The sequence below is a fragment of the Ruditapes philippinarum genome, unplaced genomic scaffold (genome assembly GCF_026571515.1).
Source record: "Ruditapes philippinarum isolate M1 unplaced genomic scaffold, ASM2657151v2 ctg3187_1_1_1_1, whole genome shotgun sequence".
Taxonomy (NCBI): Eukaryota; Metazoa; Mollusca; class Bivalvia; order Venerida; family Veneridae; genus Ruditapes; species Ruditapes philippinarum.
In genome coordinates, this window is record NW_026867231.1 from 1 (window position 1) to 118106 (window position 118106).

The 118106-nt window shown below is 33.4% G+C and overlaps 6 protein-coding genes across 11 annotated transcripts; 3 read left to right on the plus strand and 3 right to left on the minus strand.

Moving 5' to 3' along the window:
- Positions 1-3655: 3655 nt before the first annotated feature.
- LOC132735364 (dynein intermediate chain 3, ciliary-like) lies at positions 3656-11684 on the minus strand. Its single transcript, XM_060722305.1, has 13 exons — positions 11557-11684; positions 9646-9877; positions 9237-9398; positions 8533-8651; positions 7957-8099; positions 7537-7650; positions 7086-7348; positions 6515-6738; positions 6079-6214; positions 5358-5504; positions 4752-4856; positions 4357-4506; positions 3656-3929 (listed from the first exon to the last, which is right to left on the minus strand). Exons 2-13 carry the CDS (start codon positions 9826-9828, stop codon positions 3870-3872), a joined length of 1806 nt encoding a protein of 601 aa, XP_060578288.1. The 5' UTR covers positions 9829-9877; positions 11557-11684; the 3' UTR covers positions 3656-3869.
- A 97-nt stretch (positions 11685-11781) lies between these two features.
- LOC132735363 (AP-5 complex subunit zeta-1-like) lies at positions 11782-42220 on the plus strand. The gene is made up of 19 exons (XM_060722304.1): positions 11782-11888; positions 12961-13098; positions 13444-13630; positions 13891-13931; positions 14422-14519; positions 16094-16261; positions 18502-18782; positions 19424-19841; positions 23651-23688; positions 32283-32445; positions 32803-32981; positions 33407-33696; positions 36342-36428; positions 36830-36952; positions 37540-37672; positions 38298-38486; positions 40252-40403; positions 41192-41239; positions 41688-42220. The coding sequence occupies exons 1-19, from the start codon at positions 11848-11850 to the stop codon at positions 41758-41760; spliced, it is 2847 nt and encodes a 948-aa protein (XP_060578287.1). The 5' UTR covers positions 11782-11847; the 3' UTR covers positions 41761-42220.
- On the minus strand, positions 25793-29341 carry LOC132735365 (uncharacterized). Its single transcript, XM_060722306.1, has one exon. It carries the CDS (start codon positions 28138-28140, stop codon positions 26344-26346), a length of 1797 nt encoding a protein of 598 aa, XP_060578289.1. The 5' UTR covers positions 28141-29341; the 3' UTR covers positions 25793-26343.
- Positions 42221-48009: 5789 nt separating the features above from the next.
- Positions 48010-71819, minus strand: LOC132735359 (ADP-ribosylation factor-binding protein GGA1-like). 5 transcript variants are annotated; one of them, XM_060722296.1, is made up of 18 exons: positions 71667-71819; positions 65368-65528; positions 64874-64972; positions 63777-63935; positions 62715-62789; positions 62195-62275; positions 61090-61227; positions 60011-60095; positions 59482-59583; positions 58735-58749; positions 56907-57026; positions 54568-54692; positions 53486-53720; positions 52263-52401; positions 50747-51000; positions 49836-49999; positions 49137-49247; positions 48010-48515 (listed from the first exon to the last, which is right to left on the minus strand). In XM_060722296.1, exons 1-18 carry the CDS (start codon positions 71707-71709, stop codon positions 48423-48425), a joined length of 2199 nt encoding a protein of 732 aa, XP_060578279.1. In that variant the 5' UTR covers positions 71710-71819; the 3' UTR covers positions 48010-48422. The 5 variants fall into 5 exon arrangements, with proteins under 5 accessions (XP_060578279.1, XP_060578278.1, XP_060578280.1 ...); XM_060722295.1 differs by having other exon boundaries at positions 52263-52407; XM_060722297.1 differs by lacking the exon at positions 58735-58749 and having other exon boundaries at positions 52263-52407.
- Positions 71820-73795: 1976 nt separating this feature from the next.
- On the plus strand, positions 73796-84951 carry LOC132735362 (WD repeat-containing protein on Y chromosome-like). Of its 2 annotated transcripts, none has more exons than XM_060722301.1 (4): positions 73796-74209; positions 79984-83090; positions 83210-83430; positions 84316-84951. In XM_060722301.1, the coding sequence occupies exons 1-4, from the start codon at positions 73876-73878 to the stop codon at positions 84623-84625; spliced, it is 3972 nt and encodes a 1323-aa protein (XP_060578284.1). In that variant the 5' UTR covers positions 73796-73875; the 3' UTR covers positions 84626-84951. The 2 variants fall into 2 exon arrangements, with proteins under 2 accessions (XP_060578284.1, XP_060578286.1); XM_060722303.1 differs by lacking the exon at positions 73796-74209 and adding an exon at positions 78268-78540.
- A 14841-nt stretch (positions 84952-99792) lies between these two features.
- Positions 99793-103462, plus strand: LOC132735361 (complement C1q tumor necrosis factor-related protein 5-like). Its single transcript, XM_060722300.1, has 4 exons — positions 99793-99884; positions 101905-102082; positions 102297-102359; positions 102933-103462. The coding sequence occupies exons 1-4, from the start codon at positions 99813-99815 to the stop codon at positions 103355-103357; spliced, it is 738 nt and encodes a 245-aa protein (XP_060578283.1). The 5' UTR covers positions 99793-99812; the 3' UTR covers positions 103358-103462.
- Positions 103463-118106: the final 14644 nt, after the last annotated feature.

Genomic DNA, 118106 nt, shown 5'->3' on the forward strand with positions numbered 1-118106 from the left:
AAAAAATGCATCAACATTTGAATCTTTCCTGAAATTGAATGGACATCTTCTTGACAGAAGTTTAATGTATAAATACTACAGCAAAGAAAGATTCGGGGATCCTAATGCTAAACAAAAGTATGTGATTTTTTTTCACCTTTAATTGAAATGTCAAATTTTATCAAATAACAGTAATGAAAGTAATATGAACTGTTCCTGACAACTAAAAAGATAATTTAGTGCAAATATTTACTATTAATCTACTGTTGATAAACAGTTTAATACATTTGAAAATGATGGTGAAAAGCATTTAAGCAATTGTGATACCAATCATACCAATGTTACAATAAATTAAAATATTTAAATTCTGGTAAAAGAAGATAAAGTGCATGAAGCATACACAAAAACATTATTACTATATCTACTAGAAATAGCAGCTACACATTATGTTAGTGAATGATTTAATTTTATTCCACTCACATACGTAATTCATGTGCAATTATAGAGACGCTATTTGCTAAAACTCTCTCTAGATCTAACCATTTGAATAATGAAACTAAGTGATTGTTATTAAATTATATGTAAATTTGTTAATCCGTGAAATGTTTTCATAACATACTTTGTTAGAAAAGCTGTTTTTCATAAGTTTGCTACATTACAATTTCAGTGGTTAAAACGAACACATGCACAGATATATTTTAAGATCTTTGAGATTTTATTTTGTTTTACCAGAATTTATGTTTTAATAATTGATACCGTCTCATGGTGAGCAATTCAAGATAACAATCATGTTGCATGTAATTGATTTTTGTTTATAATTTCTGTTACAGTTTTGTTCTACCAGACAAACGGCTTTTACCAGGGATGTGAATGAATAACATACAGTAGCTTAGCAACAAGATAAGTGCTATCATATGTTTTGTGTCTACACAAATTTCAACTGATCAGCAACATCTGGACTGTGATAAAATCAAGGGAGATTATAACAATGATACTCTGACGAGTAATGGAGGAATTATCCCCCTTGTGAGAGAAAGTATTTTAATTATATGTGAAGAGAATCGTTTTATATGATTGTATAGTTATGGAGCTACTATACTAGAACCATTTGTACACTATGTGTATGTGATATAGAAATTTTAAGTGAGTCCATGCATTTAAATATATACCTCGTGATAGTATTGAACAAATTACCATTTTAAAATACAATGTCATTTAAAATGATATTTGCAGGTTACTTTTTATCATTTTAAAAGCAGATTGTGTGTCTTTAATCAGAATAAATTTTGATGGTGTTGTAGTACAGTAACAATGTTCAGTCAAACTTGCCAAAGACTTTACTCTCTGTAAGTGATATTGCTGGCGGCTGCATATATTGGATGCTGCTATCGCTGAACCAGAATGAATTTTAAACACTCGGGGAATGCTTTACAGCTGGTGCAGGCAACTTTTACTTGCTTCTTTGAAATTTTCAAGGACAACTGCATTTTATCAATTTAAATTGCATATAATTTCATTTTTCTAAGACACCCCATTTACACAAAAACCACTTTTTAATTTTCAGATGCACATTTAGATTGTACTGCAAGCTGTGTAGTTATTAGTATTGTAAGTGTTTCCAAAAAAATGCAAGGTGTTTACATCATATGGCCAATGATTCATTCAGGACCAAAGTTACAATGTTTCACTTATTTGCTTCTGTCATCAAGCCCTTCAACTAGATTGTCATTTTAACAATTTCAGTCATAGTATTTTATGCAAAATGATCTGTAGTTTTTATTACTTATGTGTAATGGCATTTTGTATGAATAAAAAAACATCAAATTTACTTCTCTTTATGTCATTAGTTTTACCGTAAAAATATTGTTTAACCTATAAACTAACTTTGATAAACCAAGTGTTCTTCAGATATAGAACATTATTATGATCATGTCATGTCTTAGAAATTAAGGCTCTCTAAGATAGTACAATTAAATACGCTCCTACAGTAAAATTGCACTCCTAGTTATGTAAACATTCTGTGCATGTGAAAATACTAATGTACTTGTTTATAGCACTTGATTTATAGCATTTAGAATTTTCTGTTCCAACATGATGCTAGGCATCAATGTTTTTATGCTCCCCAAAGGGTGAGCATATAGTCACCGCTTTGTCAATCCGATTGTTCATCCTTCCGCTTTTCTTGTCTGGGACATAACTTTGTAACAACAAGAGGTATCAACATGAAACTTTGTCGGTAGATAGATCTCATTGGATAGAGGTACAGTGTTCTGTTATACAAAATATAATGTAACTAAAAAACATTGAGTTCAGTAAGCCTATTAGTATCATATACAATATTTGAAGATTTTTCAGCATTGGTTATTTCATACAAATATTTTGTTATCATTACATGTGCAGACCAGTCCTGCTTATGAACCTATCTGTCATTATCAACAGAGGAGTGAGGGGAATACAAAACTGTAGCATGGGAAATGAGCATATGATTTTAGCTGTTGTCTGTCTGCTCTGGCAGGTCATCATGGTTGTTTTGGTGGCAAAAATGGCAGAGAACTTGTTCCAACTCCCTGTGCAGGGCATTCAGCAGGGATTCTGTCTGTACAACCACTGTCGAGTCAATGTGGTTTAGTTTTAATTGGCAAAATGGCTGGGTTAAAGTCCCAACAGCATTCAGCAAGAATTTTTACTCTGACCATGGCAAGAATTAATCCTGAAATCGAAGTTCCTGCTATTTCTTTAGGAAAGCAGACAAACTACAATTGACAAAGTGTACAAATTTTGTTCTTTCAAAATTTCTTTATTTTCTTTTTTTTTCAGTAAATATCATTGTAACATTTGTAAACATATAACACCTGACGATGCTTTTATCACAATCTTCAAAATAAAAAATTAATTTCATAAATTAGACAAAAAAAGTACATACAGAGAAATAAAATATAAATAATATTTTTGGTTCACTGTGTTTTATACAGATTTATAATGGTGTGAAACTTGTATTTTAAAGGTTATTATTTAATACTTGGTGTAGAAAATACTTGCAGCTTATACACAATCAAAAATATGTAGCACCCCTTCACATTCATGCACATATGCTTCTTTTAATGAAAATTAGTGTTCTACATTGTTAAAATATGCCAAGTGTACAAAAAGAATTACATAGATTTAATATATTTATACATTAACAATGCTCTTGACATATTTTTACTGTAAGTTTTTATTTTAATATTTCATTTGTTCATCTTGAGGTGTACAGTTTTCTATATCTATAGCCTGTCTATGATTTTGACTGAAATATAGTTGGCAGTATTACTTAAAACATTGGCTGCCGATGAAGTTGTCCATCATTGAATAATCTTTGTTTCTAATATTTCCAAAGTGTATGAAAAATGATAGGTAATTATTAATGATAATGATTTTATGGGTGAGCAAAAGTTTAAAATTAGAAATTATTTAAAGCCACCCCCCTCCCTCCCCCAACCGCTTTTCCTTTAAATTCAGGTTACCTTTGAAAAAAAAAAAAGAATCGAAATGCCATACAGGAACATAGAATTATAAATAACAGCTTCTGTTTACAGCATAGGATTTGCAGCAGTATCAGTTTTATCCCATTTTGCACCTTTATTTCTCATTCAGCAGTAAATAAAGTTAAAGATAACACTCAACTTTTCCTTGAACAGTAACATGACACATGTATCCTAACTTTAAATATCTATTTTCGAAAATCCATGATTATCTAAGAGCTGTGCTTCAATCATCTCTGAACAGTTCATATTATATAAACTTAACAGCAGAGTAAATGCTTTATTTTAAATGACTGAATGAAAACTATTCACTGCTAGCACATGTTCAGGAATGGTAACTCTTGTCTATGTCTTATGTTTATCTATGATTTATTTCTTCTCTCCTTCCCCTGCAGCTTCTTGTTCCTGGTCTTCTGGTATGGGTGATTGCTGGAAAAACATGAAAAGATTTTTATGTTATTTGTGTGAAAAAAGAACATCTAGGTAAATTTATTCTCTTTACAACAAAATTTTATAATTTTTCATGTTCAACAAAAAAATAAAATTCTGAGACTGCTCTTACACAAAAGTTTGTTTCTTAATTATACACAAGTATGATGTGAACCTAATTGGTATAGGGTGTAAAAGAAAAATCTGAAAAATAATTGCAAATTCGTAATATTGATTCTACAGAACATAGAAGGGTATTAAAGTTTTCATGTCATATTGGTTTCTTACATTGGAAAATCTCACCTTTTTTCAACAATTTTTGGAAAAAATTCCCATCCTCTTTAAGAAATGATCACAAGTTTTATTCTAGTAAATTAAGAAATGTTTGCTAATTTATCGCTTGTTTTAACTACCAATAACATCATACCTTTCCGGGATCGGCCTTGTCCATTTCAGCATCTTTCTTTTTCTCCATATTCTTTTTCTCTTTGTTAATGATATCAAAGAATTCATCCTCTGCTTTTTTATAGAGATCTTCATCCCCTCCTAGAGCTGCCTCGCCACCTTCCTCTTCCTCCTGTAATTTTATTTTATAAGATAAATTATATCATAATATTGTGACATGATGTTTTTTTAGAAACCACTGTGTGAACTATTAATAAATAACTGACTGTTGCAACCTCCAACCCTTAAACCCCTCTTTATCAAGGAGGTTGCTGTTTATTTTCTAAATCACATATTAATCTTATAGTAAAAATTACATCATCATCACTTTTTGCATAATTTTTATCAAAACAAAAAAAGGAAAAATGAGAAACATACCTTATCCTTTCCACCGTCAGCTGAACTTTTAGCTCTTTCCTTTAATTTCATTTCTCTATGTCTTGCATCTAAGATCTTTTCTCTTCTTGTTTCTCTTTCAAACATCTGTTGGTAAATTTAATAAAGCGTATATAATTATTTTGTTTACTGATAAGGTATGACTTTCATCCTTAGCATGTAAAAATTTTGTTTACAAACATTACTTTAATATGTATCATATTAATTGTCAACAGATCTTATTTATTGTGTATTTCTTTTACTAAAATTGAATTTGACAATAATTGGCTCTTAAGGAATTGTTTCTTGTAACGTGATCTTTAAGAAAGTCAAAAATGAACAAACATAAATATGATTCAGAAAATCAATTAACTTATTTTGCCAACTTCTTTTGTTTTAGAACACGGCTTCCATTACATAAACTCCTGATTTTGGCATGTGACTTTCAAGATATATTAGCTTTTCCTACTTTACCTATATAATGTGCCTTCCAATGTCAGACATTTTCAGTCTCTGACTTCAAAATTTGGAACTTAATGGAAGCCCTGTTGAAAATATTTAACATATTTCTGGTCTTTAAAGACATCATGTAAATAAGACAGTACTTACAGCTGTAACTAAGTTCTTTTCATTTCTCTGTAATGTATATAAACTGTCTGATAATTCTAATAATGTTGTAGTTCCAGTGTGGGAACCACATGCCACCAAACGTCCCTGTTCCTGTACACGTAAACTGTGAAGTGGTTCATCACAAACCTGAAATTATAAAGTTCATATACATATATAGACTTCTTGCTACACGCAAACATATCTTTTTTATATGAAAGATGATTTAGATGTTGTTTTTTTTTCAATTTTTAATAATTTGGATTAAGATAGCATTGACACAGTTATAGTCATTTATAACAAGTTTCCAGTTTGGTTGATTGCACCACTAAAAATGCTAAAACCACTGATGTTATTAGCCATTACCCTTTAGAAAAAAATCAGAAAAGAACATTGCATGATTTAGGTAAAAAATAAGTGATTCAAAAGTCAGATTCTTTTTCTTAAAATTACATGATTTACTGATTGCATTATCAAGGTTAAAAAGAAAAAGATATTTCAGCAGTTTATATACATAAAGCTATGAAAAATAGTTGACAAAAATTTATTATGCCCTTTATTTGCCAAAATTTCTTGATTTATACAGTTAATATGCGCTAACATTATTTTTGTATCTTAAAGAATTATAAATTTGACTGACAAAATATGTTCAAACATTACTCCACTTTTAAAAGTTTTAGATGAACATGTGCCTTTGAATTGATAAAAACTGGAACAATCTTACCTGCAAACTGAGTGTAGGATCATTTTGTTTAAATATAATATCCCAGACATCCAAAGTACCGTCCATCTTGGTAATAAAGAACACTGAGGGTCTGATAGGACTCCAGCAACCATCTGTGAGATATGATTGATATTGTCTGGAAAAAACCAACAAATAATAAGTTCAAAACATAAACTCACACACAATATATATTATCATGACCTGTATATGTCAACTGTATGTCTAAATAATTACAGAATCTGTATGTCTTGTTAAATATAGAGTAGAGATAACTTTTAAATGTTATTTTGTCTATAAGATTAAAAGTTTGCTTTATTGACAGTATCAAGTAATACATGTACTTGTTAACACAATTATTCTAACCATTGACCAACTTTAGGAAATCAAGTGTTTGAGTGACACATAAAGCACAGATAAACATCAGAACTATCCTTACTTTGTCCACATAATAGAAGATTCTCTGATATCCTCAGACCAGATTCTTGCCTTCCAGTCTCCAACACTGAGAAAGTTTTTGGGGAAGAATGGGTTTCTCTGTAGTGAGTATACAGGTCCAAGATGACCTGGATAAATGGCAACGATCTTCTCTGCTGGCGTCTTAGCTTTCCTGTTACATGACATGACTGTACCCTGCTCTGTACCAACCATAAATTTTGTGGGCTAAAATAGAAATGATAAAAAAATAAATTTCTTCACAATTTCAGTTAAATTTACTAATTTCATAGGGTTTCTAAAACAATAACTTTTTGCAATTACCATTGTTTAGTCTCTAATATTCTGATTAATTAAACATATTCTAAACAATGTTATTTTTTTTGCACATTTATTTTACAGTTGTGTTTTGACTCCTACCACAGCAAATGATACAACAAGATGACTTTCGTAGGGAGAACCCACATGTCTCTCTGCACATTATTCAAGGCAAAAATAGTTAACTAAAAAAACTTGAAAGAATCTTTGACATTCAAACAAAAAAGATATAGGAATTTAAATTACAATTCACATACCATAGTAGGTTCATATTCTAATGACATTGCTCCTTGTGCTTTTGTCATATCTAATTTCTTTGTTGGATCTAAGATCAGTTTTTCAGTTGGTTCCCCCATTTTTCTAATATCCCACCACAGTGCCTGACCATCTGATGATGCTGAGAAACATTCGGTACCAGTCTTAGACTGGATCCAGATAGTCTTGTAGGCTGGGTCTCTGTGACTGTGTTCAATTGGTGACATTTCTACAGGCTGAGAACCCTTTCTCACATCCCAGTAAGCTATAGATAAAATAATGTTCATATAAAGAAAAATTTCACATTGTTGTTTAGACTATAAAGTGTTGTTAAGATAATTTCAATAATTCACATTGATGAAATAAAAGAGAACTCATTTCCAAAAAGATTTAAAAAAAACATACCATTACTTGTTATGAAATATTTATTCATGCCAAGTGGAGCAAACTTACCAATTTGTCCATTGTAGCAACCACCGAGGAGAACATGAGAGTCTTTAGGATTGTATTCTACACACACCAAGGGTGAAACTGGTTTCAGAGTCATTTCTGGTTTGTTTGGATTTTCTGGAAATTAAACAAATAATACTAACTACAGTATAACACTACAAAACTACAATTGTGGTACTAATAAGACCTTGGGTTTGTATAATGTACATGAGGGAAAATTATGTTAGTATGAATATATAACACAAAATTAAAAACCAACAATATTGTGTATCTGGCCAAACTATCTGTATCCATGAAATTGAAAGACACATGGTCCTTCAAATTACTATCAATCACATGTGCGTTTTGATAAAAATAACTACATTCTTTATTCAGATAATTTTTTTTCAAAGAAAAACGATTATTTTAAATCTTGTAACTTACCAACATCCCAGATGTAAGAGTCCATACTGGTATCTGGGGAAGATCCCTGGAACTCTAAGTTACAGTAGGCCACTGCCAGTTTTCTGGGACCATCTGGGAACCAGGATATATGTGTTGCTGTTCTCTTGATCTCATTTGGATCTCTGACAAAATTAATACATCATTTAACTAGAGTTGTAATAGAAACACAGTGGAAGCAAAGGTTTTTTAACATGCCTTGATCTACTAAATTTATTGTACATAATACAGTATAAAAAACCCATAAAATAAGTGATTACAAAAGCAAGATATAAATGATAATCAAATACTGTTAATGTTTGAGATAGGATAAAACAGTATCAAAAGCATGGTTGACCAAACAATAACATTTACTAATACATGTATATATTTAGTACAGCAAACTAATGTGAAAACTACCTACAAATCACAGATGACCTTAAAAGCCTTCTTTTTCAACAGTCTTCAATATTAATATTAATGTTACATTTTTTTTCTTTGAACAGTACATCAACAATAGAAAAATGCCATGGATTCATTACTTGCAGATACAGTTGAAGTAATATACAAACAACCTACCTAAATACATTGATGGTTTTGGCAGACGGTGATTCTTCAACTTCATCCAAGTGAATGTTTTCAAAATATTCTTCATAGATATCTATAGCATTATTTTGTTTTATACAGTGTTCCATAACCTGAGAGGAAAACACATAAAAATGTTAATAACTGCAACAATATAGCGTATGATAAGGTTCACTGTTGTCAAATAAAAGCGATCCATAGAAATATGGTAACAAAAATTCTAGAGCAATTAACGTATATCTTCAGTAATTTTGATAAAAGGTTAAAATCAACAAATATAATTAGTGCTCGCCAATTTTTTTAAGCCAATCACCGACGAGGATTTTTCAAATTTTCAGGTTACAAATCTTAATAGAACAGATTTTATATAAACTGGACGTTTTATATTATAAAACGCAAGTGGGCGGAGCACTAAGCCGGTTAGAGAGCATATTGGATGTTCTTCGTAAATAAGAAAGCTACAGTCGCTCCGCAAGCTCCGCTCCTTTTTAGCTTTCTTATTTACGAAGAACACCCAATATGCACTCTAACCTATACGTAAAAATGTCACATTTTATGCAAACACTATATATAGATAAGCAAATTATATATAAATGAATTGAAATTTTTTTTTTTGAAGTGTTAAGGAATGCAGATCTTTACCTGTTCAAACCTCTAAGGAATATTAGAAAATCTTTAAAAAAAGAAATATAACTTACTGTTCCAAGATGATTAATTGTGTTGACATACATTTCATCTTTTTCTACCTTCTTTCTAAACCTAGTGACCTGTTCTACTTCTTGTGGGTTGATGTCTTTAGGCCAGCCACCTTCTGTGTGGTTTATACCTCGAGATCCAGTTTCAAATCTTTCAGTATTGACCTAAATTGAAACAAATTCTATTGAGTTGACAAAAAAAAAAAAAAAAAAAAAAAAACTTTTAAAAGTGAAAAAGTGGTAACATGAAATTCAAAAGAATTTTTGACACATGTTTGCATTTTAGTTTCATGATAATAAAGTGTTGATGACTTTTAACGAACAAACAAATATGGGTAAATGCTTCATTAAGTTTTGGTTAAAATCTGGCAATAGCAAACCTTTCAGACAAAATACAATTTTTAATCTTTACCTCATGTTCAGACATTTCTTGGACACATTGTATTCCTGAGTCAACTGGATTCCTTTCTACAAAGTTTTCTGCTAGGCTGGGATCTGGCAGAATATCTACATGTAATTCAGCTGCACGATCAGTGAAATTGCACTGTCGGCCAAACTCGGCCCGCTTTTTAGTGTATACATATACTATCTCCATCTTTGTTGCTGGTTATTGCTTTTTACAAATTCATTAGAATATATGTCACCTGCAAGTAAACAGAATTCCTAAAATAAGTTAAAAGCAACGCAACATTACTTCAGTTTTCTCACCTACATGTACTTGTTGCATATAAATGATATATATATATAAAATATTTGAATGTAAATGATATTGTTTTAACTTTCTAAATATGAGAGAGTCAAGCCCATTTCTGGTAGGGTTGCAAAGTAAAGCCAGATATTCAGTGAAGTGTTTAGAAGGAAAACAGTGGGATATCAAATTAAATTTAAAATCAACATAAAATTTGGCTTATTCAAAAATTGTATCAAACTTGCAAGGTAAAAATGCTTAGGGTAATGAACTATCACAACCGTAGATATACTGTATAAATTATCTAAATAAAGCATGGGAAATAAATGTGACCAGACCGTCCTGACTGTGATTTCAATGTATTTTGTAAGAGTTTTAGTCATTGCCATGCACTTTGAACTTTATTGTTGGCATACTCTGTTTTGATTGGTTGTTAGTAATTTCTTTGTATCACGTGCTGATTCGCGGGGTTTTCAGTGCCGCCTACGTTTTTCTGTGTAACCTGTAGTTGAGATTGTGTCTTGGTAAACTTTTGAAAGTTTGTCTTCTTGTTATAAGGAAATATATCTTGGTATGTATATTTAGTATTTGTTGTATTACATGAGCTTCTGTTGAAATGAGTATTACATTCGTTTCTTTGTTTTCGGCGATATTTTAGACGTATATGTAATATTGCATATTTTGTGTACATGAAATTGAAATGGCATAATCTGGTAAATTAACTATTACTACTGTCACATATATTTCTTTTGTGCACAATACTTATTTTTAACTTACAGACTAAGCAGCACACACTGGAGAGAGAGAGTTTAATGCAGATGCAGTGTAATGTGATTGGTACCATATACTGGTGAGTGTACATGTTGTGGTTATGTTTGTACTATGTTTATGTTGAATACAGGTTTGACATGTAATTTATATGTATTAGGATTTTGTGACATTTATGAAAGGTTAAGTATTAATGTATTTTGGCCACTAGCATTAAAGGAATTAATTGTATTACTCATACTATGATGATCTTGTTAAAATGTTGCTCATGTAATATGTATTTGTAATTCATTATTTTAATTATATAGTAATTGGTTGATGAAATGTATTTTTCAGGTCACTTGTTGTAACTGCAAGTAGCTGTCAACCATCATTTGTAATTGCTTGTGACAGATATGTAAATAAAGAAGAGAACTTAGAAGTGAACCCAACATCTTGGTTTTTATTTAATATATAATGCTTTATGTAAAAGCCCAAGAGTAACATAAATATCATAAACATGAACAAAAAGGCACATGGAAATAAACATGAACATGATTTGAATCATGAATAATTTTGAAATGATATTTTTTTATATTATCTATCTCTCGGTACTGACAATCCCTCATGCGAGTGTTATATGCAAAAATGTGCACGTCGGAAGTGTTAATAAATTGAGAGATAATTAAAACTGAAACTGAAAATTCAGAATAGCCTTGTGTCAGTTGTGAGACTTTGTGATGTTTGTCAATGTTAGTGATTCTGTAAAAACCGTCAAAATAAATTTTAATCATAATAACTGTCTTATTTAAATATGTATACGTATATACTTTTAATTATTCTACAAATTTTACGCCATTTAAAACAAGCAAAGTAATTCAAAAATACCTTTTGAAATTCTGCAGTTCTTCTGTATACAGAATCAAATCGCTACCAGCGTTGCTAATAGAAACATTCAACAACGCCTGCGCGACTGTTGTGGATTTCCGGTCATGTATATTTAACGAAATTTTTATCAGCAATGAAAATTAAAAGATTTATAAATGCTAAAATGCAGGATAATTTCCAAAATGAATATTTATTTTACTATTAAAAACTATTTTAAAATTAATGCATGGGTTAAATTAGTTATTTTATACTCATAAACAACATTGATTAATTTCGTTTAATTTTAGAAAAATGTCTCTCACTCTGATCGACAAATTATATACACAGGCAAAGTAAAACCATTTATTTGTCAATAAAACGCTCTGTCATTTCAATAAAACTACTGATTTAATTAGAAAAAGTTTCAGTGAACATTTATAGCTCATTGATTCAACGTTTTTATTCTTTGTTTTTACAAAATGGATTTGAAATTTTCAACATTTTCTACTTCCTATTTTCACTTTGAAATTAATTTTCGGATATGCATGTTCGGATATACAAAAAGTAGATTAAGTTTATTACATTGTGTACTATTTAAGGTCAGTGAAAATGGGTATTTCCTAAAATATGCACATACTTTAAGTATTCACCAAGACTACCACATGAATCAATAAACTTGTAAATTACCTTTTAAATTTTTGATGTTGAACATAAATTTCTTAAATGATTGATGACATTTAGAAAAAAAAAATTTAGAAGTAATATTGGCCAAATGTACATATGTATATAGTCTATGTTTAATGATGGTCCGTCCGGCCCTAAGGACACAAAAGGCGGCTTTCACGGTTGACCTTGGACATGTCACCATTCTAGCCAACTAATTCTACTACTGTGCTACATGTATTTTTGTGTCTGGGCAATTTCTCGCCTCTAAGCGAGATTCTGCCCCAGAATGAAAATATCTCAGAATCAAGCTTTGGCAAGTCAATTTATTTTGACTAGTCACCATTCATGCCCTTACAGTGTTAATTTTGAAGCACAAAATGGTGATAATTTACCTCCATGCAATTTCCATGGAGTATTAGCTAAAGACATGAATTTTTAGCCAAAAGTAGGACCCTGTACTGCGGTCAATGAGAACCTAAATGTTCTGTAACCTGAGACAATGTGAAAAAGGAGGAACAGCTTCTTTCTAGTTCACAAGTTTATTTTGTATTCACCCTGTTTCTTAAATCTATAGACTTGTGCCATTTTGACTAGTAAGCTCATTTTTTACTAAGAGGTTTTTTTATATAAAAGATCTGAAGATGTTCCTTACATGCAATTTTAAATGTTTAAAGCTCAAATTGTTTTATATTATAAGTTGTTTATACATTTACTTTGTATTTGTGTATGTCTGATTTTAAATTTAAAATATGTTTCCAGAAAAGCCTCACAGGAAGATGTTGGAAAAATCACCTCAAATCTGCTGGACATTATTCATGTTCCAGATAAAGCAGCTGAGAGCATGGCTTTACTTAGACAGTTGTACTTTATCCTCCAAGCAAAGGATGCTGACACTAGGTACATTAAATAGGTCAATCAGGGCTCATTCTGTCATTATCCACTTTAACTATGTACTTACATTCTGTTAATTTGTCTTTAAAAAATATGATTTGGCGATATTTTTCTTTTTTTTGTTGAAGAATTACATATTTATTTACCAATTACAATGATGTCTTAAATTTTGTTTTTAATGCTAAAATAACTTCTGGTAAGACTTGTGATTAACATTTAATCATTTTACACTTTTATGATTTTTTTCTATTAATTTAAGCATGTTGCATAGATTAAGCTAATTATATCTTAAGCATCATTTAGTGACAAATCAAGCCATTTCTGAACTATGTTCATAATCTGTTCATTTAGCTTGCCAAAGCAGCTCATCATTAGGATGATCGACTCAGTCATTGGTTCAGAGAAGGGTAGTATCAAGGAATGTCTACTGTGTCAGAGAATTCTACAAGATTTACTTCCCCTGAGCAGTGACTATGATTCTCATACAGCAAAGATGATGGAGAAAATACCAAGTATTTTACACTTACAGATGTATAAGGTTATTTTTTTTTTATCGATTTGTGAATTTTTTTTTTTAATATTAGCAAGATGACACAAGTGGAAACCTATGAATAGAATAGAACTTCAGATGTTTGAAAATAAAATTGTTTCTGTTAAATTAAGTTTGTGTAAATATGCTCAATGCATTATGTATGGAATTTTTGTTGTTGATTTTTATAGAATACTAAAAATATTTTTGTTAAAAGTATTATTGGACAGCTCTTATTTCATTTACACAAATATTTTGTGATATTTCAGAATGTAGGATGTATTTCAAAGTTATTCAACAATGCCATCAGGTATAAGAGTTTGTTAATTGGTATTTAATGTAAAATTCATTTCATTCATATAAAATAGCATATTTGACTTGGATATAGACTAAAGATTTACAAATTTTATACTTATAAAATAAAATATTAAGGTGAACTTGTCATCAAAAAATTATTCATCAATATGTACCTGCAAATATATGTTGTCTATTTAGATGACATAATTTGTAAATGATATTATAATCTGTTGCAACACTTAACTATTCATTGGCATACAGTTAACATTGAAACTTCTGCAATGAATGTTGTTCATATTTTAATCTTAACATCTTAGTACTAATCAATTTCAAAATTAGATTGCTATGAAATAATGAAATTTAGTTAGTCAAATAGTGGAAATATTTATTCAGTATTTTTGTATGAAGTTGTCCCCATGTTTTTTGATGAATTCAAATGCAACCTATGTAAATGAACAGTTTAATTTCTAATAATATACTAATGAAGTATTTATGTTCTTCAGATGGCTTCAAACACAAGATTTGGAGTTTGAAGTTCAGCGTAAAGCATTCTCATTCCTGATTGCTGTATCTCTTCTTCATTCTGATCAGCTTATTACAGGTAACTATGATCTCATTTCATACTTATTTAGTTATGGGACAGTATTTCACATTATTTTGTGTTTCTTTTATGAAATTAGTGCTTTAGTCCACTGATGTTTATAGTTCGGATCACTTGGTCCACATTATTGCAGTGTGACTAAGGAACTCTAAAATTGAGGTGATATTGTATCTATATGAGGAACTTACTTGATTACTTTGAATTCAAATACATGGTAATAAAAGACATATCTGCATGTATAGATCCATACCTGCTTGTACGTCAGTGCTGTTTGATGAGACTATACCATTAGCTGATCAGTCAAGGATAAAATTATGCTCAAATTTGATATTTGAAATATTGAAAATTGCTACAATGTCTTAGTTAACAATGAAATCAACATGTTTCAACTTCACAAGTATGTATGTAAAGTTTTAAACTCTGCACACTATAAGGACTAAGGAGCCACAATATGAATATATAGTGTCATTAAAAAAACTGGCAGTTTTTTTAAGGTATTACCATCCTAATGCCTTACCTACGCTTTGAAGAGTATTCAAATAGGCTAGAACTACTGTTAACTACATTGAAACTGAGGGCCATGGGTTCAAACCTCAGATGGGTCTTTCTTTTTTTTCTTTTAACATTATTAATGTATCTCTCCATCCATTTTGGGTAGAAAAAAGTGTTTATTTTTTATTATTTAATTTATATAGGTATTTATTGGCTAAATAATGCTAAATCTAGTAATAAATATGGTACCTGATATTTTCAAAGTGTAATAAAATCAAAACTAGACGGTAAAAGTATTTAATATTTTACAAGATCAACCAATATACTTTTTTAAAATTTAGGGAAACTTTGAAAACAGGCACTCATTTGGGTAAATTTTAAGGAATATTTTAAATTAGGCTCCCTAAGTAGGAAAATGGTCAAACACGTGTTAAAAAAAGGTTGGTAGGGTAACATTTTTATACATATTTTATAAATTTTGAGTAGAAACCATAATTTTGTTTATGTTGATTGTTAGCTGAATAGTACTATTTGTTTCTTTCCAAAAATTAATGGGAAAACGTTTTTCATTAGAATGTTATTGCAGATTATTTAAAGGTTACTCATTTCTGAAAAAGGGCCCTCATACACCCTAGCTTCAGTTAAAAAAAGTGGCCATAACTCGATTTCAGTACGGTAAAGTTTGTTTAAATTTTGCATACAGGTGTACTTTAAGGTATATATCTGACCTATGATATAATTTTTTCAGTTCCTTATAGTGCCCGTTAGGGTGGTAATACCTTAAAACAGGACCAATTTTACTTGACACATTATAGGGAATGCAGCTTCCCCATACATAGTTTGTACATTCTTTTAGTCAAATTAGACATATTCAGTTAAAATTTCATAGATTTCAATTCTGCAATTAAATTATTTTACTCAATGATGAGCATAGTATATCTTTAAAAATGGATACTGAAACTTGTAAAACTACTTATAAACTGTTCTATTTTGAAATTAAAGACTGTTATAAAGTTAAGAAGATAAATTGTTAAAGCTTCAAGCTTACAATATTAGCTTTTTTTGTGTTTTTACTTTTACAGGGAAAGTGAAGAGTGTAAATGAAAAGCTTGGTAGTTGGTTGATGGATGCTAGTTTGTATCAAGCTCCAAACCCGTACTCCTCAAACCCATTCAGGAAAGACCAGAAAAATATGGTGACAGAAATAGATGGTGCCCCTAGTAACAACTTCTTTACAATACTTAGCATTGGTATGAGCTACATCTTTACAGTATAGTAAAAATAATGTTTTTAAGTAGTAAATGCTACAGTAATTATGATTATTATGCCCCCACTATAGGGGGGGGCATTTAGATTTACCTTTGTCCGTCCACCCATCAGTCCGTCCGTTGCCTTTTTGTGTCGCACGTAGCTCAAAAAGTATACTCAACATCACTAATTCCGCGTCATCACTTATTTCAGGGTAATGACATATTTCTATGTTACCAGTATTAAAATTGGTCAGTATTGACATATTTTATTCAAACACCTAAACAACAAAGTTTTTGTGCAAAATAGTTTAAATCTATAGATTTTTACTTAAAACAGAACAACATTTTACAAATTTCTGCAAAAAGCAATTAGAGGCCATTAAATTTGTGCGTATGTCTGATACTATCGTCATTTTCAAAATGTTCTTGTTTGTTGAAAAAATAAATTTTGTGTTACAAAGTAAGGATAATTTTAATATTTAAAATAAAGCAAAATAACATGTAGAAATTTTAATTCTAACACTATCGGAATTTTTTCTGTATAGACAAAGAAGGCCGGAAGAGTGCATTATTCTACAACAATGCACTCGCCGTTCTTATTATCTCCCTGTGTATTTTCACATTGAAGGCGCCATTTTGTTTAAAAAATCTGATAAATTAAAACAATTTTTGTCGAATTTTGTTGTGAAAACTGTCTAGAATGAAAGAAAATGGTCTAACTAAGAAAATTAATCCAAACACCAATATCTTTAATTCAGTCGTTAACGCTGTACAGACGTTTAAAGTGTTGTTTACGTGACGTCATAATGTAGCGCCAAACAGCACGTGCAAAACAATCAAATCAAGTACGCTATTTTAATGTCGCAAACGAGTTTAGTTTTACATTTATTTCACTTTTAATAATTTGTATTTCGCTTGGAAAATTATAAACTGAAATAAATAAACAAACAAAGTTGTATAAACGTTTTCAAAATTCGTTATTTTCAAAATGTTTCTACACACGGTTCATTTAACGACAGTTTTTTCAACCCACTGGAACGGCCTTTAAAGAACGTTTCTATTGGAAACTCTGAGGAGAAAACAAATTCAACCACCAAACATAAAGTCCAACGTTATAATAATAATTATATTTTTTCTTGACGTGTTAGAATGGAAATAGATATCAATTCTTCGTGAATTATTGTATAATAATGCACGTTTTTCGTTCAAATGCTTTGTAATTAATCACTCAGGCCTATCGGCCTTCGTGATTATATTACTACGCATTTGAACTCAAACCGTGCATTATTCTACAACAATGCACTCAGAATTGATATCTATTTCCTAACTGAAACATGAAAAAAAAAATGTAACACCATTACCGCGATTTTAATGATGACATACTGTTTTTAAAATGGCCGACATATGGTCTGCGTTTGGTCCATTAAAATTTATTTTGACTGAATATATTGTTGTTTCCTTGTGCCATACAGTAGAAAATACCTTTATGTTGTAGCTTATGACAATTTTTGTAGCATAAGATTCATTTATTGTTTTCTCCCTGGTTTCAAAGCGTTAAGTACCGTGAACTAAGAGGAGCTCAGTATAATTGACCTAGAGTCATGAAACCTTACAGGAATGTTGATCAGCATGTGAAGTTGTGCACTTGGGTATTTTCATGTGGATATATTTAGTATTTTTATAGTTATCGCCTTGACTTAATAAAAATTTGCAATTTTCAACTTGTGTCGCACGTAACTCAAAAAATATTTGACCTAGAGTCATGAAACCTTACAGGAATGTTGATTAGCATGTGTAGTTGTGCACCAGGGTATCTTTATGTGGATATATTAAGTATTTTTAGTGTAATTGTCCTTGACTTAGTAAAATTTACAATATTTAACTTGTGTTGCACGTAACTCAAAAAGTTTATGACCTGTAGGCCTCAAAGTTTACAAGAGTGTTGGTCAGCATGTGTACTTATGCACCTTGGGGTTTTCTTGTGGATTTATTCAGTATTTGTAGTATTTGCCCTTTACTTAATAAAAGATTTTTAGTTTTCAACTTGGGCACATGTAGCCAAAAAAATTATTTGACCTAGAGACATAAGATTGACAAATCGGTGGAGTGTGGGGGCACCCATGTCCTATGGACACATTTCTAGTTGACTTTGTCACAGATTCTAAAATAATAGATTTTGGTTTATGGAATGTACAATTGTGAATAGTTTAGATGAATATTAGTACTTTTACTGTATACAGGTCAATACTACACGGATGACCAGTTGGCCAACATATTTTGTTATTCTATGCTATATCAATGGATTAAGCACAGCTATGATGCCCTGTCAAGCCAGGAAACAGATGTGTTAGAGGAAGGGATCCAGTCTGAGCTGGAAGTTAGTGGAGGATTTGAGCCATCTCAGCCATGGTTGATTGATTCTATGTCAAATAAAAGTTCAAGGTCGACCACACCTACAAAACGTCCTGTATCTATGCCAGCTGCAGTTGGATGGGTGTCTAGTCCGAAGACTATATCCGAGGTGAATATTGAATTCAGTGATATTGATAAATTATAGCATTACTCTAATACTTTTTTGACTGCGAAGACATACATTGTAATAATGAAAGTTTTATAATTATTTTTGCTGTTTATTATTTGCCTCCTACCAGAAAGCTATAAAATTGTTGTATCTTATAACAAATAATTTTCTAGTTTGATCTCATCTTAATTGTTGTAGAAATCAAATTTGTTGTATAATCAAACATGAGAAATATGAAAGTGGAAGGAGATAGCACAAAATTTTCATTTAGAATACTTGTTTAAAAAGCTACATGCCTCTTGATCAGCAAAGAATTTCAAAACAATCAGCTTTGAGAGAAAAATTTACTTACATTTTAAGAAAGTAAAACTAGTCACTATTTAAGTAATGTATAATTTACATGTTATATGCAATGAATGACTGATTTTGAGGGAAAGGCTATTTTCTCATATTTTGACCTTTATTTTGTAATTTATGTGGATTGAGAGTGACATTTGCAATGTGTAAATTACCTTCTTTGTTCATTTGACAATATTTTACTTTTTAATACATTTTCAAAATTGTCATGAAAATTAGCATAAATCTGGAGGCATGCTGCTTTAAGTCATTTATCATGGTGTCAGATTTTCTGTTTACTTTAGAAACAAGCTTTACAGAGGATGTCTTCAGCTGGCCAGGTGAAACAATCTTCATGGGTACCAAGGGCTACAACTCCTTCCAGTCAGTCATCAAGGGAGTCAACTCCGACAGGATCATTAAGTTCATTGACATCTGCTGGTCAGGCAGTAGGCCTTACCAGTCCAGAAATAGAACAAAGGGAGAAAACATTAACAGATTCATTAAGATCATCTACATCAGAGTTATCTGGTTCTGTTTCTCCAACAAAACCTCAAAGATCACTCACACCATCATCAGTTTTGAGAGCTTTTTCACCAGCATCTGTATTGGAAGAGAACAGTTCTGGGCAAGAGAGATCCAATGTAATAAAAAAAGTTTATGAGTCATTGGTTGGAAGAACAATAGATTATTGTTTCCGATTACTAGACCAGTGTGATCGCAGTAAGTTTATCATGCTTTGATGTTTAATTCAATTTTGGTTTTTTGCTTTGAATCACTCACTGCTAAATTTTTTAAAACTTCTGGGTTTTTTTCTTCATGGACATATGCCACAGTTTCATATAGGAAGAATGAAAACTTGAAAAAAGAAGGCAAATAAAATGTTAATGGTATCATTTTCCAAAATCATGTTATCCTACATGTTGCCAATGTTAATATGTAACTATAGTGTACCCATTGTTTTTATGCCACCGCAGCATCTGCGATGCGGTGGCATATAGCGATTCACCTGTGTGTATGTGTGTGTGTTTGTTTGTTTGTGTGTGTGTGTGTTATATAGATTATATAGTGAACTTAAAAAATCTTCTTGTGAAAAACCACTAGTCCAATTTCAACCAAACTTGGCAGGATTGATCCTTGGGTGAAGGGGTTCCAAACTTGTTCAAAGAATTTCATTCCATGCAGAAATCTGGTTGCCATGGCAACCAAAAGGAATTAAAAGAATAAATTTAAAAAATCTTCTTGTAAAGACCCAAAAGGCCTAGAGCTTAGATATTTTGCATAAGGCATTGTCTGGTAGACCTCTACCAAGATTGTTCAAATTATAGCCCTGGGGTAAAATCTGCCCCGCCCCGGGGGTCATTGATTTTCACTATATGTACATATAGTAAAAACTTAAAATACCTTCTTGTAAAGACTGAAAAGGCCTAGAGCTTAGATATTTTGCATAAGGCATTGTCTGGTAGACCTCTACCAAGATTGTTCAAATTATAGCCCTGGGGTCAAAATTGGCCCGGCCCCGGGGGTCATTGATTTTCACCATATGTACATATAGTAAAAACTTAAAATACCTTCTTGTAAAGACCCAAAAGGCCTAGAGCTTAGATATTTTGCATAAGGCATTGTCTGGTAGACCTCTACCAAGATTGTTCAAATTATAGCCCTGGGGTCAAAATCAGCCTGCCCGGGGGTCATTGATTTTCACTATATGTACATATAGTAAAAACTTAAAATACCTTTTTGTAAAGACCCAAAAGGCCTAGAGCTTAGATATTTTGCATAAGGCATTGTCTGGTAGACCCTTACCAAGATTGTTCAAATTATAGCCCTGGGGTCAAAATCGGCCCCGCCCAGGGGGTCATTGGTTTTCCTTATATGTATATAGTAAAACTTATAGTAAAAACTTAAAAAAAAATTCTTCTAGCAATTGACAAATGCTATAGGTTAGATAATTTTGCATGAAACATTGTGAAGTGAACTTCTAGCAAGATTGTTGTTGAATTATAGCCCTGGTGTCAAAATTGCCCCCGCCCAGGGGTCATTGATTTTAAATATATATATATAGTAAAAAATCTTATTGTCTGAAGGTACAAGGCTTAGAGCTTTAATATTTGTTAAATAATATCATCTAAAGGTACTCTACCAAAGTTGTTCAAATTTTGCCTCTTTTGTCAAAATTAGCCCCGCCCCGGGGGCCATAGGTTTTCCTTATTAGCTCACCTGTCACAAAGTGACAGGGTGAGCTTTTGTGATCGCTTTTCGTCCGTCCGTCCGTCCCTAAACTTTTGCTTTAAATGACATCTCCTCATAAACCACTGAGCCAATTTCATCCAAACTTCACAGGAATGTTCCTTTGGTGGTCACCTTTAAAAATTGTTCAAAGAATTTAATTCCATGCAGAACTCTGGTTGCCATGGCAACCGAAAGAAAAATCTTTAAATATCTTCTTTTAAACAACCCTAAGAGGTATAGCTTAGATATTTGGCATGAAACATCTTCTAGTGAGTGTCTACCAAGTTTGTTCAAATAAAAGCCCTGGGGTCAAAATTGGCCCCACCCCAGGGGGTCATTGATTTTTCCTATATGCATATAGTAAAACCTTAAAAAATCTTCTTTTAAAGAACCCAAAGAGCTAGAGCTAAGATATTTGGCTTGAAACATCTTCTAGTGAGTGTCTACCAAGTTTGTTCAAATAAAAGCCCTGGGGTCAAAATTGGCCCCGCCCCAGGGGGTCATTGATTTTCCCTATATGCATATAGTAAAACCTTAAAAAATCTTCTTTTAAAGAACCCGAAGAGCTAGAGCTAAGATATTTGGCATGAAACATCTTCTAGTGAGTGTCTACCAAGTTTGTTCAAATAAAAGCCCTGGGGTCAAAATTGGCCCCAACCCGGGGGGTCATTGATTTTCCCTATATGCATATAGTAAAAACTTAAAAAATCTTCTTTTAAAGAACCGTAAGAGCTAGAGTTTAGATATTTGGCATGAAACATCTTCTAGTGAGTGTCTACCAAGTTTGTTCAAATAAAAGCCCTGGGGTCAAAATTGGCCCCACCCCAGGGGGTCATTGATTTCCCTATATGCATATAGTAAAAACTTAAAAAATCTTCTTTGAAAAAACCCAAATAGCTAGAGTTTAGATATTAAGCATGAAACATCTTTAAGTAAATATCTACAAAGTTTGTTCAAATAAAAGCCCGGGGGTCAAAATAGGCCCTGTCCCAGGGGTGTCATTGTTTTTAACTATATGTGTATAGTAAAAACTTTAAAAATCTTCTTTTAAAAAACCCAATGAGCTAGAACTTAGATGTTTAGCATGAAACATCTTCTTATGGGTGTCTACCAAGTCTGTTCAAATAAATTACCTTGGGTAAAAATTGGCCCGGGGGTGGGGGGGGGGGGGCTATATACAGGTGAGCGACCTCAGGGCCATCATGGCCCTCTTGTATGTATATAGTAAAATCTTAAAAAAAATCATCTTCTTTTAAATTTACAAAAGACTAGAGTTAAGACATTTGCATGAAACATTATGTAGTGAACCTCTAGCAAAATTGTACAAATTATAGCCCTGGGATCAAAAAATTGGCCCCACCCCCAGGGGTCATTGATTTTCACTATGTACATAGAGTAAAAAAATAAAAAATATTTTTTTGTCTGAAGGTACAAGGGCATAGAGCTTTGATGTTTGCTATATAATATCATCTATAGGTCCTCTACTAAAGTTGTTCAAATTTTTCCCCTGGTGTCAAAATTGGCCCTGCCCGGGGGCAGTGATTCTCATTATGTACACATAATAAAAACAGAAAATAAAACAAATGTTTTCTGAATGGGAGAAAGCTACAGCTTAGATATTTGACTTGAAATGTTGTTTGGTGGACCTGTATCAAGATTGTTTTAAATTAAACCCTTGGGTCCAAAATTTTGCCTTGCCCAAGGGGACAGTGACCTACTTTCTTGTCCTTTGATGTACAGCAATGAAATTTTGACCATGTGCACAGTTTTAGTTGTAAAATTGAACTTTGATATCAGGTGACCTAGATTTTGTTGATGTGACCTACTTTCTGGTCCTTTGATGTACAGCTATGAAATTTGAACCATGTGCACAGATTAAGATGTAAAGTGAACTTTGATTTCAGCTGACCTAGATTTTGACAAAGTGTCTTACTGTGTTGTCCTTTTGATGTAGTTATGAAATTTAGGCTGTGTGAAATATGACCTTCACCACCAAATTCACTAGACTGGAGTGCATTGATATATTCCTACTCTGATCTTTTATTGAGTTAACAACAGATTTAACCAGTAACCACTTATCTGATAATAAGAATAAGTTAGGTCAGGGATCTATGCTTTATGACAATCTTCAAAATTGTATAGAAACAAAAAAATCTGTTCCTACACTACTATTTAGTGTTGTATTAATGCGGTGGCATAGCATTTTTCTCAAATGCAATCTTGTTTGTCTATAACATTTCAACGTAAGCATTTGTTCTTCATTCATATCTGTATATTAAAAACTAAATCTTTCTTTACAGAACCAAAAGTTCCTACAGATGCAGAGTTACAGAATGCAGTAAGTATATAGTTCTTACCAGAAAATAAAATTTAACTAATTTGGTCTGCGCAGTGACTGTATGTATTACCTGTATTCTTAATGTAGCGCATCACACTGAATAAAGGCAACATCTATACATGTATCTCACACAGTATCCTGTGTATGTAGGTAGCTTAATAAAAGTACTGTATGTGTAGAAATATTTGCGGGCTTCAAATTTTTGCAATCTTCGTGGTGACATTCAATATGCAAATTCATGTTTAGCGTGAATATTTCTACACCAATAATTTCGAAATAGTCATATTTTCGCGCTTCTATAGATAAATGTAACCTGTTTTTCAAGTTTTTCATAAGTTAAAATTGTTTATGTTAGTGTTATTTGTATTGATTGTTTAGAACAAACAAAATATTATCTGATAGGATGTCAAGACGTTTATGATGCAAACTTTGAAAAATCATACACATTTACAGGCATTCTTTTCTTTGCCGTAATCTGTCCGCTAGACGATGTCTTTGTTCTGTACAATAGCATATCATTTAACACCAGGTATTGAAAATAACTGTGAACTCCAAAGATGATTATGGTAATTTCCCTTATTTTTTAACCTGAGCGGTCTATGCGAATTTATGATTGTTGTCATTCACCTCCCCGAATTCAAAATAGCGCCAATATTTGTATAGACCCCCTAAATGAACCTTTCCGTGAAAATTTGCTTCTGCAAATTCAAATACACATACAGGAACTCTATAGTTCTCCGGCATGACAATTTATGTCATAAAATTTCATTTATGTATTTTGATGGGATTTTAAAAGTTTGCATTCTATCTGATATTTCTATTAATTTGATTTCTGTTTTATTGGGCATTTAAAAAACTATAATCCAGTTTCTTAACCTTAAATATTGATTGTTAATTTATTACTACTTTGGACTGTTCATGCTGATTATATCACACACCCTTTACCCTTATGTCTGTTTGGTTTAAACATATTGATTTAAGCTTGATTACGAAACAAGTTCTTGCAATTTATATTAATCACTTTTTAGTCTGCTTCCTGGAACCGACCAGTACCGACGTCGTCCGTCTGTTGTCCGTTCGTAAACTTTTACTTTAAATGACATCTCCTCATAAACCGCTAAGCCAATTTCATCCAAACTTCACAGGATTGCTCCTTTGGTGGTCACCTTTAAAAATTGTTCAAAGAATTTAATTCCATGCAGAACTCTGGTTGCCATGGCAACCGACAGAAAAAACTTTAAATATCTTTTTTTTTTTAAACCCAAAGGGCTAAAGCTTAGATATTTGGCATGAAACATCTTCAAGTGAGTGTCTACCAAGTTTGTTCAAATAAAAGCCCTGGGGTCAAAATTGGCCCCGCCCCAGGGGGTCATTGATTTTCCCAATATGCATATAGTAAAAACTTAAAAAATCTTCTTTTAAAGAACTCAAAGAGCTAGAGCTAAGATATTTAGCATGAAACATATTCTAATGGGTGTCTACCAAGTTTGTTCAAATAAAAGCCCTGGGGTTTAAACTGGCCTCGCTCCGGGGGCCTATATACAGGTGAGCGACCTCAGGGCCATCATGGCCCTCTTGTTTAAACAATTATAATAATTTTGGTATCAAATGAAAGATAACTTCATAAGCTTTTTATGGAATCCTCACCAATGAAAAGCATTTTACAGAACACCACCTCTAACTTTGTTGATGTCATGATATTTGCGTGCAAAATGGCCTTGCCATGATGGATCTCACATTCAGTGAAAATGGTTTAAAATAAAAGATTTTTTTTTTTACTGATGGATGGGAATTTTTTCCAGAAACAGGGGAAAGGATATAATTTTTGGAAATGGGCATATGGTCGAATTGTTATGTTATGTAAACACTGTTGAATGGTAATATAACATTACATTGTATAAGTAAAGGCTATCAGATAGTAACAAGTCACACATCATGACAAGATCTCAATTTTATTTACTCATGTTATAAATTTTGGTTTAACACTAACTAGGCAAAATGCTGAACTATTGAAAAAAAAAAAAAGAAGAAAAAAAGGAATAAACTGTAATAGCAGGAAATTTAAACAGCTCATAACATGTACAATTTTCTATATAAAAATAAGGCAATTTAATTTATTCATACAATGATTTAGGTATTAAATTTTGGTATGTCACTAACTTGGCAAAAAGTGTTACTATTTAAAAGGAAAATGAAAGGAATAAACTGTAATATCAGGAAATGTATACAGCTCATTTCATGTTCAATTTTGTGTATAAAAATACAGGCATAAAATACTTTTTAGCTCACCTGAGGACAATGTCCTATTTTAACCTAGTGTCACATTGAAATCTGTCACACATTCCCACAATGTCTTTTTATTTGCCACTATGAAGTATTTGTTATGCCACTATGCCATATTTGTTGAATAAGTTTTACCATGGCTTTTATCCATCAAGATTTTCGTTTTGGTGAAGTCACATAATTATTGACAAATATTGCCTTACTCATGCACACACCTTATACTGATACAGTTTTTCTAAATGGTTGTGTTTGAAAGCATTTCAATTGAATGTCAATTATGTGTGATTAAAGTAAGTGTTGGAATATTGCTGTTAAAGATTATATAGCAATATGAGAAATTGCAGTTTATGAGACTGAAATTGATGTAGTATTTTATTCAAGTGACACACTAAAAACCTTTATTTTACTACTTTCATTCATTCCCACAAATAATCTCTTCGTATTCTGGCAGTATGCAATACTTGTTGGTGTATCTATGCCATGACTTTTATCTAGTATTTTCACTTTGGTGAGGTCACATGATAATTGATGGACATTGTTAGAGTCACGACCACACACATAAACTGATCCATATTCATCAACAGCAAGTTGGTGAGGAAATTTCAGTTGATCATCTTTGTATATGGATTTCAACATTCCATCAAAGTTCAAACAGGTCACACTGTATCTTCCACAATCAGAAACATATATCATAGTATTGTCAGGACTGACAGTCAAGTAATGAGGAAAGGTAGACCGATTTTGATCATTGTCATCTTTGTCAAATAATTTCACTATTTTACCTGACATACTTAAAATCTCTAAACTACCTGTATACCTGTATGAAACAACAAGATGGTTATTACTGTAAGCAATACCAAAACAACGACCATGTCCTGGTATCTCAGTGGTATCTAAAACTTCCATTTCCTCAGAAAATGTAATCAGTCTGATCTTTTCTTCATATGGAAATGTTACAGCAATTTTATTATCTGAAACCTTTGCTATTCCCCAAGGAGAAATGTTAAATTTTGTTTCTTTTATATATTCTGCCTTTGACTTTTCAAGCCTAAATATGACTAGACTACACCTTTTATAACTTAATGCAAGAAGTGTATGTTCAGATAGCACAAGTAAAGAAGTTATACTTGCAAACTCATGATTGATATCACAATTAAAGGTAATCTTTCTCTCTTCAGCTGATGCATGCACTTTATCTAATGAGAAAAACCTTGTTTGATTCTCTAAAGATTTTACTTTTGGTGGAATGTCAGATATGTTGAGTTTGTATTGCTGTATGTAGGAATGTTGAATTTGGTTAGTGGTGACTTGAATTTGTTTACACATTTGTTTCACTAACTTCAGTTTTATAAATAGTTCACAGTTTTTACCTAATTTCTGAGCCTGCTCTAGATCAACAGTAAGAGCCTTCAAATTTCCAACCAAATACAAATGTTCAGACTTGACTTTTTTAAAATCAGTGTTTGTCTTAACAACCTCTTCTTTCATATTGGATTCAGCTTTTCCTACTTTTTCTTCAAACTTTCTTCCCTTTTCAGATAACATTTGAACTAGTTCTGACCTTTCTTTCTTCAACTTAGCAATGGTATCTTCCATTTTCTTATCAAAATTATCAATTAGATCTTGATGATGTTGTTTGTAAGTTGATATCAGCTTGTTGCTTTGCTCTTTACATGCATAAGTTGCATTTTCCTCTTGTTTCTTAATCACTTCACATTTGGCATCCAACAACTTTTCTGTGTCTTTTATATTCTTAGACAATTGATCCATATTTTTGCTAAAGTTTCTTAGTTCATCACTCTTTTGTATGTCTGAAGCAACAGTTGGTAAATGGCTAACATCACTGCAGTTGACATGCTCATTATCCTTGCATTCTTTGCAGGCTTCTTTGCTACACTCAGAGCAAAAAAACTTGACCAGCTGTCCAGGATGAGTGGAACATTTCTCAAAATAAAAATCCTGTGGCATACTGTTACTGTCTTGGATTTTGTGAGTTTTAAATTGTCTTTTATGATATCTTTGACAGGTCACACATATATAATCTACACAATCTACACAGAAAGCTACAGCTGTAGCATAACCATCACCATGTCTGTCACATTCCTCACAATACATTTCTTTAATTTCATCAGAGTCTTGTGTTAGTGATCCACTGAAATTTGCAGCCATTTTGTAATTTTTTGTCTGTGTAATTCACTTGAACAAATAAACACTTAGTTTTGAGATTTATTGTTAATTTTTAAAAATTGTATTGCATGAAAATAAAAATGCTTTCATTTTCATTCTTAACTAAGTTCATTTAGCAAAGCAGTCTCGGTTAAAACAAGTGAAATGTTTAAACTGTTTTGAAATTCAATACTGAATAATCTGATTACAGCATGAATTTATATCAGTGTATCAGGTGTTTTATATTACAATGACTTAACTTAATAAGTTTAAAGAATCAGATACAGCATTTTTGTCTTTCATAATTTATGCTTGATAAGAAGGAATTTATGGTGTCGTGTCATTTACTGATAAGATTTAAATCAGTTTAATAAAGTTTTCTAACTTGACACACGTGGGGCAGAGGTTAAAAGCTAAGATTTCAGAATAATAGCCGGTGATTCCGTCGGCGTCTAAATTTTGTTCAACGTATACAGATATATTTACGCTTCAAACCTAAAATAGTATATAAAATTGATAAGGAAATTCATGTTGAGACTTTTACAAATGTCATTTTAGCGTGATTTTAGTACATAAAATAATTTTAATATTTTTGTCATTAATTTGCCTAAGTATCCCTTTAAAAGTTCTATTTTATTGTGAAAAAAATATGATATTACTTGTAAGAATTTTTTTTCTTCTCCTTTTGTAAAATTATTTCAGGATTCGTTCAAATGATCCTGATTATATGCTGGATATTAAACAAAATTTAATGTATGCCAAATAAATTATTTATATGTTATGTTTTAGAGGTTTACTTTTTATTAGCTCACCTTGCACAAAGTGCAGGTGAGCTTTTAGGATGGCCAACCAAATGGCGTCCGTCGTCCGTCGTCCGTCTACATTTTAAATATTCTAAGGACATCTTATATGATACCTCAAGGCCAATGTTAATGAAACTTGGCAGGAATACTCTTTGTATGAAGCTCTATCAAGATTGTTCAAAGAATTCCATTTCATGCAGAACTCTGGTTGCCATGGTAACCGAAAGAAAAATCTTTAAATATCTTCTTTTAAAGACCCGTAAGAGCTAGAGCTTAGATATTTGGCATGAAACATCCTCTAATGAGTGTCTACAAAGTTTGTTCAAATAAAAGCCCTAGGGTCAAAATTGGCCCCGCCCCAGGGGGTCATTGATTTTCCCTATATGCATATAGTAAAAACTTAAAAATCTTCTTTTAAAGAATTGTAAAATCTAGAGCTTAGATATTTGGCATGAAACATCTTCTAGTGAATGTCTACCAAGTTTGTTCAAATAAAAGCCCTGGGGTCAAAATTGGCCCCGCCCCAGGGGGTCATTGATTTTCCCTATATGCATATAGTAAAAACTTAAAAAATCTTCTTTTAAAGAACCCAAAGAGCTAGAGCTAAGATATTTAGCATGAAACATCTTCTAATGAGTGTCTACCAAGTTTGTTCAAATAAAAGCCCTGAGGTCAAAATTGGCCCTGCCCCAGGGGGTCATAGATTTTCCCTATATGCATATAGTAAAAACTTAAAAAATCTTCTTTTAAAGAACCCAAAGAGCTAGAGCTAAGATATTTGACATGAAATATCTTCTAATGAGTGTCTACCAAGTTTGTTCAAATAAAAGCCCTGGGGTCAAAATTGGCCCCGCCCCGGGGGGTCATTGATTTTCCCTATATGCATATAGTAAAAACTTAAAAAATCTTCTTTTAAAGAACCGTAAGAGCTAGAGCTTAGATATTTGGCATGAAACATCTTCTAGTGAATGTCTACCAAGTTTGTTCAAATAAAAGCCCTGGGGTCAAAATTGGCCCCGTCCCAGGGGGTCATAGATTTTCCCTATATGCATATAGTAAAAACTTAAAAAATCTTCTTTTAAAGAACCCAAAGAGCTAGAGCTAAGATATTTAGCATGAAACATCTTCTAATGAGTGTCTACCAAGTTTGTTCAAATAAAAGCCCTGGGGTCAAAATTGGCCCCGCCCCAGGGGGTCATTGATTTTCCCTATATGCATATAGTAAAAACTTAAAAAATCTTCTTTTAAAGAACTCAAAGAGCTAGAGCTAAGATATTTAGCATCCAACATGTTCTAATGGGTGTCTACCAAGTATGTTCAAATAAAAGCCCTGGGGTCAAAACTGGCCCAGCCCCGGGGGGTCATTGATTTTCCTTATATGTGTATAGCAAAAACTTAAAAATCTTCTTTGAAAAAACCCAAATAGCTTGAGTTTAGATATTATACATGAAACATCTTTAAGTAAATATCTACAAAGTTTGTTCAAATAAAAGCCCGGGGATCAAAACTGGCCCTGCCCCAGGGGTGTCATTGTTTTTAACTATATGTGTATAGTAAAAACTTAAAAAATCTTCTTTTAAAAAACCCAATGAGCTAGAACTTAGATGTTTAGCATGAAACATCTTCTTATGTGTGTCTACCAAGTCTGTTCAAATAAAAGCCCTTGGGTAAAAATTGGCCGGGGGGGGGGGGGGGGGGGGGGGGGCTATATACAGGTGAGCGACCTCAGGGCCATCATGGCCCTCTTGTTTTGTGATGGCCCATTGACCGTCGTCCATCATCCGTCCGTGCGTCCGTCTGAGCAAACATTTTGGGTTTAGGGGCTATGTAACAGTAAAGAGAACAAAAGAGAACAATAGGTTCATTCCGTGATCAAAGGGTTTATGGGCTAGTAGCCCTTAAGATAACAAAGAAAATAACAAAGAAAATAGCCCCTAAACCCAAAATGTTGGAACGTCCGTGTGTCCATGCGTTAACAACTTCTCCTCCTAAACCCCTCGCCAAATTTGTTTAAACTTTGCAGGGATGTTTCTTGCATGATGCTCTACCAAACATGTTCAAGGAATTAAATTCTATGAAGAACTCTGGTTGCCATGGCAACCGAAAGATTTTTTTTACAAAAATCTTAAAAATTCTCTAGGGTCAAAATTGACCCCGCTCCAGGAGGTCATTGATTAAATACCTTATATGTAAATATTAAAACCCTGAAAAATCTTCTTGTGACAATCCAAAAGCACTGTAGATAAGATATTTGGCATGAAACATCTTCTAGTGGATGTCTACCAAGTTTGTTCAAATAAATGCCCTACAGTCAAAAATGGCCGCACTCCAGGGGTCATTGATATTCCTTATATGTATAGAAAAATTTAAAAGAATCTTCTTGTGACAATCCAAAAGAGCTAGAAATTAGATATTTGGCATAAAAAAATCTGCTGGTTGATGGCTACCAAGTTTGTTCTAATAAAATTCTTAGGGTCAAAATTGGCCCCGCCTCAGGGATCACTGATTTTCTTTATATGTATATAGTCAAAACTTAAACAACTTCTTGTGAAAATCAAAAAAAGGTAAAGCTTAGATATTTGGCATGAAACATCTTCTAGTGGATGTCGACCAAGTTTGTTCAAATAATTGCCCTAGGATCAAAATTGAACTGGCCCAGGGGTCATTGATTTTCTTTATATGTATAGTAAAAACTAAAAAAAAAAATCTTTAAGTTCAAATAAAAGCCATGGGGTCAAAATTGACCGCGCCCTAGGGGTCATATATTTTCCTTATATATACACATATATTGTAAAAACTTAAAAAATCTTCTTGTGAAAATCCTAAATACCTAGCTTAGATATTTGGCATGAAACATGTTCTAGTGTATGTCTACCCTGTTTGTTGAAATAAAATCTCAGGGTCAAAATTGCTCGGCCCAGGGGATCGAGGCCGACAGTTCAATCCCCAACCAGGTCAAATGGTTGTTTTCCCTCTCTTTTTCTGTCATCTTTTTATTAGCTCACCTCTCACTGTGTGACATGCTAAACTGTTTAATAAAATGGCTGCCAGAGTTAAAATTAGAAAACAACAACATCTAAACAACATATTAACAACTGGTTCAGTTCTGAAATTATTTTAAACAAAAATTTTTTCGTGACAGTGTACACATTTTTTTCAGATTAAGCTGTCCCTTGTTTTCAAGTTGCGCTTTTAGGGTAAAAAGAGGCTACACTTTGACCTTTTAACCTATATCTCAGGTGAGCAATCCAGGGTCCTCTGGGTCCTCTTGTTTTATTTTAACTATAAACTCATGTTTTTGTTTTTAATGATTTGTTTATAACTTTATAAATATTCTTACAGTGTCTGTTGGAGACAGTTAAGTTACTGGACCTGATATGTAAGATAGATAAAGGACAGGTTCCAAAGACATTCCGGGAGCTGAAGAGACTGGTTACCATGACAACACATGATAATAACAATCCCAGGCTCCTTATTGTCATTCTACATTTTCTTCTAAATCACAGTAAGTTAACTGAAAGATTATCCTGTATTTTAACAGTTTCACTGCAATTACTTTAATTATAATTATAAGAGTAAGTTTGGAAAATAAAATAAAAAAAGATGTAAAAAGGTAAGTACTTGTTCAGAATCCTGTATTAACTTGTTAGTTCACTAGATGCCAGTTTTATGGAGGAAACAGTTTTACAAACTGGCATGCAACGCAAAATGAAAAAGGAAAGAATTTTTCATGGCACGCAACACAAAACAAAAAAGTAATGAATTTTTCATGCTTGATTTTTTGCTTTAAATATATTGATTACTTGTATTTTTGATGATGATGATGGTTAACCCATTGTTATGAAATGTTTTCTTTCTTCAGGTAAAGCTGTGGCATATGATCCTAGTGAAGAATTAAAGGTGCTCTTTCATCGTGTTCTAGCCCATAATCTAACCTCTGTCAGTGTGTGTTTTGACATTGTCATGTTTATTCTGGATAACCTCGAGACACTTACACATGAACACAACATTATGGCAACCTATTTTCCAAACATGTTTAAGGTATATTTATTTGCTTAAGATGCTGTTGTTGTTATAAGTAAAAGTAGTACGGCTAGTAATAACTTTATTTTATGATAAAATACCATACAAATAGAGTTTAATTTTCTGTATGGTGAAATAAATTTAAGATCTGTGTAATTTAATGTTTAAATTTGTTATCCAGTAGTTTTGCTGTAAGTGAGAGATTAATTATTGACAAAATTAACAGAAAAAAATATTGATAAAAAGTTATCTGTAGAATATCTTATGTGAACAAAATATATTGAATATACCTTTCGAAGTTTTTATTTTATTGTACAGTTTGTAATTATTTTTTGCTATAACTTTGCATTTTCTTACCACCTTTTTGATGGTCCTCTGTGAATCGGTTTTGTTAAGGGTTGCATTCTGTGAATGTCACTCTCCTTTGTTGTTGATATTTTCAGCTGTTAGCATGGCATCCTCACACATTTGTGTCTGATTTTGATGACATTGTACCAGCGATGATGTCACAAGTGACATCACTGGAAGTCTTCCATGCACTCATTGACCTTCCATGTATGACTGTCTCCTTGGACATTATGGAAAAGACAAAACACATGGATTTTACAACAGTTGCTGCTGTCACTGAGCAGGAACCAACAAGAGCAATGGATGCATTTAAGAACGCAATGTTTCGTCCAATGTTTAATTTCTTTACTCGAGCAGAAGGAGGCCATGGTGATACTATCAATAGGTAATTCATTTGTCCATGCTCTAATTTATCCTCCACCCATCTCTCATCTTTTGTATATTGGTAATAAAAGTTGGCACTGCCTTTGATTTTCTTTGGTTGGCACTGGGGTGAGAAAGGCTATAGGTCCTCCAAATTAGTTCAACTGTATCATTTAACTTTTGTTTGAAATGTCTAATTATACCCCCGAAACGAAGTTTGGGGGGTATATAGGAGTCACCCAGTGGTCCGTCAGTCTGTCGGTCGGTCGAGCGGTCCGTTGCATTTTCCTTGTCCGGAGCATAAATTGAAGAATTCAACTTGGTTGGAATTCAATATAACTTCATACAATGGTCAAGCACATCGAGAGGAAGTGCAGTGCACAAGAACCATAACTCCATCTTGACTAATTACAGAGTTATTGCCCTTTGTTACTTTTCCTTGTCCGGAGCATAACTTGAAAACTACTGGTTGGAATTCAAAACAACTTCATACAATTGTCAAGCACAATAAGGGTAAGTGCAGTACACAAGAACCATAACTCTATCTAAAGTAATTACAGAGTAATTGCCCTTTGTTACTTTTCCATTGCTTTCTTTTGTCCGGACCATAACTTGAAGACTTATAGTTGGAATTCAATATAACTTCATACAATGGTCAAGCACATTGAGAGGAAGTGCAGTGCACAAGAACCATAACTCCATCTTGACTAATTACAGAGTTACTGCCCTTTGTTACTTTTCCTTGTCCGGAGCATAACTTGAAAACTACTGGTTGGAATTCAAAACAATTTCATACAATGGTCAAGCATAATAAGGGGAAGTGCAGGGCACAAGAACCATAACTCCATCTTGACTAATTACAGAGGTATTGCCCTTTGTTACTTTTCCTTTGCTTTTTTTGTCCAGAACTAATGGTTGGAATTCAGTACATGTATAACTTCATACAATGGTTAAGCACATTAAGAGGAAGTGCAGTGCACAAGAACCATAACTCCATCTTGACTTATTACAGAGTTATTGCCCTTTGTTACTTTTCCTTGTCCGGAGCATAACTTGAAAACTACTGGTTGGAATTCAATACAACTTCATACAGTTGTCAAGCACATTAAGAGGAAGTGCAGTGCACAAGAACCATAACTCCATTTTGACAAATTACAGAGTTATTGCCCTTTGATACTTTTCCTTGTACGGAGCATAACTTAAAACATACTGGTTGGAATTCAAAACAACTTCATACAATGGTCAAGCACAATAAGAGGAAGTGCAGTGCACAAGAACTATAACTCTGTCCAGAGTAATTATAGAGTTATTGCCCTTTGTTACTTTTCCATTGCTTTTTTCTTGTCCAGAGCATAACTTGAAAACTGGTAGTTGGAATTCAATACTATTTCATACAATGGTCAAGTATATTGAGAGGAAAGGCAGTGCACAGAAACCATAACTCTTTCTTGACTCATTTAAAAGTTTTTGCCCTTTGTTACTTTTTATAGTCCAGTGCATAACTGGTAAAATTAATGGTTAGAATTCAATGAAACTTTATACAATGGTCAAGGGCAGTGAGATGAAGTGCAGTGCACAAGAACCATAACTCTATTTGGACTAATTACAGTTATTGCCCTTTGTTACTTTTTTGTCCAGTGCATAACTTGAAAACTAGTAGTATGAATTTAATACAACTTCATACAATGGTCAAGCACAATGAGAGGAAGTGCAGTGTACAATAACCATAACTCCACCCTCAGTATTTTTCAGAGTTATTGCCCTTTGTTCCTTTTCCTTGTCTTTCTGGACTTATTACAGAGTTATTCAATAAAACTTCATCAATGGCCAACGACATTGAAATGAAGTGCAACATACAAGAACCACAACTATCTTTAATTGCCCACAACCATAACTTTTACAAGGTATTCTGTTACTAGTAACATCCTCATTTCCAAAGCAATCTTGCGGGGGTATTAATCACATTTAGTGATAGTTCTAGTTTATCTCTTTTTAACTTAAATTATTACACACTGGTGCAGGAAATTTACATTTATATCTACTTTTCAATAAAGTGGATTTACAAAATGGAAAATTTCTTGCATTTGTTTTATGAATATAATTTTATTTTTGGGCTTATCTGTGTGTTAACCTTTTTTACTATTGGAGCAAAATTATTGTCTTTTGATCATGAAAATATACTTTTTATATACAAAGAAATGAAGTTTCATGCACTTTTTGGACCTGTCACATTGATGGTGAAAAATGCCAATATAAATACCATAACGTACATTTTCCCCCCATCAAGAAGCAAAAAAAAAAGAAAAGTAATATCAACTTGCAATGAAATTGGACATACAGTTGGCCATATTTATGATAATGTTCTTTTTTTTGTAAAATAATATTGTTGATTAAAGCATGCATGAGATTATAAAAAATGCTTGTCATGTTTAGGGTAATATGGGTTCTTTATACCACATGTGCTAAACATGTGTTGAATTTCAAGTCAATAGAAAAATCCAGTTTTGTTTTAGCCCCCTAAATCCAGCTGAAAATGCAGTTTTTGTCCATTTCAGTTATCAAATGTATAGAACAGATCTGTTTTAAAATTGTTCAAAGATATAATAAATATTTGTATGAAATTTCTGACTGGTTTTTACATTTACCAATCATTGTGTGTTTTTTTAGACTGGACCAGTTTCATACAGGTATACAGGATATGATGGAACATCCTAGAGTCCTAGTGTGTTACCAAGTTGTTCCAGTTCTTCTACGGTCAGTCATCTATAGTTATTTTATATATTACAAAAATATTTATTCATGTCTAAACAAATCTTTGTTTTGTTTATTTTATTTTTCAACAAAAATGGAATTGATAAGTTTGTCATGATTATGCCCTTCATCAGTACTTAATCATGAGAGGAGGGGTGGGAGGGGGGTTTATTGTTTATGTCTTGACATCTTAATCATAACAGCTTGACAGAGCCTTGATACCTCAGTTAACAGTTACCCTCAAGCTAGACATTCCGGGTGTAATGGCAGGCATTGTAAGATCATTATAGTCTGTGCAAGAAAGCCAATTGGCTTAGTATCCAAATACCATGGAAATGGAATATACCATTGTGTATGATTGACATAATAAAATGCATTTTGTTACAATAATATACTTTAAACAGGTGTTGGTTTGATGTTATATATGAGGAAGGGGACCAGGAATTTGTACAGGAATTGGTTCCAGTTCTAATAGAGAGGACAGGGTTATTGTATGGCATTCCAGAGTACCAGAATGATGTAAAAAGGTACAGTTTTATGTCAGTTTTTATATCACTACCATTGATAGTAATGAACAGTTATGATGTGTCCTCAAGCTTAGCTTAATAGGGAAAGCGTCAGATTTGTAATCCAGGGCTATTTGTTTCATTCTTGGGGCAAGGTGTAATTTCTGACAAATAATCTCAGACATTGAGTCTTATGGCCATTTGTTATTCACCTCTGATTCAAAATCATTTGGGATTACTTGTTAGTCACTTGTGAAGAAATTATAAGTTACTAGTCAAGGAAAGCTGGTCAGGGGGATTGACCGCAGAGATATGGCCTTAATGTTTAAAAAAAAATCAAAACACTAGTGATATTGATACTTTGGCAAATTCAAGAATTGTAATAGCTGACAACTTATAAATATGCTAGTGGCAATGATTAATTTGTATATCTAAATCACAGTTCGTGTACTGATGTCATTGTGCTCAAATAACTGATATTTCTAGGATAAGATGTTTAGCTTTTTTCTCTCTCACTGTTGCCTGCATTTGATATTTTGTAATCATTTGATTTTATGTAGAACTGTTCAATTATTGATTTATTACATTATTTTTTTGTTTGTTTCTAGGATTATATCAGAGAATATTATATTACTGCTAAAGAAATATCCACAAGTTGTGTTTGAACAAAAGTCTGAGATAATTGAATACCTATCTAGTACAAGGAATATTGATGGCAGGGAAAACTTCTTCTCTCAACTGGTAAGGTATCAATTTATTATCTCCAAAAGTCACAGGTTAACATTATTTTTTATGTGTGACCATGTACAATGTACATGGATACTTACAGAGAATTCAAATCTAGAGTAAATTTTGGAAAATGTTTTATTTATTTTCTTTGTCATTATTTTGTGAGGAAGATTAAGTCAAGCTTTAATACATTATTTATCTTCCATGCATAGATTATCTTCCATGCATAGTTTATCTTCCATACACTGATTATCTTCCGTACATAGTTTACTTTCCATACATAGTTGATCTTCCATACATAGATTATCTCTCATTCATAAATTCAAAGCTTTGGCATTTTTCAAATATTTGAAAAGTTTTCTTTGTTGGAATTTATGTCTCAGCAACACTTCATATGGCAACTGTTCAGCCTTATTGGTGAATGAAGACCTCAGATGCCTCTCTGTGCATTATTTCCCATATGAGTCATACCTTAGTTAAACTACTCACACAAATAATGTGATCATATCATGTAATAACAGTTATATGCCATTCAAAAAGTATCACTATTGCCTTGAGAAATGTTGTAACTGGCTAGACATCTTTATTAACAGTTTTGTAGTGTCACAAGTGTATAACAAGCACAGATTGTTTACAGGTATGGGCAGTTGGCGAGTACACATCTACGACCTATAGTTCTAACTGTGGTGCTGATACAGTGCGACAGATGTATGAGATGCTTGAACTACTAACCTATGAAGTGATCAGTATCACTGGGTCTGTACCAGCCTCACAAGCTCCGTATACTGTCAAACTGGTGTCAACACTGATGTCAGCTATGTCAAAGGTATGGTAAAATAAAAACTTGGATCCAAGTTATCCTTTATTGTAAAATGTTGATTCACCTTTCTTTGTGTTTAAATAAAGAATAGGTAATTGCAGAGATATTTTTATTAGAAAGAAGAACATTGATAAACAGTCATGTCAGTTCTCGTCTACTCTCTACAATACTTATATGAATCATGGTTGTAATGTCAATAATGGCCCAGCACAAGTGTGACCAAATGGATTTTGAAGATTTATGACCTTTTTAGCTCACCTGTCACTTTGTGACAGGGTGAGCTTTTGTGATCGCTTTTCGTCCGGCATCCGTCCGTCCGGCGTCCGGCCGTCCGTCCTCTGTAAACTTTTACTTTAAATGACATCTCCTCATAAACCACTAAGCCAATTTCATCCAAACTTCACAGAAATGTTCCTTTGGTGGTCACCTTTGAAAATTGTTCAAAGAATTTAATTCCATGCAGAACTCTGGTTGCCATGGCAACCAAAAGAAAAAACTTAAAATATCTTCTCCTAAAAAACCCAGAGCTAGAGCTAGATATTTGGCATGAAACATCTTCTAGTGAGTGTCTACCAAGTTTGTTCAAATAAAAGCCCTGGGGTCAAAATTGGCCCCGCCCCAGGGGTCATTGATTTTCCCTATATGTATATAGTAAAAACTTAAAAAATCTTCTTTTAAAGAACCCAAAGAGCTAGAGCTAAGATATTTAGCATGAAACATCTTCTAATGGGTGTCTACCAAGTTTGTTCAAATAAAAGCCCTGGGGTCAAAATTGGCTCCGCCCCAGGGGGTCATTGATTTTTCCTATATGCATATAGTAAAAACTTAAAAATCTTCTTTTAAAGAACCCAAAGAGCTAGAGCTAAGATATTTAGCATGAAACATGTTCTAATGGATGTCTACCAAGTTTGTTCAAATAAGAGCCCTGGGGTCAAAATTGGCCCCGCCCCAGGGGGTCATTGATTTTCCCTATATGAATATAGTAAAAACTTAAAAATCTTCTTTTAAAGAACCCAAAGAGCTAGAGCTAAGATATTTAGCATGAAACATGTTCTAATGGATGTCTACCAAGTTTGTTCAAATAAGAGCCCTGGGGTCAAAATTGGCCCCGCCCCAGGGGGTCATTGATTTTCCCTATATGAATATAGTAAAAACTTAAAAATCTTCTTTTAAAGAACCCAAAGAGCTAGAGCTAAGATATTTAGCATGAAACATGTTCTAATGGATGTCTACCAAGTTTGTTCAAATAAGAGCCCTGGGGTCAAAATTGGCCCCGCCCCGGGGGACATTGATTTTCCTTATATGTGTATAGCAAAAACTTAAAAATCTTCTTCGAAAAAACCCGAATAGCTAGAGTGTAGATATTAAGCATGAAACATCTTCTAGTAAGTGTCTACAAAGATTGTTCAAATAAAAGCCCTGGGGTCAAAACTGGCCCTGCCCCAGGGGTGTCATTGTTTTTAAATATATGTGTAAAGAAAAAACTTAAAAAATCTTCTTTTAAAAAACCCAACGAGCTAGACCTTAGATGTTTAGCATGAAACATCTTCTAATGGGTGTCTACCAAGTTTGTTCAAATAAAAGCCCTGGGGTTTAAACTGGCCCCGCTCCGGGGGCCTATATACAGGTGAGCGACTTCAGGGCCATCATGGCCCTCTTGTTTAACAATTTATCTCAGGTGAGCAATATAAGGCATTTTCGACTGTCTTGTTTGTATTAACAGTATGCAAGTAAATGCCAGTATTTAAATTTTTTTGTCTCATATTTCCAGTTAGCAAGTAGATGCCAGGATCTGATTCCTCGTGCCATATTGTGTTTGACAAAGGTAGCTAAGCAACATAAAGCAGATGTTTTAGAGAAAGTGGAACGGGAAATACTCCTGACAAGAGCTCAAGAACTTATAAACTTGTTAAAACTTCCAAAGTAAGCCTTATATTTAGATGCATGTAAATACCAGTTTGTAGGAAATAAAGTTTCCATTGGTCTATTTTAATTCTTAGTTTAAACAATATTCTATTTCACTCAAACATATATCACAATATAATTACGATCAAAGTTTATGGATTCTTGTTAGTTGAATTATACAATATGAAATGTACAGAAGCATATTAAAGGCAGGATCAATGTTAAAGAGAAATTTATGTAGACCACACAATTTTCCAAATAGATTTAATGACTTTTTCAAGGGAACATTCAGTCACTTTCCTGTCATGGTGAAAAACTTCCATATTTTAATAAAGCCTGGGGTGAATATCTCTTTTTTATGAGGCCTAGCCTTAAGGTAGTCTTACTGTTATGCTTTCCTGCCAAAAATTTCTAACGTAGACCAATATCATAATAAATCTGTCATTTCCGGAACATATTTTTTTCTTGATCTTTGGTATTCAATAGTTTTTAACCATTCATAACCAGAATTTAGTACATAGTGATAAAGAATGAGTGATTGTAAATAATCTCATGCCCAAGATTTCGAAAAATTAAATGTTCTGGAAAAAACCAATTTGCTACAATATTGGCAGATGTTAGAATTATTTTGGCGGGAAAGCATTACAGTAAGACTACCTTAATGAATTCCTGAACAGGCCTTGAGGTTTCATGGATATTGCCTAGTAGTATCTTTGAAGTTAAAATACTTAATTAGTTCTTTAAGTTCTCTTTTCACAATTGTTACTTAATTCTCATTGAAACATTCTATTCTTACTTTATTTCAGTTTTGCATCTATAATATTAAATCCACCTCAGGGATTGGAAACCAGCAGGTAAATTGGTTTTTATTCCAGATAAACTGTATTTATTGTTCATTGTGATTTTACCTCTGTCATTTCTTAAGCTTTATATTTTAAAGCAGCTTACCTCCAGAATCATGCTAATTTTCATAAAAATTTGAAAATGAATTACACAGTGAAATATTGTGATGTGAACAAAACATTTTTTTCACATACAACCCATGTCAATTACTAAAATTGGTCAAAATATGCAAAAATAGTCTTTTCTGGTTTAGTCAGTCGATAGAAATATGTGAAAAATACTGCATGCAAAATCGGTCATAAATGCATAATTCAAGGAAATTATTACTTCTTATCTATCTTGAATCTTTTTACTTCTCTTAAAAGCTCAGTACTATTTTTTTTTTCACGTTTGATTCTCTTGAAATATTTTGGTTCACAGCAAGATTGATTTTTTAACATTAAATTTAATATTTTTCAGGTGTCATCGCGACCGATCATCTATGTCAACTATCTTACGTGCAACACATAGAATGGTAGCACCGACACTGTGATTTCTACTAGAAACAGGCAAATGATGTCCCTACAACAAATGATGGAGAATTATAAAAAAAAAAACCTTGTCTGAAACATGACACTGACTTATCATAAGACAATCTGGAGAATAATTTTGTCAATAAATTTCAACAGCTCTTGCTAAATAGACAGGTGATTGTATGGCCAGTTATATGTTATTGGTACATCATTTACAAGATCCTGTCATACATGTAGTTTAGAATTACATATCTTAATTTTAAGAACAATTTGTCAAAAAAAAAAAATATCACATACATTTGAAAATCAAGTTGCAAGGTTTTCTAAAAAAAATTAAACCTGATGAAATTTGAAAATCCGGTTTATGATTAAGGGCATGTGCAATTAATATAAGATATAAATATTATGTAGTATTTTATATACAATATTTATGAATTTACATACATGCATTCATGAATAAAATTACTGTTAGAAAAGTGATATAGTCTTTAATCATTTTATCCATTTACTAAACACTGTTGTATAAAAAATTGATACACTTGTTTAAAGTGATGTGAATTTTTTTCAAAAAATAAATAACTGTCCGAAGAAATAGAATACCTCATACAGTGAACCTTTATTTTGATTATGGATAGAGAGAGTGCAGTGGTCAAGTGATAAGTTACATATTAAGTCAAGGACTTGCAAGCTCAAGCCCTGTTTCTCTATGAATGTCTTCTGGAGTGAGTTGCAAATTAAAATGAGCTGTGTCACGACAAAACCAACATAATGGGTTTGCGACCAGCATGGATCCAGACCAGCTTTCGCATCCGCGCAGTCTGATCAGGATCCATGCTGTTCGCTTAACAACTCTATTACAAGTAGAGAAACTGATAGCGAACAGCATGGATCCTGATCAGGCTGGTCTGAATCCATGCTGGTCGCAAACCCATTATGTTGGTTTTGTTGTGACGCAGCTCAAATGTAGATTTCTGGTGGCAAATACAATCATTAGGAACTGTATATCCCACTCAACTGTATAAGAGCATTTAAGATATTTAGTGCGAGGTAAAAACTTTTTTTTTGGTTTGGTTTACATTGCACCAACATGGCAGAGGTCTTGCAGTGACTTTCCAGCTTTACTGGTGCCCCTCCATGCAATATTTCAGACACAAGTTGGCACCGGAGTAGAACCACAGACTTTCAGTTATGTAGCTGGACAGCTTCCTTACATGGAACCAGCATAGCTGGATTTGAATATAGTTGTCAGGGGCAAGTGGTTTGAAGTCAAAGACTTTATCTACTCGGCCAAAGATGCCCAGAGAAAAAACCATATGATGAACATTATGTTTAACCAAAATGATTATCCAGTTTATCAAGGAAAGGTTTAAATGGAAATCAATAAACAACAACATAATTATCTTCAGAATAAATATAATTTGTTCATAACCATTATGATAGATATCCATTCATTCAATAACATGTGTACAATTTAGAGTGGTATAATATAACTCGTATATACTTCACATTTAAAACCTGTACAATGACAAAAGATGTAAGTATGATTACTACTTCCCTGTATGTCAAAAATTCTAAAATTTTCAGCAAAGTAGATAAATGACACGTCACCTAAATTTATTTATAAAGCAATTTGAAATCCTTTTCTCCTCTGAAAACATATTTGATTCTTTACATGTAAACATGATGAAAAAAGCATTTAGTTATACAATAACCTGCACATTTTGCATACATCAACAAAGCAAATGAGTCCAAGGCAAAGTTTACCAACAACAATGTACATTTAAATATTCTGCAGGATTCTGCATAACATGCATTCATCACTTAAAACAACCTTAAATTCTATTTGTACCATCAGTGACATTTTTTCTTTACCAGTTGTAAATTTATGACATAATGTTCAATTTTTTCTCAAAGATATTGTGCCAGTTGTACAAAAAAGGTTACAATTTTTTTTAATAGGTTATATGGCCATGATAAGCGGTTGTTTGCTATATATTCATTGTTTAAGGGTTCAGGTTATATAAGCTTACACTTGCATATAGTAGGCCATATAACCTAAAATGTTAATCAGTGACAAAATACAAGTGTATTTACCTTAATTAATAATTAAATGATAGGTTATATGGCCATGATAAATGGCTGTTTGCTATATAACCATTGTGGGTTCAGATTATACAAGCTTACAATTGTTTATACTGGGTCATATAACCAAAAATCTTAATCAGCAACATCAGCTAAATGAGAAGAATAGCACTTTGCACAATAGAGACAATAAATATGTGTTTAAAGTTTAAATTAATATAATTAAACAAGTTACACATAATGTAACATAATTAACTTAAATCATGATAGCATGCTTACTGAATATAATTATCAAATCATTAAAAAGGCGGGGACAAAATAATTTATGGATTTCAAAATTATTTCATTTAACATATGATATTACAAGTATTAAAATTATTATTTGCTTTATAGTCTAGACAGATGGAATAGGACACCAAGAAAAAAAAAGCCAAAAGAAAAGAAGTTAAAACTATATGAGCCGCGTCATGACAAAACCAACATAGTGGGTTGCGACCAGCATGGATCCAGACCAGCCTGCGCATCCGCGCAGTCTGATCAGGATCCATGCTGTTCGCCTTCATACCGTATTACAAGTAGAGGAACTGAAAGTGAACAGCATGGATCCTGATCAGACTGCACGGATGCGCAGGCTGGTCTGGATCCATGCTGGTCGCAAACCCATTATGTTGGTTTTGTTGTGACGCGGCTCATATGTTTCTCACACAGCTACATATTTATAGAATCAATAGAAAGAGGAGTTAGTATAACCTGCCTATTGCACACCCCAACATCTAATCTAACACCATAAAAATATTGTGGCTAACATTATATATACAATTAACACCCCTTAATTTATACCAACTATAAAAATAAACAAATACAGTACAAGATAGTGTCATCATTCTGTCACCTAAGTGCAGTAAAACTCCTATTACATTTATATATCTGTAGTGCCTAAAGACTTTATTTTCAAACCATGTCACTTGCAATAATACAATTTACCATATAGAATGTGATGTAGGTAAGTGACTGTGTCGAAAGCCATAGAATGTCCCAGTTATTAACACATTTGATACATCATGAGAACGGTTGAGAGAAAAATTTGCCTAGAAGTGTAATGATGATAATATAGGACATTGAAAACTAATGAGCTCTGATTCAGTTAGTATCTCCTATGTACATTTAAGAATCTGGAAACGAAGTCTCTATACAAACTACTGCAAACAAACTTTTAGTCCATGAAGTTGAGAAAAACTCTTTGTCCATGAATAGGAGAAAAGATCTTCATTCATGAAGTGGATAACTAGCCTGACAGCTATTATGCAAGGTTTGCTCAAGAAATTAAGCCGCGTCATGACAAAACCAACATTATGGGTTTGCAACCAGCATGGATCCAGACCAGCCTGCGCATCTGCACAGTCTGATCAGGATCCATGCTGTTCGCTATCAGTTTCTCTACTTGTTATAGGGTCTGTAAGGGAACAGCATGGGTCCTGATCAGACTGCGCTCAATTATGACTATAAAATATTTCCAATATATATAAAAAATATAAATTAATTTCATAAGGGTTTATAAAAAATTAAAGAAAAATATTCATAATTTAAGAAAGCTTTCCTTATCTTACTGAATGATTAATTGTCCAATTTTAAATGAATGAAATTAATCATGAATTATTGATGGTATTAAATAAGTAAACCTTTATTTAGTGGAGATTAAGCTTGGTAGAGAAGGTAAAATATTGAAGACAACATGACCCTGTTAAGAAATGATATGATAAAAGATAATATTTGTTACAGAGTATTATCTGTGGTGTATAACTGTTGAGCCTGCTGGCAGCAAATGATTCTACCCTTACAACCAATGTACACAAATTCAGCCTGCACCTCTGTGCCGTCTCATCATGGTCTCGGTTGTTTTTTTCAAATTATCCCTAAAATGAATGGTTTGGTCGAGACTGACAGATGGTCAAGTTCATATAAGATATTTATCATGGTCAAGGTTAATATGTAAAGCAGTGCAATGTAAACCACAGGCAATTAAATATAACACAATTAACTATACACAGTAACAAGAAAAGTAGAAGTATAAATAATGATTCAAATATACAAAGAAATGGAACAAAATTTGTACAAACATGAAAAGAGTGAGGACAGGAAAGAAAGCTATAGTTTAGATAATATATTACTGAAATATGAACAATATAATGGGAGATTTCTGCTCAAAATGACTGCTTTATTATGACAACATGGAATAACCTGAATGGTGATGATTAGAACTTTATTTTGTGTACCAAAGCAATGTACAAGCAGCTATACACATTTCTTAAACCATTAATTAATTTCTTATCTTAAAATGACCCTTGTGCCACATTGTTCATTGAATCATTCAAGACATTCATTCATACCCCTGGAAAATTATTTTTTCACTCATTCAGAATAAATATGGTACAAACAAAATGAACCATGTACTTTAACGCCGACATACCATTATTGAACAGATGTCAGACAGCTTAATTAAAAATCTGTATAGAATAGATTAAAAATCATAAAATGATCAACATTTTTTAATACATGTATTAAATGAAAGTCAACAATTTTTCCTCTTTGTCAATAATAATTTATAATACCTACTGAATTTATCCCTTTCCAGTACCTATTAGTGTTATTCACTATTAAGTTACTTGAAGTGGAGAAACAAGTTTCAACAAGTGTTGTTAAAAACCTACACCATCTTTTTTTAAACTAATAATAAAAATATATGTCAGCATTCACGAGTTACTGTTGTGTATAACTGTAATATTTACAGGGCTGCCAGCATCAGTTGAACTTTTTGTCAGGGGTTATTATGGTGGGTAGGCACTCTTGATCAGCAATCTAATTGGCTCAGCTAGCAATCCTGAGTAAACTACAATTAACCAATAATATAGGAATTACAACTTCTTTGACTTTTGAACTAAGCCTGCAAATGTTAACAACTCAAGTACATTGTACCTACATTCCATTGTTTTGTCAATCTACAGTGTTACATTGGTACAGACCAATAAGGGCAAAATATATGCTCACGCTCCCCTGAAGTGGTAGCATAAAAAGTGTATTTTCTTTATCAAACAAAAGCCATCTTTTTGACATGGTCATGTGGTAACATGATATGTATAGATTTCTGTACAATATACAGAGCTCAAGTTGTAAGCTGTGAACCTAACTCTCTACCAAAGCTCATTAGCTCAGCTCTATATATTTTGATTACAGCATGACTTAGGAAACAATTTTCAGAGGTAGAATCTAGCCAAGACCACTACAGCAGACAATGATTTTTATTCTTTAATTTTCACTACATAACCTGAAGCCATAAATGATCTGATAACATACTGTATCAGCGGATATTTATGCGTGTCGGAAAGTTGGCAAATTTAAAATTCAGAACATTTCGCATGAGGAAATATAAGCAAATCATGCAAAGGTAGGATTTAGAGACAAATTAGTTGATATAATTATTTATCTTAGAGGTAATTTAGATTTTTTGTCAGTAAGCGAAATTAGCCAATATTTCAACATTTCCGAGTCACTAAATTAGTCACGTATACAGTAGCTCCCAAGAAATAATTGACCTTTTTCAACATGTGTAACTGTTGAGAAAAATTGCAGCTAAATTAGCAGATAATACTGTTTGGAATGCAGGATGTTTCCTGTATAATAGACTGGATCTAATGATTCAGATAAGCAAAATAAAACTTCATTATACAGCACTCTCCCTCAACTTTTCAAGTTTGACAAAAAACTGCATCTCTTATATACAATACAATTACATTTAAAGCAAAAAGAATCAAATTTACATGCATACATCTGACATTTGTGTAAGACTGTTCAACAACAGATAATATGATAAATACTTTATTTTAAAGAAGTAATGTTATTACCTCTTGTGGCAAAAATGTCATACAACTTTGAAAATAATGTGTTTATTTTATCAAATTTTAAAAATTTATGAACAAACAAAACAATGACAGGCCTTAAAGTTCTAATCAATAACTTCAATTCATTATTTTTCAAGCTTTCATGTAGCACAAAGAATATTTCTGTTTTCAACACAGTCAATATGTTCATTTTGGAAGAAACCATAAAGAATTGGTTATTTATGTAAATGAAATTTAAAAGTTGTTAATTTCATTCCCCTTATCCTCAAATTTGACAAGCCCCTATTCTAGAAAAGGAAGTTAGACTAAATATTACTCCCAAATGAAAATTGCAATACTTTTTACCTCCAAAATGGAGAGCTACACTTAAGTTAACTCCAAAATTATAGAGTTGCTGTATTTCAACCTTCAAATTTGAAGAATAAACTTTTTTATATATCCACAAATTTTGTGTAAAATCCTGTCAAACCATGTCCAAATAACATCCTTTTCAGCACAAGCATATTTTATAATCCCTTTTCATTGCATGACCATACCCCACCCCTATGGTTTTCCATGAAAAATTCAAATTTCTATGTACTTCATATACAATATCACAGCTCGTTTTTCTTCTTCTTTTTACACAATCTCCATTATCACATTGATAGTAACTTTAGAATATTGTAAATCCTGTTATTTATTTTATGTAAATCATGTGAAGTTCATCATTGTACTGTAAAAGTATCAATATCTCCAACATCAGTGTGAATTTCATTGCTTATTGAGTACGATATCTTGTATTTTAATCTGATCTTTTCCTGAAAAACAACAAATAAACACACGCATGAGCAATGAGACGAAGGGTAACATAGCTCAAATAAATAAAGGAAAATGAACAAGTGTATGTACTTTCAAGGCAAATGGTTCAATGTACTTGTTTAGTTGATACTTAATTACTTTAGTTTGATTGTGTTGGAATCTGTAAGCTTATTAAACAAATTCATTGCTGGAACCAACCAGTACTAAGCAATAGGTGTATAATTTCTTGTCAATGGAAACAATGCCTTGCCATTGATGGGGTTTGATCCCACATGGCAAGCAATCCTCAGATTACTAGTCTGACATGTTGACCATTTGGCCACGCTGTCACTCACATAATGTTCTTGAAATTAAGAAATTAAAGATTTCTATGAACCAAAATTCTGATAAACAGGAAAACAGACTTACTGCCCTTCTTTCATCAAAAGAAGACAGAAAAGTTATAAAACTTAAAGTAATTAAAATTTGCACCATTGTTAAAAACACTTGAAAAAAACATTGTTCAATACACTTGAACAGAATAAAGTGTCTAATTGACGCCTAAATTTTACATAAAATATTTAAGGAGTAATTAACAGTATAATTGGCCTTTCAAAAATACTTAGAAATTTAAGATTTACCTTTTGTGGATTAGCTATAAGCATAACTTGAGTGATGGCAGAAGGAGGGAGTATAGGGTTAAATGCTGGTAATTCCGTGGCTGATGGTGGTTGTAACTTTACCTTCATTACCTGTAACCAAAATAATGAAACATATTTTTTCTACAGTAATTTTTAGTCAACTTTTGTGATTTATATTAAAGTTATCATTAATTTTTTTCCACTTAAGGATTTTTCACGTTACTTTTTAATGAACTTCCAAATGATGAATTAACTCACAAAATTTAATTTAAAGGTGAATTTACTTGCAAGAACATTATAACAAAACAACTAAACATTATGCATTTTTACTAATGACATCCACTGCAAGTTTGTTTTTTCAATATAATTCAGAATTTAAAATTTTGACCGCCATCTTTATTCTGTGAATTGGTGTTACTCAGCAGACTTTTATAGATAGTTTCTTTTACAGCTGATGGAAGTCTGAGATTTCATTTAAAGGCTGATAACTCTGCCTTTTCAAAATATATTCCTAATGTTTAAACTTTCGTTTTTCAGCTGCGGCAAATGCAGTTGTCAAATTGTAACAACATCCTGTGGATGTGGCACCCTGTATCAGGTGTTTCCTTCTTTTGTTTTAGGAAAAAGCTAACTTCCAACATCAATCTAAACACTTGTTCTACACCAGGTGATAAAAATTTTCTTATATAGTTAACATACCTTTGGTACAGCAGCCTGGAATATGAAAGCTTTTACAGGTGACGTATTTGTACTGAGAACGGACACGACCATCACCACCACATCATCTCGAGGACGGTCCTTGGCAACCATTATTAAAGCTTTAAGTCCATTTTTATCATAAGCATTCACTGGTGGAGCAGTGCCTTAAATTATTATCAATATTTTCATCAATTTTATATTAATTTTCAGATTTCAGAGGTATTGTTTTAAAGCAACTTTATGGCTTTTACTAGTGAAGGAAGACCACATGTCTCTCTTTATCAAGTCTCTCTTCATACAGCATTTTAGTCAAATAAAGGCATGTGAGCCGTACCATAAAACATCTAGTCAGCCAGCTGGATAACTCCCTAATATGAAGGAATTCATAGTCTCCAGTTGGATTCAAACCAACAGTGGAAGGTGGCAAGTGACTTAAAGTTAAAACCAGTGATTTTCCTACTTATATAACAGACTCTGATAAAAAGGACTCTTTCCAATTGACATTTTCTTAAAAATCATTCAGTTTCCCCAAAAATCCGAACTTAAACCAGCTTTTTAACTTCCCAAATCAGCAATTTTAGCGATAAATTTTCCCAAAATCAAGAGGCTACAGCCTCTTCCCAATAAAGTGAGAAAAATCACTGTAAAACCCTTAGTCATACGGACACTAGGTCAGCTCTAGACTTACAAAGTGCAAAGAACTCGCACCTCATAAAATTATAACAAGTTGGTTTTATCTGAGAATTTACCACTAGGAAACTTTGATTTGATTATGCTATTTTGTTTTTCACATGGAATAATGTTATTAGAGGGACTCATGTCTATACTGCACCACAAATTAAACATTTCTATAATTATATACAAAACAAAGCTTTAAATTAACACATTAGTAATTCAACTATCATACAAACCTGGCTGTATAGTTTCTAATGGAACAAACACATCTGTAAGTGGTCTAACTTCTGATGATTTTGGTGTAGAGGGTGATGAACCAAGCAGAGTGGTGTCCCCTGATCCTGTAACCATGGAAACTGGAGGAGGATGGGTAGCCATAGCAACAGATGGTTGAGGTGATGATTGAATGGGTTGTACAGGTTGAATTGGGGCTGGTATACCACTCTGAGAAGAAGCCATTTGGTTTAAAGGGATTTTTCCGGGCTTCGGCCTGCAATTCAAAGAACTTCCTAACATAAGATATGAATGATAACCCTAATAAGTTAGCCATCCTAAATTTAATGCATTGTTTGGTATATGATCAAACATAGAATTAAAACAGATTTCCATATCATATTTCAGACATTTTATTGTTTTATGCAGAAACATAAAATAAGCTACGCTTTGTAAGTCGGAGCAAAATTCAATACAGTCGAACTTCGTTCGCTCGAACTTGGAGGGTCTGTGAAAATTTGTTCGAGAGAGCGGTAGTTCGAGCCAACCGAGGTTGAACTATTATTACATAGAACATATGTCTAAAGGTTTTCCAGCTTACATAGGTCAAATGATAAATACGTCAATATAATTGTTGTTAGAACATCTGTTTGTCAATTACGTCATATTAAGAATTATTATCCTATTGAAAACAACATTAACGGTACACTGTGTTAATCTATATTCATGCATATTGTAATTGGTTGAGTTCGATTGGGTGATCATTATCCAAACTGTGAACAATGTTCAAAATGTATTTACATGTCTACTGTGGAATTAATTTTATTTCAAACAATGAATTAATTAAATATAAAAAATATCATTTTACAGCAGCATATATTTGTAGTCATTTACTAAAATAAACACGTACAAGTATCATTCTATAAATAGATTACACTGACAATTCACGATACATGAACCACGGTTGTAATTAAAGCCGTCCGGGTAAACGTCATTTATTTATTGAATTTTGCGCATTTCAGGAGTTGCTTTCTTTTTATCGTTACTAAAGACGGCAAATATACAATTTTATCATAACAAACAAATTGGTTAAAACACCTTTTATTTTGAATCAATTAACCTTAATTGCCTTTGTCACGATCACGAGGTATTAAAAACATGTGTCAACGACTGTCAATTATTTAGAACCTGTCGACCCGCAACTTCTGTGTCTGTTTGTGTTCGACAGAACAGGTGTGATTTACACTATTTTTCTGCCGAAGGGACCAGAGATCATGTTCGAGAGTTTGAGCGATGGGTATTCGAGCGATCCGAGGTAGAACAATATATATTATATAGCAATTTTGCCGGGACTGGACGATGAGGTCGAGCGAAAGGAGGTATTCGAGCGATCCGAGTTCGAGCGAACGAAGTTTAACTGTATATTGTCAGAGTATTTTATTCCAATCTTAAACACAATAATTTATTCTGTAATAAAAAAACCTATTAAATGTTACATTCATTTCAGACAAAGAAAATTCTCATTTTTTTTATACTTACGTCTGATTGAATGAGTAGTTGGCCGTATTTTGTGTTAAATTTTGCTGCATAAGGGTCTTGCCTAGAACATCCAGGTCCTCCAATGCTTTCCCTTGCGACTCGGGTAGCTTCTGAGCTGGTTTCATATCAAATACTGATCCTGTAACTATAAAATATTCCTATTAAACCTTAACTTCGTTTGTTTTGTTTTGATTGGGTTTTACGTCACATCGACACAGTATAGGTCATATCGCGACTTTCCAGCTTTACTGGTTGAGGAAGACCTCAGGTGCCCTTCCAGGCATTATTTCAGGCACGAACGGGCACCTGAGTAGAACCACCGACGTTCCGTAAGCTAGCTGGATAGCTTCCTCACATAATAGAATCCAAAGTCCCTGTTGGGATTCGAACCCACAGCGGTGAAAAACCTTTACTTTGCTGATAGCGAAAAAGTTATGGACTGAACACAAAATATACCCTGTAACAGACTATGTTAATCTTTGACCTCCAACTGTGACCTTGACCTTGGAGGTATGCGACTGGTTAAGGAGCATGACACAACGTTTTATTATTGTGAAAATTTGTGCCAAATAATTTTAAAATTTCTTGATCTATGAAAAAGTTACGGACCGAACACAAAATATACCCTGTAACAGACTATGTTAATCTTTGACCTTTAACTGTTACCTTGATGGCAGGTGACTGGTTTTTGTGCATGACACATTGTCTCATTATTGTGAACATTTGTGCCAAGTATTTTCAAATTCCTTCCCGGTAAGAAAGTTATCGAACGCACACGACATATACCATCAAATAGACAATGTTGACCTTTAATCACCAAGTGTGACCTTGACCTTGAAGGTAGGGGTCCTGTTTTTGTGCAAGACATAAAGTCTTATTATAACAAACATTTGTGCCAAGTTATTTCAAATTCCTTTGATAAATAACATAGTTATTGGCCGGACTCGAAAATGTGACAGAGGACAGGTGGACGGACGTCCGGCTGAAATGGAATAAGGGGCCATTTCTTTTGTTATTTTCTTTGGTTTAATAAAGGGCCAATGGCCTGGGAATCAAATCTCTTGTTAGCTTTTGTTCTGTTTACAGTTAAATGGCCCTCTATTCCTATTCCGTAGTGCAGACAGACGGATGGACAGACGGACAGAGGCTATTCCTATACCCCCCTTTTTTCTTCGAAAAGGAGTGGGACGACAAATACCTTTGCTTTGAATCAAACAACTAACCTTGAGTAGCTGGTATCTGAGAGGTTTGGGGTGGTAAAGATCTGACCATACCACTGACTTGAGGCTGCACAGATGGCTGACTGAACCCCATGGCTGGCTGACCTGGATTAAAGCCCATCTGACCAGCAGGTTGACTAAATCCCATACTACTTCCAGTAACTGGTGCTGACGCCATGCTAGTCATTTGTGACATTTGCTGATTCATTGCAAAAACATTGGATGGAAAAGCAGGGGTCTGAAAACCAATGAAATTATACATCATTTATCAAAATCAAGGTAGTTCCTTGCATCAATTAAGTGAATATTTGATCTGTGATGCTTTATGAAAGAAAACACATCTTAATAATCCGTCATGTGATCATTTTCTACTTTTGGTTTACATTGTAATTGCCATTTTGCAATATTCTAGCTTTTACTTTTTGAGCCCATGATCCTTCCAATGCACCACTACAGGAAGAACTTTTGGAAGAACAACTACCATTCTACAAAACTAGTGAAAATAGCTTATGCACCTCAAATGACTTGAAGCAACAGCATCCAAGCGAATGTGATTAATAATATATGTCATATGTTTGCGGTTCGGACTGGAATATCCGCCTGAGGGCATGTCCCCTCAGGACTGATATTCCGATCCGAAACTGCAAACATGTTAGATATTTTTTCTTGCAAAGTCTACCATATTCCATCATAAACATCAAAACTATTTTCCATGGAAATTCATGTCATTGCATCTGTAACTATTTTCTAATTGAATTACAACTACACTCAGAACAGCGAAATGACGCCATCCTTAGCATGCAGTATCATTCTCAAATACGACAAAATGACGTCATTTTGATGTGTTTCATTGATAAAATGTGCTAAAATGTCGCAATGGTATAGCACACCACTCATCTGGCACCCCCATGCCAGATGAAATTTCCGACAAGGGTAAAACTAACAGAAACACCATTTTGCAAGAATATAGTGATACTGACTTGACAGTCAAATATTTTCTATGTCAAGTGATGGTATCTCAAGACTGTCAATGGTAACTACACAGGGGTAAAATATAAGTAATAGAGGTTTCAAGTATTTTTTACCTGCTGCGATATAGAGGCTGCTGTTGAAGAAAAAATTTCATCAAGGTCAGAAAGAAGATTGTCTGCCTTGTTCCCAGCTTCTGCATTATTTTGGGTACCAGGTGTCGCAGGTGGGGACTTCAAACCTTCAGTAATTTATATACATGTATCTATTTATGTCAATATTACACAAAGCACCAAAAAAACTTATCCCATAACAGATTTTTAAAAAAACATGGAACGTTTAGGTGTAAATAAAAAATAATTACCTTTTTTCTATTTTGAATTGGTAAAAAAATGAAATGACTTCATAAAGTGACACAGTAATCCAATATAAAATCAGAATTAAATTTAAGCAATAAATCAATGTTTTAACACAAAATCATGATAATTTATGATCAACAAATAATACCACACAATATAATCAAACAAATAAGTCGTCAACTTCATGCAGTAACCGATCACAGACAATTGGGCTGTGGCGCTCCAAATACCTTAAAATCCAAATAATATTATTCTAGTCATTGAAATAAGAAATTTTTTCAAAACAGCTTAATATATTCAGTTTTTATATATATATATATGATAAATATTATGTGCTAGGATTCACAAATATATATTTTATTTGGATTTTAAGGCATTTGGAGCTCCACACCCCAAGTGTCTGTGTGACGGATTAACTCCTATTGAAATTTAAAAGGAGTTAACCCGTTAGTCGTTACTGTACTAAGATGACGATATATGAGCTGCGTCACGACAAAACCAACATAATGGGTTTGCGACCAGCATGGATCCAGACCAGCCTGCGCATCCGCGCAGTCTGATCAGGATCCATGCTGTTTGCTTACAGACCCTATAACAAGTAAAGAAACTGCTAGCGAACAGCATGGATCCTGATCAGACTGCGCGGATGCGCAGGCTGGTCTGGATCCATGCTGGTCGCAAACCCATTATGTTGGTTTTGTCATGACACCGCTCATATGTTACAGGTTTCAATAATATTTGCTGGAAAAAAAAAAGACCACCAAACTGCAGCATTTGATTTTTTTCATGTGAGCTGTTATAATTTGTTAGCAATTTTAGTAAGCCTCTTGTGTCATCCACACAATATCTTCATTTATGCAGATGTCCACCATATTTGCATTTCAATTGAACTTTTTTCAATTAATTTTTCATCAATGAACTGTTTTTAATGGGTTAAGTTAAGCAATTTAGCCTAATTTTTGTAAACAACAGGTCAGCGACACTTTAAATCAGAAATAGCTTTATGCAATTTGTCTATGTTAAAGGAAATCAAATTAAAAATTATTAAAGAACATGTTACAATATTTTTCCTGATTCTGGAGCATTTCACTTATTTTTCTTTCAATAAATTTTCACAACTGAATCATACTTTAAAGGAGGCTTTCACACTTAGTTACAAGTCCTACTTTAGGTATTTCTAAAAGGGGGATGTGCGACACTTTGTAATAAATGTAACAGAAAAGCAGTGCATAGAAATTTGTTTCATATATATGTAAACTACCCTGCTTTACACCAGTATTTTCATAACAACAGCATAAAAGTCACCAATATTTTAACAAAATAAATTCCCCATTTCTAATAAAATATGATACCAGAGTGCATGCATTTCCCAAAACCATTTAGAAACAGAGATAAAGTCAATTTGAAAAGTAAAAAACTAAATTATAGTATTACATCTTTCAAAGGTCATAGGTTAAAGGCTGATATGCTTGTAACTAGTCTTACAAAATGGATTTTTCAATGCCTTTTCAGTAGTATAAGAGCATAGGCTTTATCGAGTTATAGTTAGCTGCTGATAAAAATTTAAACAATTTAAACAGCTCACACAGAGTGACATAGGAGCCACAGTAGCTGTTTTAACGTTTAATTTTTTCTTATAAGCGTGTCCAACTAACTTAGTCATTGATCTTATTTTTGTAAGCATGTGTTGTATGTAACAAAATAGAAGTGACATTTAAATGAATGGTTAAATTAAAACTATTGCAGACAGATTTATCTGAAATAAACTATCTAAAATTTTCAAATATGATTAACTTTTGTAATATGTTCAAGATATGTGACATGTTTATCATTGATGTTTATGTATTAAGATGACATACTTATGTATAAAACTAATAAAATTTCTGTTCTGCTCTAAAATTTTCAAATATAGGCTTCCTAATTGGACCAAAATGTAGGACAAAGACTAAAACGGTAAAAGCTTGTGCATATACATTTGTATTAACAATTTTAAAAATATATGTAATTATACAAGCATAATTAAAGGTTAAACAAATACCCCTGGAATAAAAAAACACATCAAGTCAACACACATATTTAACAAACAGGAAAGTTACCTAGAGAAAGCATTTCATCATCTAGAAATGAGGAGGCAGTGCTGGCTGGCTGGTTATTGTTCAAGGTGCTAGGAGAGGGTTGGAACTGTTCCAGGTTCAAATCTACCAAAGAGCTACTGCCTGTTCAGAATCAACAAATATGCATATATAACTTATATGTGTAGCTCCTATGATAAAACCATCACCTTAGTGCAGTAACAAGCTAATTCCTGTTAAAATATATAAGAAGTTAACCAGTTACTGCATTACTGTAAGGTGATAATATATTTTGTAATGGGTAGATTTAAGCAATCTATTTAAAGGCATCGCAATACTGTTATGCTGAACCATTTTGAATGGGCTGACCCTGAAATTTCCAAATACTACAATTGCAAACCCTAATTTGATCCCTTTTTATGGGTTCAAGGAATATATTTTCCCTAAAAGGACAGTAAACATACCAATTTTTAAAAAAAAATACCATTTTCCCCCTCCTAATAAAATACATAAACCTCTGTGGAGTGACTGCAGGTACTTTTCTTTTCATTCCCTCTTATGGACTAAGGAAGCCCTTGTCTAAATGATTTATCATCAGGCGCATATGTTAAGTAGCTACTTTTAAGTTATTTAGGGAGTTATTTACTTTCTTTAAAATGGAAATGTACCAAATAATATAAGTCAAGTGTTCATGTAATTTGGATGGTAACATACATTTAAAATCCAGAAACAAGAGGCCCAGAAACAAACTGAATGTATAATATATACTTATTCCTTGGAGGCAAAATCCAGTTTTTAATCATGAAAAAAGAGTGTAAAGGTGAAGGACAGGGTAAGGTTTTATATGGTTATATATTGGTAAAATAAAAGTAATGCTTTATACAAGTATGCTGACATTGAAATATAATATATAGATTTATTTTGCTTAAAATTTACTAATAATTTCAACATTCAATTATTATATAATGAATAAATACATAGTTTCATACTTTATTTCCATTTTCTTTTTAAAAAAAATGCAATTTTGTTGTCTGGATATCATAATATATTGTTCGTTTAACAGCATTACTTTTATTTCAATAATCAAGAACAAATTCTCTATGGTTACACTAAGGATAATCCCCAACTAAAATAAAATGTGTTGACCAACTATATAAACATCATTCTTATACAGATTAAAATAAAAACAAAATAAAATAATATTTCTTCTCTTTAGTCAACAATTTTAACAAAACATTAGAAGTGTAAGTCCACACTGTTTTTCCCCCTATATCCTTTCAAAAGCTCATAATCTTACTTCATCATATACAACTTAGACATTTTCAAAACATGAAGTTGTTCATATGTTATAATACACATATGCACATGTAAAATGAAAATACATAATGTGACCATGTGATGATATTATATATTAATATCAAGCTCAATCTAATCCACAAATTATATAACCTTCAGGAAAACAAGACCAAGTTTGTTGCAGATCCATCCAATGAATCAGGAGAAAATGTTGAAAGGTTATTAACCACTTCTACATAGCCTTCATGGTCCATTAACAAGGTCAACCGGCACAATAAGCCCATTCAATTTAATGGCACATAGTTTTTAGGAGAAAACCTGACCTATTCATATAAGATCACAGTGGGAAAAGATTACTATTGGCGCCAGTCATACATAAATGCATTATGCCTATATTGACAAGTTAAAAATACAAAACTATGAATGTTAATTAGCAGCGTTATCCCGTTATTATTTTATTTAAAGCTTAACACCCCTCCAATTCAATTCAGGACTATATATTTGGGTTATAAATAAGCTTTCTAACAGGATTCTTTTGTAACATTATTGTTATTACCTTTCAAAAATTCCTCTGAAAAAACGAAATGACATATAACACACCTTCCACAATATAAGTTCTTAAAGACAATACAAATGTTATAAGATTTCAGTAATGTTACATGTAGTAGACATTGCAAAAACATTTCCACATGTCATCAACTGACATTTTTTCTTTTCCTGGTTATTTCTTGATTTCTCTATCCCTTAAGTTAACAGTTACAGTCAAGCCCATCCTAAATCTTAACTTTTTATATTCAAAAATAGTCAATGAACAAAGCTGCTGAAAAAAGACATTTCTTCAATTACACAGATATGTGGCTGTGCACATTCTGACTAAATGTAACAAAAGAAAATAATAATAATAAATAAGCCGTGTCATGACAAAACCAACATAATATGTTTGCGACCAGCATGGATCCAGACCAGCCTGCGCATCCGCGCAGTCTGATCAGGATCCATGCTGTTCACTTACAAACCCTATTACAAGTAGAGAAACTGATAGCGAACAGCATGGATCCTGATCAGACTGCGCGGATGCGCAGGCTGGTCTGGATCCATGCTGGTCGCAAACCCATTATGTTGGTTTTGTCATGACACGGCTCAAATAATTTAGACCTCAACCATTAAGCCATGGAGGCTGAAAGTATATAAAGCTTGCTAATGAATTTATTTCTCTAACATATATAACACTGATTGTGTATCTCCATAAAGCTTCATGCTTGTTGCTGATCTTAGATAAAGGTATACCCGTGAAAGTATTTACCTCTAGAATTTTCTGTCTGTCCATTCTCAGTGATACCTTCCACTATTTTCTTGTACTGGGACATAGTCAGGGATACTTCATCATTGGCTTTTAGAATGGTATCTGAATGAAACATGATAATACTCATAATGTAAACAATAAGTTAATATCTGAAGTACAAATAATATTACATAACCTGAAATACTGACACTTCAAGCCGTATCAACAAGTGATTTCATGTAAATGTAATTTCTGTTTATACACTAACATGATACTATAGAAAAACATATACTTAAAGTAAAATAATACCAACAAAAGATAAAAGAATTTTTTACATGAATATATAAACAAAACAAGTGACTCACAGAAATTTAATTTTATAATAAGTTATACTAATATTTACTTCAGAAGTTTGACATTTTAAATTAAAGCAAGTAAAAAAAATATATGCAGCAAACACTGTAGTTTTCAAATTATTTTACGATGTCATAAATACAAAGTTCAGTCGGATCATTATAGTTTAGAGCAAGTAATAATTTCAAACACTTACTAAGACCATCTGTGTCAGATTCCTCGGTCTCACTGGCCAGACGAAACAACTTGGGTCGTAACTTCTCCAATGATTCATACAACTCCTGAAATATCAATACCCATTATGTTAATCAAGATTATTTATTGATACATTCTTTACTGGCCTCTTTTTTTGAGTATGGTAGTGGTCTTTCACTCGGATCACGGCATTCAGCCATATTGAATTTACCAGAGCACAGTTCAGCTACTGCATCGTTCCTGGGCAGGCTGTCAAGCAGTTTACCTGTATTAGTTGCCTATAGGAACTGAAATTTCTGTACATGCCAGAGCAGAGGTTCAGTGTGAATGACCATAGAAAAGATTTCATCATCAATTACAATGAAAGTGACCAGCACCGTTTGGGAATCGAACCAGGGTTGCCCAATTCACAGTCCATCGCTTTATCTATTGAGCTAACCAGATGTTTATTTATGTATGTTGATATGCTAGTAATATTAGTCTTTATAGTCTTAGCAGGGAGGGAAATTTCTTAAATATTGCTAATAAGACTACAAACATATATTCTTAGCTCAAACTCACATCTCAGGTATTTGATTGGTCAGAAACCAGCACATAATGTATAATGACCAATGAACATCCAGAGATTTGAGATAGAATTCAGAACCTCAAGGTCTGCTTGGATGCATTTTGTGGAAACATATCAAAATTTTCTTTTCATACACTTAAAATTTTACCATTCACACTACATTATATCAAGTTAAAAGTTGAATGTCAAACATTCTAACAAAAATAACAGCATAGCTAAAGCTACTAGAAAAATATGTATTTTTAAAACAATTTGATATTTTGTAGCAATGTCAACTTTAGCCAATCTAGAAGTGCACAGTTAATCCTTACTTTATACCTGTAAGGATAATTTAGAAAATCCATATTTAAATTGAATTGAACGCTCAAAAACATTTAGTATTTAATTCATAGTTTACATTTGGCAAAAGGCGGAGGCTCAAAATTTCTTTGATATACAGAATGAAAAATTGAAGTTTTTTTTCTTAGTCTTTCCCTAAGTTTGATTCAAAACACAAAACAAAAGGGACACACCTTCATCATTTCTTTCTCAGAATCTGTAGATGTTTGAGGATTAAAGTGGTTTGTCATCTCATGTAATAATTTAGAGTTAGCGTGTATAGTCTCCAGCTCATTGATCCTTCTTGATACTTTCTCCATTCTTTCTGTGTCCTGAAAACACACAGATAGTAAGTATATGTGTATTATAATTCCATATCAGGTTATGAGGCAAGGGGGCATCGGTAACCAAGTGTTTAAGGTTGTTGACTTTAAATCATATTTCCTGTCATTGCAACAAGTTTGAATGCTGACAGGGAACTAAGGTGCCAGCTCTTGCCTGAAATAATACACAGGGGCAACTGAGTTCTTCCTCAATAGAAAGTGGCTGTATAACATCTTGACATAAAAAGATTATAAGGCATAGTGATGTGAATTTTAGAACATATCTAAAGATTTATCTTGCAATATTCACAGTATCATGATGCAGTGACACTGAAATTAAATACAATATAACTGGGATGACAATTATTCCAGAAATTTAAATTTAGCAGGATAAAAAAAAAACATAAAGCAAAACTTACTGATAGAAATCTCTTGGTTTGTACCACACATACTTAGATTCAATACTTTATGGCATGAATTAAGTTTACTTGAAAGCTTTCACACTAGAAAAAATCATTCTGTACATATCATTTAAAATTTGCCAATAATAATTACCTTTGCAAAACTGATTTTATTTTAATAATCAAAACTATTTTCCCTTATTTTAAATATATCTTTCTTTCAATCATCACTTTGTAAATTTGATCTCTTATCTCTTATGATATGAGCCGTGTCACAATAACACCAACATAGTACGTTTGAGACCAGCATGGATCCAGAGCAGCCTGCACATTAGCGCAGTCTGATCAGGATCCATGCTGTTTGCTATCAGTATCTCTACTTGTAATAGGGTTTGTAGGCCAACAGCATTGATCCTGATCAGACTGCACGGATGTGCAGGCTGGTCTGAATCCATGCTGGATGCAAACCCACTACGTTGGTTTTGTCGTGACACGGCTCATATGTAGCTAATATCTCTTGGTATTTAGGGAATGATTAAGATATAAATATCAATCACTATATCAACATCAGTTACCTGTTTCACCATGTTCTTGATAAGTCTATTAGCTGCTTGTAAATCTTCTGGATTCTTGCTTTTTAATAATTTAGCCAGTGTCTGAAATATGTTTATAAGTCATTTACTGCATCAAACATTAGAGTACAATTAAAATCAATCAAATTTTGTTTCTAGTTCTTTTTGTATTTGCTTTAACATTTGTTTTATTATGGCCATTTAATTTTAAATATTAGTTACACTTTCAGATCAATATAGTTCTCAGGTACAATTTAAGTACATGTGTATTTAAATCTTCAATGCAATAAAATAGTCCATACTGCAATATTTTAGCCAATTACATCTTTCTGATTTTGTTAGAGCCACTTTACCCTAACACGACAGAATACCATTATGTACAGTCCATAAGCATGTTTATGTATTAAACAATAAAAATGTTGACAGTTGTTAAGTGTGTTGCAGACTGGCCTAAATCTATACCAGGTCAAAGGTTTAGCACGTTTTGTTTTAGCACTGTAACACTTAAAAACATATCAAATACCTTTGCTTTTTCCTCATCTTCAAATGGGGCTCTTCTGTCTTCTTCAGGAACAGGCTTTGGTATAGTCCCTGTCTCCTGTATAATATAAAACCTCCAAAAATATAAAACCTACAAAGTCAAACTCTACAAGATTGATTTATCATTCAATATACTGCTGAATTTGTGTAATATGCGTTCCATCTTCTGTACGGCCTTTACACTTGAAGTCCCGATGCAGTGATGAACTGCACCGTTCTTCTAAGGTCCTCTTCGCTGCCCCATAGCTTTAAGATATTTCAGTATTAAAATACTAAAATTGAGCAGCCAACAGTATAAAGCCTTGTCAGACTGCATGGATGTGTGTAAATTGTGCATGTGTTGTTGTTGTTGTTAAACCCTTTTATCAACACACATACAGGGTTCTTACAGACATTCATTGCTGAAATTCAAGCTTCTTTTAAGCATGTTTCCCTATTTTACAAGCTCTTTTTGTCGCACAAATGCCACTTGTTACCAATAATTACCCTGAGTAACTAAAACCAGTCCTTGTGATAAAACATTGAACACTTTATTTTGACTACTTTATCGTTTGAGCCGTGTCACGACAAAACCAACATAATGGGTTTACGACCAGCATGCATCCAGACCAGCCTGCGCCTACATTTTTTACCTGATCAGACTGCATGGATGCGCTGGCTGCTCTGGATCCATGCTGGTCACAAACGCATTATGTTGGTTTTGTTGTGACTACTTTTATCATTTTACATAACACATATTATGTGATATTTTACAATATGCATTGTCATTTTTATAGATTTTAGTCTTAAGTACTCATAAACTATTGGATGATTCTCTAGACCATAGAAGCAAGTTTTATGTGTTTCAACAGATGTGCCAATGAAAACAACCAACATTGCTAAGGGTCATGGGGAATACAGTATTTTAATCTACAGACTAAAAATACAATGATTTTAACATTATTTCAACAGATGATATGGATAAAGCAACATAAAAATAATAATGAAAACCCTGCAGTAGCTTTACCATTTTTTAAGTAGGAGCGTAAGAAAAAACCTTCCTTACCTTATCCATATAAACTGGGTCTTCTTTTACAATACCCTGTTGTTTCAACATCTGGTAAGCCTCACCCACCTTTGGTTCATGAGGTAACCCTTTGTTCCAGCAATACAATAACTCTATACATTTCTTTTTCACCTTCTCTGTGGTTTTATTTCCCAAATACTGCAATATATACATTTATTATCAAAAATGTGTGTACATTTAATAATAAACATTAATGCATTTGTGAGTATAAATAGCAACACAATAGTTGTCAATAGGACAGCAAGCTGGGTTATTCTCAGTGCTTGATAGTAAAACTAGAGACTGGATAATAATCAGAAAGGGCAATAATTCTGTCAAAATCAATGTAAGAGCCATGGTCCTTAAACAGTGACCTCTTATTATGCTCTTAAATAAGTGTGTGAAGTCTCAACCAATTACCTTCAGAATCTTCAACCAATTTTTTTAGAAGTTTCTGATTTACCAACTTAATTGCACACAGAAACTTAACTAAAATGTGACAATGCGAACATGAGTGCAACAGCTCTCTCTATTCTTCAAACAGTTGAGCTAATAATTAGGATTATGAGTGTCACATGACTGATTGTGAGTTTGTATCTTCATTATCGGCTGTTTCCACATCAACTGATAGTTATAGGTTTCTAGAGTATACTTTCTTGCTGTCAATTCCCTTTGTTCAACAGTCTGTCTGTGGAAAACTCCAACCTTAACTATAGGACCTTCAATGTATCAGCTCACACTTTCATTCATGAACACAACATACCTCATAATAACAGTTTATTATTCTGACATACTGAAGCCTAAATGATATTTATGGTACAATTTTTTTTTTCTATGACTATGAGTGTATCTATACTGGTAGAGGAAGACTCCTTGCCTTAAAATGGGAATGAATGGATGCCAGTGTATAATCACTAGCTAAAAAACTTCATCTTATGAAAGACTTTTCTAGCAGGATTTGAGATAACAAAGAAAAAGGACAACACATTTATAATAAAAGCCATCAACACTTTGTAAAGGATCCTTTTCTTTTTAAGTATATATTGTAGAATGGAATAAATGTACTTAATATACCAAAAGTATTTGAATGAGCTTACCTTTGGAGATATAACCTTGATTATTTCATTCAAGAATCTAAACTTTCCAACCTCTTGATGAAAACGTTTCCCACAATTTTTTACGCAGGATTCCAGTGTCTAAATAGTATAGAAAATAAAATATTTTTCATATGCTTATATACACTCAAGTTATCACCAAAAAGAGATAACATTGCATTACTCCAAGTAGAATATTCAAGTTTCAACTTTCCAACTTTACTCGTGGAGGAAAACCTTAGGCATGGATGTTTTAATAATGCATGAAATTTCAAACTCTGGGTTCCAGCTAGTCAAGAAAAAGGGAGATGACTCCTCCCTTCTGACAAAGTAAAAATAAAATTGTTTTCACAAGACAGGAAGAATGGATTTTAAATTGTATCAATATTCTAAATTGTGAATCAATATTGAATCAAATGTTGAATATTAATGATATGTTCAGATCATCATCCTGAGAAATAAGAAATAAAATTTTAATGTTTGTGTATGTAAGTTACCTGTAAAGCATATAAGGATTCTCTTTCTATAGGAGACTGTATTTTATGAGCCAGAAGTCTGATAGCATAATGTGGACCTTCTAGTTCGTTGTTCACTTGATCAACAAACTTTAACATGGATTCTTCATCTGCCTCACGCAGGGCAGGGTTTGTAGCTGCATCTAAAATGAATGTATGGTTGAATGGTTATTTAATTACAGACAGTTATCATTCCATGTATAAAACAATGCTAATACATGTATATTTGCTTTAATGTAACTCAGCAAAAATATACCATCCATCTCCTTAACTATTTCAAATATTGTTTGTTTTGAATCAATTTAGCCACAGCTGCCATTATGTCAACATGAATGATGTTTTAACTAGCAAAGACACTTATTAACTGGATTTATGAACAATTTTATACCAGCCTACAAAATAAGTATCAAAATTAAAAATATTTCATCTGCAGGATACCTTGTGGTGACAATTTTACAGAAAACAAGATATGTTTGTAAAACATGTATGCCCCCTATCTGCAGCCAATTAGTCATGTGATAAGGTTATTATGCATGACTTCTGACCCAGTGATCAAACAATTAATAAGGGTTATCAAGTATCTACTGGTCATGACCTTAACCTTTGACCCCTTGACCCAAAACTCAATAGGGGTCATCTGCTGGTCACGACCAATCATCATACAAAGTTTGAAGTTCCTAGGCCTAAGCGTTTTTTAGTTAATTGATCGGAAACCGTTTTTACCTACAAGGTCAATGTGACCTTGACCTTTGACCCCAAAATCAATAGGTCATCTGCTGGTCATGACCAATCACCATACCAAGTTTGAAGTTCCTAGGCCTAAGGGTTCTTTAGTTATTGATCGGAAACCGTTTTAACATACAAGGTCAATGTGACCTTGACCTTTGACCCCAAAATCAATAGGGGTCATCTGCTGGTCATGACCAATCACCATGCCAAGTTTGAAGTTCCTAGGCCGAAGCGTTCTTTAGTTATTGATCAGAAACCGTTTTTACTTACAATGTCAATGTGACCTTGACTTTTGACCCCTTGATCCCAAAATCAATAGGGGTAATGTGCTGGTCATGACAAATCACCATACCAAGTTTGAAGTTCCTAGGCCTAAGCGTTCTTAAGTTTTTGATCAGAAACCGTTTTTACTTACAAGGTCAATGTGACCTTGACCTTTGACCCCTTGACCCAAAACTCAATAGGGGTCATCTGCTGGTCATGACCAATCATCATACAAAGTTTGAAGTTCCTAGGCCTAAGCGTTTTTAGGTAATTGATCGGAAACCATTTTTACCTACAAGGTCAATGTGACCTTGAACTTTGACCCCTTGACCCCAAAATCAATAGGTCATCTGCTGGTCATGACCAATCACCATACCAAGTTTGAAGTTCCTAAGCCTAAGGGTTCTTAAGTTATTGATTGTAAAGCATTTTTACCTACAAGGTCAATGTGACCTTGCCCATTGACCCCTTAACCCCAATATCAATAGGGGTCATCTGCTGGTCATGACCAATCACCATACCAAGTTTGAAGTCCCTTGGCCTAAGGGTTCTTTAGTTGTTGATCGGAAACCGTTTTAACCTAAGAGGTCAATGTGACCTTGACCTTTGACCCCAAAATCAATAGGGGTCATCTACTGATCATGACCAATCACCATATCAAGTTTGAAGTTCCTAGGCCTAAGGGTTCTTTCGTTATTGATCGGAAACCGTTTTTACCTACAAGGTCAATGTGACCTTGACCTTTGACCCCTTAACCCCAAAATCAATAGGGGTCATCTGCTGGTCATAACCAATCACCATACCAAGTTTGAAGTTCCTAGGCCTAAGGGTTCTTTTGTTATTGGTCAGAAACCGTTTTTTACCCAAGAGGTCAATGTGACCTTGACCTTTGACCCCTTGACCCCAAAATCAATAGGGGTCATCTACTGATCATGACCAATCACCATACCAAGTTTGAAGTTCCTAGGCCTTAAAGTTCTTTAGTTATTGATCAGAAACCGTTTTTGCTTACAAGGTCAATGTGACCTTGACCTTTGACCCCTTGACCCCAAAATCAATAGGGGTCATCTACTGATCATGACCAATCACCATACCAAGTTTGAAGTTCCTAGGCCTTAAGGTTCTTTAGTTATTGATCGGAAACCGTTTTTGCTTACAAGGTCAATGTGACCTTGACCTTTGACCCCTTGACCCCAAAATCAATAGGGGTCATCTACTGGTCATGACCAATCACCATACCAAGTTTGAAGTTCCTAGGCCTAAGGGTTCTTTAGTTATCACTCGGAAACCATTTGGTCTACGGACCGACGGACCGACAAGTGCAAAGCAATATACCCCCTTTTCTTCGAAATGGGGGCATAAAAATAACATTTTAATATATTCTTTCAGGAATCAGGTTATTTAGAGGAAAATCACATGGAATTAAATTCCTACAGGGAAGTCAAAGGTAGGGTGTGTGACTTGCCGGTAAGTTTGCATTCATTAAATTTTATTGTTCTTGATTAACAGATCAAAGGCAAAGGAATTATGAGTTATACAAGAGCTGTCCGTAAGACAGCGCGCTCGACTTTTTTATTGCTTGCCAATAAAAAAAGTTTTTGCAGTAAAAGGCAATACAAGAATCTCTGTATTTTTAAAGTGAACAATGGCCATGAGCATTAAGATATTTAGTGAAGAATTATTTTACTGAATTGTGTGATACCCATGAACACTGCAGCAAAGTTTGAAATGTTTAAGTCAAAAGAGGGCTGGTAAGAAAGAAAAAAAAACTGAGTTGAGCCTTAAATAAATTTAATAGTATTAAACCCACTTTGAGAGAATAAGGTATTTTTACGTCACTCAGAACACCTTGGTAAATGACATAATAACATAATTTTTCAAGAAATCTATGCCAAGGAAGCAGTATATTTTTTGTACAATCAGCATAATATATAGATTTGACTTTGTATGTGAAAGTATTATAGTTACCTTATAATACAAGTAATAGATAAATTTTATCAAGCTTTTTTAGATGTTGTCAGTTGGTCACAAGTGGATCTCTTTCACACAGGCTGTGGGTGACTGGTTACTTTTCGTGGGTCCACTATGTAGATAATGCGTTGTAAACTGATATTTGAATTACATGAAGGAAGTTCAATTCATTATTTAATGCCGGGGCGAGTAGGATAGCTCCCCTTTTCATAGAAAAGTCGAGCTAAAAAGTGGACTGGTACTAAAAAACTTAACCAAGATTCTAAGTCGATAAAAGGCCTTAATTTTTAAAACAAATCCTTGACAGAGTTACCTTCTCTTGCGTACAGATGGGGGTAATGATGTGAAATAGCATTAAAAGTTTCAAAGCAATATCTCAAAGGGTTAAGGCAATAAGTGGATTTTACCCATATTCAATGTATTTTCTAAGTCAAAAAGGGGCATAATTCTGTCAAAAACCTTGACAGAGTTATGTCCTCTTGTCTGTTGATGAAGGTCGTGATGGTAAACAAGTATGGTCAGTTTCAAAGCAATACCTCCAATGGTTTTGAAATAAAGTGAGGTGGTACAAAAAACTTAACCAAGCTCAATACACTTTCTAAGTCAAAAAAGGGCCATAATTCTGTCAAAAACCTTGACAGAGTTATGTACTCTTGTCTGTAGATGGAGGTTATGATGGTGAACAAGTATGGTAAGTTTCAAAGCCATACTTGTAATACTTCTGAAATAAAGTGGGGTGGTACGAAAAACTTAACCAAGGTGTGACGCCAACGCCGACGCCGACGCGAGTAGGATAGCTCCCCTTTTCATAGAAAAGTCGAGCTAAAAATGAAGGTTCTTGTTTTGGGTCTTTTTTTTTTTTTTTGCCAATTAAATCTGACCTGTTCATAGCTCAAAAACATATAACTGTGTCTATTTGACATTTGAAGCTTTACAGAGTATTCCTGAAAAAAAAAAACTGACCAAATTTAAGTTTAGTAACCTCTGTCTAAAGCTCTCACATATTTATTAGCATTCATTTACAAATGGCATATGACTATGAAATACTAAAGAAAGATCCAGTAAATAAGCATACAAAATACCTTTATGTTACCTTAATATACTGATTACTATACACTTTTATGAAGAAATTTTTCCAGAATTTTCTTTCTTACTTTAAATAATAATACTTCAATACCCTTTTCTTCATTATACTTACTTTCAAACATGTTTTTATTTTATAATTTCAGATACAGATAAAGACTGATTGGAATGTATTTCTTTTGTCATTGTCATGCCACTGACTTAGATTTAATGGGAACTTTGCTGCCCAACTTAACCTGGCAAACAACTTAACCCGGCAAATGTTACAGTTATTGAGCTGCAAGCTTTTATGATTACTGGCAGTAAATTATATGTTAGCTGTGTTAATGTAATAAAAATGTAGCTACCAAAATAAAGTTGGATATTGTTTTTTGTATATTGTTTTTCTAAATATCTTATGCCTTTTTAATTTAAAGTGTTCCATACTCAGCATAAAAAAGTAAGTTTAGTACTGACAATTAAATTCTGGTTATTTTGCAGTACCTTTATTTGAAAATAAAATACAGGCATGCAATTTCCACCGCAAATAACTGGCGCAAAGAAAAAATCTGCCATTGCTTTGCCTAATTTCATATTAGTAAAATGTTTATCTAGTTCTGTAATCACATTACTTACATTAGCTTAGTTTTCTATATTTATTATTCAATAGAATATCTAAGTGACAGGTGTAAATGTCATTTACATACCTGCCTCTAGAAGGAAAATATAAACATGTAACAGTAAGCTCGAGGCCTGCTCGCAAAGCGAGCTTTATGGTAACACGAGTACCTGCTAGATAGTGATGGTTTTGAAAACTTTTGTCTGAAGTACTGAACTGACACATCGCAAATTTTCGAATTACAATATAACAATAAAAACCGAGGTTTTCTGATTGAAAACGGAAGCGTAGAATGGTGTCCTGCGCACTTCTATGTGAACCACAACAGGACAGGGAACCAAAATAAATGGAAGCAGTGTGTTAAATACAGAATGACAATTATAAAACGAAAAATGTAAAATAAAAATGAATTATTATTTTATACTATTTCACGGTAAAAGTAAATCGAGCTCGCTTTAACTTTAGGCTTTGCCTTTTTCATATTAATAATCAATTCTATGGGCATATATTAATCAAAATACCATTTAACCTTATATAAAGAGATTTTAAATAATCAAAGTATCAAATTTATTTTGGGGTAAAAAATAGGGAGTCAACTGTCTTCAAGTATGCGGTCCTGGATCATGGACGGTCACAAAATTATACATTTTATACACATAAAAATTATACGTGGAAAGTCCAAGCGGAGACGGCTGTAGCGCTCTTAGATAACATGTATGGCGCGTATCAATTCAAATGAAATCAAATTAAAAGTAAATTAAAATTTCAAAAAATATATATCCTATACCTAATGAGCTGTGAAAAATCCTTAGTTAATTGGGTGCCGCCATTTTGAAATCCTTTTGAGCTAAATATAGATATCACAGCGCTTTAAATGAGCGTCTACATAATTCAGACTATTGCTAGCAGACGCATGCTTAATAACACTTCAGGTGAAAGAATGATGTACAAAATCAGAAAATAAACATTCACTTCATTCATAAGAAATATAGTAACAATGATAAATGTAAAAAGTTACTTTTAAATCCTTTTTGATAAATAAGCACATTAAAAATAACGTAAAAACAACATATGTGATTAGAGATTAACAGAAAATGGTGCATGGGAATTTCCAAACTCCGATGCATGCGCAGAGGTCCCTCTTCCGATGATAGGTTGAACACCACCAATTTATTCGTTTCTGTTTACGGTACAAAATACCTGCATTTACTTATTAACGAATTGCATGATAGATCTGGTTAACATGTACACTAAACATGTTATGCTTAAATCATAAATCATAAGAGCTTTCGGTGCCATAGCACCTAATTTCATATCAAAATTTTAGTCTCATCATGTCTGCATTCTCAAGTGTAGCAAAGCTGTAAATAATCAAATCTTTATTATTTCTGAAATGTTCAAGGACACAATTTTACTCACACAAATCTCAGGAGAATTATGGGTTATCAATCTGTTCTAATTATTTGCACTTCCTACTAGTGGGTGGGGTATGTTGAATTTATAGATTTCAACCAAATTTACACTTGCCTTCAAATAACCATGGCATTTACATAAATGGCAATAAGGGTAAGTCATTCATTGAATTTCATACATCTATAAAGTCCAAAGATAAATAGATATTGATATAAACTCATACTTAAAGAAGCTTCCAACGTCAAATCCTCTTCCTTGGTCGCCATTTTGAAAATAATCACGAGACGTTAACGAGAAATATCGTTGTCGTCCTCACAAGACATGAAATTGCCGGATTTTTAGTAAAATTTTATTCACTATGTTTACATATACAATTTCTCTATATTTGGTTGTTTTTCAGACTTCAAATACATGATCGTGTTTTTGTTGGTTTGTTTTGTTGTTGCTGCTGCTGTTTTTTTAATCACTTTCGATCATATTGGCAATGATGTATGTCTGTATCTATATAGGCCTAATCATATTTTTATAAATCAACACAACGTGGATTATTTAGCTGGTTACAAATAAATGCCTATCAGATTGAATGAATGAATAAATGAATGAATGAATGAATGAACGAACGAACGAACGAACGGACGGACGGACGAACGAACGAACGAACGAATGAATGAATGAAAGAATGAATGTTGTAAATATATCCATAACTGTCGATACATATACAAAAATTACAACGAATTTGTCATATAATATTGTTTTAAACCGATTAATTACATGCTTATCGATGGTTTATAGCTAGAAATACAGTGAATTAAAACTGATGATTTCACTGTTTGAAACAGTGAAATTATCAATTTGATAATTTCACTGTTTTGAATTTAAGCCCCTCACGTTGTTTCAGTGAAATACCAGCGTACACAGAACTGGAAACCAACTTAATAACATGGCGTCGTAAATGATGTTAGTTACGTTGTACAATTATTTCGCGCGTTTTTCATTTAGTGTTAGGTAAAAATGTCCTTTTAAACGTTTGTTTGCATATAATAAAAAGAAAATTTGTTTAGTTTAGTGTAAGATCGTAATATATTTCACATCGTGAACACCAAAAGTTCACATTTCGTGAAATATATATTTATTGAACGAGTTGACTTAAAAATCATATTATGCGAGCCTCTGGCGAGCATAATATTGTTTTATTAAACGAGTTCAATAAATTTAGTATTGAATCTGCACGAGTATAATATTCTTTTTATCACATATATAAAATAAGAACAGTAAACTGTTAAACTGAGTATTTTTTCAATGACGCGCCTATAGTGTAACGCTAACATTAGCGCGCTTTAACGCTATATTTCTATATAGCGCAAATGACGTCACGTCAAAGTGTTATTACACTAGTGTAATATCGTTTTTATTAAATGGCTTTATTACACTGCTGCGCCGCGGTTTATGTGATAAATTCCGATCTTACACTGAACTTAACAAATATCCTCTATATGATTACAATTATGTCATAAAAGTATGTTAAAAATCGTTACTATTGTAGAATTAAACGATAATTCTTGCTTTTATGTTTCTTATGATATCTGTACATAGTGTTTTTTGGCTTTCCTATGCACCGTCTGTGGGTCGTCACTCTTCTCTACGACGTCCAATTCCTCAACAAAACGCACACAAATGTGTTGCTGTCTGAACTTATAAAAACAGTATATAAATAACGCATAGGTTTGTGAGTAAAAGTTAAATATTTTAATATATGTTCTCATACTCACAAACATATGTGCTATTTTTTTATTACCCCGAACAAATACTTCATTGCGACACTATTTCGATAGGTTTTTATTGTTTTACCTATATATGTACAAATTTTTTAGTTGCATATAAAAAAAAATTCGTTTATAAATAAACTGGATTTATTTTGAAAACAAAAAAAAGTTAAATGTAATCGATTCTGAAATGCATACATAAGCCTATTTGTCTTTCCAGATTTAAAATAATAAGATATTGCAATTTACACGATTTTTTTTTACAGATAGTTAAAAACTGAGTTCCTTTAAATTTTCAAAACAAAATAGGATTTCTAGTGAAAGATACAAATCTTTAATGTTATTTTTTCTTGTCTGAAAAATTGGCTCTTAAAAACTGAAAATTGATATAGTTATATACGTTGTAATGTTGACTCGTTATTCCTATTTATATCACAAATAAATCTACGCATTTTACACGTGTTTAATGTATAACAAACTTTGTTAAATCGGTTTAATAGCTCTTATTTAGAAATCTAGATTTATACGGCCTATGAATATTTTAATAATTAAAAGAGCGGGAAAACATAGCACAAAGCTGACGCGACGTCACATTTAGCTTGTTTAATACTAAAATGGCGTCGCGTTAATTTCCGGGTGATGAAGAAACTCTGCATTTTGTTCTTGTAAATGCGCCGGACATCACTTACTCCTATGACTGCCTTAGAGGAGGAGCATCGCAGGATGTCCTTAAAACCTCTGGTATCGTTAACTCCAGTCCAAGAAACCCAAGGCAAAGCACTCGGTAACAATCATGTGAAACCTGTAAAATCAGCGACAAACAAACTTGAGCCTAAAACCAGGCGCACGAGCAGAGCGATAACAACAATGCGTCGAGATTTCTATATAAATCGTAAATATAATTCTGGCGATGGACCTGACACACTCGATCCAGATGAAATACTTGATGATGAAGTGCTTCTCAGCCGACTACAGCGAATGTTCATTGCTGCCGAAGAAGACGGTATGACGTGTTTGTATATGTAACAAAAATACGTTTCTTTTCAAATACATCTTTTATAATAATCTTAACATAATAAAGTAGAAATTAGCATGGTCAGGGGGTTCGAACGTATAGCGGTGCGATACTTCTTTAAGCGAGGCAAACTCATGCGATATAGAATAATGGCCAGAGAAAGTGAACATGAAAGTGGGTATGAGCATGTTTTTTTTCCAAATATTTGTTGTATATTGAAATTTCTTGAAGAATAGCATTGTGCATGCTGCTCAGAACTTATAATTGTGCATGATCGTCAAAATAAATTACTAAATCTTAAAGTATTGAGGAAATTATTGAGGTATTTGTTGCTGCAAATTCAACCGTCAACCTGATATGCACATGCAAACGAATACAGTATCAGTACATTTAAAAATATTCGATTAGTTTAAGTCCCAACATGTTTATTTTTGATGACAAAACGATATACAAGAATAGTTTTCCATATCTATCCGAATATATATACAATATTTCCAGTTTTCTTACTGTACGTCTAATAATTGGTCCGATAAACTAATTGTACGCACACATTTTGGTGTGTTTTTCTGTAGCGACGGGGACTTCATCATTACTGTACATTCTATTTCAATATTGATGAAATATCAAGTTTTGTGTTTGTATGTATATCAAATGTAAACCACAGTGTCAATAAAAACAACAGTGTCAATTAATGTATTATACTACGATATAGTTAATATTTAAACAACGCTTCCCATCCGTTCTTACATTTTCAATTTTGTCGTGTTGGACTTTCTTTAGGGATTCTGTATTATTCTATTTCATAGAAGTACATGTAATAATAAATTGTGTGTGTGTTTTTTTTGGGGTTTTTTTTGTTGTTTTTTTTTTTGCAATGGAACTTGAAACTTGAAAAAAATATGAAAAAATACTGGCTTGATTTCCTTTATGGATTGGATGTTATATATATATATTTTTTAGAAAATTAATAACATTGACAAAAGTCTATTAGATGACCCCTATTTATTTAATGCCGTTGTAGGTCAAAGATTAAAGCCATTGTGGCACTTTTATTATACAGGCTTGAAAGTAGTCATATTTTTGCCTACTTTCCTACTTTTGCAATACTCCTACTTCTTTCCTACTTTTTTTTTTACAAATATTCCTACTATTCTTTCTAACTAATAAATTCAAATGTCATACATAGCATAGATGAACGAAAGTGGAAAATAATTAAACTACAAAATTGAATTGCATTTATTACATGCTTTTCGGTGGTTTATAGAAATATATCAGTGATATAAAACTGGTAATTTCACTGTTTGAAACAGTGAAATTACCACTTTGATAATTTCACTGTTTTGAATTTAAGCCCCTTACCTTACGTGAACAGTACTGGGTACCAACTTAATGACGTGACGTCGTAAATGACGTCACGTTGTATTATTATTTGGCGCGCTTTTCATTCAGTATTAGGTTTAATGTCTTTTTAAAACGTTTCTTTGCATGTAATAAAAAGAAAATTTGTTTAGTTTAGTGTAAGATCGATATATATTTTTCCTTGTGAACACCAAAAGTACATATTTCACTCGTGGCTGCGCCACTCGTGAAATATACCTTTTGGTGCCCACTCGGTGAAATATATTCCGATCTTACACTGAACTAAACAAATATCCTCTATATATTCTTCAGTAATAAACTAAACTACAGAGAAAAAACTTAACACAAATTACATGATCAAAAGAAAAATAAATCGCAAACAAGATACAGTGTAAAAAAACAAGACTCTTAATTGTTGTTGAAAAGGGCGACAACTTTTTGGAATGAAGATACAGTAGCTATGAACGTTGTTAAAAATTGAGTGATGACAAGAAATATAGTTATCTAAGATCTTAGAGTTAAGGTTACTTTTTCAAATTCCAAATTATCACAGGTAGATATCTTATTATTGAAATAAGTTCAAATAGTAACACTATAAAGATGGTGATTCGAAACTTTTATTTGAAGTAAATCCTTAAGGAAAGAAGAAGGTATAAAACTTTTTTTTTCAGAAATTCGAAAACGGACACAAATACGGTAGCTCTCTTAGTAGAATCATAGTAAAACACGTACAACAGATGTGATAATGAAATAATATCGAACCTTTAACAGCGTACAGTTATTTCATCGCATCAAAACCCTGCTTACACTTGTATATTTTGACCTTTTTTGCGATTTTATTCACCGATACAAAATCAGCTGCCGTCAGTTTACCTTCAATAACTTTTTTAATTATGAATTTAAGAAGATTTATGAAATAAATAATAAAAAAACACTCACTGTGTTTACACTAATTAATCCGCCATTATTCCGTTTCGCATGATTTCACCTCGCTTAAAGAAGTATCGCACCGCTGGTTTCAACAGCCTCGAACATTTATTAACATTTTCGTCTGCACTCTCCAGGGAGAGGCTGGGGTGCAATATCCCAGATGATGTCATATCCTGTTGAAATCATGCCAGTTCATGAAACACAAACGAAAACTGAGTAAATTCATTTGAATTTTCAAGAAAATATGAAAAATGGGAAAATGTGCTGAACGGGGTCCTGTGCGGAACCAGGTACACTGATTCTACATATATACGGTTCCAAATATAATTATATTTGAATTTCACTCACAGTTTCTTTAATACGGGGGGGGGGGGGGGGGGCGTCCGTGGTCGAGTAGTTTCAAATCAATTGCCCCTCACCACTGTGCTTTCGATGCCCGCCAGGGACTTTGGGTTATTTCACGTTCGTGCCTGAAATAATGCACAGATGAAAACCAGGGGCCTTCCTCCAAACATCCAATCAGATGTGGAAAAGGTAATTTTAGTTAAAGAGCGTTTTGTATATACACTCAGCAAAAATAGAAACCTGACAGTGTATATTTTATTATTATTTTCAGGAAATCGATGACGGAAATGTAAAAAAGAATGTTGGGCATGAAAAAAGATGCATGCACAACATTGATATGCATTTTGTTGTTTATTAATTATGTTTAAGTTTGTTAAATTACGCTAATTCTAAGGAAAGGGTCAAATTCAATTTATCAATTTTGTGGCTATAACGTTTTGACTACGTGCAGATAAGTTTTAAGCATTTCCTTAACAGTTTTAACATGCATGCGATTTTTTCATTTAATTCAATATCGGTTGCGGCCACCTCTGGCTCTAAGTAGTGCGTCAATAGAATTGACGAAACGTTCATCCATTCCGCTATCAATGCATTTGTCAGTTGGAGGATATTCTGTGGGGCGTGATGTCGTCGGACATTTCTGCCAAGCACATCCCAGATTCATATCTGGAGACATTGCTGGCCATTGCGTGACGTTGGCTGCAGCTAAGCGAGCGCGAGTTATCCGGACAAACAAACAAACAAACAAACAAACAAAAAAAACAACAACACCAAACAACGACTGAAATACGACTGAATTATATTAAAATTTATCAACCACATGCATAAAATCGATGTTTCTGTTTATTGATGGTCGTGGCTTTGTTACTGGTCCCTCCAAGACGGAACTCCGCGTACTATCATGTAGTCTGTAAAATGATTAGTGTAGTGCCGTTTCTAACGGTTTGTACATGTGTGGTTATGTAAGGTAAGTACGCCCCAATAATGTTGTCAATTTCCTTCCCCACTCCCTTTTATAAATGCATTAAAAAAAAATATTTTCGGTTGCCGCTGGTCCGCCCTTTAAGTCATTTTGTCTATTGTTTTTTTTTCGGTGCATTGCTGTGTGTCTTAATATATCAAGTGATCTTGTGAGGCTGGACGTTATCGGTGGCTGCGTTTCATGAACGGAGTTCTTCCCTGTTGATCTTTATATTCATATTTTATTCAGTAAATTCAGTATTACAACTATTTGAATTGGATTTGTCCATCTGATTGATTTAAAAAATACTAACTATTATCATAATACGTCAGATGATACTGACGTCGTTTCAAAATGTCAAATTCTAACAAAACATTCGATGACGTCTCGTTAAAATAACCTCCCTTGACGTGACGTCAAATGATCTCCCTTGTTACTGATCAGTCTATTTATAGTAATTTTGGATGAAACTAAGCAAAGCAACATTAAGTTATTAAAAAACATCTGGAGCATTTATTTAACAAATATATAATAAAGTTTAGGTGATGTCGTTACCAACTTTGGAGACTTTCCACTCACGTCTGCTTTCTTTCTTTAAATATATTTTACCGTAACGGAGGAAGGAAAATGTCTCAAAGAGATCGAGCAGGAGACATTTCACCGGTATCATCAATATCGACAGACTCGAATGAAGGAAGAGGACATATGATATTGGATGAGATTGGTAATCACCGATGCAAGCATCGCTTCAAATTAGTAAACAAATTAAATAAAAATCAAATAGAAAAATCAAATCAAACGTAAAAAAATTCAAATATTCACAGGCTGTGGTGTATTATTCATAAATAATACTGTTATATAATAAATATGACCGTGGATGCACGAGAGCTTTTAGTATAATTGTCTGCTTCACATGAATTTTGTGGCCAAGTTGGAGCCCGACTTCAGGTGCATTGTATAATTAACACAATGTTTCGTTTCACACACAGACACTTTGGGTGTGGAGTTAATTCACGTTTGCCGACATAAATCTTGTACTGAAAACAAAAAACAATCTGAAATATATAGACAATACTGTCGGGTCTAGTGGGGCCGACACTAAGAAATAACTACAAATATCGTTCAAATCCTAGTCCATGCAAGGTGACTTAAGCCGTAAAGCTTTAGGAGCGTGACCCCAATACCCTTATTGTCTAATTATGACAGGTGGGAGACATAAGGGATAAAGTTTTTAGCTAAAACGACCTTCTCTACATGTTCAGTATTCTCTATATCTTCATAAAAACATAACTTATACAAATGTAAACAAAAACAAACGTCATCCATCAGCCATCTTTAGTGACCATCACTATAATCTCTTATAAAAGATAAATAAAAAGAAACAACTTAACTGATTTTTTAATTTGTGTAGTTGAATTAATTATGAAAAAAATCTGTGTAATAATCTATAAATGAGCCGCGTCACGACAAAACCAACCGAGTTTTGATACTTTGGAATTATAGAGCAGGATATGAGCCGCGTCCCGACAAAACCAAGATAATAGGTTTGCGACCAGCATGGATCCAGACCAGCCTGCGCATCTGCGCAGTGTGATCAGGATCCATGCTGTTCGCTATCAGTTTCTCTACTTGTTATAGGGTTTGTAAGCGAACAGCATGGATCCTGATCAGACTGCGCGGATGCGCAGGCTGGTCTGGATCCATGCTGGTCGCAAACGCACTATGTTGGTTTTGGCGTGACGCGGCTCATATACTTATATGAACATTTAAAAAATATTAGTGTTGAAATATAGAGAATACCATGCTTGTGTCTGTTATTACAAATTTATCAGGCAAGGGTAAGAAAGGAAAAGAAAGATCCTTCATTTTTTTTATCGATTCGAGCCTGAAAAATTTAATAATACTTGTTTGGTATTCTATTTATTATGTTTCCAATTTAAACATGCGTTTATTTCTTTGAATTTTAAATGAAACAAAACACTGTCAAGACCCTCTCGAGTTCATGCCGCGCGCAGTATCAAGAGTCATATTTATATGAAATAGTCTCAAATTTTTTAGTCAAATGTAAGAGAAAACTTTAATTTTCAAACATTCTATTCCTTTCAAAGTTTAGCAATTAAATATTATCAAATTAATGAAAGATAAATATATATATATCTATTTCCAGAGAAAACAGGGCTCGACATTGACGAGTTCAAGGAAGCAATGCAAAAGACGGTTGGCCGGAACAATACACAGGAAGAAATAGAAATACTTTTTATGAAGGTTGACGCTAATTGCGATGGTGTGGTCGACTGGGAAGAATTCGTGACGTATAACCTGCTGGAATACAAGGAGAAGACACTCATGATGGAAATGCTCAGAGAGAAACCTTTTCCAAATGATACACGCGAAATCGATAGCCGACATCGTGATATCATTGTTAAAATCCTTTTCTACCCTAATGTGAGAAAATCCGGGGCAGTAAGTTCGAAAATTTGTTACAAGTCAGGAAAATATGTGACGCTAAGTAAGGAAGGCGTGATTGGACTTTGGAGTTTAAGCATGCGAAACTTGAAATACTATAACGCAAATCAGTACCAGAATAGAAAAACACAATCTTGGTTTACGGATATGGTTGCCATGCACAACGTGAACATGTTGGCTTTGACATCGACCGACCGTGACATAACAATTTTCGATCTCACCGGAAAGAAATTTACAATGCGGTATTATCTTACCGGATTCGAAAGCTGTATTACTGCTATGGATTACTGGGTAAATCCAAATGATATGAATTTCGCAATATTGATCTTCGGTGATACAGCAGGAAGTGTTTCAAGCATGCGGTTTGATTCTGTTCTTCGCGGGGGACCTTTTGGTGCCACATCTGCAAAGAAAAACACATGCAAAAGAGTAAGCTTCCCGGAAATAATGAAAGGCTTTGTTTTGGGTGTTAAAGCATACAAGATGTCAAATATTCACGAGGATTGGGTCAACAAGGTCCTATATCTTCCTGAAATCGACTCTTTTCTATCATCATGCCAATGTCCCCAAACTGCTTTATTTTTTGGTGACTTTGCTGGAAAGAAAAAACGAATGTACTTTAAAGTAAATAAGGGTGTACTGAGCTTTGATTATTCGCATTCACTAAACATCATTGTAACAGGTGGCATGGACTATATGCTACGAGTTTGGAATCCATATGTCAACAATAAATGCATTGTTCTCCTGAAAGGTCACACAAAACCTGTGAATCACGTGGTTATTAACGGAACAAGACACCAAGTGATCAGCATCGACAAAGGGCGATCAATACGAGTTTTCGACCTCAGAGATCAGGCATGTTTACAGCATATCAGCGGTCGGATGATTAAGTGCGAACCCTTCCCTATAACAGCAGTCTTTTATAACGCCGCAACGCGGACCTTGCTGATAGCAGCCAATCAGATTGTAATGTTAGAAAAGCGCGAGGAAGAAGAAGGTTTTTCAGAGACAGTATCTCACAACAAACCAATCGTTGCTGCAATGTATAGCAAAGTTTTTGGGTCCGTCGTGAGCGCATGTCAAGAGTCAGTCGTAAGCATATGGGATACAAATTCTGGAGTTAAAATGATGCAGTTCGTAAACGCGCATAGCAGAATTGAACGAGGTGTAATGGTCCCAGTCGAAATAACGGCTCTCTGTTTTGATCAAAATGGCCGACGATTGGTTACAGGTGCGCGCAATGGAACTGTCCACGTATGGAATTTCAACAATGGTTCCCTTATGCAAAATTTTTCACTTCCAGACAGTTCTGACGTCACAGGATTAGTATGTACACAACACAGTATATACGTTTCGGGTTGGGGAAAAATGGTGTATATATATGTCGATGGCAGTGGAGAAGAGCATAGAAAAAACTGGAAAATGCAACACAAAGAAGATATTTTGTCAATCGCAGATATGCCACCAAATATGATGGTAACCGGGTCATATGACGGCGAAATTGTCATTTGGTCACGTGAGACCGGTCAGGTGAATTGTCGTCTGAATGCCTGTATCAGTGTAAAACCAATTACAGAGGGAGGGCAAGCCCGTAGACATGGATCTGTGAAAGAACAAAATGTCATTCCAACAACTCAGAGCGGTACATTCGACCATGTTGAAAGCACACATAAATGGTTAAAAGGAAAAGCAAAACTAAGTCGAGCTGGACTTCTGTTTTCTAAAAAAAGCGGAGAATTTGCAAAACAAGACTCGTCCGACGAAGAAGATGAATGCAAACACCCGTTACTGCCAGCACTTCATCCAGATTCATTTAACTGCGAAGGTGACTCACAATTTTCCAGAAATGAATACGACGGTGTTTGTAAAAGTTATGAGTCCGCGGTTGAGAAGATTATATTTCTTGACACACGTGAACCCTCTCACAAAGAAACGGCAAATATTGTAACAAGTGGTGCTGAAGGCTGGATTAGATTCTGGTCAATACATCACGAAGGTGGGCTACTCGGCCAGTTTAATGCTGCTCATAGGCTGGGTGAAAGCGTATTTACTATCAAATCCGACACCGAAGACAATTATTTGTTTACTGGCGACACTGAGGGGTATGTCAAAATATGGGATATAAGAGATTACTGCAAAAGCAAGAAAATGAACTCTGCTGAACGTAAAGCACACTATGAGTTTTTGAGGCGTAAGTTCACGTTTTTTCGTGCCGAATGTCATCAAGAAAGTAAGCAGTTGTATACTGTGCCATCGTACTTGAAGAATGTATTTGCAAGTCGACCACCTCCAGAATCCAGCAACCCAAAACGTACTCTGAAGTATCCTATGCTAGTAAACTCGTTCAGGGCACACATGCGAAGTATCAACAGTGTGGATTACGTAACAGACCGTGAGCTTCTCATAACCGGAAGTGCAGATTGTAGCATTCGAATATGGACAGTAAATGGACAGTTCATAGGTACGTTTGGTGGTGAAAAATGGCCGACACTACCGAATATTGTCACAAATGAGTACTTCCTGTCTCAAATTCCGAAGGATATTCGGCGAGCAGGCTCTGCCCGGACATTGAAAGTTATGCACGGTGGAAAGTTACCCATGTGGCAGTCAGCAATCAGTATCCTGAAGCATCGTGGAGTTGAGCGTCTTAAGAAACAGTTTGGTCATTTACAGGAAGTTGCCAGCCAAGTGCTAGATAAACGTGAGAGCAATGAAGTGTCTAGCAACATTCTAGGAAAGTCATACAAGAAACAAATGAATCACAGAATGCCCCCGACACTGCCAAAATTCATTGAAACGCCTGGAAAGGTGAGCATGATTTTCCTTTCATTGCAATTTATTTTCGGTATTACATTTTGCTCCTGATAAATCTTTAAATAGTCATTATGTTGGTTTTGTCGTGACACGGCTCATTTTATACATTGTAGGTGGCAGTCTATCACACACTGCCGTTCGTCGAGCTAACACCTATAGATCCGTTCACTGACACGATTAAAGAGATTCAGACCCGCCGTGCCGGTAACTTGGCTATGAATAAACTTCGAGGTCTGAATCCTAGGAAGCCGGATACACCGGCTATACTGCAGGTGTTTAACCAACTAGTGAAAAAGCAAGGTTCACCAGTACAAAAATACAAACTAGGGAACAGGTACATTGTTTGATTGTTAATATTTATACCAAACATAGACCTAATATCCTCTTTATTCGAGTTTTTAGTAAACATTCACAGATTAGAGCCCTATTTGACTCACGACAATGTTTACCAACAATGCACTAGGAGAGGTTAGTCCACAATTAGCTCCACAAAATGATAATGATACAAACTTCTCTTCCAGATAGTTCTCTAAGATTGGTATGTTTGAACTATAATCTGTCAAGGTCTCCATTAATGGCTAACTCGCTGAACCAACAGGACAAGAAAAATGTAATGAGCAGAGCTATCAATATATAGGCTTATGTCAATAACGTATAAAGTAAATGGTCATGTAACAAATATTTTATTGTTGAGATATGCCGGTATATCAGTAATATATTGTTTCTGAGTGACAGATGAAATTTTGGCTCCTATTCTATACATTGGATGGCACAGCAAAGACGTATGTATCTAACGTATAACGTAAAAGCATTTTCATGACGTCATAATGTTTGGGGTCATTTGGTGCCATGTCTGATTCCTTTAATTAAAGCAAAAGTTATAGGAGGCCTAAACAAGAAAAGTGAATATGGAATATATTTCAATTCGAAGTCAGATCTTTTATATAGTTTTACTTTATGCACTATTAAAATATTTAAGAAAGCCTCACTACCTAGTAAGGTATTCCATGTTCACTAAAACAAACAAACAAACAAACACTTTTTTTTTTGCTAACAAACAAAACAAACAAACAATGTCCTCTATATAAATACATGCAGTTATTATTGATTTCAGAACAGAAATAGCATTTTTATTGTAACACCATTGTTAAGAGCTATAATGCTATGTTTAGATATACTTTATTGACACAATTTATTTTTTAATATTTTGGTTTTGCAGATTAAAAAAAGTTGCTGATAGATACCAAAGTCCAATATCTGCTCGTGGTAGACGACGCAAAGACTCCAGATCAGCCAGTAAAGCGTCTTCAAGCAAATCGCAACCGGAAACGAAGGTTGTAGAATCGCGTGACGGTTCACGCGCAGAAACGAAGGTTGTAGAATCGCGTGACGGTTCACGCACAGATCTCTCGGAAAGTTTAGAAGAGGACGAGAATGCATGTGATAAACTTGGGTCATCAACCCTTTCATGTGGTAGCCCGGGAAATGGTTCGCGTGCTGATGTTAAATTACCATCAATTGTGGAATGACTTGTTCAGAATAAAACAATGAAAAAAGAAAAAATGAATATTCAACAAATATATTAGTGATTGATTAAAAAAGATAATAACCAATATGTTTTGTAAAAAAATCAATTTACGTTCAGATTGCATTTAAAACATTTTGTAAAATTTTATACAAGTTTAATGTAAATGATACGTATTCTGGTTGTGCATTTCATTTATACAAATGTATTCTAAATTGAATCATGTATTCTTTAAACATTTATTCTCTGCGTTATCAAAGTTTGTTTCGCTTGAACATTTTCAAATTGTTCATAAATTTTGATAAATAAATATAGTTCATGTATATAATATCCATTTACTGTGTTAAAAAACAAAATACGCCGTGACTTGTTCTAAAAATGCCGAAATGCAATATGTCCGCATATTGCATACTTGGCTTTTGCAGCTTGCTTTACTAGCGCCACGTAGCTTATTGTCCTGAAGTATATATAGAATATTGTACGAGTGTGCTACTTTGAAAGGTTGTAAAGCTGCTCGAGCAACTTAATTGTGTAAGAATATATTCTTCATATATTTAATAAATGATCTCGCAATGGGATACAATTTATACCTATAACAAAGTTTGGTGAGGAGTGATGAAATGATAAGGGGCGACTACTCTTGACAGATGCACATGAACAGTTGGACAAGTAGCACATATTACTATTTGAATTACCTCTACAAGAATCATAAAATTCTGGATAGGTATACTATTCAACAACGTTCGGTTTTTTTAGATTTTTATAGACACCAGTCTGAAGTCTGACAGTTGCATTTTGTTTGTTTGTTATTTGTTTTCGGTCATTTATTATACAATATTGATTAAAATAATTAGAACTACGAAACATGTCCGCCCAGTGCATTTAGTTAGATCACGAATGTTGATAAGTTGCATGTTTTTATGTAATAGCTTCTAATGCACTAATGATGTGTTTTGATGAAAAATAGACCCATAGATAGGACGAACCATTTCTTAATTAGTTTTCCAGATAAAATTGTTTGTTTATACATTTTGGATTTGGCGCATGTTCATTAGGTATGTTTAGTGTAGGTAGGCTAAAATAATGATTAGAAAGTAGTAGTATTATAGTTGCAGAACACCACGTAGTAGTGCCGATTTCGATAACAAATTTTCCAAGAAATTTGAAATATATGTTTTGGACAAGATTGTTATGTATTTATTTCGTGATGGTCTGTCAAGTTTCATCATCAAACAATTATCCTTAGAATACCTTCGAACTACGAATTTTTGGAGCAACTGGTGATACATCTAATGAATTAACTTTTTTAATTTCCAGTGTTTTATTGTAATATATCAGATGATTATATTCTGACAAACCACTAGTGAAATTTATAAAATATAATTTTCACTGTAGCCGAACTATATCTGAATGCGGATGAAAAGAAAATCATAACTAAATGGAATAACAGGCAGAAATAAATGCCGTCATGCGTAAATTTTGCTTCTTTAGGAAAAGAAAGTCGATGTCACCATACATCATGTTAAAAATGTAACAAAGTTAGAGAAATTTACCAGAACTATATTTCAAAATTGATGATGTGACGTCATGATATGATGACGTCAAAAAGGAGAATGTGCGACGTTACGCGGCAAAATCAGTAAAAAATACTTATAATCACTTAAAAAAGCGTGAAATAAAAAGAAAATTTATTTGTTTTACATATAAGATTGAAATATATTTCATTCGTGAACACCAGCTATTATATTTTCACTCGTGGCTACGCCACTCGTGAAAATATTGCATCTGGTGTTCACTCAGTGAAATTATATTTCAATCTTACATGCAAAACAAACAAATATTCTCTATGTATTTATTTCGTGATGGTCTGTCAAGTTTCATCATCAAACAATTATCCTTAGAATACCTTCGAACTACGAATTTTTGGAGCAACTGGTGATACATCTAATGAATTAACTTTTTTAATTTGACGTAAATAACGTATAAATGATCTTAATAAATCAGTTTTTAATACTTTTCAAGGTCATTAAGATCAAAATACTGTTATTTTCATTTCTCAAACATTTTGGTGACCTTTCAAAATTTCTGCAGAACTCGTAAGCAAAATAGTTGAAACATCTTTATATTAATATGTAACATTATAAAAAAATCTTATAAAATTTAAATAAAGTGACAAAAAATTAATAAAAAGGAATTAAACAAGAATATAACATTTGAAAATATCCACCTTAATTAATGTGGTTTTATTATTTTGTAACAATAGATTACATATTTAAGACCACAAAATGAAATTATTAAAAAGAATATATGTATCTATTTTCATTGTACCCTAAAAGGATTAAAGCTTTGTAGGAGCACATTTGTCTCGGAGCATATTTGTCTCACGAAGTGTGACCGATATGTTCGTAAACATTCATATTTGCGACAAATTGGAAATGAGACAGATGTGTTCGACAAACAATAGAAAGGACACTCGAAGCACATTTGTCTCACATTTTTTCCATAAAATTCATAAAAGGTAATAATTATGTCCATCTGTATACCGGCTACCAGCCATTGTTCTGTGTTTTCTGTATTTATAATACCGTTTTTAGGTCACTTCCGGTCAGTCAAAAACTCCCTGCCTCTACATAGGAGTCATATATTAAATTTAAGAATATCCCTGTTCTGCTTGTCACAATGAAAATTTCTACAAGTGCAGCATCCAGAACCTAAACACATATGCAGCAAGTCTATTCTTATCGTTATCAATTGTGATACGTTTATTTTCAATGCTTTTATAAATGATTTATGGCACTAGAAATATTCTTAGCAAAAACAAGGTAGTATCTACGGTGGCATAAAGGGGACATAGAATTTTCTTATCTATTTCGTGCGCACACGATAGCTTTTCCGTGGCCACGCGATACTATTACGTGCGCACGCGATAGCTATTACGTGCGCACGCGCATATGTATTGCGCATTTGGACCCTGACCGGGATACTTGCATGAATAGTTCGAAGCCCCGTGTATTTGTCGAACCTACAGCGGCTAGGGGCAAGTGGTGTTTCGAAATCACTCGGCTACGGAGGCCCTTAAATGATCCATGGAGAAAAAAACAAGACCATTACACACGTATTTCGTTTTCATCAGAAATATATGTATAAAAAGTCGTCATTTTCCAAGAATTGCGGCTTTCAGATTCGCCATTAAAAAGACACTTACAACATGCATGAGTTCCTAAAATAATCCGGGTAATGCCATGATTATGAAATATCGGGCCACTCAGAATCGGGCAAGACGCGACATTCCGATGAGACACGAAGCGAGGCACGATATTGTAACAGGATATCTCGCAATGTCGATGTATCCCGTGCCAAGAGATTTCAGAAATTAATAAATTTTTACTTCTTTAGGTAGGGCAAGTATGACTTTATTAATATTCAAATAATGATTTCTGAGGAAGTTAGAAGCTTGTAACCCAAAGAAATTCGCGATAAATGTGAAATAATGCGTCATAAATGTAGCAAAATATAAACAATGTAGTACTTTGACTTCAATACAAAAATTCTAAATCACTTCAACTGTACAAACTGAAACAAAGCAGCAGATGAAAAATGCTTCAGGTAATTAGCCAATGAGTAACTTTTTAGAGCTAAAAAAGTATACCAAAAAAAAGGCTTTTGAGGAATGTATGTGAGAAGTTAGCAGTTAACAGTGAGCTAAGCAAAAAGGCATTACGATTTATATAGGGAAATTAATGATCTGCTGTTATGCTCAGCTGGGTAAGCAATCTAGCAGAACATTCCAAAATAAAGTGTAGAAATGCTTTGCTGGTATGCTCAGCTGGGTAAGCAATGTAGCAGGCCATAACTATATATAGTGTAAAAATGCTCTGCTGGTATGCTCAGCTGGCTAGGCAATCTAGCGGGGCGTTCCAAAATATAGCGTAAAAATGCTCTGCTGGTATGCTCAGCTGGCTAGGCAATCTAGCAGGGCATTCCTAAATATAGTGTAAAAAATACTCTGTTTTTATACTCAGCTGGCTACGCAATCTAGCGGGGCATTCTAAAATATAGTGTAAAAATGCTCTGCTGTTATTCTCAGCTGGCTAAGCAATCTAGCGGGGCACTCCAAAATATAGTGTAAAAATGCTCTGCTGTTATGCTCAGCTGGCTAAGCAATCTAGCGGGGCATTCCAAAATATAGTGTAAAAATGCTCTGCTGTTATGCTCAGCAGGCTAAGCAATCTATCGGGACATTCCAAAATATAGTGTAAAAATGCTCTGCTGGGTAAGCAATCTAGCAGAGCGTTCCAAAATATAGTGCGAAAAATGCTCTGCTGGTATTCTCAGCTAGCTAAGCAATCTAGCAGGGCATTCCTAAATATAGTGCTAAAAATGCTGAGCTGTCTAGGCAAACTAGCAGGGCATTCTTAAATAAAGTATAAATTTCGTTGGTCTGCAACTGGTTATTTGGCACTCGTAGACTTTCTGAAATATTTAGTGCCAATGCAGATTATGTCATTTTTGACTTCTACGGGACCCTCAAGTGTCTATTTCTTTGGTCTCCGACTGATTCTGGGACGATCGCAGACTTTCAGGAATTTTTGGTGTTAATGCAGATAATGACATTTGTGAATTTTTAGGACCATCCAGAGTCCATTTCGTTGGTCTGCGAATGTTTCTGGAACACTCGCAGACTTTCAGAAATTTTCGGTGCCAATGGAGATAATGACATTTTTACTTCAAAAGGACCATCCTGAGTCTATTTCGTTGATCTGCGACTGATTGTGAGTCACTCGCAGACTTTCAGGAATTTTGGTGTCAATGCAGAAAATGATATTTCTGACTTATTGGGACCTTTCTGAATCAATTTTTTTGGTCTGCGACTGATTCTGAGGCACTCACAGACTTTCAGAAATATTTTTGTCAGGGCAGATAATGACATTTTTTACTTTCAGGGACCATCCAGGGTCCATTTTCTTGGTCTGCGACTTAATCTTGGACAGTCACAGACTTTCAGGAACTGTTGGTGCCAATAGAGATAATTACAATTTATGACATTTTTGACCATCCAGAGTCTATTTCGTTGGTCTGCGACTGATTATTAGGCACTTGCAGACTTTCAGGAATTTTTGGTGCTGATGCAGAAAATGACATTTTAGGGTGAAAATGCTCTGCTTATGACTAAGGCGTCCTTAAAAGTAAAAAAGTCATGATCTGCAATGGCACTAAACATCCTGGAAGTCTGCGAGTCTCAAGGAATCAGTCGCAGACCCAAGAAATGTACTCTGGCGGTTCCCTAAAAGTCAGAACTCTGGTGGGTCGCTAGAAGTCAAAAATGTCATTATCTCCATTGGCACCAGAGATTCCTGAAAGTCTGCGAATGTCCAAGAATCAGTCGCAGACCATAAAAATGGACTCTGGCGGGTCCCAAAAAGTAAAAATTGCCATGATCTCTATTAGCACCAAACTTTCCTGAAAGTCTTCGAGTGTCCAACAAAACGCTGCAGGCCAATAAAATGGATTCATAAAGGTCCCTAGAAGTCAAAAATATGATTATTTCCATTGGCACCAACCATTCCTGAAAGTCTGCAAGTGTCCAAGAATCAGTCGCAGACGACAATGGACTCTTCAGGGTCCCTAGAAGTCTTAATTGTCAATATCAGCATTGGCACCAAAATTCCTGTGGGTCTGCGAGTGTCCTTCAAAAAGTTGCAGGACAATGAAATAGTCTCTTAAAGGTCCTAAGAAGTCAAAAATATCATAATTTCTATTGGCACCGAAGATTCCTGAAAGTCTGCGAAAGCCTCAGAATTGCCTAGAAGTCGAAAATGTCAATAAAACTTTGGCAACAATAAATCCTGGAACTCAGAATCAGTCTGCCAACTGAGCATTCCACCAGAGCATTTTTCAACTATATTTCGGATTGCCCTGCTAGATTGCCTAGCCAGCTTAGCATTCCACCAGAGTATTTTTACACCATATTTAGTAATGCCCTGCTAGACTGCCTTAGTAGCCAGCTGAGCATTCCACCAGAGCATTTTTCACTATATTAAGGAATGCTCTGCTATAGTGCCTAGCCAGCTGAGCATTCCAGCAGAGCATTTTTACACTATATTTCGTAATGCTCTGCTAGGTTGCCTAGCCAGCTGAGCATTCCAGCAGAGCATTTTTGCACTTTATTAAGGAATGCTCTGCTATAGTGCCTAGCCAAGTGAGCATTTCTGCAGAGCATTTTAACACTTTATTTAGTAATGCCCTGCTAGATTGCCTAGCCAGCTTAGTATTCCAGCAGAGCATTTTTACACTATATTTCGTAATGCTCTGCTAGATTGCCTAGCAGCTTAGCATTCCACTAGAGCATTTTTACACTATATTTAGGAATGCCCTGCTAGATTGCCTAGCCAGCTTAGCATTCCAGCAGAGCATTTTAACACTATATTTAGTAATGCCCTGCTTGATTGCCTAGCCAGCTTAGCATTCAAGCAGAGCATTTTTACACTATATTTAGTAATGCCCTGCTAGATTGCCTAGCCAGCTTAGCATTCCAGAAAAGCATTTGTTCACTATATTTAGTAATGCTCTGCTAGATTGCCTAGCCAGCTTAGCATTCAAGAAGAGCATTTTTACACTGTATTTAGAAATGTCCAGCTAGATTGCCTACCCAGCTAAGCATTCCAGCAGAGCATTTTTACACTATATTTAGTAATGCTCTGCTAGATTGCCTAGCCAGCTTAGCACTCAAGCAGAGCATTTTTTCACTATATTTAGGAATGCCCTGCTAGATAGCCTAGCCAGCTTAGCATTCCAGCTGAGCATTTCTACACTATATTTAGTAATGCCCTGCTAGATTGCCTAGCCAGCTTAGCATTCCAGAATAGCATTTTTACACTATATTTAGTAATGTCCTGCTAGATTGCCTAGCAAGCTTAGCACTCCAGCAGATCATTTTTACACTATATTTAGTAATGCCCTTCTAGATTGCCTAGCCAGCTTAGCATTCCAGCAGAGCATTTTCTCACTATATTTAGAAATGCCCTGCTAGATTGCCTAGCCAGCTTAGCATTCCTGCTGAGCATTCCAGCAGAGCATTTTAACACTATATTTAGTAATGCACTGCAAGATTGCTTAGCCAGCTGAGCGCTCCAGCAGAGCATTTTTACACTATATTTAGTAATGCTCTGCTAGATTGCCTAGCCAGCTTAGGAATACAAATAAAAGCATTTCTCAGGCATAATGGGCCTTTAAGTGATTTTATGTATAAAGGGAATACTACTTAGCGGTATATTCGTCGACGAATGGGACGCGAAGCGAGACGCGAGATTTCGCGAGACTCGAGATTTCGGCGAGATGCGAAACGAGTCACGATATTGTATCATTCAATATCAACCGATTATGGTGTTTTGTTTGGACATAAATTACTTGTTTGTCTCCCTGAACAGCTATGCACAATGGTACAAAGGTGAAATTGAGATGGTACGATGATTAAAACACGATGACACTATGGTGAAATCACGATGATGCGATGACACGATAGAGAAACTAATATCGCGTTTTCATCATCATGCCATCGCAGTTTCATCATATCGTACCATCGTATTTTCACCATCGTAACATCGTCTTTCATCATAATACCATCACCTTTTCATCATCGAGCCTTCGTTGTTTCACCATCGTACAATCGTTGTTTCACCATCGTACAATCGTTGTTTCACGTTCGCACCATTAAGTTTTCACCATTGCACCATCAGTTTTCATCAACGTTCATCAACGTACCATCGTGCCATCGCGCTGTCACCATTGTACCATCGTGAACGGGATTTAGTATGTTTCAGTGTACGCCTTCAGGTAAAGTCAATCAATTTCTTGCATAAGAGACATTATAATTATTAGTTCACTGTTTGTTTTTATAAAGAAAGCATAAGCAAACCTATTGATGATTACACTTGAGGTAAAACGACGAACCTCGATTTTAAAAAAGAATTTCTGCCGTGGGGAAATATGTGACAAATAAATTCATAAAAAATGCCATGAGACAAATGTGCTTTCTTGTCTCTTAAAAAGCACGAGACAAATGTGCTTTCTTGTCCCTTAAAAAAACTTGATCGGAGCACATTTGTCACATAAATGTGATTTTTTGGCTTAGACATTTGAGGTCCCATTTGTCTCAAGTGGGACAGATGCGACCGTATTGGTCTTACGTAAGACAAATGTGCTCCGAGACAAATGTGCTCCTACAAAGCTTACCTCTGATCATGCTAAGAATGTAGGAAAAGTGTTTTAAAAAAATTGTTTAAATTTCCTCCTGAAGGAGACGTAAACAGTTCATGTCTTGTGTAGCGTATTTTAAAAGTACACATGTCTGGTAAGTTACCTGGAAACAGTAAGGTACATAGTAGAAAAAAGTTCGTGCTTCAAATATCAAAGGTAATCAGGTATTTTAGTTTATGTAGTGCTAAGAAAGTGTAATTTTAAAATCGTTAAGAATGTTTTATGTTTTAAAAGACTAGATATTCTTTTAAATGGCCTTTCTAAAAATATTGAAATAATAATTATATATTTTTTTTTAAATGAAAGTGATTATTTCATCTTTGTTGCACTGGTACAAATTGAAAAATATTGCCAATAGTTTGGCCGTTTATTACATCACGAGACATCTTTTTTAAAAAGTATTTTTTTCTCTTATCTGCTGTTTTCTATCCCGAGTAAACACGTTTGGTTTATAGGTATGAACTTTATGGGATATTTATGATTAGTATACAGCCTGGACTAGTATAATTATAATTAATTAAGAAATAATATCGGTGTCAGCGGTGTTTATCGGCTATTTAACACCGGTTTGGAGTTTTGATGCGTAGGAATTGACCACGAAGGCCGTATGATAGAGCAGGATATGTTTAATTGGACGAGCCGCATGACATGTTTTAAAAATTAGGACTTAACAATCATTTCATAATGTTAAATACTTTTTCTTTCAATAGCTTTATTTTTTCTCTTTTGTTTCTTTCCTCATAGTCATACCAGTCTATCATGCAAAAATATACAAGGCAGTGAAATAAATTTTGACGTCAGAATTATGTCAAACTGCAGAATTCCTGTGACAATATGAAGGGTTCCAAAGCTGAACGTAGCTCTTTCAAAAACGTCTAGTTGGAAAAGTTTGTAAACAAACCATTCTTTTAGGTGACTTGAACTCAGACCCTAACTCATTAGTAACCTCACAAAAGTGTTTGAAACATTTGAAAAAAAATATTCTTGTTAATTTCTCCGACATAAATTTAAACTGTCACACCAAATTAACTTTTATAATGCTGTTTAATAAATTGTTTGACAGTTTTAATTTTGTATGGAAGTTAAAAAGCTCCTTTGTTTAATAAAAAATTTTGCGCAAACACTTCAGCAATATCTTATATTTAACTTTATGACGTATGCAAAACATTTGGCACGAGCTTCGCGCGAAGAGCGTCCTCTCTGTGTGCGTCAATAGTTTTCTATTTTTTATTGTAATTTTAATTGATTCTGCACATTACGTGCACTTTAAATGCAACGCAGAAAACACCTGTTTCAACGCAAGAGAGTGCAGACGATCAAATGTTTGAACTTAGTTTATTAATTTGCATGGTTATTAAATATATTCTTCACCCACCTACCACATTGCAATTGCTTCAAGCCAGATTTAATGTTAAATTGTAAGGAAAAAAACCGAAAAAAGAAAAAGTTCAAAACATAAATGTATAGATCTAGTAATGTGAATTCACTTCTACAGAAATAAAAATAATTTATAGATCATTACACAGAATTTTTTTAAATAATTAATTCAACTACACAAATTCAAAAAATCAGTTAAGTTGTTTCTTTTTATTTATCTTTTAAAAGAGAATTATAGTGACGGTCACTAAAGATGGCCGACAATTACGGACTATTTTCTTTTTGGTGATGCAGCTGATCAATCAGAATCCAGGGCACGGATGACGTTTGTTTTTGTTTACATTTTGTATAAGTTAAGTTTTTTATGAAGATATAGAGAAGAATGAACATGCAGAAAATGTCATTTGGACAAGAAGACATTTTAGCTAACAACTTCATCCAGTATGTCTCTCACCTGTCATAATTAGACAATTAGGGTATTGGGGTCACGCTCCTAAAGCTTCATGGTTTAAGTCTCCTTGCATGGACTAGGATTCGAACCATATTTGTAGTTATTTCCTTGTGCCGGCCCACTGGACCCGACAGTATTGTCTACATATATCAAGTTTTGTTTTTGTTTCCAGTACAAGATTATGTCGGCAAACAAGAATTAATCATGAGAACTCCTTTCCTTGACTGGCGATACAACAAAGGTCAATAAACATGTAGATATGTTAACTTCATTGAGAATTGAAATCTTAATAGTGTTTTCGGGGGGGGGGTCTTTGTGTTGTTGTTTGTTTGTAGGTTTTTTTTGTTGTTTTTTTGTTGTTGTTGTTTTCTAAATTATTATTATTTGCTGCATTCATTCTTTTTTCATAATCCGATAAACTAAAATGACAGTGTAAGTTCTTAGGACGGCAAAAACTTTGCAGGAAAGCATAGCAAAACCTCTCATGAATGAACAAGAACGCCATGATATTAATCTATAACTTATATTCTAAGTTCACATGCAGTTCATTTCGTCCTCAGAAATAATCTTTCAACAAAATCGCCTTGTCACTTCAAGGAAAATAATCACCTACCACCTGTGTCCTCCCAACAACACTACCATGACTGTTCTTCAAGGACACACACATTAAATAGTGTCGTTATAACTCTTATCTAATCTAGACCAAGTGAAAAATATTTGTTGGTGTATAGCTACTCTTGTTATTAAAGGCACATTATGCCTCAGTGACGAATCAATTTTTACTTCTTAATAAAGGACAGACATGAGTTTTACAACATTTTTATGCTCCCCGAAAAAATTTCGGGGGAGCATATAGTCGCCGCCATGTCCGTCCGTCCGTCCGTCCGTCTTTCCGTCCGTCCATCCGTCCGTCCCCTTTTCTTGTCCGGGACATAACTTTGAAACAACAAGAGGTATCAACATGAAACTTTGTAGGTAGATAGATCTCATTGAGTATGTGTGCAGTGCACAAGAACCGTAACTCTGCTTTGCCTAATTTTTGAATTATCCCCCTTTGTTTATTTTACACTTTGAACTTTGTCCGGGACATAACTCTAAAAGTATAAAAGGTATCAACATGAAACTTTGTAGGTAGATAGATCTCATTGAGTAGGTGTGCAGTGCACAAGAACCGTAACTCTGCCTTGCCTAATTTGTAAATTATCCCCCTTTGTTTATTTTACACTTTGAACTTTGTCCGGGACATAACTCTAAAAGTATAAGAGGTATCAACATGAAACTTTGTAGTTAGATAGATCTCATTGAGTAGGTGTGCAGTGCACAAGAACCGTAACTCTGTCTTGTCTAATTTTTGAATTATCCCCCTTTGTTTATTTTACACTTTGAACTTTGTCCGGGACATAACTCTAAAAGTATAAGAGGTATCAACATGAAACTTTGTAGGTAGATAGATCTCATTGAGTAGGTGTGCAGTGAATAAGAACCTTAACTCTGCCTTGCCTAATTTTTGAATTATCCCCCTTTGTTTTTTTTTTACACTTTGAACTTTGTCCGGGACATAACTCTTAATGTATAAGAGATATCAACATGAAACTTTGTAGGTAGATAGATCTCATTGAGTAAGTTTGCAGTGCACAAGAACTGTAACACTGTCTTGCCTACTTTTGGAGTTATTGCCCTTTGTTCATTTTGACACTTTGAACTTTGTCTGGGACATTACTCTAAAATTATAAGAGATATCAGCATGAAACTTTGTAGATAGATAGGTCTCATTGGGTGGAAGTGCAGTGCTTAAGAATCATTACTCTGCCTTGCCTTATTTTGAAGAAATTGCCCTTTGTTTATTTTTACTTTTTGACTTTTATCCTGGACATTACTTTAAAACTATTAGAGATATCAACATGAAACTTTGTAGGTAGCTAGATATAATTGGATAGAACTGCAATGCTTAAAGAACCTAAACAAAGCCTGGTCTAATTTTGGAGTTATTGCCCTTTGTTCATTTTTACACTTTGACTTTTACCCGGGACATAACTCTGATATCATCAGGAAACTTTATAGATAGATATATCTCATTGAATAGAAGTGCAGTGCAAAAAAAACATAACTCCGCTTTGCCTAATTTTGGAGTTTTTGCCCTTTGTTCATTTTTTTTATACTTTCCTGTGTCCAGAACATTCTCGGGGAGCATCACCCGGTTCAACCGGTTCTTGTGGTAATGGTTTTAGAGCATGCTAGATGCCTTTTACCTGAAGAAAGTAGTGGTAAATGTGAAGTTATTTGTAATAAAAATAGCAAAATGTAAACAAAAGAGTATATCGACTTTTATACAAAATACTTGATTACTGTAACTAAGATCTAGACTAACTGCCAAAAAGTCACAAGAAAAAGGTCATGTAATTGGCCAAAGAGTATGTTACTGAAAATTATAAAAATTACACCGGGAATAAAAAAAAAGCTTTTCTGAAATAAAAATAAAAGCACTCCTGGGGGCATAATTCCCTTTAAGCACTTGTCTAGAACTTATGTTCGTCATGAAAGGCAGGAATTGCAAGAGAAGTTTATGTATCCTCAATGTGAGAAATAAATTTTAAAACTGCTAGCTATATCAACTTGATGTCCTTTCAAGACCTATTTCATTATCTGTTGATAAGAAAATATATCTATATTAAAGTAAAAGTATAAAAAGTCAGAGATTTTCGCGTAGTCAGGTGTTTTATTTATTCATGACAAGAATGATAAAATTAGAAAAATCATCCGATGTTGATATGCAAGACGACTGTAACGTAGGATATATTTGTTCAGTGTTGATATATTATCCAAAATATCACTTCAGTATTCTTAAAGGCACATTAAGCCAAATGAATATTTGTCATGAAAAGGAAATCATGTGATACATATAATGGTTAAATGGTGAGGTCTGTTAGTTTAATTTGAAATGATATTACACAACATAAAACAGAATAAAACCGTAAAGAAAGGGGCATTTTGTCTTCCATTGAAAATATTTATTCATGTACATAATATTTATAATCTCCAAAAGCAAAATATTGTGTTTTTTTTTCGTTAAGGCCAGTGAGTACCGTTTCGGAATCTGTATCAGAACACCAAATATGAAAAACAATGATTACTCTTCTGGAGCTTAATGGGCCCTTAAGAATAAAAAAGTCAAAGTTGTTCATTTGTCGTATAAAACAACATCTTTGCAGACATTTGTCCATACCTAAAATGTGACTGGCATTGCTGTATCCATACAATGTCAGCCGACTATTGTTTTAGATAATGCATGTCGTAAACTTCAACAATGTTAACCAAGACACCCGCAAATCTTAGGAAGAGCGATGAATATTGATAATATAGGTAAAACAGGATTTCTAAGTGTTGTTCTCAGTTTTGCACTTATATATTTACCAGCACATGTATATTCAGTGATTGCTAATTGATTGAATTAAACTTGTATTTTTATGTAGAACCAAGTAATTACGATAAAGTCTCTTTGACAATGAGCTTGCGTGACATACTTTCGGATAAAGCTGGATTCGAACTGTATAAGATAGTTAACAAGAAAAGTCATGCGGTAATTCCAACATAACTATATACATAATCTACATTTACCAAAGTAGCATTGAAATGCTGATAGAGTGTCGAAACACTGGATTGTTCAAAGCCTAATTCTTTTACATAATTATTCTTTTACATTGACATACGCTAAAACATGTCCCAAAGGATGAAAATACTTGGATAAAATTATTCATTGGAACATAAATGACCGTACAATATAAAAACATAAAAGCAATTGTGGCGATATTGCATCGTAACTTGTCGATTAAGTCGGAAATCATCTTTAAATTATTGCAAATTATAGTCTGTAATCGTGCACTTGTCTCTATTACATACGTCCAGAATGGCAATGAATTCTGATACTTATATGAATTAAATACCACAAAGCTGCTTATACGGTAGTGACATTGTCTTGGTCTGCTCTGTAAATCTTCATGGTATGTCCACTTTTCTTCGTACTATATTTATAGAAATAATGATGCCGACTCTGTTTAAAGAACACTTATGATAAAACATGGTTGTTGCATAAATAGTAATTGTTCAGAAGTTATGTATGAGATATTACCTCATAGTAAAACATCAACATCATCATCAACATCAACAACACCAATAAAAACAAAAACAGCAACAACAACAAATAATAGTAAAATACAAAAAACAAAACAAAAAACAACTACAATTGTTGTTATACGATATATATATATATCCGAATGAAATGATAAAAATTTATTCTTTCTTTAGTCAAAAGTCCTGACAAAAGCAAGACGGCAAGTAACTTATATCCCACCCTCTCTAGTACCGCTGAAAGAGTATTCAGTTTTCAACATCAAAATATTGGTTCAGGAATCAGTATATAACATTTACATGAAGTGCGTGACAACTTTTTTTAGCTGATTCACGTCACCTACAACTGTGAGAATGTTGTGAGAAACGTACGAGGACATATGGAAACGTACGAAGCATGTGACATTCATGTATGAAATGTCCTCTTTATATTATGAAAATTGTACATATTTTACCATATTATGCAAACATACGATATACTGGACAGTTGCAAAACCAGTATTCTAAAAAGACAAAGAACTTTATACAACATAACAATAATTAGAAAATAATTCTTAAATAATGTCTCTGTTAAACAGTGATAAATGCTCATACAAAATTCATTCATTTTTTAAATTTATTTTTATGATGGATGAGATGTTGACTATTTGTAACATTATAAAACATTTAATAGTGCTGTATTACATGACTTTTGTTTTCTGTCAAGTCATGAGGTAACCGTGTTATCTTACGTTTTAATCCAGTTGAATAACAATGTCAATGCCGCGCTTAAATTGCACGCTGAAAACATTGAAGAATATAGGAGCGAAGGAATTCTTCAGCAAAAATAACTGCTATAAATGTTTTTTATATGTATTATTTCCTTGACTTATAAATAATTTTAATACTTAAGCAAGCAAACATGATTTCTAGTATAAAAAGAACCATGACCGTTAGTTTGATATGGAATATCACCTTGTCTTTTGATGATTAAGGTCATACAATGGTTGCACTTAAGTTTACAATCGCTTTGGTAGGAATCGTTTTAGCACTCGCCTTTGCAGATGAAACAGAGGTTTGTCTTTGTATCTATTTATTTAATAATAATATTTATTTAATTATTTATTTATTTTTTTTATTTAAAATAGATTGTCGGGGACGTTCAAACCCATCCCTTTATTTTAATAAAAATCTTACACCATATGCCGGTAGAGATCGGAATATCTTGCTTAAGGGTAACTGTTTGGCTTATGAAGAGTCTCTCTCAGATGTTCATTTTTTCACTGTCAGAGTTAAACATTGTTGTTTTATTTTTACCTTTTGACTCTCAATTTTTTCAGTCTGATCTGAACTCAAAATTCTTAATGCTCGACTCTCAGCTAAAGAAGTTATAACAAGATAATTTAAAGGTGACTGATCAACTCAAAGAAGAAACTAGTAAGGTTATCGCACTTAAGGAACAGGTGGATATCTTAAAAGGGCGGCAATTTTCAGCAAAAATAACTGCTATAAATGTTTTTATATGTATAATTTTCTTGACTTATAAATAATTTTAATACTTAAGCAAGCAAACAGGATTTCTTTGTTTCCGTGCTTCTAGTATAAAAAGAACCATGACCGTTAGTTTGATATGGAATATCAACTTCCCTTTTGATGATTAAGGTCATACAATGATTGCACTTAAGTTTACAATCGCTTTGGTAGGAATCGTTTTAGCACACGCCTTTACAGATGAAACAGAGGTTTGTGTTTGTATTTATTTATTTATTCATTCATTTAAAATAGATTGTCGGGGACGTTCAAACCCATCCCTTTGTTTTATAAAAATCTTACAACAGATGCCGGTAGAGACCGGAATATCTTGCTTAAGGGTAACAGTTTACGGCAGTAACTAGGCTTATGATCTCAATCAATTCGAGCGGGCATTATTTACATTTTTATTTTGCTTTTGAGTGTTCTTTAGGGCTTCTGTTTTTGCTTGTTTTTTTTGCCGAGGTTTCGTATCACAGGTATTAAAGAGCTTGATATTTCCTTTTATCGACATCTTTTCATTGTTTCCATTCTTTGTAAAATTACCTAATTATAAATCATATTTGAAAAAAAAAAAACGAAAAAAAGATATAAATGACGAAAACTAATGTATTTAATCTTGACTTTTTCTTAAACTAGCATTTTAATTCCAATTTATTATATACTTACAAATGAAATATTGAGAAATATTGATGAAATAAAATGCGTATTTTCATTTTCCGTATTTTCACTGTAAAAATTTATTTTTCACTGCAGTGAAACATATTTTCCGTATTTTCACTGGTGTCTTGCCGGACTACTTTCTTTTAAATTCTGCCAGTACACAAAATTTAAGGGAAAGTCTTTCAAATTTTAATGTCAAAAATGTATATAATAAACAGAAAATTCAAGTTTTTTCTATAAATACATGATTTATTTTCATCTTGTGGCATGAAAATTACCATATTTCACTCGTGGCTATCGCCACTCATCAAATATTTATTTTCATACCACTCGATGAAAATAAATCATGTATTTATAGACAAAACTTGAATATCCTCTATTTATTTATAATAGCAGAATGACATCAACTTTAATATGCATTTTTTTTATAAAAAGGGGCAAGTATGACGTGATTTACCTTATAAGGGAATGTAGGAAGACATTTTACAGCACCGATGTAGATTCTTTAAAATCCGATTTGATATGCAAGAAAACTTAATTGCGTATCCTCTATCTTGTATGTCATAAATATGGAAACCACATTTCGTAGAATTTGCACAACCAAAGATCATTCCAGGATATGTCGTTTACACTTAAATATATCTTAAATAAAAATGAAAGGAAAGAATGTAGAGGTAATGTTTTCCAAAATATCACACTTGATCTCAAGATGATTATAATTTAAGTTCTATATATCTTAACTTAACTTAATTTTATAATTTCATTAAATTTAGACTTGAAGGATGAACATTGGTGGCTAATTTGTTCGCTTTCTTGATGAACTTATCAAAGATGTTCATTTTTTCACTGTCATAGTTAACATTGTTGTTTTATTTTTACCTTTTGACTCTCAATTTTTTCAGTCTGATCTGAACTCAAAATTCTTGATGCTCGACTCTCAGCTAAAGAAGTTATCCCAAAAGTTATCCCAAGATAATTTAAAGGTGACTGATCAGCTCAAAGAAGAAGCTAGTAAGGTTATCGCACTTAAAGAACAGGTGGATATCTTAAAAGGGCAGCTGGAAAAAATCACTCTTGAAAGTAAGCCTTTATTAATGTGACATTCTTTAAACACTTTGTTTTAACGAATCATCAGGCAAATGGCTTAGAATAATTACATAGAAAACAGTTAAATCTATTACATTACATTATTAACAATTAAATACCTGATAATAAGTGAAAAAGAAGCTCGGAAACGTCCACACAATAATAGAAAATGAATACAACTTTCTAACACTGTGAATTTATTGTTTAGACAAATACCAAATGAGCAGTAAACATGGACTAGGAATTCTGAAACCAAACAGAAGATATTCACGTAAGTTAACCTACTTTATTTGAAAAAGCTTTAAAGATTATTTTAATATCGCGTTATAGTTTTGCAACATCTTAATTGTTGTATAAGTACAAAATTTCTGATGTCTAACCTTCAGTAATATAATTCATTGTGTAAAAATCAAATTATGAAACGCTGAATTTCAAACGCTTGTTAAAATAAAAACAAATAATTTTCAAATTCCTTTTTATTTTTTGTGTCCTGTTACAGTTTCAAAAAAGCTATTCATTGACCATAGAGCTGAGTCGTCTTTTGTTTCTTCTGTGTTAGGGCAATTATTACAGAGATAAAGATTGGGTATTTTGTAAGGAAGTCAATTTTATTACTTTTGTCAGAATTTATTTGACATGCAACGCTATTTTCTACTCGTGATAAGCATATTACATTATCTTAATGCATTGTTACACTATATATAATACACATACATGTATTTTCCCTTTCTGTATAAAGAAAACATATTCATTTCTGAGGCTTAATATGCCTTTATATAATCGAATATCTTAATTCTAATTATTCAAAGTCACTGATTGATAAATTTATTTTTATATGAAAAAGGAAGTACAGCAGGCGATCCTGATGTAGTGGTATTTTCAGCAGAACTGAGTCATGTTTTGGACAATGTGGCTCTTCATTCTACCGTTGTATTTGATCACCCTATCTTTCGGGTAACACATTCCTATGATGCATCTACAGGCGTTTTCACTTGTCCTACCTCTGGTCTTTACCTATTCTCTGTTTTTATTGCAACACATAAAACAGACACAGAGGCCTTGGTGTACCTGGTGCTGGATGGGAATCCTTACATGAGTGTCATTTCTGACAGAAGTTCAGATGGGGAAAATGACAGTGGTGGAAACGTCGTTATGCTCCCTGTTAACAAAGGTCAACGTGTTTGGGTTGAAACGGATATAAATGACAAGCAGTCATTTTGGCCCTCTTTTACAACTTTCAGTGGTGTTCTTATACATCAAACACAGTAAAACTGTTACAGCAATGGGAACAAAATAATGTAAAAAACAACATTCAATGCTAAATATTGTTTAGATATTCATCTTATTTTAGAAGGTCTGTACAATTTTCCAAAACTATTTTTTTTGTGCAAGTAAATTAAATTTGAAAATGAATTTCAAACATCCTTTTCAATATTTTCGGAAAACATCAACAACAACAACAACAACAACTAAGGCAATAATTGTAATTCGTCAATTTCTCAAAATGAAATATGCATGTTTATCTTCAAATGCTTGAATTACGAGCAAACGTTATTAGATAAATTTCTTTTAGTACTCGTATTATGCAGTAACATGGTAAAACATATCTAATACAAAACAAAGTTAAACATGTTTGAGAAATGAAACTGCATCAATTAACTCAATATAGGATAAAACAAAAAAAGAGAGAGAAATAAATTACTTATTCAGATTGTACTCCTTAAGTTCTGGTGGCTCTGACATAGATGCATGAAATGCCACTGTCCAGAATGAAAAAAGACAATGGTTTACAAAGACTTTATAAATGATAATTTACAATTAAACATAAGAGGATACGCATCAAAGATATTCTTACATATCAAGAAAATGATATTTTGACTAACAATTTTAAAGTATACTAGTAGAAGAGGTAATTTGTTCAGATGATATATTGCACCACAACCTTTGACCCTGGCTAAAATTTAGTAACCACTTTCACTTGACCTAAAAGTATATGAATGGACAGGGTTTTCACTCATATATTCAGGAGCAAGATTGTGTTTATCATAATGTCATCATCTGGAGTAATTTGTTCCACTCTTTTGAATTGGTAATGTTCATGCATTCTATGACCAGTATTGAAGTACAAAGTTAACTTAATTCATTTATTCTGTGTAAACTGTAGTTTATCTTTCCAGAAATTGATGAGACCATACAACCAGATATAAACATTGTCAGGCACATTATGCCTCAGAAATTCATATGAGCCGCGTCATGACAAAACCAAAATAATGGGTTTGCGACCAGCATGGATCCAGACCAGGCTGCGCTTCCGCGCAGTCTGATCAGAATCCATGCTGTTCGCTTACAAACCCTATAACAAGTAGAGAAACTGATAGCGAACAGCATGGATCCTGATCAGACTGCGCGGATGCGCAGGCTGATCTGGATCCATGCTGGTCGCAAACCCATTATGTTGGTTTTGTCATGACGCGACTCATATGTTTTTAGTCTTTAGAAGTATCACACATGTAAACATGTGTTAAATAATGTTTAAAAATGGAATACGAGCATGTTAGATGTGTTACAACTGGAAAAAGTAGCGCTGAACACGCAGCTATGTGTCGTAAAGAGTATTTTGACTTCCATACAAAATACTAATCCACTATAATTATACCAATTGCCGACACAACAAACGATGCAAAATATAGTTCGTTTATATAGCAAATGTTTATGTTTTAGGAAACTGGTACAAGATACCAACAATAAACAGTTTTGAGAAATAAAAAAGATAGCATTTCTGAGACATATTGGGCCTTTAACTATTTCTGATACTGAAAAAGGTGCGTCATTCTCAATACACGTATATACCGGATGGTACATGTATATTTGTCTGCAATTATCACAAAAAAAAACACATACAAAATTGCTGATACTTATAGTTTCGTATATGTTATTTTAACATTTTATTTAGCCAATTTAAATAATACTCGTGTGAAATTGGAAACGTTTTGTAAGCACATATCTTAATATGAGAATAGTTTCATACAAAGCTTGTTCTATCAAATACTGTCAAACAACGTATCATATCTTGTGATGGTTTCCATACATTTCATGTTAACATGAAAGAGATGCTGGGGAAAAATGTCCGCCCAGACCGTTATTCATGATAAAAGTAATAATTGATGAATTGGTGTATGGCAGTCATTTCATTATGTACTTTCAGAATGTTTGAGGTGCTTTATACAATGCAAAGTCATTTACTAATTAGTATCATTAGTAGAAGATAAATTCAAAAGAAACATCAGTTAGTTACCTTTTTAGCTTTGCTTTCTTAATTCTCAGTTTATTAATATATAAATTCTCAATCTGATAAATTCAAATAGAGAACAATATTCAAAAATTAAATGTCAAAAACTCCGGATATCTTTCTACTTAAGTTCAAGGTTTTAAATAAAAACAGACAGCAACTCTTTATATTTGGGTTTCTTCTAAACAAAAAAGGCTGCACTTGTATATTATTAAAATAAAGATTCTCATGAACTCGGCAAATGTGTTATTTTCATATAAAACAAACTAACTTGATGTTACTTGTTTATTTTCTATCTACGTCTCAAACAAGATTCATTGAAACAATTTCTTTTCATTTATTCAGATTTCATTTGTAACGCCAGCCCGGCTAGCTCAAAACTCTTAATCTTGGGGTCGTGGGTTCGAGCCCCACGTTGGGCGCATTGTTTTTATATCTTTGTTTTTTAATAACAGTGCCATCTAAAAAGTATTAGATGGAAAATTATGTTTAGTGATATTCGTGTATGTTGCTCCAGACAATGTAGTGTTTCAGATATTTATTCTCAGGAATAACAACACATTATTTCCTCATAAGTAAATAAGAACAAAAACCTATACATTCAATTATATCGATCTTGAATTAAAGGTCATTATAGAGATAGAGGAAAATATTATGCCCATTATCGTTGCATGACATTCATTCAATACTGATGATGACATAATTAAATAAAAAAACATTGTTCATGTCATTAAATATAATAGTACGAAAGCCTAATAGTGTCAAATGAAATAAAAAATAAAAATGCAAAGGCGTTATAACGCGAATAAAGGCATTATTACGCGAATCAAAAGGCGTAAGAACGCGAATAAAGGCGTAGCAACGCGAATCAAAAGGCGTAATAACGCGAATAAAGGCGTAGCAACGCGAATAAAAGCGTTATAACGCGAATCAAAAGGCGTAATAACGCGAATAAAGGCGTTATAACGCGAATCAAAAGGCGTAGTAACGCCTTTATTTGCGTTATAACGCGAATCAAAAGGCGTAGTAACGCGAATAAAGGCGTTATAACGCGAGTAAAAAGGCATAATAACGCGAATAAAGGCGTAATAACGCGAATCAAAAGGCGTAATAACGCGAATAAAGGCGTAATAACGCAAATCAAAAGGCGTAGTAACGCGAATAAAGGCGTAGTAACGCGAACCAAAAGGCGTAATAACGCAAATTAAAACACATTATAATGCCAATTTAATACCATATTTATACTAGTCAAATTCGCGAGAAAGGAAGACCAATATTGATCTGAATTTATTGCTCAAGATATAAACTCGTATACAATAATACAATATACATTTACAATAACTTTCATTCCATTTGCACAGTAATTATGCAAACTATTTGTCATAAACTAATAAAGACTCTTTAATATTTGCCAATATAAGATGACTTGGTGACTTATAGGTTATAAAGTATTACCTCCTTCAAATAACAATCCTCCTATGAAGTTTGAATATTGTGGGCCAAATGGAACTTAAGTTATGCTCCCGAAACCAAATTGCTTACGAACAGACGGACATACAGACATACATACGGACGGACGCACGTACGGACGCCAGGGGGTATAACATAATATGCCCGAATTCTTTCGGGCATATAATAAAACGTACATCTAGATCATTTCATTTAAATCAACATTGTTCTTCCTTCCATACATTAATAGGCCACTGTTTGGAATTTATATGGTATTAAATTAGCGTTATAACGCCTTTTGTTTTGCGTTATTACGCCTTTTGGTTCGCGTTATTACGCCTTTTGATTCGCGTTATAATGCACTTATTCGCGTTAGTACGCCTTTTGATTCGCGTAATTACGCCTATTGTTTCGCGTTATAACGCAAATCCAAAGGCGTAATTACGCGAATCAAAAGGCGTACTAACGCGAATAAAGGCGTTATAACGCGAATCAAAAGGCGTAATAACGCGAATAAAGGCGTTATAACGCGAATCAAAAGGCGTAATAACGCGAAAAAAGGCGTAGCAACGCGAATCAAAAAGCGTAGTAACGCCTTTATTCGCGTTATAACGCGAATCAAAAGGCGTAATAACGCGAATTAAGGCGTTATAACGCGAAACAAAAGACGTAGTAACGCCTTTATTCGCGTTATAACGCGAAACAAAAGGCGTAATTACGCGAATAAAAGCGTTATAACGCGAATCAAAAGGCGTACTAACGCGAATAAAGGCGTTATAACGCGAATCAAAAGGCGTAGTAACGCCTTTATTCGCGTTTTAACGCGAATCAAAAGGCGTAATTACGCGAATAAAGGCGTTATAACGCGAATCAAAAGGCGTACTAACGCGAATAAAGGCGTTATAACGCGAATCAAAAGGCGTAATAACGCGAACCAAAAGGCATAATAACGCAAAACAAAAGGCGTTATAACGCTAATTTAATACCATATAAATTCCAAACCGTGGCCTAGTAATGTAAGATAGGAAGAACAATTTGATCTAAATAAATCTATCAAGACGTACGTTTTATTTTCAATTCTGTACGGATACGTCCTAAGGCCACAGTCTGATTTTTTTAAATCTTTTATTAGGAAATGCTTTCGTCAGAATAAAGGTTAACTTTCACCCAACTATAGATACTTTTCTACATAGACAAAGAAGGGAATGTCTCCTATAATTGTGACTTAACTGAAACACTATCCCCCATTTAAACATACTTATCAATAATCACCCTAATGTGACTAAAACTTATACCTTACGTTTTCCCAAATCTTCTTACCTATAGCATATTACCTATAGCTTAATTAGGAATGGCATTCACATAATTAGAAGATACTAGATGTTATAAGGTAATCAAATAGGATATATCCGAATATAATTGAACATATGACGCACATATAAGATAAGATAAGATAAGATAAGAAAAGAAATTCATTTACTATAGTGACATGTGTAAAAGCAATATATGATACATGTGAATTCAGATTAACTGTATTTACGTCCAGTCCAATGGACCTATAAGGCACCCAGACACCTTAAATTGGCAAATATTAAAGAGTCTTCATTAGTTTATGACAAATAGTTTGCATTATTACTGCGCAAATGGAATGTTAGTTATTGTAAATATATATTAAATTATTCTATACGAGTTTATATCTTGAGGAATAAATTCAGATCAATATTGGTCTTGCTTTCTTACGTTACCAGGCCATTTGATTAGTATAAATATGGTATTAAATTGGCATTATAATTCGTTTTAATTGGCGTTAGTACGCCTTTTGGTTCGCGTTACAACGCCTTTATTCGCGTTACTACGCCTTTTGATTTGCGTTATTACGCCTTTCATTTCGCGTTATAACGCCTTTATTCGCGTTATTACGCCTTTTGATTCGCGTTATTACGCCTTTATTCGCGTTATTACGCCTTTTGATTCGCGTTATTACGCCTTTTGATTCGCGTTATAACGCCTTTATTCGCGTTGCTACGCCTTTATTTGCGTTGCTACGCCTTTTTTCGCGTTATTACGCCTTTTGATTTGCGTAATTACGCCTTTTGATTCGCGTTATAACGCCTTTATTCGCGTTATTACGCCTTTTGATTCGCGTAATAACGCCTTTATTCGCGTTATAACGCCTTTGTATTTTTATTTTTTATTTCATTTGACACTATAAGGCTTTGTAACACCGCACTTTGGGGTCAAACGCACTTTGGGGTTCGACCCCAAAGTGCGTTAAACTTCGCGCCGCACTTTGGGGTCAAACGCACTTTGGGGTCAAAATCGAGAAATTGACCCCAAAGTGCGTTAATATGCTACATATCAACGCACTTTGGGTTCCAGAGGTCTATAGGTGTAATCTGAGTTCTGCTTAAATACTGAGAACTGACTTATTTTCGATCTTCGACATTGAAATATTTGAGGTGGAGTTCAAGATGGCGGTCAATACTTTGATGATGCTTAAGTGATAAAAGTTACTTGAAATATCCAAAAATTGTGTTCATATAACAAAATTACGGTGGCATTAAAGTGACATTTGCATTTTTTTTAGGTTTTGCATACATATTTTTATTTAAGTTTTGCATACATATTTTTTTTTTCAGTTTTGCATTCATTTTTTTTTTTTTTTTTTGAGTTTTGCATTCATATTTTATTGTAGTTTTTCGTACATATTTAATTATTTTATTTTTCGTACATATTTTAGCCAACAAAAACAGCCTTCACATCTCATAACAGCCCATAGTTGACTAACACAATGGTTCGGTCACTTTTCGGCCCATTTCTGGAATCGGTCCAGTCGTTTTTGGCCGCGCAAGTCTGGTTTCGCCCGACCTTTTTCGGCCCATTTTTTTTAATCATATGTATTATTATATGCTATTATAGTAGTGTCTATTTGGAAAGGGCTGTTGATTATTAGATGTATTATTCTATGAATATGCACCACTCAACCCCACTCCCTGAGAATAGCGGGGGGCATTGACTTTAAACCAAGCCGACCACTGGTAAAATCTTCGCCCTGATAATAACATTCCTGCCTTATGACCCGGAACAGTGCAGACATCAAAACACGATTCTTTTTAACCCGCACTCCCCCTGGGGCAAGGGAGGTGGTTACAAATGACTGGTGTATTACAATAATGCACAATTAAAGATCTAAATAGGTTCTTATATTTCACTGATTTAAAAAAAAATATATATACATGTATATACATGTATATATTCGAGTATATATATACAAATGTACTAAAAAGTGTTGTAAATCTTTTTGATACCTCCAAAAATGAAAATGTTGGTATTTGCAAATGGCGTTTGCAAATGGGGTACTGTAATTTACAGATGGCGAAGTGTTTGAAAATGGTGTTTTACAAATGGCGTAATTATCCAAATGGTGCCATGTTGAGCCCCATTTTAAATATGTTGGGAATGAAATAAAATGCAGTTAATTTTTTTTTCAAAAGAACTATAAATATACTCTATTGCAATGTTCTGGTGAAACATCAAGTTTTTCGATCGGACTATAAATAGTGATTTTTACAAATACATTATAAGGCTTATCAACACACTAAAGGGTTTTTGTAAGTTCCGTAACAACCGTTTGCCAGAGGCTTTTTTAATAGGAAATCTTACATACTTCTTTAGAAAGGGCAAACATGAATTTCATAATGTTAAAATAATGATATCAGAGAAATGTAAGATGCTTGTTACCTGAACAAAGTAGCGATAAATGTGAAATTATTTTTCATAGAAATAGTCAAAACAATGTAGTATTTCATATAAAATACTTATTCACTATAACTGTACTCATCATTGTCAAAAAGCAACAGATTAAAAGGATGGTTCAGGTAATTGACCAATGTGTATTTTTGATAATATAAAAGAACATCAAAATAAAAAAAGCTTTAAAGAAAAACAAATAAAAGCATAATGGGCCTTTAAAATGTTATTTTTAACCCTCGGGGGGATCGATACCCCACACTCCCCTCTATACCCCCAGTGAGAATTTAACATTATTCTGAAGCTCCGCTCTTAATGTGCGACTACTTAGTACTGCCTGTACGGACTACTACTTAAAGCCGCATCTACACCTAGTCAAGTTTCTTATGTGTCACATTTAGCTAAATAAATGGCTATTTTAACACATTATCAGGCAATTTTTTTACTGAATTATCTTACTAAGATTACTCAGAATTTATACCTTTGTCTATGCTAAGATTATCATATTTCTGTAAAAAGTGTAAATAACAAACGGGAAAATGATGCATTAAGCTAAAAACAATGGAGTTAATGAAAGGTGTACATTCTTTTAAAATAAATGGACAATTTGAGAAAAACATATTTTAAGCTTAATAATTGATACAAATTCTTTATTTGGTGATTTATTTAGTGAAAGTCCTTCACTTACTAATCAAGACCATTTAAATTCCTATTGATTCAGGGCACATGTTTTGTGTCTATTTAATACCTTTATTTTTGTTTACCATTGGTTTAATTACACTATATTATTTAAAACATAATGAACATAAATTTTCTCTGACCCCAAAGTGCGGTCGTTTGCCTGATGTTAAAAAATGCATATGTACCTGTTTAACGCACTTTGGGGTCGAAATTAGACCCCAAAGTGCGTAACGCACTTTGGGGTTGGACCCCAAAGTACGTAACGCACTTTGGGGTCGGACCCCAAAGTGCGTTTGACCCCAAAGTGCGGTGTTACAAGGCTTTCGTATAATAGCTTTTAATAGGGTGAATTTCAGAAAAAATAAATACCACACTATTATAATATACCAGTCTTATTTCATTAAACAGTTAGTTTTTATTATCTTACAATTGCGCAAAATCAGAAAGCAAGACATCTGTATTCATTTCTGTCTCAATCGCTGTAAATATTACATATATACATTTTTTCGTGGCAACATAACAGAATTAACATCACATAAGACTAGAATATTTGAAAAGCACAGGTTTTGTTTTTTGCCAAATGGACAGCTAGTGAAACCATATCACGCTTCGGAATAAGAATTAATTATTAAGTTCTATATGAAATACACGTGCTATCAAAAAACATTTTGAATTAGATTTAGACATAATCATATATGATCTACACCAAGAAAGCATAGGTAACAGTTGTTATAATCGCAAGATAGCATCATTTTGTCAAAACAAAACTTCTCACCAACATTCCAAGAGGCCCAGCAACTGTTGAATGAATTGATATCCAATGGTATATAATAATAGATAAGTAATAGTTACCGTACGAGGAATAGGTCTGCATAGTATTTACAGACCCGGGTGGCGATTTGAGGACCGAGAGAGCGTAGCGATCGAGGTTTTTAAAAGGCCACCGGGTCTGTAAATACTATGCAGACCTATTCCGAGTGCGGTAACTATCTTACCTACATTCTATCCATATTTCTGTTTTTTAACCCAGTATTCATTAATATTACTCACAAGAACCATATTATTTATGTACTTTATCATGTTTAAGAAAGCATTCCAACGCCATGCAAAGATACCATCCGCTACGCTCTTGTAATTTATTCGTTCACAAATCAGGTGGTATTTGAATATTCTCGTGCTTTTCGTGGGGTTTTATTATGTAATAAGGTCAGGTAATGTACTTGTTGAGTTGACAGAACTTGTCGAGTAGGAAAGGTAAGATCATTATTTTGATATTTGAATACATAACATATTAATAATATATACAAATACAATGTATTGAGGAAGATAAAAAAAAATTAGACCACAGCTGTTTCCTCTCGGCCAATCAGAGAGGTTTAAAAGTGTTTGATATATCCCACACATCACAGTAAAGTGTTTGATATAACTATCATGTTTGTATTTAACTAAAAGGAAAAACCCGTTATGTGCACGTTTTATGCGGGTTACATATAGATACATGTAGTGAAGTAAGTAGTATAATTCCCTTCTTCTTAAAAAAACCTAACAGATAGCACTAATTTTTTACCATTATTTCTTCATTTAATCTAACAAGAATAGTTGCTGTATTTGTAAATAAAAAGAAAAAAACACAAGCAATAATGAAATGAAATGCGTTAATCAATCTATAATGTAATAGAAAGTTTACAAAAGCTTTTGTAAACGACAATTTCAGGCACTGTGTTTATAATACTCGCATCCTGAATGTCCGCCTCACTCAAAATAGCAGACACTGTATGTACATTCATTTCTGGTTTGAAAGGGATTTGCACTGGTGGGAGAGAAGGTGGGGTTTCCGAATGGTGACTGGGCTGCGGTTGCAATGCTAAGGAAATGATATGCTTTATGTTAAACATGCTTTGCTTATATGTTCAAATATCACTTACACTGAACGAAACTTATGTTCATCTCCACTTTGTACCGTTTTGCTTGACTACGAACACTTTTTATGTTATTTACTATATTCTTCGTTAATCACGTTGACAGGTTATATATTTATGGATTATACATGTATGTAGATGATGTACTTTGTACAAATCTATATAAAATATATGTCTGTCTGTCTTCATGGCCTCTATCAATGTATCCACCGGAACAAAATAGTATAATATACATGTATGGTGTAACATTAATAAGGTTTTAAGCTGGTGGAAAAAAAAAACATTTTGGACAAAATGAAAATAAACCTCAATTATCATTATATTGAAGGTATGATAACATTTTAATGTTTTCAGTTTATGAATGAGGTAAAAACAAAACAAACAAACCAGTGCAATGTGAATATAAAGCATACAGTAAATAAACGAATCTATAAAATATTTTTAACTTCAGCCGGACAAAAACCAACAAGTATCCTGCCCCTTAGGTTGGTTTAACCGTTAAGGAAATGTTTAATGAAAATTACCTGCTATTTCTCAAATGAGCCACTCTTAATCCCATGAGTTCAGTCTAAGAGAATTTTTCGGTTAGCAGTCCTGCTTTTGTTTACTTCTTATTCAAGCGATGTTTACGGTGTTACGTCATGTAATCCATAGGAATAACAACAAAAATTCTGAGTTGATATACGCTCAAGTTGCGAAATTGTAATGTGTTCACATTCAGAAATTTTGAATTGTTGACTGCTCTATTGTGATAGAAATTTATAAAGGAATGTGAAATCAATTTTTTATAAGATTGTGTATTCAGTAACTTATGAAAGAACATGAATTACGCCATTTCCTCTTACAATAAGGCCAAATAGATTGAATAAGAAATATTTGGATATCCCTATGTCATTGTTGAAGAAAAAATCGTTTAAGCATGTTAAATCTTCACCTTAAACAAAGGAAACTACCTGTGGTCTAAGTCAGATAGATCGCTCGTACTAGTTGGATGTGAGATTTATCAACTCGCTTCGCTCGTTGATAAATCTCACATCCAACTGGTACTCATGATCTATCCTATACGTAATATAATCATAATCAAAGCACTGAAAGTACTGAAGTATACATTGCTTGATAATATAATCCATTTTTGACATCAAAGCCATGTTGATTTTAACCTACTGACCTCGAAAACAATAGGGATCATCTTCTGACCAAGATCAATGTCCCTAACAAGTGATTCACATGCACCAAGGCTTTTTTCTTCAAAAGTTATTTATGAGTCAAGGAAGATGTAATGTTCCATCTGTGTATTGCTAGGACAAGCTGATAGATGAGCAATAAAGAAATCATTTTTTGAAACACCCGTTAAATGGACTGCAGTATAGAATATTGAAACAGTCATATTGAGTTTCCAGTGATGCTATCTGATAAAATACATGATCTGGTTTGAACTCTATACAAAGTCAATTAATTGAATCATCCTACAAGACTTAATTACCAAATTACAGTACATCTATGTACTGTACTTTGATGCATTAATAAATATATTCTGGTGTGTTGTATTAATCTCTACACATTAATTTTCAAATGCATTACTTTATCGTTAATTAATAAAAATGAAATCTATAATCACAACAATTCAAATGTACTGCAATATTTTCATTATTCAATAATTGTTACATATAGTCTTCATGAACAACCTTTCCAAGAAATCCATTTATATTGGACAGCAAGTTAACAAGGGTTTTTCCATAATCAGGTTGTGTTACCAACTTCTTAACTTTAGATGAACCATTGAGCTAAAACATTTTTTTTTCTATTTTTTGGCTACTGTGACATACTTCTGATTTTCAACCAAGGTGATCCATGTTCAAACTCGAGCAACACCTGTCACACACATTCTTACGATGTTGTTTGACATTTGGGACAAATGGTGACCAGTAGAGTGTTAACAAACTAAATGACCAGCAGATTGAACAACTGTAATGTCAGCATCGGATACACGTGGTTGATACCTAACTGATAAATGTAAATGGTTCGGCTGTGGGTATCCGACGATGCTAAATGTGGACAGACCAGAGTTGACATAAGATGGATGGCCGACATTCAACAATCTAAAACCTCACCTAGCCTGGGATTCAGGCGTTGATAGCTTTTGCTTATTCATAACATTTTTTTGTTCATAACATATGCGCTTAATATTCCGTATTCGTTCGTCGTTTTGATAGTGTCGATTTTGCCAAACAGAAACATAACAAAAAATCGACAGACTGGAACCCAGGCTAACCTCACCCTGAACTAGCCAACCTATAAGTTTCACCACTGACTTTTTCATACTGTACTTATTACAAAAAATAACTGACATTTTACAAAGGTAATAAATTCTATTTCATAGTTATTCATTTAAACGATTGAAAATGTATTTAGCAGCATTTTTTAAAAAATAAATCTAGTATTTTATTGCAAGTAAAATGTGTTGTTTGTTTATTTATTTTTTCTATGTTTTTGACGCTAGGCGGTATCATAGCCGATAAACAATTTCATACAATGTTTATTACAAAAATATTACTGATATTTTACATTTCTTACACATAAATTATAATTTTATAATCATTTATTTAGACGGTTAAAATTTTATTTAATAGTTCTATTTTTGAAATGCCCATTTCATCGCAAGTAAAATGTGTTGTTTTTATTTTTATTTTGGGCTTTTCCATTTTTTTGACGCTAGACCGATACGTAGCCGAAAAACACTTTCATGCTGTATTTATAAAAATATAAACATCACTGACATTTTACATTGGTAACAAAAGAAAGTAATAGTTATTCATTTAAAAGGTTGGAAAAAAATAGCGGCTTTTGTTTTAACTACGACTATTTTAATGCCCGTAAAAATGTGTTTTCCGGCTTTTCCATGTTTTTTTGACGCTAGACTGTAACTTTGCCGAAAAACACTTTCATATCGCATTTAATACAGAATAGAACCATTCTCTAATTTACACTGGTTGCAAAAAGAAAGTAAATTTTAATCATTTAAAGGGTAGAAAAAAGGAGATAAAACTTATTTGTTGGAATTATACCAATTGTATATATCATCGATTTAAAACTGATATTATTGAACCCATTTCATCAAATAACCGACAAAAACCAATTTCATCAAATAACCATCAAAAATGGTTTATATTGCTGAATTAATATTTCTTTGTATTTTAAGTGTTTTTCGGTATTTTTTTTGGTGTTTTTCGGCAATTAATATAAGCAGATAAAAATAACATAATGTGTTTATTTCTTAATGCTCACACTGATTTACAGTTTCAAATGATTTTTTCTTCTCGTCGAATCTTGCCACATATGCCTATATTTAGCTCCATACGTCAATATCCCAAGTTCGACGAATTGTAATGGGTCGAACGGTCGAGCGGCCGAATCTTTATTTTTACCCGTACTGAATCAGGCAATCTTCGCTGAATTTCGAAACATATTTCTTTTCAAAAATCTAAGGCATACAAAAGTGAAAGGAAAATCATGTGTAAAAAAGGTATTCAAAAGAATAGCTTACGTAATTTTTATTTTTCGAAATCACGATAATTGCCAGTTTAAAAAAAAACAAAAAAACAACATTTTCCGGTATACCTTGGTAAATTTTGTGACGGTGCTCCATACTTATTTTGTAAAACATTTTAGGGCAATTTTATTGCATAAATGTAAATCAGGAATTTTATTTGATTTAATATCTATCTGAGATGTTTCGTCCCATTTATATAATACACCGATATACACTTTTAGAACTAGCAGACGACAGGCTATTCTTATCATTGCGTATCTCACTGTATAAATCGCATGTAAAATGGTCTGACATATGGTAGGTTTAACAGTTAATTTAAATACTTTGGAGTCAAAAGATGTATTGAAGTTTATATTGTGATGAAGCTAAGATCAAAAGCTTTCTATTGGTGTAATACATTTTAAAATCGGACATTTAATCACAACACACTAGCGGTTTAAAAAAAGCTTATTTTGTATTGTTTTAGCATAAGCGCTGACGACTTTACTATATTTACGATGTATTCATTCATGCTAGCAAGCGCATGCGTATATGCGAAGTTTAACGCGTAGGTATAAACTACGATTTTATCAATGAACTGTTATTTTTTGTTTTCTTTAAAGGAATGAAGAGTCTATTATTTCATGAAAATGAACGATTTGGAAATTTCAAAGCATTTAAACAACTTTGCAAAACACTATTATAATGATGTGTAGTCGGAATGTAACGCTACTGCAGAATGAAGAACTAGTTTCTATAGCGGTTTTTTTCCGGGAGTGGATGTTGTTCGGTAATGCATTAAACCTGTATCTTTTCTGAGATATAGCTTATAACTCTGTATACATTGCAAGCAATGTATACAAAAACGGAACACTTTATCTTAATATGTAATAAATTTCATGGTAAATAGATGATCAGGCTATTTCTAATATAATTAAAATAAACGATTTTTTTAAAGAAAGTAAAAGACAGGGTTCTATGAATAAATATTAGTAATATAAAATTATGCAGATATACCGGAGGAAGGCTAAATGTGCGTTATCGTACTCATTAATATCAGCGAAACACAAACTTCAACGCCAGAACAGTAGCCCGTTTGTTTTCCTCACAAATAATCTGGAATATATGTTATGAGGGTCCTTACAGCCGTATGCGCTAATTTATTTCTATTAATTTGATGAAATGTACTTTAAAATATATATCGACCCTTCTTCCTATTCGAAGTGGTCGTTACCCCATCTACCCCCCCCCCCCCCTTCCCTATAAATTTGCACAATTCAGCTTTTTTTTCAAAATTTCTGTGTTTACGGTGAATATTGTGTAATGCACGAGTTTCTCGACTTCACATATTTTCTATTGTATAAAGAACAATAGAACCAAAAAGAGGTCGGTATATATTTG

What these genes read in the sequence shown, in the direction of transcription:
- LOC132735364 (XM_060722305.1), bottom strand. Translation starts at nt 9,828, where the DNA reads ATGGAGATAGTATATGTATACACTAAAAAGCGGGCCGAGTTTGGCCGA. An exon ending in CAATTAATCATCTTGGAACA is followed by an intron (nt 8,652 to 9,236) that starts GTAAGTTATATT and finishes TTTTCCTCTCAG; the next exon opens with GTTATGGAACACTGTATAAA. An exon ending in ATCCTACACTCAGTTTGCAG is followed by an intron (nt 5,505 to 6,078) that starts GTAAGATTGTTC and finishes TTATAATTTCAG; the next exon opens with GTTTGTGATGAACCACTTCA.
- LOC132735363 (XM_060722304.1), top strand. Translation starts at nt 11,848, where the DNA reads ATGTCTCTCACTCTGATCGACAAATTATATACACAGGCAAA. An exon ending in TTCTGATCAGCTTATTACAG is followed by an intron (nt 14,520 to 16,093) that starts GTAACTATGATC and finishes TTACTTTTACAG; the next exon opens with GGAAAGTGAAGAGTGTAAAT. An exon ending in CTTTACAATACTTAGCATTG is followed by an intron (nt 16,262 to 18,501) that starts GTATGAGCTACA and finishes TACTGTATACAG; the next exon opens with GTCAATACTACACGGATGAC.
- LOC132735365 (XM_060722306.1), bottom strand. Translation starts at nt 28,140, where the DNA reads ATGGCTGCAAATTTCAGTGGATCACTAACACAAGACTCTGATGAAATT.
- LOC132735359 (XM_060722295.1), bottom strand. Translation starts at nt 71,709, where the DNA reads ATGGCGACCAAGGAAGAGGATTTGACGTTGGAAGCTTCTTTAA. An exon ending in TGATGAAATGCTTTCTCTAG is followed by an intron (nt 54,693 to 56,906) that starts GTAACTTTCCTG and finishes AAATTACTGAAG; the next exon opens with GTTTGAAGTCCCCACCTGCG. An exon ending in TCAGATACCAGCTACTCAAG is followed by an intron (nt 52,408 to 53,485) that starts GTTAGTTGTTTG and finishes AATATTTTATAG; the next exon opens with TTACAGGATCAGTATTTGAT.
- LOC132735362 (XM_060722301.1), top strand. Translation starts at nt 73,876, where the DNA reads ATGCGCCGGACATCACTTACTCCTATGACTGCCTTAGAGGAGGAGCAT. An exon ending in CATTGCTGCCGAAGAAGACG is followed by an intron (nt 74,210 to 79,983) that starts GTATGACGTGTT and finishes ATCTATTTCCAG; the next exon opens with AGAAAACAGGGCTCGACATT. An exon ending in AAATACAAACTAGGGAACAG is followed by an intron (nt 83,431 to 84,315) that starts GTACATTGTTTG and finishes TTGGTTTTGCAG; the next exon opens with ATTAAAAAAAGTTGCTGATA.
- LOC132735361 (XM_060722300.1), top strand. Translation starts at nt 99,813, where the DNA reads ATGGTTGCACTTAAGTTTACAATCGCTTTGGTAGGAATCGTTTTAGCA. An exon ending in GGAAAAAATCACTCTTGAAA is followed by an intron (nt 102,083 to 102,296) that starts GTAAGCCTTTAT and finishes TTTATTGTTTAG; the next exon opens with ACAAATACCAAATGAGCAGT. An exon ending in ACCAAACAGAAGATATTCAC is followed by an intron (nt 102,360 to 102,932) that starts GTAAGTTAACCT and finishes TATATGAAAAAG; the next exon opens with GAAGTACAGCAGGCGATCCT.